Here is a 144,179-nt window from a genome sequence, read left to right on the forward strand (position 1 = left end):
TGCCGCGACAGCGTGGACGTGAACCGTATGTGCAGTTGACGGACTTTGAGCGAGGGCGTATAGTGGGCATGCGGGAGGCCGGGTGGACGTACCGCCGAATTGCTCAACACGTGGGGCGTGAGGTCTCCACAGTACATCGATGTTGTCGCCAGTGGTCGGCGGAAGGTGCACGTGCCCGTCGACCTGGGACCGGACCGCAGCGACGCACGGATGCACGCCAAGACCGTAGGATCCTACGCAGTGCCTTAGGGGACCGCACCGCCACTTCCCAGCAAATTAGGGACACTGTTGCTCCTGGGGTATCGGCGAGGACCATTCGCAACCGTCTCCATGAAGCTGGGCTACGGTCCCGCACACCGTTAGGCCGTCTTCCGCTCACGCCCCAACATCGTGCAGCCCGCCTCCAGTGGTGTCGCGACAGGCGTGAATGGAGGGACGAATGGAGACGTGTCGTCTTCAGCGATGAGAGTCGCTTCTGCCTTGGTGCCAATGATGGTCGTATGCGTGTTTGGCGCCGTGCAGGTGAGCGCCACAATCAGGACTGCATACGACCGAGGCACACAGGGCCAACACCCGGCATCATGGTGTGGGGAGCGATCTCCTACACTGGCCGTACACCACTGGTGATCGTCGAGGGGACACTGAATAGTGCACGGTACATCCAAACCGTCATCGAACCCATCGTTCTACCATTCCTAGACCGGCAAGGGAACTTGCTGTTCCAACAGGACAATGCACGTCCGCATGTATCCCGTGCCACCCAACGTGCTCTAGAAGGTGTAAGTCAACTACCCTGGCCAGCAAGATCTCCGGATCTGTCCCCCATTGAACATGTTTGGGACTGGATGAAGCGTCGTCTCACGCGGTCTGCACGTCCAGCACGAACGCTGGTCCAACTGAGGCGCCAGGTGGAAATGGCATGGCAAGCCATTCCACAGGACTACATTCAGCATCTCTACGATCGTCTCCATGGGAGAATAGCAGCCTGCATTGCTGCGAAAGGTGGATATACACTGTACTAGTGCCGACATTGTGCATGCTCTGTTGCCTGTGTCTATGTGCCTGTGGTTCTGTCAGTGTGATCATGTGATGTATCTGACCCCAGGAATGTGTCAATAAAGTTTCCCCTTCCTGGGACAATGAATTCACGGTGTTCTTATTTCAATTTCCAGGAGTGTACTTTCATGACAATATTTTTCGAATTCCAACTCACAAGGCACACATGGCTAGCTTCTGCATTCCTGTCGCGCGCATTGTCCTCCGCTGCTGACAATACACTGACCACTGTGTTGTTTTCTAAATAATAACTATTTTATTCGCGATCACACGTTGTCAGTTTGTCAAGCCGTAGGTGAGTAACCAGTATCTGGCATGTGCCTATCATTCCGCCTGAAGGAACGCTCGTCATTATTTTAATATTGCTCAGACCAAGAGAAGGAATAAAATCCTTTGGTAAGTTTCCATTCCAGTCGCTCAGTGTTAAAAATACGATGGGTTAGGGGGATTCCACAAAAATTCCAACAGAATCGGCAATCTATTTTGTGTGAGTTGTTAACCTTTTCTCATTCGAAGAAGCATCACCGTTTGTGAGTAACGGCCACATTTCTCTTGGTGACTGGTTTAATTGTACTTCTTTTGTCACAGTGTATTTTGTCAAACTCATCTCACAGCAGCTATCGAGATAGAATTCCGAAACGGAGTGCCCCATTAAACAAGTAACTGGCAATCACAGAGCTCCAAAGCTTACGAAAAATCTCATAGTGTCGGTTTGCAGAAACATACAATAAGAAATTTTATATTTATTTTCATACTAGAAAGCTCTTGTTTCGCTAGCTGTCGATAACTCTTACAAAAATCACAGTCACTGGAGTGAAATAAATAAAAAGGGAAGTATAAGTACTGATATGTCGCCATAGATAAGAAAGTTCTGTGTGTTTAAGAATTGGCAAAACACTCTCCTCCTTGTGTGCTACCATTCGCCAAACTTTCGTTTCGATGTCTCTAGCGGTTTAGGAGATATGAGAGATGTTGCGAGTATTTCATTCTCGCGGGCGTGAGATCGAAAGTGAGCGCGCTACATGGGATCCATTTTCTCGAGATCGGAGGCAGATATAGACCTCCTCCCAAGTCTAAACAAAAATTCAACGTGTTAGCTAAATTTCATACGCAGCGACATATGGTGTAATACGCACCAAACGCAAAATAATAGCGACCCCATATTTTCGCTGGAAACTTTTTGAGTTTTGCGTAGTGCCTTACTAAAATGTGTACAACACAATAAGAATGCTCATTAGTGAGCTGATGGGCACATCGCCACGAATCTGACAAGTAAGGCAAGAATCTTATATTTTCAGTGAATAGTTTCTGTAAAATCGTTTGAGAAAGATAATAGGTTGCGCGCGCTTCGGTTCTGTCAGCGCACACGTGCTATACGCGTCTCAATTTGCGCCTAGCCTAAGAAGATCTGATGACGTCACAGTCACGTGACACGCCGAGTTGCTCCATTGGTCATGACGATAGGATCTCGTTCACCCCCGAAGCAGGCCTTTATTTCAGTTGATCTTTAGTGTATACAAGGAACCAGAATTTGCACACAGCTCACGGCTAAGTGCAATAGCTGCGTGTTCCAAGTGTGGCGACTTTGTTCCACCAAAATATGTCCCCGAGATTTCAAGATGTGTCCAGAATGAAATTCGAAATTTCCCGGAATCAGTTTTCGTAGTGTTTTACTTTAGTCGTTTTCGTGACTAAGGTTTGTATCTTGCCACGTCACATGTTAGGGATTCTTCCACGTTCAAAAATGATTAACTGTTATGTTAATTAAAATTTCTTACCGCCACTGGAAACTCGTTCGTTAAGGTCATCCGTCACCTATCCGTACCATGCCGTGTCACTGTAGGCGATAGAATCTGCCACTGCAATGTTAATGTTAATAAGCTTTGGTAGCAATGACGAATTATGTTCAAGCCGGACGTTGTACATACTGGTCAGTGTTAACTTTAAGATGGCACTGCGAGAAAGTCGGGAAAGGATGATTTGCATTGAAATTAGCGATAAAGGACCGAAATCGGAATGTTCAGATCTGATATACTGCTACGGAAGCAAAGGGACCTTCACAGCAAACATGAACATAGCCAAAGCCTTGCAGACAAACAAAACTTACACGAAGCGAAATGTAGTGTGAGGAGGGCTATACTAAAGGCGTTCAATGAATTCGAAAGTAAAGTTCTATGTACTGACTTGTCAGAAAATCCTAATAAATTTTGGCCTTATGTCAAAGCGGTAGGTGGATCAAAACAAAATGTCCAAACACTCTTTGACCAAAAAGGTACTGAAACAGAGGATGACAGACTAAAGGCCGAAATACTAAATGTCTTTTTCCAAAGCTCTTTCTCAGAGGAAGACTGCACTGTAGTTCCCTCTCTAGACTGTCGTACAGATGACAAATTGGTAGATATCGGAGTAGATGACAGAGAGATAGAAAAACAATTAAAATCGCTCAAAAGAGGAAAGCCCGCTGGACCTGATGGGATACCAGTTCAATTTTACACAGAGTACGTGAAGGAACTTGCCCCCCTTCTTGCAGCGATGTACCGTAGGTCTCTAGAAGAGCGTAGCGTTCCAAAAGATTGGAAAAGGGCACAGGTTATCCCCGTTTCCAAGAAGGGACGTCGAACATATGTGCAGAGCTATAGACCTATATCTCTAACGTCGATCAGTTGTAGAATTTTCAAACACGTATTATGTTCGAGTATAACGATTTTTCTGGAGACTAGAAATCTACTCTGTGGGAATCAGCATGGGTTTCGAAAAAGACGATCGTGTGAAACCCAGCTCGCGCTATTCGTCCACGAGACTCAGTGGGCCATAGACACGGGTTCTCAGGTAGATGCCGTGTTTCTTGACTTCCGCAAGGCGTTTGATGCAGTTCCCCACAGTCGTTTAATGAACAAAGTAAGAGCATATGAACTATCAGACCAATTGTGTGATTGGATTCAAGAGTTCCTAGATAACAGAACGCAGCATGTCATTCTCAATGGAGAGAAGTCTTCCGAAGGAAGAGTGTTTTCAGGTCTGCCGCAGGGGAGTGTCGTAGGACCATTGCTATTCACGATATACATAAAGGACCTTGTGGATAACATCGGAAGTTCACTGAGGCTTTTTGCGGATGATGCTGTAGTATATCGAGAGGTTGTAAGAATGGAAAATTGTACTGAAATGCAGGAGGATCTGGAACGAATTGACGCATGGTGCAGGGAATGACAATTTAATCACAATGTAGACAAGTGTAATGTGCTGCGAATACATAGAAAGAAAGATCTTTTATCATTTAGCTACAATATAGCACGTCAGCAACTGGAAGGAGTTAATTCCATAAATTATCTAGGAATATGCGTTAGGAGTGATTTGAAATCGAATGACCATATAAAATTAATCGTCGGCCAAGCAGATGCCAGACTGACATTCATTGGAAGAATCCTAAGGAAATGCAGTAAGAAAACAAAGGAAGTAGGTTACAGTACACTTGTTCGCCCACTGCTTGAATACTACTCACCGGTGTGGGATCCATACCAGATATGGTTGATAGAAGAGATAGAGAAGATCCAACGGAGAGCAGCGCGCTTCGTTACAGGATCATTTAGTAATCGCGAAAGCGTTACGGAGATGATAGATAAACTCGTGGACGACTCTGCAAGATAGACGCTCAGTATCTCGGTACGGGCTTTGTTGAAGTTTCGAGAACATACCTCAGTCAGGCAGTATATTGCTCCCTCCTACGTATATCTCGCGAAGAGACCATGAGGATAAAATCAGAGAGATTAGAGCCTACACAGAGGCATACCGACAATCTTTCTTTCCACGAACAATACGAGACTGGAATAGAAGGGAGAACCGATAGAGGTACTCGAGGTACCCTCCGCCACACACCGTCAGGTGGCTTGCGGAGTATGTTTGTAGATGTAGAATATGCGTGTACAAATATGGATCCGTATTTGTGGTTTTTATAATTTAAAAAAAATCATTTTTGCTTTTATGCGAATGACGAATGCACAGCAAAGTGAAAACTTTTCTCGGCCATGTTCCCTTCGTCGCACTCAAAATGAAGCAGTGGGAAACTGCATTGTAGCCTGAGAGCCCAAGGACAGCAACGAAGATTCCAGAGGTTGGCGAGCTTGCCGAACGCAGCTGGAATCGAGCAACAAATATTAAAACAATTCAATGATCTTCTTCACCTTTCCTTACACCATTCCACACAACCGATTTTTTCCGAAACAAAATCTGTGTGATTTGTTTGTGGTAAGTTCCTATGGGACGAAACTGCTGAGGTTATCGGTCCCGCAGGCCGGAGTGGCCGAGCGGTTCTAGGCGCTACAGTCTGGAATCGCGCGACCGCTACGGCCGCAGGTTCGAATCGTGCCTCGGGCATGGATGTGTGTGATGTCCTTAGGTTAGTTAGGTTTTTGTAGTTCTAAGTTCTAGGGAACTGATGACCACAGCAGTTAAGTCCCATAGTGCTCAGAGCCATTTGAGCCATTTAATCGGTCCCTAGGCCTACACACTACTTAAACTAACTTACGCTAAGGACAACACACACACATTCATGCCCGAGGGAGGACTCGAACCTCCGCCTGGGGTAGCCGCGCGAACTGTGGCAATGTGATTTGTAACCAAATGACTAAGAATATTTGTTTCCGTCAACGAACAGTTCAACTCTCCCCTTATTCCCTCATAATTCCCTGAGGTTTCCCTGGCTTTTCTAGTTAATTCAATTTCTCTGAGGATTCCCGATTTTCTAGGGTTTCCAGACAAGACAGACAAGACAACAAATTTTGCGTCATACATGAGCAAAATAAAAGCCAAATTCTTCTGCAATTCACAAACAATAATTTGTTGTCGGTTGACCTATCGTATTATAGAAATACTGATGAGACTTCTTTTTCTCAAATAAACGCTCCGCTCAGCAGAAGAATTCATTTCTAGGACGCGTTTAAATGATATATGTAATATTGCTTCGCAGTAATTTCTTAGAACTTCTTAACATTCGTGGCTGCGGTTTCCTCGAGCAGGAAAGCTTCGGAGCTTACTATCTGTCCTTGTGGTTGTTCTAGGTAGGTCTGCCGCCTGAGCGGAAGGTTAAGACACAACAAGCGGAATTGTGAGCTATCTTCGCTCACTGTACGTGGATGACGAGCGTGCACACACACACACACACACACACACACACGCACACACACACACACACACACACACACACGGACGGACGGACGCACGTACACATAGAGTCAGAATCACACGCTCCTGAGAGAGAGTGAGAGAGAGAGAGAGAGAGAGAGAGAGGGAAAGCAGATTGCACACGGCTATGTGCTCGTGGTCTGACATTTAATTTAGTTTCGCCTACATTACATGTTCATCTAAAGATATCAGGCATACAGGATACTTTAAGTGCTTTGCTTCAACTAGTAGCTTCTATCCACACTACTGTTCACGCATAAAATTTCGATTGAAATATAGTCCTATCTGCAGCATCCCCTTCCCTATCCGTATCGGGGTCCAATTGGCCTCCACATTTCGTATTACCCTTGAAACCTTCCCGTCTCCTCTATATCTCTTTTGTTACGCAACCTTCCCTTCTACAATAACTTATGAATCCTTCCCTTAGGATTTCTGTCTCTTGCTTAGTAATAACAAATGAAATCTTCCCTTTGAAATTAATTCTCTTTCTCAATCTTCGCATACAACTTTAAATGCTGCTTATTAAAAGTGATTTTCTGATTATTTCGACGAAACACCGAGTGTGCCGTCGTTGTGGCCTCCAGTCGTTACCTGCAATAACCCCAAACTGTTCCTTACCTTTTTTACTGTTACTGGACCGCCATCTGACTGCTAGATCGAACTGCGACATGAATATACTTACTCTGTTTTACAATACTCTATTAGCTGCTGGTGGGCTGTCATAATAATTGGCTGTATTTATTACCAAAGCTGACGTTATTCTTTAATAGCAAAGGTGACGTTATTCTTTAATTAATTTGACTGAAGTTACGTAATTCATAGTAAAACTTTTTCTTGACAACAATAAAATTTTGCAAAGTTTTACGTTGAATGTTTTTGGGATGGATTATAATCAGTAATGCAATACTGCTGGCAAAAATTAATTATATCCTGAATGAAATGGTTTTACAAACGTTCAAATGGGACTTACTTTTTACAATAATCTTACAACTAGCATTGCGCAAACATACCTTCAGTAGTCTTGAGTTTCTCAAAAAAATAATTCAATAATATTCGTTCCTCTTATCATAATAGTTAGCTGATGTCTCTGTACATCCGTTTATAATCTCTTGTAAATCATAGCTGGTGGATGGCAGGCACACCACTCCTCTCAACCTCTCGCTTCAGACCTGCTATCGACTCGCTTCACATCTCGCTTACTACTGACTCCCTACGAACGCTAAAGTGCAGTCTCTCTCACCAACAATGCTTTCAGGAGCAGACAATCCCTGCTACCATTACAAAATGTATCAATGCGCGGTCTTTCCCGCTCTTTTCTTAAAACGTATCCATACGCGGTCTCTCCCGCCCTTTTTAAAATTATATCAATGTGCGGTCTCTCCTGCCAACAATACTTTGGTGCAGACATTCCCTGCTACCACAATTATTTCCAACATGACAAATATTAATTACTCCTACTTAATCCTATTAATAAAATATAAACATCTTTCATAAATTGTGGTTTGACAATAGACTATAAAAATATACACGTCTTACACCCTTTTATGCAGCGAACTTTGGCGTAATCTGTAGCGATCAACAGTTCTTGCCTCCTTTTGCATCATCTTAATGCATACACGATGGGGCAAATAAAAGTGGGCCGGAGAACAGAGTTCCATGGCACATGATCGACGTGATATGCCGGTCTCGTGCGGCAGGCGGCAGGTTGATTCTGGAGGCCTCTGAAGCATTTCTCGTGAACTGCAGCCACATTTTTTGTTATGCGGGATGTTTCGGAATGTTTTTGACTTGTTCAGAACAGATCCAGTCTGATGCCACTTTCGGACTAAGAATTGTATGGCACTCTTTGCCGGCACTTTGACACCACCGAACTCCTCAGCAAACAACTGGCCACACCGTTCCCACCACTTTTTTGTCACTTTACTTTCCACAAGAAACAACAGCTGGTCCATTGTGAGTACCATCGTCCCCTCCGTAGTGCTCCACTCACACTGACACAGCCCGCACTATGCTCTGAACCGATGTGGATCACGTAGCGGGCGCACATGTGGTGTGCGCGTCATTGGGTGTGGTTATATGCATACATTCACGTCCACTCGTATACACTCGTCCGAGCCAATTTTATTTGCCCCGCCTTGCATTACGTCATCCAGGTTAGAAACTAATCATCGTATTACAGGAAACCAAATTTGTACGGCGGCCGCTTTGGACGAGCGGTTCTAGGCGCTTCAGTCTGGAACCACGTTGCTGCTACGGTCGTAGGTTCGAATCCTGCCTTGGGCATGGACGTGTAGGGGACTGATGACATCATATGTTAAGTCCCATCGTGCTTAGAGTCATTTGAACCATTTGAACCAAATTTGCACTTGTTACGCTTGTTTTAGCCAAGATGTCAGTATCGTCGTGACGATTGAAGCCCAAAGTCTCTCGTATCCTCAGGGTATGGGAAAAGATATTCGAATAGAGTGGGAGAGTCTCTCCTGAATTATGAGATTTTACTATAACTTGGTTGTATGGTTGTATGTAGCTTCTTCTGTCTACTAATACACTACTGGCCATTAAAATTGCTACACAAAGAACAAATGCAGATGATAAACGGGTATTCATTGACAAATACATTATACTTAAAACTGACATGTGATTACATTTTCACGCAATTTGGGTACATATCCTGAGAAATCAGTACCCAGAACAACCACCTCTGGCCTTGATACGCCTGGGCATTGAGTCAAACAGAGCTTGGATGGCACGTAAAGGTACAGTTGCCCATGCAGCTTCAACACGATACCACAGTTCATCAAGAGTAGTGCCTGGCGTATTGTGACGAGCCAGTTGCTCGTGCACCACTGACCAGACGTTTTCAGTTGGAGAGAGATCTGGAGAATGTGCTGGCCACGGCAGCAGTCGAACATTTTCTGTATCCAGATAGGCTCGCACAGGACCTGCAACATGCGGTCGTGTATTATCCTGCTGAAATGTAGGGTTTCGCAGGGATCAAATGAAGGGTAGAGCCACGGGTAGTAACACATCTGAAATATAACGTCCACTGTTCAAAGTACCGTCAATGCGGACAAGAGGTGACGGAGACGTGTAACCAATGGCACCCCATACCATCACGCCGAGTGATACGCCAGTATGGCGATGACGAATACACGCTTCCAATGTGCGTTCACCGCGATGTCGCCAAACACGGATGCGACCATTATGATGCTGTAAACAGAACGCGGATTCATCCGAAAAAATGACGTTTTGCCATTCGTGCACCCAGGACCGTCGTTGAGTACACCATTGCAGGCGCTCCTGTCTGTGATGCAGCACCAAGGGTAACTGCAGCCATGGTCTCCGAGCTGATAGTCCATGCTGCTGCAAACGTCGTCGAACTGTTCGTGCAGATGGTTGTTGTCTTGCAAACGTCCCCATCTGTTGACTCAGGGATCGAGGCGTGGTTGCACGATCCGTTACAGCCATGCGGATAAGATGCCTCTCATCTGGAGTGCTAGTGATACGAGGCCGTTAGGATCCTCCTGAACCCACCGGTTCCATATTCTACTAACAGTCATTGGATCTCTACCAACGCGAGCAGCTATGTCGCGATACGATAATCCGCAATCGCGATAGGCTACAATCCGACCTTTATCAAAGTCGGAAACGCGATGGTACTCATTTCTCCTCCTTACACGAGGCATCACAACAACGTTTCACCAGGCAATGCCGGTCAACTGCTGCTTGTGTATGAGAAATCGGTTGGAAACTTTCCTCATGTCAGCACGTTGTAGGTGTCGCCACCGGCGCCAACTTGTGCGAATGCTCTGAAAAGCTAATCATTTGCATATCACAGCATCTTCTACCTGTCGGTTAAATTTCGTGTCTGTAGCACGTCATCTTCGCGGTGTAGCAATTTTAATGGCCAGGAGGTACTTGCCAATCTGTTTTTGCTTACTAGCCGTATACGGTTTTTCAGTTTCAAATACGATTGTCGAAAATCAAGAATGAACTCTCTGAGTAACGATTCCACGCCGATGAAGCATTATTCTCATATCGTTCAGGTTCTTCACTATATAGTTGTTCTCAGGCCTATTACTATACAGAATTACGCAAAAATTCCACTATTTCTTATAAGCTCTTTTAGCTACAACGTAGTGCTACAAACGGGCACGAATACAAATGCAGATGTGGCGTTAGTCATCTTGCCTGATACTGCTCCAAGAAAATTTGACCTGTTGTCACAGCTGGTTACGGAACCATACAGGTAACGCTATCCGGATCAGATTACACCGCATTGTGTTCCACTCATGCTCATTGTGACACAGATCTGTTGATCCTGGTAGCCACGGGACACTGGATAGCACGAGAAGTTTGCACACTATTACTTTTTCTCCTTTTTATTGTGCCTTTCTGTCACATCGGCGTAGTTTCGGCATGCTTATTAACGGATTTAGCATGGTCTCCATCCTACGAGACGGAATATTCATCTGCGTGTAGTGTTATTCATGTGAAAGTGGGCGAAAGTATTCTAAAGCTTTGTGAATGGTGTAACTGAGACGGGACTTCAGAGTCAACCCAGTATTCACCTAATAGTATGTGGGAACCCACCTAAAATCCACGTCCTTCTGGCTGGCACATTGACCCTCGTCTTCAATTCCCCGACCCGAAAGCGCGCTTTAACACTCACTTCAGACGGGTAAGTGTGTACTCTCACTGACTTGCACCAAAAGAACTTTTCGTTGAGGTAATAGGTACGGGCTGGATGTGCCCTACTCTAATTGTATTGTTCTTTGAATAAGAATAAACAGCGCAGGTGCACCGTCATTGTAGGCTATGGCTCCGTACCATGGTACTTGGAATTAGTCCAGTATGTCACTGACTGTGTCTCTCGTAGTTCCCGTTCTCCTGATCGACCCTGTACTGCTAACCGACCATCATTTATGTTAAAATACACCGAGCGTGGCACGAAGCCAGCGTTCCAAAATATCTCAAAGGTGTTCTACAGGATTCAGGTAAAGAGTTTGTACAGACCACTCCATTCCAGGAATGTTATTGTCGTGTAAACACTCCACCACAGGCCGTGCATTATGAACAGGTGCTCGATCGTGTTGACAGATGCAATTGCCATCCCCAAATTGCTTATCAACTATAGGAAGCAAAATGGTGCCTAAAACATCAATGTAGGCCTGTGCTGTGATAGTGTCACGCAAAACAACAAGGGGTGCAAGCCCCTTCCATGAAAAACACGGGCACAACATAACACCACCGCCTCCAAATTTTACTGTTGGCACTACACACACTGGCAGATGACATTCACCGGGCATTCGCCATACCCACAACCTGCCATCGGTTTGCCATATTGTTTACCGTGATTCGTTTCTCCACACAACGTTTTTCCACTGTTCGGTCGTCCAATATTTACGCTTCTTACACCAAGCGTGGCGTCGTTTGGCACTTACCGGCGTGATGTGTGGCTTATGAGCAACCGCTCGACCATGAAATCCAAGTTTTCTCACCTCCTGCTTAACTGTCATAGTACTAGCAGTTGATCCTGATGCAGTTTGGAATTCCTGTGTGATGGTCTGGTTAGATGTTTGCCTATTACACATTACGACCATCCTCAAATGTCGGCGGTCCCTGTCAGTCAACAGACGAGGTCGGCCTGTACGCTTTTGTGCTGTACGTGCTCCTTCAGGTTTTGACTTCACTATCACATCGGAAACAGTTGACCAAACGATGTTTAGGAGTATGGAAATCTCGTGTACAGACGTATGACACAATTGACACCCTATTACCTGACCACGTTCGAAGTCCTTGAGTTCCGTGGAGCGTTCCATTCTGCTGTCTCACGATGTCTAACGACTACTGAGGTCGTTGATATGGAGTATCTGGCAGTAGGTGGCAGCACAATGCACCTAATATGAAAAAGTATGTTTTTAGGGGTGTCCGGATACATTTGATCACATAGTGTATGTCGTCGTCCTTGTGTGACAAACTTACCTCGTATTTTACGTATATTCCAGTCAAGGATGGACATATTTTACGAGAGTCGAGGGCTTGTTATTGGCGAATAAATAAGGAATAGCAGTGTCTGTGTTATTAAGAAGTACGATTCAGTGTTCCTGCCGACATGCATGCATGTCCATAAACATGATTCCAGGAGCTATAGATGTATGGGTCTCACGAATCGCTGCCTCCTGCTGCCTTTCACTAGACTGCCTACGGACACATTCGCGTCGATCCTAACGCTAGAAGCAGAAGTGAGACTCATCGCTTAATACCGCAGAATGCCACTCAGTGCCCCAGCTGATTCTGGCTCTACCCCACGGAAGACCCTGTTGTCTGTGGTGTAGTGTCAGCGGTAAACGACTCATAGCAACTCGAGATCTCAACCCAGCTTCCAGTCATCTGTTCAACTGTTGTCATCCCTATATTCGTCAGGCATAGTCGAATAATCGGACGATCTTCTCTGGGTATTGTTCTTCTGTGAGGACTCGTGCCTACTGTTTTCGCTACCTTCTCCATCATGACGATCGCGAGTCTATTTTGTCACCACTCTCTCTGCAGTTACTATACTACAGCCAATTCTCTGTGTGATCTCCGACATGAATGATGCCAATGGTTCGACCTTGGTCAGTGACCGAAACATGGTGATAAACCCAACATGCACGTCCGCTAGGCATCCTCTGTTGCGATGTCCATTTGGTAAGTTGCAACAACGTTAGACGCACCTAGCCACCATGTACTCATATAAATCTTCACATGTAATTCGGCATTTTCCTATAAGAAAATGCTGTATATAAACTCGAATAAGGACGACATTTTAATCAACGTTTCCTACAGGCAGCGAACTACTGGAGTACCGATATGGTAGCGTTTGGTGACTGGTGTAACACTTTCCGTTTCCATCAATGTAGAAAGTACTTTCGTCAATGAACCAAATTTTGAGCAAGTCGTATCTCCAGTTGCTAGTTTCTCTACACCACCACCACCGGAGACACTGCAGCACCCCTGCTGGTAACATCTTTCAGCAAACACTTTGCACAGTCTTTACTGACACGCAGGGCGCAACATTGGTCCAGATTTGCTTTGTGGTCATCGTACGATCATTAGCTGCTGCTTGCCTGACGTGGCGGTGACATTTGAAACTTTATGCAGAAGCTATGTGTAAATAGCACGAAGAGAGCGTTTACCTAACTCGAACCGCCGTCGTCTACACCTATATACATTGACGGAAAAAATCGGAATACCAAGAAGGAGTTGGTAGGCGTGTTTCTACATCTTACGGCAAGAAAGGAAGAATGAATTGATTGTTGGTGTTAATAACGACCATCCTCATTTACCTCCTCTGCATTACTGCAGATGACGTCACTGAGCACATTTGTTTTGTGCATGCAGTACACGTGAGGCGCCTAGTTGTTTCCACTACGCTGTGTGGAATACGAAGGTTCTATTATAGTTCACTAACCTGCTGTCTTCAAGTTGATGTTCCCAGCGTAGAAAACAGCACGCAGGTCGTAGGTTCTGTATCTTTAGGCTGGAACTGACTTCTAGCGAGGTTCTGTTCTGAAATAATGTATCACTTCTTTGGGATGCCACTCGCGTATTTTAATGTGGCCACACGAGAAGACTACATGATATTAATACAACACCTTCTGATACAGCAAAGTACATGATCAAACACAATGTTTACGAAAATATATCTTTACACTATTTGTGGCAAGTGTCTGTGCCTCATGACTACCGGAGTGAATCTTTTAATACTGAATACTGGCAAACACATCCTTCTACAGACAACATGACTGTACATCTCGAGTGCCTAATCCAGAGTGACGAACAGGAACTTAAATAAAATTTTGAAACATATCCTACGACAGACAACATGTCTGTTCTTCTCGACTACCTAATTCAGAGTGGCGAACAGCCCGAAACACTTCGCGCGCCATACCAGAAAAGGCGTGACCCGAACGCTTCCGAAGTGCTTCGTCTGCAATTTCGTAAGTCTTTTGTTTTTGATTTAAATTTTTTTTAATAATTCTAAAATGGCTGATCGACAGTCTGCTGCTGAGAGATATTTATATTAAAAAGTGAAGTCATTCCAATTAGTAGTTTAACTAATAATAATAACTATACTTTAACGTTTTGGCGCCCTTGCTCCGAACACAGCAGCCAATCACAGAGCAGTAGCATTATGCAGGCGGTCTTTCTCACGGGAATGGTACCGAATCTAACATCTGTCACAGGTACCTCACACCACATTTCGTGAACTATATACTTCTTGCATCTCCACTGCTCTGGAAACAGCCTAATATGATGGCTGACTAAGCCAGAAATATTACAATCTGAACGATGATCTCTATTCAAATTTCGCTCCAGTCGCATACGAATGGCGCCAGTAGCACGGTTATGTGGATCCAAACCAGGTTTGTTTCAAATACGAGCTGTAACGGTCGCTAACGTTTGTAAACTTTGAAATTGGAAGTGGTGAGTTGATGTTAGTCAAGAATGTCGTTAAGGCGACAAAGATGCTATTATAAACACCTCACTGTGTTTGAACGAGATCGTGTAATAGGACTGCGAGAAGCTGGATGTCCCTTCTACGATACTACAGAAATGTAGCCACCGTACATGATTGCTGGCAGCGGTGGTCAAGAGAATGTACGGTCTTAAGAAGACCGGGCGACCGGGCTCGAGACGGCCACATGGCACTACCGAGAGGGAAGGTCCTCGTGTTCGGTGTATGGCTCGGGCGGATTGTACTGCATCTGCAGCAGCAATTTGAGCACCAGTTGGCAGCACAATGACACAACGGTCTGTTTCAAATCGGTTACTTCAAGGACAGCTTCGAACCAGACGCCCTGTGCCGTGCACTCTACACCTGCATCTACATCTCCATGGATACTCTGAAAATCACATTTGAGTGTCTGGCAGAGAGTTCATCGACCCACCTTCACAATTCTCTGTTATTCCAATCTCGTATATCGCGCGGAAAGAATGAACACCTACATCTTTCCGTACGAGCTCTGATTTCCCTTATTTTATCGTGGTGATCGTTCCGCCCTATGTAGGTCGGTGTCAACAAAATATTTTCGCATTCGGAGGAGGAAGTTGGTGATTGGAATTCAATGAGAAGATTCCGTCGCAATGAAAAACTCCTTTCTTTTATTGATTTCCAGCCCAAATCCTGTATCATTTCTGTGACACTCTCTCCCATATTTCGCGGTAATACAAAACGTGCTGCCATTCTTTGAACTTTTTTGATGTACTCCGTCAGTCCTATCTGGAAAGGATACCACACCGCGCAGCAGTATTCTGAAAGACGACGGACAAGCGTAGTGTAGGCAGTCTCCTTAGTAGGTCTGTTGCATTTTCTAAATGTCCTGCCAATAAAACGCAGCCTTTGGTTAGCCTTTCCCACAACATTTTCTGTGTGTTCCTTCCAATTTAAGTTGTTCGTAATTGTAATACCTAGGTATTTAGTTGAATTTACGGCCTTTAGATTAGACTGATTTATCGTGTAACCGAAGTTTAAAGAGTTCCTTTTAGCACTCATGTGGATGACCCCACACTTTTCGTTATTTAAGGACAACTGCCACTTTTCACACCCTTCAGATATTTTTACTAAATCGTTTTGCAGTTTGTTTTGATCTTCCGATGACTTTATTAGTCGATAAACGACAGCGTCATCTGCAAACAACCGAAGACGGCTGCTCAGATTGTCTCCAAAATCGTTAATATAGATAAGGAACAGCAAAGGGCCTATAACACTACCTTGGGGAACGCCTGAAATCACTTTTGTTATACTCTATGACTTTCCGTCAATTACTACGAACTGTGACCTCTCTGACAGGAAATCGCAAATCCAGTCATATAACTTAGACGATATTCCATAAGCACGCAATTTCACTACGAGCCGCTTATGTGGTACAGTGTAAAAAGCCTTCCGGAAATCCAGGAATACGGAATCGATCTGAAATCCCTTCTCAATAGCACTCAACACTTCATGTGAATAAAGAGCTAGTTGTGTTTCACAGGAACGATGTTTTCTATACCCATGTCGAGTGTGTGTCAATAGACCGTTTCGTTCGAGGTAATTTATAATGTTCGAACACAACATATGTTCTAAAATCCTGCTGCATATCGACCTTAACGATATGGGCCAGTGATTAAATGGATTACTCCTACTACCTTTCTTGAACATTGGTGTGACCTGTGCAACTTTCCAATCTTTGGGTACGGATCTTTCGTCGAGCGAACGGTTGTATATGATTGTTCTGTATGGAGCTAATGCATCAGCATAGTCCGAAAGAAACCTAATTGGTATACAGTCTGGACCAGAAGACTTGCTTTTATTAAGTGATTTGAGTTGCTTCACTACTCCGAGGATATTTACTTCTACGTTACTTATCTTGGCAGCTGTTCTCGATTCGAATTCTGGAATATGTACTTCGTCTACTTTTGTGAAGGCATTTCGGAAGGCTGTGCTTAGTAAATCTGCTTTGGCAGCACTGTCTTCGATAGTATTTCCATTGCTATCGCCCAGAGAAGGCATTGATTGTTTCTTGCCGCTAACATACTTCACATACGAGCAGAATCCCTTTGGATTTTCTGCCAAGTTTCGAGACAAAGTTTCGTTGAGGAAACTGTTACAGGCGCCTAGCATTGAACTCTGCGCTAAATTTCGAGTTTCTGTAAATGATCGCTAATCTTGGGGATTTTGCGTCTGTTTAAATTTGGCATGTTTGTTTCGTTGTTTCTGCAACAGTATTCTAACCTGTTTTGTGTACCAGGAGGATCAGCTCCGTCGTTTGTTAGTTTATTTGGTATAAACCTCTCAGTTGAAGCCGATACTATTTCTTTGAATTTAAACCACATCTGGTCTAAACTTACATTATTAATTTGGAATTTCTCTCAGGAAGGCGACAAGTGAATTTTTATCCGCTTTTTTAAACAGGTTATTTTTAGCTTATTTTTCGAGGATTTGGGGATTACAATATTCAATCTCGCTACGACAACCCTGTGTTGACTAATCGCTATATCGGTTTTGATGCTCGTTATTAACTCAGAATTATTTCTACATCTACATCCATACTCCGCAATCCATCATACGGTGCGTGGCGAAGTGTACCTCGTACCACAACTAGCACATTCTCTCCCTGTTCCGCAACAGAACGAGGGAAAAATGACTGCCTATATGCCTCTGTACGAGCCCTAATCTCTCTTATCTTTGTGGTCTTTCCGCGAGATGTAGGTTGGCGGCAGTAAAATTGTACTGCAGTCAGCCTCAAATGCTGGTTCTCTAAATTTCCTCAGTAGCGATTCACGAAAAGAACGCCTCCTTTCCTCTAGAGACTCCCACCCGAGTTCCTGAAGCATTTCCGTAACACTCGCGTGATGATCAAACCTACCAGTAACAAATCTAGCAGAGCGCCTCTGAATTGCATCTATGTCTTCCCTCAATCCGACCTGATAGGGATCCCAAACGCTCGAACAGATTTCAAGAATAGGTTGTATTAGTGTTTTATAAGCGGTCTCCTTTCCAGATGAACCACATCTTTCCAAAATTCTACCAATGAACCGAAGACGACGATCCGCCTTCCCCACAACTGCCATTACGTGCTTGTCCCACAACATATCGCTCTGCAATGTTACGCCCAAATATTTAATCGACGTGACTGTGTTAAACGCTACACTACTAATGGAGTATTCAAAGATTACGGGATTCTTTTTCCTAACCACCTGCATTAATTTACATTTATCTATATTTAGAGTTAGCTGCCATTCTTTACGCCAGTCACAAATCCTGTCCAAGTCATCTTGTATCCTCCTACAGTCACTCAACGACGACACCTTCCCGTACACCACAGCATCATCAGCAAACAGACGCACATTGCTACCCACCCTATCCAAAAGATCATTTATGTAGATAGAAAACAACAGCGGACCTACCACACTTCCCTGGGGCACTCCAGATGATACCCTCACCTCCGATGAACACTCACCAACGAGGACAACGTACTGAGTTCTATTAAAAAATGGTTCAAATGGCTCTGAGCACTATGGGACTCAACTGCTGAGGTCATTAGTCCCCTAGAACTTAGAACTAGTTAAACCTAACTAACCTAAGGACATCACACACATCCATGCCCGAGGCAGGATTCGAACCTGCGACCGTAGCGGTCTCGCGGTTCCAGACTGCAGCGCCAGAACCGCGCGGCCACTTCGGCCGGCTGAGTTCAATTACTTAAGAAGAGTTGCTAAGAGGTCAAGTGTGATCCCAACCCACCGTCATTTGCGACTTCAGTGGTGGCAAGCGAGAGCTCACTGCAGGACGAGGTGAAAGCCTTTTCTGTTTTCTGATGAAAGATAGTTCTGCCTCGGTGCCAGTGATGGCGTGTGTTAGTTAGGCGGAGGCTAGTTGAGGGCCTCCATTTTACACACATTGTATCTACACCTGGAGCTATGGTCTGGGGTGCGACAGCAGGACTACTCTCGTGGCTATCACACGCACTCTGACTGCAAAATTGTACATCAAGAGTATTCGAGCTGCTGTGCTGCAATTCACGAACAGCATTCCAGGGAAGTTTCCAAACAAGATAACGCTGTTCCACATACCACTGATGTAACCCAATATGCTCTACAGAGAATCGATATGTTGTCTTGGCCTGCTCAATCACCTGCCTGATCTGTCTCCATTCGAGCACCAACAGACAGCAACTCCAGCGTCATCCACAAACTACATTAAACATCCCTGTATTGACCGATCAAGTGCAAGGGCCATGAACTCCATCCCACAAACTGATATCCGGCACCCGCACAACAAAATTCATGCACGTTTGCATAGTTGCAATCTACAATACTGGCCATTAAAATTAATACACCAAGAAGAAATGCAGATGATAAACGGGTATTCATTGGACAAATATATTCTACTAGAACTGACATGTGATTACATTTTCACGCAATTTGGGTGCATACTTCCTGAGAAATGAGTACCCAGAACAACCACCTCTGGCAGTAATAAAGGCCTGGATACGCCTGCGCGTAGAGTCAAACAGAGCTTGGATGGTGTGTACAGGTACAGCTGCCCATGCATCTTCAACACGATACCACAGTTCATCAACAGCAGTGACTGGCGCATTGTGACGAGCCAGTTGCTCGGCCCCCATTGACCAGACGTTTTCAGTTGGTGAGAGAGCTGGAGAATGTGCTGGCCAGGGCAGCATTCGAACATTTTCTGTATCCAGAAAGGCCCGTGCAGGACCTGCAACATGCGGTCGTGCATTATCCTGCCTAAATGTAGGGTTTCGTATGGATCGAATGAAGGGTAGAGCCACGGGTCGTAACACATCTGAAATGTAACGTCCACTGTTCACAGTGACGTCAATGAATACAAGAGGTGACCGAGACGTGTAACCAATGGCACCCCATACCGTCACGCCGGGTGATACACCAGTATGGTGATGACGAATACACGCTTCCAATGTGCGTTCACCGCGATGTCGCCAAACACGGATGCGACCATCATCATGCTGTAAACAGAATCTGGATTCATCCGAAAAAATGACGTTTTGCCATTCGTGCACCCAGGTTCGTCGTCGAGTACACCATCGCAGGCGCTCCTGTCTGTGACGCAGCGTCAAGGGTAACCACAGCCATGGTCTCCGAGCTGATAGTCCATGCTGCTGCAAACGTCGTCGTGCAGATGGTTGTTGTCTTGCAAACGTCCCCATCCGTTGACTCAGGCATCGAGACGTGGCTGCACAATCCGTTACACCCGTGCGGGTAAGATGCCTGTCATCTCGACTGCTAGTGATACGAGGCCGTTGGGATCCTCCTGAACCCACCGATTCCATATTCTGCTAACAGTCATTGGATCTCGACCAACGCGAGCAGCAATGTCGCGACACGATAAACCGCAATCGCGATAGGCTACAATCCGACCTTTATCAAAGTCGGAAACGTGATGGCACGCATTTCTCCACCTTACACGAGGCATCACAACAACGTTCCACCGATTCCATATTCTGCTAACAGTCATTGGATCTCGACCAACGCGAGCAGCAATGTCGCGACACGATAAACCGCAATCGCGATAGGCTACAATCCGACCTTTATCAAAGTCGGAAACGTGATGGCACGCATTTCTCCACCTTACACGAGGCATCACAACAACGTTTCACCCGGCAACGCCGGTCAACTGTTGTTTGTGTATGAGAAATCGGTTGGAAACTTTCCTCATGTCAGCAAGTTGTAGGTGTCACCACCGGCGCCAACGTTGAGTGAATACTCTGAAAAGCTAATGATTTGCATATCACAGCATCTTCTTCCTATCGGTTAAATTTCGCGCCTGTAGCACGTCATCTTCGTGGTATAGCAATTTTAACGGCCAGTAGTGTACATTCTGGCCTTTACACCTGTTATTAATAATGTATGTTACCCAGATAAATGTAATCCCGAAATATCATTACTCTATATTAATAATTTTTTGGTGTTGTGATTTTCTTCCATCGGTGTACATCTGAGGCTATGCGTCAAGCACGTTGTATAACTTTCCAGCAAGAGAATACAGCATTTTCTTGCTCAGTACATGGTTTCCACTACGAACGCAGCACGACACTTTAAATCGTTGCATTTAGTGTCGTTTATCAGCCTCCCATAAAAGAGTAATATTGCTTCGTCATCCACTTGGCACCACTCGTTTTTCGTTTTCGATTAGTGCAACACGCGTCAGAGATGTGCAGAACCCTCTGGCACTGTCGTTTTTTGGCAAGCTTCTGATTTCATCAGACTACAATAGTCGATGGGTGGCTGTTATGCGTGATGGACAGAATCCTTACTTTTTAGATCCGTCTGTGGATAAGGGTTTAGGGACCCCTTTGGGAATTCTATATGTTATTCCACATTTTGCGTGAACAATCGTAAATGATTTTCAACATTCAACATAATAAATCTTTTCCTACATTTTCACACTCGCAAATCTTCAAAATGCGAGATAAGCTACTAAACGATGACCTACAGCACAATTTTGTTATTCGAGGACCATAAATATTATGATGATGAACAAAACGCAGACTTCTGTTTCAGTCACTATTAACTATTTTAGCTAGTTCGAAGTGTATCTGCAGCGTGTAGTTGTCCCAGGCGCTTTATGCAGCCTTTCTTGACTTACTTTAATACCTCACAATGAAAAATACAGAGTCCAGTTATGTAAATGGTCAGCATTTACGCAAGTTTTCACAGGTAAAGTGGATTTCGGTTGTAAATGTTGTGTCACGTTCCATAACTTAATGAGTTGTCACAGCGTCGTGCATGAAACATGCAAAACACTAAGCTAAGCTAAACAATGTACAAAATTTCATGTGAAATTTGGTTTAGGTGGAGGAGTCTTGGTACTTTTGGTCTGTAAGAGATGAAAATATTGCAACTTAGTGTTACTACCGCGGCAGGTAACAACGTAATATATGTACATATATTTGGAACTTCTACGTATGACTTGTATAAAGACACACAAAGAACAGCAAGATAAGACCGCATCATTCAAATTTTTGCGTACAACGCATAAATATTTACAACGTCGCCTGAGATTACTTATAATCATATCAACTTTGCAAAAATAGCCGGCCGGGGTGGCCTAGCGGTTCTGGCGCTACAGTCTGGAACCGCGCGACCGCTGCGGTCGCAGGTTCGAATCCTGCTTCGAGCATGGATGTGTGTGATGTCCTTAGGTTAGTTAGGTTTAAGTAGTTCTAAGTTCTAGGGGACTGATGACCTCAGAAGTTAAGTCCCATAGTGCTCAGAGCAATTTGAACCATTTTTTGCAAAAATAAATTTATAACCTTGTTTACTGAATGTATCATGACATTGCGTCCAAATTAATAAATACAAAAATGAGTCTTTAGTCCACAAGACGGTTTTGTGGGATTTTATTTGACTCTCTTTATTTAGCATCACGTTGTTTCGTTTTGCCATACTCCTGAAAATTTCAGATTTCTGCAATGAACCTATTGTAATGGCTCTAATAAGTGTGTAAGTTGTAATTATATCGTTAATGCGGAATGGATGACCTGATCTATTATACAGGGTTATTACAAATGATTGAAGCGATTTCACAGCCCTACAATAACTTTATTATTTGAGATATTTTCACAATGCTTTGCACACACATACAAAAACTCAAAAAGTTTTTTTAGGCATTCACAAATGTTCGATATGTGCCCCTTTAGTGATTCGGCAGACATCAAGTCGATAATCAAGTTCCTCCCACACTCGGCGCAGCATGTCCCCAGCAATGAGTTCGAAAGCATCGTTGATGCGAGCTCGCAGTTCTGGCACGTTTCTTGGTAGAGGAGGTTTAAACACTGAATCTTTCACATAACCCCACAGAAAGAAATCGTATGCGGTTAAGTCGGGAGAGCGTGGAGGCCATGACATGAATTGATGATCATGATCTCCACCACGACCGATCCATCGGTTTTTCAATCTCCTGTTTAAGAAATGCCCAACATCATGATGGAAGTGCGGTGGAGCACCATCCTGTTGAAAGATGAAGTCGGCGCTGTCGGTCTCCAGTTGTGGCATGAGCCAATTTTCCAGCATGTCCAGATACACGTGTCTTGTAACGTTTTTTTCGCAGAAGAAAAAGGGGCCGTAAACTTTAAACCGTGAGATTGCACAAAACACGTTAACTTTTGGTGAATTGCGAATTTGCGGCACGAATGCGTGAGGATTCTCTACCGCCCAGATTCGCACATTGTGTCTGTTCACTTCACCATTAAGAAAAAATGTTGCTTCATCACTGAAAACAAGTTTCGCACTGAACGCATCCTGTTCCATGAGCTGTTGCAACCGCGCCGAAAATTCAAAGCGTTTGACTTTGTCATTGGGTGTCAGGGCTTGTAGCAATTGTAAACGGTAAGGCTTCTGCTTTAACCTTTTCCGTAAGATTTTCCAAACCGTCGGCTGTGGTACGTTTAGCTCCCTGCCTGCTTTATTCGTCGACTTCCGCGGGCTACGCGTGAAACTTGCCCGCACGCGTTCAACCGTTTCTTCGCTCACTGCAGGCCGACCCGTTGATTTCCCCTTACAGAGGCATCCAGAAGCTTTAAACTGCGCTTACCATCGCCGAATGGAGTTAGCAGTTGGTGGATCTTTGTTGAACTTCGTCCTGAAGTGTCGTTGCACTGTTACGACTGAATGATGTGAGTGCATTTCAAGCACGACATACGCTTTCTCGGCTCCTGTCGCCATTTTGCTCACTGCGCTCTCGAGCGCTCTGGCGGCAGAAACCTGAAGTGCGGCTTCAGCCGAACAAAACTTTATGAGTTTTTCTACGTATCAGTAGTGTGTCGTGACCATATGTCAATGAATGGAGCTACAGTGAATTTATGAAATCGCTTCAATCATTTGTAATAGCCCTGTATGTGTTGCAACACCTGACTTTTCACAGTTGCAAACGCAATTTGTATTGATGTTTTCTCCAGGCTCAGTTTGGAAGTTTCTATCTGCTTTGCCATAGTATTAAACTTTTCAGATATTGCATTCAGTTTTATAGATACACGAATGCATGCACTTTTCGGTACTTACGTCTGTGTTGAGTCTCAGCTCAAGTTATTTATTGTTGTGTGTAAAGAATATTACATTGTTGTTTTTCGGTTCGTCGATGTTTTCTATTTTCTGAGAGAGCTTTCCAACATAAGATATGCAGGTTGTTGGCATTTTCCCTGTATTTACTTCTAAGTTCCGTTTACTAAATGCTTTCATTTTCTCAGCTAGATCTTCAGGGTACCTGTTGGGAACTTTTATTTCTGTTACAGTTCTGAAGTCGCTTTGAAGTTCGTTTTTTCTAATTTTGAGTACTCTGTTGATCATTACTTTCTTCTCAGCGTATTTATGTGGCTTATGGTTTTTTAGTTTTGTTCGTCGTTACTGGGTTGTTTGATGTTGGTGTATTTTTGCCACTGCACTGATGAACCAAACCATGAGATTGAATGCCCCCTGGTGCAGGCGCTTGATATGGTAAGGAAAAGGCCGGTTAGTTATAATTAATATGCAGCTACTAACAGACGTCCAGCTTGGACTGTACCGAGCGAGGTGGCGCAGTGGTTAGACACTGGACTCGCATTCGGGAGGACGACGGTTCAATCCCGCGTCCGGCCATCCTGATTTAGGTTTACCGTGATTTCCCTAAATCATTCCAGGCAAATGCCGGGATGATTCCTCTGAAAGGGCACGGCCGACTTCCTTCCCTAATCCGATGAGACCGATGACCACTCTGTCTGGTCTCCTTCCCCAAACAACCAACCAACCAACCAGCTTGGACTGCATTTATCGTATGGCAGCGAACCTCGGTAAATATTCTATTGCGTTAATGCAGAACCGATTTATGTTGTATAAAATTAATTTAAATTTGGCTGTCAGGTGCAAATCTGGAGCTGTGAATGCAAGGAAAACGTACGGAAATCTTTCCAAATTTTATGGTTTACGAAAAGAATTACAAACAGAACTTGGCCAAAAAAGACCAAAAAGTGAGAACGGCATAATTTGATTTTATTACACACATGGTAAAAAGTTTTGCATCACCTCGGTTCCGAGATCTCCGGAACCTGTACAGAAAATTCGAATAGAGGTCAACATAAGCATCATTTCCGCCCGTTTTATTGCTCATGAAAACCACACATTGCATGTTGTAGCACCATACACCGGTACCTTTAATACCCAATAGCACGTTCTCGTGCATTGGTGCATGCCTGTGTTCGTCGTGGCATACCATCCACAAGTTCGTGAAGGCACTGTTGGTCCAGATTGTCCCACTTCTCAACGGCGATTCGGCGTAGATCCCTCAAGTGGTTTGTGGGTCACGTCGTCCATAAATAGCCCTTTTCAGTCCATCCCAGGTATGTTCTATAGGATTCATGTGTGGAGAACATGCTATCCACTCTTGTCGAGCGATGTCGTTGTCCTGAAGGAACTCATTCACAAGATGTGCACGATGGGGGCGCGAATTGTCGTCCATGAGGACGAATGCCTCGCCAATATGCTGACGATATGGTTGCAGTATCGGTCGAAGGATGGCATTCACGTATCATACAGCCGTTACGGCGCCTTCCATGACCACCAGCGGCGTACGTCGGCCCCACAAAATGGCACCGAAAACAGCAGGGAAACTCCAGCTTGCTGCACTCGCTGGACAATGTGTCTAAGGTTATCAGCCTGACCAGGTTGCCCCCAAACACGTCTCCAACGATTGTCTGGTTGAAGGCACATGCATCTCTTATCGGTGAAGAGAACGTGATGCCAGTCCGGAGCGGTCCATTGGTATGTTTTTGGGCCCATCTGTACCGCGCTGCACGGTGTCGTGGTTGCAAAGATGGACCTCGCCATGGACGTTGGGAGTGAAGTTGCAGATCATGCAGCCTATTGCACACAGTTTGAGTCGTAGCACGACGTCCTGTGGCTGCACAAAAAGCATTATTCAACATGGTGGCGTTGCTGTCAGGATTCTTCCTACGAGCCATAATCCGTATCGGTCATCCACTGTAGTAGTAGCCTTTGGGCGGCCTGAGCGAGGCATGTCATCGACAGTTCCTGTCTCTCTGTATCTCCTCCATGTCCGAACAACATCGCTTAGGTTCACTCCGAGACAGCTGGACACTTCCCTTGTTGAGAGTCCTTCCTGGCACAAAGTAACAACACGGACGCGCTCGAACCGCGGTATTGACCGTCCAGACATGGTTGAACTACCGATAACACGAGCCGTGTACCTCCTTCCTGGTGGAATGACTGGAAATGATCGGCTGTTGGACCCCCTTCGTCTAATAGATGCTGCTCATGCTTGGTTGTTCACATCTTTGGGCGCGTTTAGTGACATCTCTGAACAATCTAAGGGACTGTGTCTGTGATACAATATCCACAGGCAACGTCTATCTTCAGGACTTCTGGGAACAGGGATGATGCAAACCTGTTTTTGCTGTGTGTATTAACCTTCGCTTACGCAATTGGTTCAATATGAGCACTAGAAACGTCAACGAGGTGCTGTAAAGTTATGTGAATAGGCGAACATGTCCGAAAGAACAGACACCACGAATTCATATAATTTGATTAGCTTAGATGGGCAATGGATCCACTTTCTTCAAGGTGGATGCATAAATACGTTCGCCTCCTGTGGGAATCTCCGAGAGCGAACATGGAGGACACGGACAGGACTGCGGATTGATGGCACTCGATGGGAATGTTATTCGGCGGTGAGGTGTGCCGAGTTAATCCGTGCAGTTGTGTCCCAGACGGCGCAGTGGTCAACACACCTGCCTAGAAAGCAGGAGATCCCGGGTACGAATCCCGGTGCGGTACACATTTTCACTCGTGGTCTCCGATACCACGTAAAGTCCCCATGCAGGTGACAGTAGTGATCCCCTTCTTCCCCTCTGCACCTTCAATTTACATATAATGCTGCAAACAGCTTGATTGGCAGCTGGGTCCAAAAGTGGTAGTAACTCTTTCCCAGCATAAATCGATACGGCATAAACGCATCAGCATATCCATTACTATTCTCTGTCATGCGATTGCAGCCCACACTGGACTTCAATGATTAGGTGCACTTTAATTATAAAAACCCGGTGTACAAGGTGGTCCATTGATAGTGACTGGGCCAAATATCTCACGAAATAAGCATCAAACGAAAAAACTACAAAGAACGAAACTCGTCTAGCTTGATGGGGTAACCAGATGGCGCTATGGTTGGCCCGCTAGATAGCGCTGCCATAGGTCAAACGGATATCAACTGATTTTTTTAAAAATACGAATCCCTATTTTATATGTATATATTCGTGTAGTACGTAAAGAAATATGAATGTTTCAGTTGGACCACTTTTTTCGCTTTGTGATAGATGGCGCTGTAATAGTCACAAACGTATAAGTACGCCAGTGGGGACGGTATTTGATTCGTGATACATTACCTGTATGAAAATGGATCGTTTACCAATTGCGGAAAAGGTCGATATCGTGTTGATGTATGGCTATTGTGATGAAAATGCCGCACGGGCGTATGCTATGTATGTTGCTCGGTATCCCGGACGACATCATCCAAGTGTCCGGACCGTTCGCCGGATAGTTACGTTATTTAAGGAAACAGGAAGTGTTCAGCCACATGTGAAACGTCAATCACGACCTGCAATAAATGATGATGCCCAAGTAGGTGTTTTAGTTGCTGTCGCGGCTAATCCGCACATCAGTAGCAGACCAATTGGGCGAGAATCGGGAATCTCAAAAACGTCGGTGTTAAGAATGCTACATCGACATCGATTGCACCCGTACCATATTTCTATGCACCCGCAGGAATTACATGGCGACGACAGTGAACGTCGTGTACAGTTCTGCCACTGGGCATTAGAGAATGACAGATTTTTTGCACCCGTTCTATTTAGCGACGAAGCGTCATTCACCAACAGAGGTAACGTAAACCGGCATAATATGCACTATTGGGGAACGGAAAATCCATGATGGCTGCGACAAGTGGAACATCAGCGACATTGGCGGATTGATGTATGGTGCGGCATTATCGGAGGAAGGATAATTGGCCCCTATTTTATCAATGGCAATCTAAATGGTGCAATGTATGCTGATTTCCTACGTAATGTTCTACCGATGTTACTACAAGATGTTTCACTGCATGACAGAATGGCGATTTACTTCCAACATGATGGATATCCGGCACATAGCTCGCGTTTGGTTGAAGCGGTACTGAATAGCATATTTCATGACAGGTGGATTGGTCATCGAAGCATCATACTATGGCCCGCACGTTCACCGGATCTGACGTTCCCGGATTTCTTTCTGTGAGGAAAGTTGAAGGATATTTGCTATCGTCATCCACCGACAACGCCTGACAATATGCGTCAGTGCATTGTAAATGCATGTGGCCGGCCGCAGTGGCCGTGCGGTTCTAGGCGCAACCGTCTGGAACCGAGCGACCGCTCCGGTCGCAGGTTCGAATCCTGCCTCGGGCATGGATGTGTGATGTCCTTAGGTTAGTTAGGTTTAAGTAGTTCTAAGTTCTAGGTGACTGATGACCTAAGAAGTTAAGTCGCATAGTGCTCAAAGCTATTTGAATCATTTTAAATGCATGTGCGAACATTACGGAAGGCGAACTACTCGCTGTTAAGAGGAATGTCGTTGCACGTATTGCCAGATGCATTGAGGTTGACGGACATCATTTTGAGCATTTACTGCATTAATGTGGTATTTACAGGTAATCACGCTGTAACAGCATGCGTTCTCAGAAATGATAAGTTCACAAAGGTACATGTATCACATTGGAACAACCGAAATAAAATGTTCAAAAGTACCTACCTTCTGTAATTTAATTTTAAAAACCTACCTGTTTCCAACTGTTCGTCTAAAATTGTGAGCCATATGTTTGTGACTATTATAGCGCCATCTATCACAAAGCGAGAAAGTGGTTCAACTAAAACATTCATATTTCTTTACGTACTACACGAATATGTTATAAAAAATGGGGGTTCCTATTTAAAACAAAAACGGAGCTGATATCCATTTGACCTATGGCAGCGCCATCTAGTGGGCCAACCATAGCGCCATCTGGTTTCTCCCTTCAAGCTAGACAAGTTTCGTCCTTTGTAGGTTTTTCGTTTGACGCTTATTTCGCGAGATATTTGGCCCGGTCACGATCAATGGACCACCCTGTATAAGCGAACAGCGGCCAATGGGGATTCATTCTAGCAGCGATAAGGGCCACGAATGGTGAAATCCACTGAGATGAGTAACGTTAACAATGGGCAGAATGTTATGGCCCAGGACCTTGGGAAGAATATCTACGAAACGGTGATGCTAGTCGGCTGTTCGCATGGTACTGTCTTGAGCACCTGTGGTAAGTGGTTGAAGGACGGCGAAACAACAAGAAGGCGGCAAGCTGCTAGACGTCCACACCGATTACGGTGGGCACACTCTCACGGGTATTGAACCGTAGATCAGCAGAAACGTGTCGCAAGGTCCGATGAATCACGTTTCGTATGACACCAGATCGATAGTCGTGTCCGGATACACTGTCAGCCAGGCGAACGCTTGTATGAAACATTCTCCGCGCCACGGACACGGGTCAGTACGGGCAGTATTATGCTATGGGGGACATTCACGTGGGATTCCTATCCACCTAGGCAGCACGACCACTGTGTAGTAACTATGGACTTGTTACATGCATGGCACGAGGAGTCACTGCCGTATTGCGTTCCAGAAGTGGTCAAAACGTCTTTAAGCAGTGGTCGTAATGTTTGGGACATCAGTATATACAGGGTGATTCACAACTATTGCCACCTAGAAAAACTCCATAAGTATGATAGGAGCTGAAAAGTTAGTGGGACAAAAGTTGCAAGGGACAACGGGGGCCATAATAAGAAGTTGGTTTTTTGTTGCTAAGTGGGGACGCTTCAGAGATAGAAGATCAACTTTGTTTTCGTTTTTTTTTTTTTTTGTTTTTTATTACATGGGATGCTATAATTTGGTGCTTATTTTCTGATGGCGGCTATCGAGACGAATCCAATGATGTGTAACAGTAAGGTCTTTGAAGGTCAACGAAGGTCACAAAGATGGTAAGAACGTCCATTTACAGAAGGTGTTCGAAGTGATGACCATTGGTATCAGTGCTTTGCTGCAGTCTTCTTATCATGGATTGAGTGGTATTCCTTATTAATCGGCACTTATCGAATTCGCTCTCGCATATCTTAAGATGTAGTTGGAATGTCTTTATAAACCATGTCGTTTACGAATCCCCACAAGAAAAATCCAGAGGCGTCAAGTCTGGCGAACGAGCCTGCCACGAAGCATCTTCTCCGCGTCCAATTCAACGATTTGGGAGTTGTCTCTGCAACTCATTTCTAGCCACCAGCGAAAAATTTGCCGGCCACCCATCGTATTGATACCACATTCTGGTGGTGGTGGTTAGTGTTTAACGTCCCGTCGACAACGAGGTCATTAGAGACGGAGCGCAAGCTTGGGTTAGGGATGGATTGGGAAGGAAATCGGCCGTGCCCTTTCAAAGGAACCATCCCGGCATTTGCCTGAAACGATTTAGGGAAATCACGGAAAACCTAAATCAGGATGGCTGGAGACGGGATTGAACCGTCGTCCTCCCGAATGCGAGTCCAGTGTGCTTACCACTGCGCCACCTCGCTCAATACCACATTCTGTCCCTTCTTCCTAAACGTACTTCGTCCAATAAGAGACATACTGTTTCTTGCAGGAATGTAGTGTACTTCCCACCATTAAAATTTCCTTCGATGAAATAGGGTCCTATAATGATGTCCTCCAGAATCCCAAACCATACATTCACCGACAACGATCTTTGGTGTGCAACTTGCCGCAGTCAACATGGATTTTCAGTTGCCCAATAACGCATGTTATGCAAATTGACATTTCCATGAATGTGGCCTCTTCAGTAAATAAAATCAAATTAATAGATGTGTCATCCCTCTGAATCTGAAGTTGAGTCCATCGACAGAATCCAATGCGACAAATACAATCCGTACCATTAATTCTTCGTGGAGACTGATATGGTAAGGATGATATTTATGGCGATGCAGAACACGAACCAAACTACTCTGGCTCATGTCAGATTCCCTTGCGATTTGACGCGAACTAACACAAGGATTTCGAACAACAGTGGCAAGAAAATGGTTCAAATGGCTCTGAGCACCATGCGACTTAACTTCTGAGGTCATCAGTCGCCTAGAACTTAGAACTAATTAAACCTAACTAACCTAAGGACATCACACACATCCATGCCCGAGGCAGGATTCGAAACTACGACCGCAGCGGTCGCTCGGTTCCCGACTGTAGCGCCTAGAACCGCACGGCCACTCCGGCCGGCAACAGTAGCAAGAGTACGAATTTCCGTTTCCTCGTTCGTAACTTTCCTTTGCCGGATATGTTTCCGATGCGTTAAATATCCAGTTGTTCTGAATTTACCATACACATATTTAAATGTACGACGAGTAGGGTGAGTACGTTGAGGATATCTATCAGCGTATAAGTCTCTAGCTCTCACTGAATTTCGTTGGCATTCTCCGTAAATGAGAGGCATATCGACTTGTTCTTCGAAGGAATACATCATTCACATTCGCTTGATTCGACTATATTAGTCTTACCGTTCCTATTAGTGTTGTATAGCGAAACCGTCGAATGGTGTTGACATGTCACTGACACGTTACATGGATACGCCGTATTCGTTGAATATTTACTATTTGCACGATATTGGAGAGAGAATTGTCAGAGCACGTGGTTCGATAATTGCCGAAGTGATAAGGAATACCACTCAATCCATGATAAGAAGATTGCAGCACTGCATTGATACCAATGGTCATCACTTCTGTGAATGGACGTTCATACCACCTTTTTGATCATCGTTGACCCTCAAAGACCTTACTGTTACACATCGTTGGATTCGTCTCGACAGCCGCTATCAGAAAATAAGTACCAAACTACAGCATCCCATTTAAAAATACAAAGCTGACCTTCATGTCTTTAACGCGACCCCACCTAGCAACAAAAAACCAACGTCATATTATGGCCCCCGTTCTCCCATGCAACACTTGTCCCACAAACTTTACAGCTCCTATCATACTTTCGGAGTTATTCTAGGTGGCAATGGTTAGTGACTCACCCTGTACAGTGCAGCCGGCCGGTGTGGCCGTGCGGTTCTAGGCGCTTCAGTCTGGAACCGCGTGACCGCTACGGTCGCAGGTTCGAATCCTGCCTCGGGCATGGATGCGTGTGATGTCCCTAGGTTAGTTAGGTTTAAGTAGTTCTAAGTTCTAGGGGACTGATGACAACAGATATTAAGTCCCATAGTGCTCAGAGCCTGTTGTACAGTGCAGTGTGTGATTTCATCTAACTCATTGACTCACTGACAATAAAAAGTTATTCAAAATGATCTATACACTTTCAAGAGATTGCAAAAAAACGGTTGCAGAGGTACTCTATGGTTTTACAGGGTGGTTAGAGTTAAAGTGGCTATTCACGAAGGTCCAGTGTGAGCTGTAGCCATCGCGTGGCAGCGATACTTGATAGATATGCTAATGCGTTAATGGGGAACCGATTTATGCACGAAAAAAATTAGTTTCAGTTTTGACCGCTAACTGAAAATCTGGCTCTGTACAGCATCTCATGATGTCTCTGGTGCTAGTATTGAACAAATTCTGTAAGTGGCGATTAATAATAAAATAAAATTATTACTTTCTCACTTTTTAGATCTTTTGTGGCCGCATCCCGTTCCTAGTCCAGTATATAGGGAAATATTTCCGTATGTCTTTCTTATAGTCACAGCGCCAAATTTGCACCTGGTAGTCAAAATTGGAACTAATTTTTTTCAGCGTAAATTGGTTTGCATTAATGCATTATGATACCTACCGAGTTTCGCAGCCAGCCCACACTGGATCTCTGTGAGTAGCTGCACTTCAATGACATCCATCCAGTTTGTTTGGAACCAGCAACTCAAGAAGTTTTTGTGCTATATTCACGAATGTCCGAAGTATGAACCTTTAGTCACAGGTAAAAATCACACGGTGTGAGGTTCGGAGGATATGAGTGCCATATCCGCAACTGGAGATCGCTAACTGTTGCACGACCGATCCATCATGGTAGTTGTTCAGTATACAAAAACTCACTAACTTCATTGTCGAAGTGTAGTGGAGCATCGTCCTGTTGGCAGGCCGAAGTGGCCGAGCGGTTAAAGGCGCTACAGTCTGGAACCGCACGACCGCGATGGTCGCAGGTTCGAATCCTGCCTCGGGCGTGGATGTGTGTGATGTCCTTAGGTTAGTTAGGTTTAAGTAGTTCTAAGTTCTAGGGGACTTATGGCCACAGCAGTTGAGTCCCATAGTGCTCAGAGCCATTTGATTTGAACCATCGTCCTCTTCAAAAATGAAACTATCATAGTTCTTTTGTGGTTGCGCCGTGAACTGTGCGGCAGCCATGTTTCTGTAGATCATTATAACAAAAGAAACATCTCGAGCTACTGTTTCCACACATGTAATACCTTACCTCAATATAAACATTTTTACAATGACTTACAAGTGTCTAGATCATTTTGAATAAGCCTGTACTGTTACTGTTTCTGCTGTTTTCATCATCATGTTACTTATTCTGTACAGAGTGAACCAGAACGCCACCGACAAATTTTACGAACTGTTGAGGGACATCTGACTATTTTGGTACGAAGCACCCACGTTCCCCGGCGGTTAGTTGTAGAATAATTGCTTTGCGTTTCGTTTCTTATCCGAATTAGCTGTGCTCCACAAATTTGGGTGTATAGAAACGAAACTTCCAAAAAAATTCTACAGTGTCTTGTCGGAAGACTGATCAAAATATCATTCAAAGATTTGTTTGTTTAGGTTGGTAGTGAACCAATCTAACATGAAAATTATGATTTCAGAGATATACGATACTGTCAGTAGAGCTTTTGTTCAGTCTATGGCATACATTGGATGTGGTGGTCAATTTGTTTACTTCGAATCTAATTTGTATGTACCAATCTAAATTGTGTTGTTGTAATGTAAGTTCGTGGTAAGCAAATTTGCAATCCCGTATCATTAACCAAAAGTTCAATCTGAAAGCTTACATTAATCTGACTTGTTTTTCATCTAATTCAAAAATTGTTTTCCGAATTTTTTTGGGTGAACAGAAACAGCAATCACCAGTGTTTCTTCAGTAGAAGACCAAGAATTCATCGAACCACTTACAGACTATTTCTCTACCGTACCACTCCCGATCAGTGCGCTGGGAAAACGAACGCATAAATCTTTCTGTGCTGGCTCTGGTTCTCTTATTTTATTATGATGATCGTTTCTCCCTTTGTAGGTGGATATCAACAAAATATTTTCGCAAAGTTGGTGACTGAAATTTCGTGAAAACATCTCGTCGCAACGAGAAACGGCTTTGTTTTAATGACTGCCACCCCAACTCGCGTTTCATATCAATGATACTCTCTTCCCAATTTCGCGATAATACAAAAGGAGCTGCCCTTCTTGGAACTTGTGCAATAGTCTCCGTCAGTCCTATCTGGTAAAAATCTCATACCGCTCAGCAGTACTCCTGAAGAGGACGAACAATCGTAGTGTAGGAAGTCGGACATCTTTATATTTTCTAAGATCTAGGTGTTCTGCCACTACAGCGCAATCCTTGGTTCTCCTTCGCCAATACATTACCTATGTTATTGTTCCACTTTAAGTCGTTCGTAATCGGAGTCCCATCGTACGTAGTTGAATTGTCAGCCCTTAGATTTGTGGGATTTGTCGTGTACCCGAAATTTAACGCATACCTTTTGGTAGTCATGTGGATGACCTCACACTTTTCATTATTTAGAGTCAACTGCCACTTATGGCATCATACTGATATCTTGTCTGAATTATTTTGCAGTTCGTTTTGGTCTTCTTATCTGTGTGATTGTTCCAGTTTTAACTGTTCGTAATTGTAAACCCTAGGTATATAGTTGAACTGACAGCCTTTACATTTGTGTGATTTACCGTGTAACCGTAATTTAAGAGATTCCTTTTAGTACTTATGTGGATGACTTGACACTTTTCATTATTTAGAACATATTTACCACTTTTCTCGCCACACAGATATCTTGTCTGAATCATTTCATTATTGGTTTTGATCTTCTGATGACATCCCTAGATGGTAAATGGCAGCATCATCTGCAGACATTCTAAGAGGGCTGCTCAGATTGTCTCCTATATCTTTAATATAGATTAGGAAGAGCAAAGGGCTCATAAAACTGCCTTGGCGCGTCCGGCCATCCTGATTTGTGTTTTCTGTGGTTTCCCTAAATTGCTTCAGGCTAATACTGGGATGGTTCCTTTGAAAGGGCACGGCCGACTTCCTGCCCCATCCTTACTTAATCCGGTGGGATCGATGACCAAGCTGTTCGGTCTCTTTTCCCCAAATCAATCAACCAAGCAATTATTAAGAATTGTGACCTTTCTGACAGGAAATCACGAATCCAACTGCACAGCTTAGATGATACCTCCGAGACACCCAATTAATAGAAGCAGATTTTGAGGAATGGCATCAAAAGCATTCTGGAAATCTAGAAATATGGAATCAACTGGAGAACCACTGTCGATAGCACTTTTTCTTTCTTTTATTCGTAGCTGCAGTTTAGAGTATTCACATAACATATACATCATCTAAAATTTTTATAGGTAAAGCTGGCAAAGACTATTCCTACAAGAATTCTGGGGATTCAAGATAGATAGAAAGATATTAGTCAGATTAGAATAAAAGAATGTGTTGGTCGGAGAAAATGAAATTTTGGTCTAAGACATGGAGCTTTACCTAGCCTCTTATTCTGTACAATTTGTGTACTATATAGGAAAACTTATTCAGCCATCTATGATAATACTACAGTAGAATATACAGATGGACCAACAACCACACCTTAGGAGGGGATCCTGATACGGCACAAACTGTTGGCACTTCCACAGTGGTTCAAAACCGTCATCTGTTACACGTACAGTAGTAGTCTCCAGAAGGCGACATAGCATATGGGGCAGCATCTATTGTATTGGATTCTCTTCCTCTTGCGGTAAAGCCACAAACGAAACTCGCAGAACTTTCGTTTGGTTCCCGTCTAACACAGGTTCCTAACAATTATGTATCGTAACCCATCCAAACAGTTGTAAATGCAACTCAATCGCTAAGTCAGGTCTTTTGATGAGCCTACTATGGGGTATTACATATCACCTATAGAGTATTTTAAGAACCAGTATAGCCTAGGATCTTTGATATGTCAAAATGTGAGTTTGTCAAATTTAAACAAGTGTAATGAATTACAATATAGGTGTAACGGTGCAAACTTATGACCGATGCTGTTACCTACAAGCCACTCTCTTTTAATACAGTCATGCAGGATATCGATTTATCTGGAAAGAAACTTACTGAGAGATGAATGTCATTTAGTTAAAATGTCGATTGCCGGTGATCGTGGGAAGATTATCACTCTCTTCTGACATAAAAAAAAAACTTTAGCGACGATAGACAACGACTATAGCGGAACTAGCACAATCACAGAACTAACTTTATTTGTAACAACATTGTAATGAAAGATCGTGTTACATATTTGTCTACAGTTTATGTATACACACTTACCTACGAGTCTGCTGGCTTTGAGAAGAAGGGACGTAGGAGAGAGGTATCATAAATAGTGGGATAATCACTTCATATGCACTTACGGCTGTTAGTGAACCTTAAACGATTAAGTAGGGTCTCTATTTTACTGTACCCCAGTCAGGAGAGTCCGTAAAACATCAATTACCTAAATAGATCTCAATTTTTGCGATTCAAATTCCCATCCGGCCATCCAGATTTAAGTTTTTCATAATTTCTGTAAATCGCTTGATGCAAATGCCGATATGGTTCCTTTTAAAGGACATGGTAGAGTTTCTCTCCTAACGTGAGCTCGTGTTCTGTCGCTGATGACTCCGTTGTTGACAGAATGTTAAACTCTAATACTCCTTCCTTCAAATTTTACCCCAGAAAGTATTATCTACACCTGAAGCACTGAGGTATGCTATGGAAATAGCCCTGAAAATTCATTTTATTGATTCTGCGTCAGTATTAAAGTAAATGGCAGATAAAAAAATTTGAGAATATGTCTGAATAATTCTACCGTCATAAGAACACGCCAAATGAGTCACTGTAATGGAAAGAAAGAACACATGCAACTGACTTTACTGAAACCATAGCCCGCATCTCGTGGTCGTGCGGTAGCGTGCTCGCTTCCCACGCCCGGGTTCCCGGGTTCGATTCCCGGCGGGGTCAGGGATTTTCTCTGCCTCGTGATGGCTGGGTGTTGTGTGCTGTCCTTAGGTTAGTTAGGTTTAAGTAATTCTAAGTTCTAGGGGACTTATGACCTCAGCAGTTGAGTCCCATAGTGCTCAGAGCCATTTGAACCATTTTGAAACCATAATGTTGATTTCTAAACATAGAAATAGCAGACTTACTTACGAAAGAAGCGGTATCGACAGGAACATCTCTAAAATACCTGGGTAGCCAGCACACAGTTTTTAATGCCCATTAAATGCTACATTACAAGGCTTTCCCGGGAACAATGGAACACATCAAGACAGTTAAATGGCAATTAGCACCAAGCAGCTCAACACAATATCCTATCAAAATCGTAATTTCGCAAAATCAGTTACAGCATAAAAAGTAGTTCAAGTTTAATAATGATGCTCCTATGCCACGGTAACTTTTAATGTGATTATCATCGACACAGAGTTCACGACACACCATAATCTGAGAGCCGAAATGAAGCAGTTGCCGGTTACAAACACGTACTCTTTGCTTACATCCCGTTAGAAATTCAGCAATAATAAAGGAAGTATTCGCCTCCGGTAGCCCACCAGTCATGTTTTCAGATAAAGAAAAGGTCCTTAGTAGTGACAAAATACACTCCTGGAAATTGAAATAAGAACACCGTGAATTCATTGTCCCAGGAAGAGGAAACTTTATTGACACATTCCTGGGGTCAGATACATCACATGATCACACTGACAGAACCACAGGCACATAGACACAGGCAACAGAGCATGCACAATGTCGGCACTAGTACAGTGTATATCCACCTTTCGCAGCAATGCAGGCTGCTATTCTCCCATGGAGACGATCGTAGAGATGCTGGATGTAGTCCTGTGGAACGGCTTGCCATGCCATTTCCACCTGGCGCCTCAGTTGGACCAGCGTTCGTGCTGGACGTGCAGACCGCGTGAGACGACGCTTCATCCAGTCCCAAACATGCTCAATGGGGGACAGATCCGGAGATCTTGCTGGCCAGGGTAGTTGACTTACACCTTCTAGAGCACGTTGGGTGGCACGGGATACATGCGGACGTGCATTGTCCTGTTGGAACAGCAAGTTCCCTTGCCGGTCTAGGAATGGTAGAACGATGGGTTCGATGACGGTTTGGATGTACCGTGCACTATTCAGTGTCCCCTCGACGATCACCAGTGGTGTACGGCCAGTGTAGGAGATCGCTCCCCACACCATGATGCCGGGTATTGGCCCTGTGTGCCTCGGTCGTATGCAGTCCTGATTGTGGCGCTCACCTGCACGGCGCCAAACACGTATACGACCATCATTGGCACCAAGGCAGAAGCGACTCTCATCGCTGAAGACGACACGTCTCCATTCGTCCCTCCATTCACGCCTGTCGCGTCACCACTGAAGGCGGGCTGCACGATGTTGAGGCGTGAGCGGAAGACGGCCTAACGGTGTGCGGGACCGTAGCCCAGCTTCATGGAGACGGTTGCGAATGGTCCTCGCCGATACCCCAGGAGCAACAGTGTCCCTAATATGCTGGGAAGTGGCGGTGCGGTCCCCTACGGCACTGCGTAGGATCCTACGGTCTTGGCGTGCATCCGTGCGTCGCTGCGGTCCGGTCCCAGGTCGACGGGCACGTGCACCTTCCGCCGACCACTGGTGACAACATCGATGTACTGTGGAGACCTCACGCCCCACGTGTTGAGCAATTCGGCGGTACTTCCACCCGGCCTCCCGCATGCCCACTATACGCCCTCGCTCAAAGTCCGTCAACTGCACATACGGTTCACGTCCACGCTGTCGCGGCATGCTACCAGTGTTAAAGACTGCGATGGAGCTCCGTATGCCACGGCAAACTGGCTGACACTGACGGCGGCGGTGCACAAATGCTGCGCAGCTAGCGCCATTCGACGGCCAACACCGCGGCTCCTGGTGTGTCCGCTGTGCCGTGCGTGTGATCATTGCTTATACAGCCCTCTCGCAGTGTCCGGAGCAAGTATGGTGGGTCTGACACACCGGTGTCAATGTGTTCTTTTTTCCATTTCCAGGAGTGTATCTGAACAAAAGTAATTTATGTATTTAGAACAAGTACCAAAACGGTTAATGCAAATACAAAAATACAATCTACGAGACTACTTTGTAATAAATCTGGTTTTAGTATTTCTGGCCGGCCGGAGTGGCCGTGCGGTTCTAGGCGCTACAGTCTGGAGCCGAACGACCGCTACGGTCGCAGGTTCGAATCCTGCCTCGGGCATGGATGTGTGTGATATCCTTAGGTTAGTTAGGTTTAATTAGTTCTAAGTTCTAGGCGGCTGATGACCTCAGAAGTTAAGTCGCATAGTATTCAGAGCAATTTTTTTAGTGTTTCTGTTATGGATATGTATTCCTTTATCTTCTTCAGAGCTTAATTTAAACGCTCAATGATACTACCTGCCCTTTCCTTTCAGGTTGTTTATGACTCTTGGAACAGAATTGCAAGCTTTACAATGTGTGTAATACCAGATGACACTTACGGAACTTATTTTATACTTATAATTTTTTAATCATACAACTGGAATGATCTGTGATTTTCATTGTACATTTAAACAGAAGATTCCTGTTGGTTCTTCAGTTTTTTTTTTCAAGAAATGACTAATTTCAATTAGTGACGTATACAGACAATCGGTTGCCAAAAGTTTATTGTAATAAGCCTTGTCAAGGCTTCAGTACCACTAAGAGTATATTCTTCAGATGGAATAAAGTCACGTGACTTACATTATATTAAAATTATGAGCATTACGTTACGAGCTGTACACTCAAGTTAAGTAGTAGAAATCATAGATTAAGACCTCCATCATAAACAGTGAGAATAGTGGAGGACTGAATCTATGACTTCTCCCATTTGACATGAGCGTTTTAACTCATAATAAATGCTCATAATTTTAACGTAATGTCAGTTATGTGACTTTATTCCTTCTGAAGGAGACAGCCTTAGTGGTTCTGAAGCCTGGTCAAGGCTTACTGCGATAAACGTTTGCACCGATTTGCTGTATACATTATTTATTTAAAGTTTACGTACGGTAGCTGCTGACAGCTATGTTTAAAATTGTGCGAATGACTAACTTGTTTACTCGAATAACGTTTTATCGTCAGTGTATATGTACACTAGAGGAGGCTGTGTGTCAGATGACCAGATGTCGGAAAATGTTAGTCTATCCTCTCAGACAGTGGGTGTGAGGAACAAACATTATTGCCCAGAGCAAGGTAAAAGTGGAGTCGGATTTTCATTGCCTTGATACGATGTTACGAAGTGTCACGTGGAAATGTGTATCGAGTGATGCATTTTTTGGCAGATAATTGTTGTATTTATATTTTGATGTATGAGTACGGTGCGAACTAAAGAGAGAGCCTTGACGGGCTATACTACAGAATATCGCTAAGGAAGCCGTCACTTTAAGGGGGAATGATAGGGCGACGGTCGAAATACTTTAAAATTTTTATTACGGAATTCGAATGCATATACATTAACGAATTTTACCCCAAAATATTATGCGCGAACTCCAAAAAGTAACGATTCTGTGAGCGTTTGAACCCGAGCGTGAAAGGCACGCCTCAGCGTTAGAGATTTTTTTTTTTTTTTTTTTTTAATGGCCTTGTAGTCCGGGGTGATATGTTAGAGAACCGGTTCCGTGCTATTTATACCGATTTGAGCAAAGCTGAATTGCTGGAGCGTTGTTTGGGCGGTGTTATTCAAAATGTGAACGAAAATTTCAATAGTCTTATTTGGAGATACGCTCCAAAAATAACATACAGCCGAAGCGAAATTGTCAACATTGCTTCAAATTTGGCCGTATGTCTATTCAATATAGGTCATATTGTATAAATGCACGTGGACTTTGAGGATGAGAATGAGGGCTTATCAGGTCAAAGTAGCAGCAAGCGGCCATCCACCATCCGGGACGACACTTAACATGGACCAGGCATCGATGATATCCCATAAGTTTCATCAAGCCTTACCCCTTTTTTATATGATAGGTACTTGCCAAATTTTAAACGCGTTTTTCTCGAAACCGTGTTCTTCAGCATTGATTTCGTCGCTCACGCTACAATTTTCGTCCTATTTTAATTATTTTTTGTCTCCACAGAAGCAAATTGAATTCTCTTTAGCTCATCGTAGCCGATTTTTTTGTATGTTGATATTTAGTATTTTTTCGGCCAGAAAAGATGGATCCAAAAATGTCCATGTTTTTCAAACATCTATAATTTCGACAAAAATAGTTTTTTTAAACCCTATCATGAACTTAAATTACATCTGTAAGAATCAAGGTGATATTTTAATTTCATTTTTCAGATAACCACAACCGGGGTTACAGCGACAATCGTCGATCTACCTCCTTTCAGAGCTTCCTCCTGAAAACAGCAAAAATGGTTCAAATGGCTCTGAGCACTGTGGGACTCAACTGCTGAGGTCATTAGTCCCCTAGAACTTAGAACTAGTTAAACCGAACTAACCTAAGGACATCACAAACGGCCGGCCGCGGTGGTCTAGCGGTTCTAGGCGCTCAGTCCGGAACCGCGCGACTGCTACGGTCGCAGGTTCGAATCCTGCCTCGGGCATGGGTGTGTGTGATGTCCTTAGGTTAGGTAGGTTTAAGTAGTTCTAAGTTCTAGGGGACTGATGACCACAGATGTTGAGTCCCATAGTGCTCAGAGCCATTTGAACCATTTTTGACATCACAAACATCCATGCCCGAGGCAGGATTCGAACCTGCGACCGTAGCGGTCTTGCGGTTCCAGACTGCAGCGCCTTTAACCGCACGGCCACTTCGGCCGGCTAAAAACAGCAACTACACAGTTAAGATACTAATATTTTTCAGTAAGATACCAATAAAAACTTCAATTTATTCTTTATTCATTGCAGCAAACCCCATTTGTCTATTAGAGTCCAGTACGGAGAAAAAAAATCATTAATTTGAGCAATATTTTCGTCCGTCACGCTGTAGTTCCCTTTTAAAGTCCCTATCCGACTGTCGGATCACCACCAAGTCCGCTAAAATGACACTCGGTAAGGTATTCTGGCGTTGTCAGTGATTTGATCGAGAGCAGTGTTGCAAGGTCTGGTGATCAGGAACCTCACAACACCATATCTACTCCCCTTGACGACCAAGTACTGGTGAGAAGTACTTATACACTGAAGTGCCAAAGAAACTCGCATAGGCATGCGTATTCAAATACAGAGGTATGTAAACAGCAGAATACGGCGCTGCGGTCGGCAACGCCTATATAAGACAAAACTTGTCTGGTCCAGCTGTTAAATCTTGGTAACCTGCCATTGTAGCAGCAGTAACCGATCTAAGTGTCTTTGAACGTGGTGATATAGTCCGAGAATGAGCAATGGGATACAGCATTTCCGAGGTAGCAATGATGTGGGCATTTTCCTTACGACCGTTTCACGAGTGTACCGTGGATATCAGGAATCCGGCAAAACATCAAATCTCCGACATCTCTGCGGTTGGAAACAGATCCTGCAAAAACGTGACCAACGACCACTGAACAGAATCGTTCACATCTACAGTTACATTTATACTCCACAAGCCACCCAACGGTGTATGGCGGAGGGCACTTTACGTGCCACTGTCATTTCCTCCCTTTCCTGTTCCAGTCGCGTATGGTTCGCGGGAAGAACGACTGCCGGAAAGCCTCCGTGCGCGCTTGAATCACTCTAATATTACATTCGTAATATCCTCGGGAGGTATAAGTAGGGGGAAGCAATATATTCGATACATCATCCAGAAACGCACCCTCTCGAAACCTGGACAGCAAGCTACACCGCGATGCAGAGCGCCTCTCTTTCAGAGTCTGCCACTTGAGTTTGCTAAACATCTCCGTAACGTTATCACGCTTACCAAATAACCCTGTGACGAAACGCGCCGCTCTTCTTTGGATCTTCCCTATCTCCTCTGTCAACTCGACCTAGTACGGATCCCACACTGATAAGTAATACTCAAGTATAGGTCCAACGAGTGTTTTGTAAGCCACCTCCTTTGTTGATGGACTACATTTTCTAAGGACTCTCCCAATGAATCTCAGCCTGGCACCCGCCTTACCGACAATTAATTTTATATGATCATTCCACTTCAAATCGCTCCGTACGCATACTCCCAGATATTTTACAGAAGTAACTGCTACCAGTGTTTGTTCCGCTATCGTATAATCATACATTACATTTGTCTATGTTAAGGGTCAGTTGCCACTCCCTGCACCAAGTGACTATCCGCTGCAGATCTTCCTGCATTTCGCTGCAATTTTCTAATGCTGCAACTTCTCTGTTTACTACAGCATCATCCGCGAAAAGCCGCATGGAACTTCCGACACTATGTACTAGGTCAATGTGAAAGAAGTGCAGTCCTTCCGCAAACTGTTGCAGACTTCAATGCTGGGCCATCACCAAGTATCAGCGTGCGAACTATTAAACGAATTATCATCGATATGTGCTTTCCGAGCCGAAGGTGCACTCGTATACCCTTGATGAGTGCACGCCACAAAGCTTTATGCCTCGCCTGGGCCCGTCAACACCGACATTGGGCTGTTGATGACTGGAAACATGTTACCTGGTCGGACGAGTCTCGTTTCAAATTGCATCGAGCGGATGGACGCGTACAGGTATGGAGACAATCTCATGAATCCATGCACACCGCATGTCAGCAGCGGACTGTTCAAGCTGGTGGAGGCTCTGTAATGGCGTGCGGCGTGTGCAGTTGGAGTGATATGGGACCCCTGATATGTCTAGATACGACTCTGACAGATGACACATACATAAGCATCCTGTCTGATCACCTACATCCATTCATGTCCATTGCGCATTCCGATGAACTTGGACAATTCCAGCAGGACAACGCGACACTGCACACGTCCAGAATTGCTACAGAGTGGCTCCAGGAACACTCTTCTGAGTTTAAACACTTCCGATGGCCACCAGACTCCACACACCTGAACATTATTGAGCATATCTGATATGCCTTGGAACGTGCTGTTCAGAAGAGATCTCCACCCCTTCGTACTCCTACGGATTTATGGACAGCCCTGTAGGATTCATGGTGTCAACTCCCTCCAGCGCTACTTCACACAAACACGATATCGGGCAGGTGTACCAGTTTCTTTGGCTCTTTAGTGTAGTACAGGATTCGATCGGACTAGCACGTCAGTGACCCTGGGGCTGAAGGTATGTAAATATTTAGACCGTAGGTCCCGTATGTGTAAAGCACGTGGACTGTGAGAGAGTGTTCGTGAAGGTCAGTGGCAGCGGCCGTATTGCGCTCGGCGCGCCACGTTGCCCGGGAACAGCCTTCTGTTGTTGGCGCACGACCTTTCTTATCGACAAGCGTGGCCTTGGTAAATCTCTTGAACGTCCTGTCGGACGCAGAACGTTGACCCTGCCTCCGGCCTCCGATCCGGGATGCGGCTCTCTGGCTCTCTCTCTGTTTCTCTCTCTATCTGTCTGTCTTTGTGAGAGACGCGCGCTGTGACCCAAGCGTCCTCTCTCAGGCATTAGGGTAATATTTACCGATCACCGTTCACCACAATAAGACTTTTTAACAAAAACAGACCATTTACGATCACTTACAATGAGTCAATGAATCTATATAGAAATTATGTAATGGTACTGGTACATAATTAGGGCAGGGTGAAAATTTGCGCTCGTCAGTTATTACATACTGGTAGGTGCTATAACCTGGGGGAAACAATCCAAAACGGCGCTTCATGCTACAGCAGTTGCTTTGTAAAACTGCCACGTCACTTCATTGTCGCATTATAATCAACAGGCCGGCCGGCGTGGCCGAGCTGTACTAGGGGCTTCAGTCTGGAACCGCGCTACCGCTACGGTCGCAGGTTCGAATCCTGCCTCGAGCGTGGATGTGTGTGATGTCCATAAGTTAGTTAGCTTTAAGTAGTTCTAAGTTCTAGGGGACTGATGACCTCAGAAGTTAAGTCCCATAGTGCTCAGAGGCATTTGAACCATTTTATAATCAACATAAAGTTAATTTCGACCATCTTAATACTTTTGTAGATATGCATCACTACTTTTTCACACAGTTTCTGTATTCACGTATAGTCTTTGCTCTAGTGCATCATGTTAAGGATAACCTTGGGTTTAGAATATTTGTAATTTTAATAGCTACTTTGTTTCGTTTATTTTGCAATTAACCTATAAATTAGTTAGTGGTAATGATCTAAATTCTGATGTAACGCTCTAATTTAGGGTTATAGCCAAATTTTGGACCATTTTGTCAATATGACCAACCTGCGCCGTTTTCGTTCTAGAATACCGAGAAAAAAGCCAAAATATATCCCATAAGGAAGAGGAAGAAATGGAATTATACAGATACAAGCAAGACGTTTCACACAGTCTGTGGTAACACCGTACGGGCTCTCAGGGCGTGCCATGGTCGACCTTACAGCCATTCAGTAAGACTATAAAGTTTCTCCTTCAAAATTAATTTCACGTAAAATTAGAAGGAAATCTGTATTAGGTGCAGAATTGGTGTCTTACCTACTTAACACAGAAGAGAAATTTTATGGATTCACATTTGGTGAACAACGTCAGATGGTTTGTCAGTTAGAGAAAAGGAATGCTGTACAGTATCCGTTTGAGAACGGAGAGTCAGGAAGAGCTTGGGTGGATCTATTTTTGCAAATGTCATAAGAAGGCCAGGAGCTGATAAAGACATTTATATTCCTGACTTATGTCCACAGAATGGAATGTTTTACATTACATGGCCACATTTTTTGATAAATGACAGTGATTTAAAAACAGAAACATATCATGTTTTTTTTTCAGCCACTTTGTACAATGTTTATAATATTGTTTACTTTAAATAAAGTATTTTTCATTCATATTACTGAGTTTATCAAACAATACCTCAAAATTTTTAGGACGAGCCCATACTTAGACCACGTTTCTAAGTTGTGTCAACTTTCCAACATTTTTTTTAATCCAAAATAATAAAAGATAGTGAGGGTATGTTAAGTTCCGCAATAGTGGCTTAAGCACAACGCTTCGAAGTGTTGTTTACTGCAATATTGGTTCAAATGGCTCTGAGCCCTATGGGACTTAACATCTGCAGTCATCAGTCCCCTAGAACTTAGAACTACTTAAACCTAAGTAACCTAAGGACATCGCACACATCCATGCCCGAGGCAGGATTCGAACCTGCGACCGTAGCAGTAGCGTGGTTCCAGACTGAAGCGCCTAGAACCGCTCGGCCACCGTGGCCGGCCTACTGCAGTATTCTTGAATTTATTTTCAACAGAATTTCAATAAGTAAATGGCAGCCAGAATTTAGACCACTAGCGCTGCTGCCACGTACGATGATGAAATGAAGCATTAAAAGCCTTTGCCCTATGAAAGTGTTACATTATTGGAACTATGACCGATTTTGGCTATCTATGCCTAACTTCAAACGCCTATAGTTACGTGTTATATAATGCAGGTAATGTACATGGTATTAGTGACATAGCATCTATTGATGTGCTGTTCCAGAAATTTGTTTTGAGGGGAGCGGGCATTTTGACAGATAAAAATCGATATGATTGATTAAATGCCCAATTGTGTGCTATGCACCTGAAGTCGCTGAATAACGAACAATAAAATGTAATTGAATATACCAACTTATGTGCTCTCTGCTTTTTAGTTTGGCAGTATTCCTTTGCTACACGATTATTAACAAAGTATTGGCTTCGAAAACGATTTTGGTGATTGTTTCAAACGTGCTCCCTTACAAAAGAAAAGGATTCCTCACTTCGCACAATAAAAGACTGTACTATAAAGCCACGTACAGCAACATGCACTGCATAACACGAAAAATCAGTCGCCTGAAGACTGACATAACTTTGCCGAAATAAAATCATGGAACTTCGACAAAGTTGGATAAGATTATTTGCTACCGCTCACACTTCCTAATCAATATTAATAATTACAGAAAAACGGTACTTTGTCTTTTTTTTGTATACATGTAACCTTTTTTTGTATACAGCTCTTTATCACACACACACACACACACACACACACACACACACACACACACACACACACACACACAAAAGCATTAGAAGCAATTTCAATAAGTTTTAGTTCATGTTTCTAATGCATATGTCTAATACTATGGTTGATATGAATCGATCTTACATGAGTATTAAACCATCAAAGTATGTGCTTTCTGTTAGAAAAAGCAATGGGCACTAAGGCTGACGAAACTGCCATGCAATAGTAAACAGTTTCGTAAAGCCTTGAGATTTTCCCTTCCATCGTTGCATTATCCATAACTGAAACAACTACTATTTTTCGTGGTGTTTCTAAGAAATTTTAACAACTGACATGTTAGTATTTTACTGTATTACCTAATGAGGCGTCTGTCAGATGGTAGGTCGCAAATAGTATCATTATGACCACCTGTTTAATAGCTTGTTTGTCCGTCTTTGGAAAAAACGCCACTGATTCTGTGTATCAGGGATCCGAAAATTGGCTGGTAGGTTTGTGAGGGTACGTGGCAGGGTCATGTAATTCGCGTAAATAACGGGCCGCTGATTTGCGTATGCCGTGATGGGAGTTTGTGACAGTGCATGGAGTGACACTTGTGCGGGGGGGGGGGGGGGGGGGGGGTGGATGGGGGCTTGCATTTGCACGACGGAGCCCAGGACACTGTAGGTCGTGGACAGGGTGTTCCAGAAGCAGGATTCACCGACCTGTCCGCCGCTACCTGCCGCGAATTCTGGGGAACGCCAAAGCACATTTCCTGCACAAAGTTCCCTGTCTCCGCACCAGTTCGTAATGTGCGTGGCTTTCTCCCATAGTTCAGTGCTGCAGTTGACCTCTGACTGGCAAGTAGTGTTCCGTGTTTTAGTGCTGAGATGATTGAGTTCACTGAGACCATTAAAGGGAAGTCTTTACTGATTTACAACGGGTTTCAGTATATAGTGGACTGTACAAGCAAACAAGAAGTGACCTAATGTCGTTGTGTAAGCTTTAAAAAGAATAAACGCAAAGGAAGATTATCTACAAAAAATAGCATAGTTTTAGGGGAAGGTGACCACGTGTGTACTGCAGATGAATCAGCAAATGAAGAGCGAAAACATTTGTCAGCGCAACGAAGCGGCCAAAAGAAACAGGCGCTACAGTTTCATCTGCTTACGTTGAAGAAGAGGGGCAGTTCTTCAATCGAGGCTACGACTTAGTAACATCGTTACCATCACACTTAAGTGCGAAACAATCATTACATTGCATTAGGCGAAAATATATGGGAACCACGCAAGATCCCACAGATCATGGAAGGGATATTCCTCTAATGAAATAAAATACTGATAAAAGACGGTAGCAGTTGTTGTTGTTGTTTCTTTCTTTTTTTTTTTTTTTTTTACATGCAGATGATAATAGGGAACCGAATGACAGAATACTTGTGTCTGTCAGAGAAAATGGAAAAGAGTGTCTATCAAACTGCGAATCATTCTTTCTGGACGGAATGTTCAACAATTCGGGGATTTTGGGTAGTTATCTATACTCCACGACGACTTTAATAGTTCTTGTGAAGAAACAAACACCATTACAGTTGTTTATGCTTTGCTATCCAATAAAGAGTGAGAAACAGATGAAGATTTTTAAAGCTATTACAACTAGCGTGCCTGGATGGAACGCCGCATTTGTGGCGAGGAACTTCGAAATTGCCATCGTTCAAGCACCTAACAGTTTGGTTCCTGGAAAACAGATTACTAACTGCAATTACAATTTTAATCAGTGTCTGTGGAAACAATTTCAATATTACGGCCTCGATTCAGCCTACAAGGAAAACTAGGCAATACACTGTCACGTAAGTATGTGCTCTGCTCTGGAACACCTTCCCTGGAAACGCTGGGCGATGGTTGGCTGTGTTTTCGGGAGAGCACGCCTGAAAACGAAAATCTTCAGGACTTATGACTATTTTTTGGACAAGTGGCTTGATAACGAACATATACCAAGAGAGATGTGAAACTGCGCCGGCCGCTATAGCCGAGCGGTTCTAGGCGTTCCAGTCCGGAGCCGCATGACCGCTACGATCGCAGGTTCGAATCCTGTCTCGGGCATGGATGTGTGTGATGTCCTTAGGTTAGTTAGGTTCAAGTAGTTCTAAGTTCTAGGGGACTGATGACCTCAGAAGTTAAGTTCCATAGTGCTCAGAGCCATTTTTTTTAATAACCATACGCCTTTCCAGGTGAATAACCATCCGCCAAACGCAGATATGAGCGAACACACGGCTCCACTCAGTATGTTAAAAGTTAGTTCGACAGCGTCAGTAATTTCACAGCCGCCGACTAGAAAAGCCTGACTGGAATTCTGCTAGTTATATTAATCGTCGTTCACTTGATTCAGGAATAGACATGAGTTATATGTAGGTCAGTGCCAGTGATGTTTAAAACGTTGCCACGCGTCAGCTTCAAACTGAAGTTGTTATCTGTTTTGCCGCAATTTTTGTCATGTAAGTTCCATAGTGCTCAGTTTTTGTGAAACTGCAGCGGAAGGAGCCATAGCTATTACAATGTCTCAGAAGGATGCAACCGAAGAATAAATACATTTATGTCAAAAGTTCATCCGAATATTTACTTATTAGAGAAAAATCTTCGAGAAGAAGCATGTACCACAGCCACCAGTTTGACCGACTAATTTTAAATTTTGATGGGAAAAGGAAAAAAAAAAGCATGAGTCGACAATGAAGACTGACGAAACGGTTGCAAAGGCTTTAAAGAAACTCCAAACTGATGGAAACTTAAAATCATTTCTGACTTGGCCTATGTACGAAAGCTACAATGACGAAGGAAACGTCAGATTCATTGAAAAATTTGTATATTTTGAAAAGTAGTGTAATGTAATCCTTGGCAATCTTGTCGATATTGTAAATACATTTAATGGGGGACTGAAAGAGACTACCTCTTCGTGCTTTTCCCTGGAAACAACACGAAGTCGGTTAAATGTCCCCTGAAATTTGTAAAAGATTCCCTTATGAAGACTGATAAGACTATGGCACAGGCCAAGCCTTTTCTAGGAAATAATTGCAGCATTCACCTTGCGAGATTCTTAGAATGAAAATTTGTATGGGCGAGCATCGAATACAAGATCTTTGGGGTGGAAACGCAGGCAAATTACACGCAATTAAATCCATACTTTTTCCCTCCATTAGCCGCGCAGTCTCGGGCGTACTGTCACGGTCCGCGCGGCTGCCCCGTCGGAGGTTCGAGTCCTCCCTAGGGCATGGGTGTGTGTGTGTGTGTGTGTGTGTGTGTGTGTGTGTGTGTGTGTGTGTGTGTGTGTGTGGTCTTTAGCGTAAGTTATATTAAGTAGTGTGTAAGCTCAGGGACCGATGACCTCAGTAGTTCGGTCCCATAAGACCTTACCATTATTTTCCAAATGTCTCCCTCCGTTAGAAGATAAGCAAACAAAATGAAGCTGGGAAAGTCAAAATAAATTATTATAGAAAAGTGACTGGTTCGCAGTTTTGCAAAATTTCAACGTATGTTAAAACTAATTTCTCGTAACGTGTCGTAGATTAAAGCAGGACTGTTGAGGATGCGGCATTGCTAGCAAGAGGGCTCACACTCGGTCATCGCCTGAGTTGTGAGCGCTCGCGGAAAAATGGGACGGTCAGACGTCGTTACATACTCCTGACTGTTAGCGCAGGACAAGTGCAAACAATGTGCTGCCTTCAGAAGAATGACTATAAATAGCTTAGGCGTAGCCTTAGATACGAACATACAGTATACAGGGTGGTCCTTTGATCATGACCGGGCCAAATGTCTCACGAAATAAGCATAAAACGAAAAAACTAGAACGAACTCGTCTAGCTTGAAGGGGGAAACCAAATGGCGCTATGGTTGGCTCGCTAGATGGTGCTGCCATAGGTCAAACGGATATCAGCTGCGTTTTTTTAAATAGGAACCCCATTTTTATTACATATTCGTGTAGTACGTAAAGAAATATGAATGTTTTAGTTGGCCACTTTTTTCGCTTTGTGATAGATGGCGATGTAATAGTCACAAACATATGGCTCTCAATTTTAGACGAACAGTTGGTAAAAGGTAGGTTTTTAAATTAAAATATAGAACGTAGGTACGTTTGAACATTTTATTTCGGTTGTTTCAATGTGATACATGTACCTTTGTGAACTTATCATTTCTGAGAACGCAGGCTGACAGTGTGATTACCTGTAAATATCACATTAATGCACTAAATGTTCAAAATGATGTCCGCCAACCTTATTGCATTTGGCAATATGTGTAACAAAATTCCTCTCAACAGCGAGTGGTTCGCCTTTCGTAATGTTCGAACATGCATTGACAATACGCTGACCCATGTTGTCAGGTGTTGTCGGTAGATCACGATAGCAAATATCCTTCAACTTTCCCCGCAGAAAGAAATCCGGGGACGTCAGATCCGGTGCACGTGCGGGCCATGGTATGGTGCGTCGATGACCAATCCACTTGTCGTGAAATATGCTCTTCAATATCTCTTCAAACGCACGCGGGCTATGTGGCAGACATCCATCATGTTGGATATACATCGCCATTCTGTCGTGCAGTGAAACATCTTGTAGTAACATCGGTAGAACATTACGTAGGAAATCAGCATGTAGATTGCCATCGATAAAATGGGGGCCAATTATCCTTCCTCCCATAATGCCGCACCATACATTAACCCGCCAAGGTCGCTGATGTTCCACTTGTAGCGGCCATCGTGGATTTTCCGTTGCCCAATAGTGCATATTATGCCGGTTTACATTACCGCAGTTGGTGAATGACGCCTCGTCGCTAAATAGAAGGCGTGCAAAAAATCTGTCATCGTCCCGCAATTTCTCTTGTGCCTAGTGGCAGAACTGTACACGACGTTCAAAGTCGTCGCCATGCAATTCCTGGTGCATAGAAATATGGTACGGGTGCAATGTATGTTGATGTAGCATTCTTAACAACGACGTTTTTGAGATTCCCGATTCTCGCGCAATTTGTCTGCTACTGATGTGCGGATTAGCCGCAACAGCGGCTAAAACACCTACTTGGGCATCATCATTTGTTGCAGGTCGTTGTTGACGTTTCACTTCCTGTTTCCCTAAATAACGTAACCATCCGGCGAACGGTCCGGACACTTGGATGATGTCGTCCAGGATACCGAGCAGCATACATAGCACACGCCCGTTGGGCATTTTGATCACAATAGCCATACATCAACACGATATCGACCTTTTCCGCAATTGGTAAACGGTCCATTTTAACACGGCTAATACACTCCTGGAAATGGAAAAAAGAACACATTGACACCGGTGTGTCAGACCCACCATACTTGCTCCGGACACTGCGAGAGGGCTGTACAAGCAATGATCACACGCACGGCACAGCGGACACACCAGGAACCGCGGTGTTGGCCGTCGAATGGCGCTAGCTGCGCAGCATTTGTGCACCGCCGCCGTCAGTGTCAGCCAGTTTGCCGTGGCATACGGAACTCCATCGCAGTCTTTAACACTGGTAGCATGCCGCGACAGCGTGGACGTGAACCGTATGTGCAGTTGACGGACTTTGAGCGAGGGCGTATAGTGGGCATGCGGGAGGCAGGGTGGACGTACCGCCGAATTGCTCAACACGTAGGGCGTGAGGTCTCCACAGTACATCGATGTTGTCGCCAGTGGTCGGCGGAAGGTGCACGTGCCCGTCGACCTGGGACCGGACCGCAGCGAACACGGATGCACGCCAAGACCGTAGGATCCTACACAGTGCCGTAGGGGACCGCACCGCCACTTCCCAGCAAATTAGGGACACTGTTGCTCCTGGGGTATCGGCGAGGACCATTCGCAACCGTCTCCATGAAGCTGGGCTACGGTCCCGCACACCGTTAGGCCGTCTTCCGCTCACGCCCCAACATCGTGCAGCCCGCCTCCAGTGGTGTCGCGACAGGCGTGAATGGAGGGACGAATGGAGACGTGTCGTCTTCAGCGATGAGAGTCGCTTCTGCCTTGGTGCCAATGATGATCGTATGCGTGTTTGGCGCCGTGCAGGTGAGCGCCACAATCAGGACTGCATACGACCGAGGCACACAGGGCCAACACCCGGCATCATGGTGTGGGGAGCGATCTCCTACACTGGCCGTACACCACTGGTGATCGTCGAGGGGACACTGAATAGTGCACGGTACATCCAAACCGTCATCGAACCCATCGTTCTACCATTCCTAGACCGGCAAGGGAACTTGCTGTTCCAACAGGACAATGCACGTCCGCATGTATCCCGTGCCACCCAACGTGCTCTAGAAGGTGTAAGTCAACTACCCTGGCCAGCAAGATCTCCGGATCTGTCCCCCATTGAGCATGTTTGGGACTGGATGAAGCGTCGTCTCACGCGGTCTGCACGTCCAGCACGAACGCTGGTCCAACTGAGGCGCCAGGTGGAAATGGCATGGCAAGCCGTTCCACAGGACTACATCCAGCATCTCTACGATCGTCTCCATGGGAGAATAGCAGCCTGCATTGCTGCGAAAGGTGGATATACACTGTACTAGTGCCGACATTGTGCATGCTCTGTTGCCTGTGTCTATGTGCCTGTGGTTCTGTCAGTGTGATCATGTGATGTATCTGACCCCAGGAATGTGTCAATAAAGTTTCCCCTTCCTGGGACAATGAATTCACTGTGTTCTTATTTCAATTTCCAGGAGTGTATATCACGAAATAAATACCGTCCGCACTGGCGTAATGTTACGTGATATAACGTACTTATACGTTTGTGACTATTACAGCGCCACCTATCAAAAGCGAAAAAAGTGATCCAACTAAAATATTCATATTTCTTTACGTACTACACGAATATGTAATAAAAATGGGGGCTCTTTCCTATTTAAAAAAACGCAGTTGATATCCATTTGACCTATGGCAGCGCCATCTAGCGAGCCAAGCATAGCGCCATCTGGTTTCCCCCTTCAAGCTAGACGAGTTTCGTTCTTTGTAGTTTTTTCGTTTGATGCTTATTTCGTGAGATATTTGGCCCAGTCGCTATCAATGGACCACCCTGTATATGATGCAGTGCTTAAGGGGAGACTTCACCCAAAAATTTAGTTTCTCTTCCACGTTGCTGATAGGGACTAAATTTTACAGTCGTGCCTATTATGCATAGATGTAGCAATACCCAACTTTTAATGTCCATAACTTCATTGGTTTTCGAGTTTTGAATTTTTATTATGATTTTAATGGTATTCTTGAAAAATCAGCTTTTGATAGTCACACCAAAAGTGATTTTTTTGGTACTTTCACAAGATATACTTCACCGATTCTTTGTTTCCATTTTACGGGAAATATTAATAATTTGTTTCCAGCATTTATTTTAAATGTTCTTTAATTATCGGTACACAAATGTGATGATAAAATGAACAAATTTTATTTTAGATAATATTAATGCATAGAAGTATGCAAACATATCAAGACTACTTCCTGAAAAAGTGTCATTCAGACTGGTTAATATTTATGATAAAATAGTTGACACTGAGCTTAGAAAAACAAACTTATGGTAAAATGGATTGTAAGATTTCATCAATTCGTCTTATAATTTCAAGATCAGGGTAGCCTTTTTCTTGAATTTTCTGAATAAAAATCCATTCTTAGTCTTCTTGAGAAGATGCAGTGGTAGGGTATCTGGTTGTAAGCCAATGCCTGTTTCCTTGGAACTTGTTGATTGTACTAAACAGGACTTCAGTTTATTCACTAAATTTATATTTACGCATTCAACAGGCAACGTATTGATTTCCAACTACTGGCTGCCAATTTTTTCGCCTCAGTTTTCCTGGAAATCTTGCAAATTGCTTTCCCAGTTTGAGTTATTCCAAGTTCGGAGCAAAGATGATTCTGTTTGATGGTGTTAGAAACCAAAAATTATCTTTGGCATCTTTCGGTGTGCCACCGTCCTTTATTCAATCCGTATTTCGAACATTTCTTAGACATACTTGTAATTCGAATACAGCCAAATCGTTTTGGGATCTAAGAGTAAACACTCTAAAGATGTGTACTAGCCATTTTTCGGAAAAAAATCAAGTTTTAGTGTGGAGTCTCTCCTTAAAATGGAAAGTATCTGTTTTGCAAGCGAGAAAAGTAGCATAATGGTCGAGTTAGGAACTTCGAAGCGGTCAAACACATCAATGTCAACGTATCTATATGTTTATTGTATGTGACGGTGTCTTGATACGATTAGTGTTCCATTAATGTGCTTCAAAATTTTGAACACGACGAAAAAATTCTCTTTACAACATTACAGTAGATTCCATGCAAAAGATTATGGTCAGTGAATATGAACAGAGAAAAGCCGATGCGGAAAAAAACTCTTTTAAGCGATAAAACTGAAGAAAGTATTCATCGTAAACGGGCAGGAAATAAACATGTCAATAATTTTCCCAAAATTTTCACTATCAGAATAGATTTTTTTTTCATGGGAACACTCAGCGAGTGAATCTGCAGTTTGTTCAAGTTACCATACTGCTTTTCAGCTTGCGAAGTGTTGCAGAGTTTCACTGATTTCCAGGTTATGTTGGCAGTGTAGAAACCCAGCTACAGTTAGAACTTGCGGCCTACTGTGTGACGTTTGCGTGATTAGTTCAAATGGTTAAAATGGCTCTGAGCACTATGGGACTTAACTTCTGAGGTCATCAGTCCCCTAGAACTTAGAACTATTTAAACCTAACTAACCTAAGGACATCACACACATCCATGCCCGAGGCAGGATTCGAACCTGCGACCGTAGCGGTCGCACGGTTCCAAACTGTAGCACCTAGAACCGCTCGCCAGCCCCGGCCGGCTCGTGATTAGTTTCATAGCAAAATTAGTGTTGTAGACTTCTGTTTCTTCAATGTAAATTTTCACGACTTCACAAGCCTGGAGATACGGTTATTTCGATGTTTAGACTTACGTGAACATGATGCATTGCTTTCGCAATGAAGAGAACCAAATCCACCCGCAGAAGCTGAGTGGCAGAGCTCAACTTCAGAGCTTGTTTTCGGATTACCATTAATCGAGAAGTGGTGGCAGACACTGATCCTATTGTGAAAAACGTAAGTCACTGACATCTTTTGTTATGTTTAACACTTAAATAAAATGGTAACAAAATATAAATTTGTAAATTTAAATTTCGACCTAAAATGGCAGTCATCATAAGGCTGCAACAGTTGTAATAAACACCACGTTTCTTACTCAGCTGCCTCCCGTTCCTTGCAACATCAAAATATTAGAAGATATATTGAATTTCATTGCCAGTTCTCATTATGTTGAATTTCGTTGTCATTTCTCATTAATATAACAGTGTTAAAATAAATTTGCCACAAAACACGTTAATGGGCCACTCTGAAGCGATACGTTATTGCTCTCTACTGCGGTGACATGTATGAAAATTACATCATGTTTATAATGAATCCGAATTCAAATGGCTCTGAGCACTACGGGACTTAACATCTATGGTCATCAGTCCCCTAGAACTTAGAACTACTTAAACCTAACTAACCTAAGGACAGCACACAACACCCAGCCATCACGAGGCAGAGAAAATCCCTGACCCCGCCGGGAATCGAACCCGGGAACCCGGGCGTGGGAAGCGAGGACGCTACCGCACGACCACGAGATGCGGGCCCGAATTCGAAGGACGTGTAAAACAGGATATTACAGAGAGATACACTCACGCCCAGTAGTGCTCTATCTTGTGTAACCAGAAAGATCAGTGTTGCGCGGAACTCACTTAGCAAAGAGCCGTCAGACTAAGTGGAAACGTGAAATCTAGTGCCCTGTATATTGTCGACGTTAGCGTGTGATTGATTTTAGTTCACGGAAAATAGTTCTAGCGTACCACAACATTTCAGCTTGATGCACGAGTGTGTGTATTGTGCATCAAACTGGGGACCTAGAAACGACGGGGAGGCTTCATCCCCCGCATTAGCCCTCAGTAGTTCACAACCCCACAACAGCAGTCCACCCACCCCACCGCCGCCCCACACTGAACTCAGCGTTATTGTGCTGTTCGACTCCCAGAGGAACCCCCCCCCCCCCCCTCGGGAACGTCTCATACCAGACGACTGTAATCCCAAATGTTTGCGTGGTAGAGTAATTATGGTGTACGCGTACGTGGAGACAATGTTTGCGCAGCAATCGTCGACATAGTGCAACTGAGGCAGAGTAAGGGGAATCAGCCCGCATTCGCCGAAGCAGATGGAAAAGCGCCTTAAAAACCATCTACAGGTTGGCCGGCACACCGGACCTCGACACTAATCCACCGGGCGCATTCGTGCCAGGGACCGGCACGCCTTCCCGCTCGGAAAGCAGCGCGTTAGACGGCGGGGCTAGCCGGACGGGCTTGATGCAAGTGTACTGAAATGGATGTGAAACAGTATACGTGGACTTTCGACGCTTACAAGCCGGGCTTTGGCACGCCTTCATTGTCCCAGAAACACAAACTCTTCAGACTGTTACAAGCAAGTAGGCGCCGTTGACGTGCACAGCTATAAAATGACGGCTTTCGGACAAGTCCAGCTTCAACTTGTCGTACTACAATGGTCATCTATGCTGCCCTGCTGAGTGAATTTGCATTATACGAGGGCTATCCGGTAAGTAAGTTCCAATCGTCCACGAAATGGGCACTACTGTAAAAATCAAAAATGGTTTATTTGCAACAGCTAGCCACAACTCCCAGCTAATTATCTAAATAATCGCCGCTCCGACAGACATTTGCCGTGGCGTTGTACCAATTTTCAATACCTTTGTCATAGAAGGCAGCTGCCAGTGCTTTCCGCTAATTCTCTACGCAGGTATACAGCTTGTTGTCTGTGCCAAAATGCTGTCTTCATAGTCAGCGGTTCGTGCGAGCAGAGATGAAAGTCAGGGGTCAATTGCGATCTGTATTGTGGGTGATCAAACATTTCACATTTTAAACGCTGTAAGAGGATCTTCACCGCCCCTGCAGAGTGCAGATCGGAATTGTCATGAAGAAGGAACGGCGTAACAGTTGTGTTATGTGGGCTGCATAGCTTCAGGCGAAATTTCTCACCATGCCTTCGTACTTGGCGGGAGACTCTATTTTCTAGTTACATTTACGTGCTCACTGTGGGCTCAGAACTGAAAAGAGTGATGTGACGCTATCGACGGGCGTTCTACAGACACTGCCCAACACATCTGTGCAAAGCTTCATCAGATTTTTCCTGTGGTTTCCATTTCGCGACCGATCCGAACTTACTTTCTGGATAGCTCTCGTAGAGAACATATTGAACAAACAAGTGAGTTACCTAAAGAAATACATCAACTAGTCATATTTCACACTATTTAATTCGTGAAAGACACGTTACGAGTTTTCACTAATCTTTAATTTGCATAACGTAGCTATATTTTAACCAATACTATCAGTGTATGAGTAAGAGAATCGGCATAATTCAACATCACCCCCTAATTACCTCTAATTAATCATCTCCCCTCCCCCTCCTCTCCCCTTCCACGTCTTCTGCTTAGCAGAGCGCTCTAGAGCCAAAGGGTTGTGGATTCGATTCCCAGCGTGTTTAGCACGTTGTCTGTCATGAGGCCACCCACAGTGTCTCAGCCACGCTGTAAGGCCACGCCAGGTCACTTAACGTTAATAAAAAATTTTGAAATCACATGTAGCAAATTTAATTTACTTCATCCTTATTTACAGGTTCATGTAGTTTATAGGACAACATTTTGAAACAAAATCTAGGATGGCTGCAGATACGTCACGTCTCAGCGCAACATGTGAACTCAGCGCACTGTGGGGATGCCGACTGCTGCATGTTACTTATCTCACAATGAGAAATTACAAACCAGATCTGATTGTAAGCAATGGGTATACTATAAACGAAAATAAAGGAAACTATAACTTATACAACACACAATTTATTGAATAGGCAAGTAGAATTGAGGATGCAAGCACAGCCGTGGACGGAATTTGCTACACCCCTCGCCTTTCCGTTATGCTGATCTACAAGCCTTACTGCCTGCTGCCCAACATAACAAGCGAGGAGAGACAGCACTACGAAATTACTGTCAGCTCACATTTTTTCCAAGTTTACGGGAAGGATAACAGTGTATCCCAACGGGATCAACGTTACGAATTAAGAAAAAAGGAATTTTAAGCAAAAATAATTTAACAGGAAGGTCAGATTTCTTCTATCACAGCACGTGCAAGTAAAATAGTCATCTGCGAATATTAGAGCCAGTAGTAACAAATTTATTCCCTATGCGCGCTGTTTTTAATGTTACATTGTGAATCTTGCAAAAGGATTTTCAACCGCTTTACAATTTAATATTCCCACAGCATTTTAAGCTCTTCACACTGATGCATTCTTTTTCTACTACCCTATCCTCAGTTTTGTTCTACCACAGCACATACCAGTAGAATAATCATCTACAGATATTAGAGCCAGTAACAACAAATTTCTTCGCTATGCGTGCTTTTTTTAATGTAACAATGTGAACCTTGAAAACGGGTTCTCAACCGATTTACAATTTAATATTAGCAGTTCAGACACACTACTCAGACATTTCTGACACATGGGCATGAAATCGTGCTTACATCACATGGAATTCCATGCATTAGATGACTGAAAGCAAACTATCGGCAGTTGTTAGTGATGGAAGTTTCTGTTGATCGCTAAGCTAGTAACGACGCTATATTCAGAGCAAGATGACACGAAATCAACGATAATACTCGATTTGTGGTTTAAGATGATTCTATGTCTAGATGGGAACCAATTTGTGTCTAACAGTCGTTCTCACAGTTGTACTAAGATCCAGATAAATTTATCCTGTTGTTCCTCACTGTTATCAAGGGTATAACTACAACTAAAGTCGCTAACCGACCGAAAGTTTGCCTGGATGAAGATTAGAATACGTCTAAGGCTCACACTCGGCTTGGCTGGTGTAATGGAATGCGACGACCAAGGCTCTATCCGGGACAGCTTTTGTCCGTCTACTCTGATAGACAAGCGCGTTAAATCATTGCGTCCTCCCCAATGCATGTGCGTAGCTGTGGATCTCAATTTTCAAAGTGTTGCATTACATACTGTATCCCGGTGAGAATTTATGTATCGATTCCACTTTCCACAAAAGAGCCAATTAAATAGTACGTACTACATTAATACGCTTGCTGGACCGACATTAAAAGCACTTATTTCTTAGAGGAACAAACAAGGGGGTTTCTGTTTTACACCCTCTGTTAGGAATCGCTAGAGGGCGCTGTGCCCAAATTTCGGACTGCCCACTAATTTTGTCAAGCGCCGCGACAGCAACAAATGTTTGGCCTGGCGGCTCGCTAGTGGTTTTCTGGAAACTGAATACTCCATTCTAATTGTTGACCCTACTAGATTTAACACTTACGATTTACGTAGCAACTAAAAAATTAATTTAAATTTAAGACAAATATAAATTAGCTGTGATGAATCTGATGACAATTTTTTGTAAATGCATAATTAATGTAATAACCTATCAGGCGTCATGGTTTACTATTGAAACAATAGTTCTATCTGTATCCAAACAAAAACAAACCTTTTAGTCCCAGGGTGAAATGGTTTTTAGTCTAATTAATAGTGAATCTTGTGTGCATACGCACAGGGTTCAAATGGTTCAAATGGCTCTGAGCACTATGGGACTCAACTGCTGAGGTCATTAGTCCCCTAGAACTTAGAACTAGGCAGGATTCGAACCTGCGACCGTAGCGGTCTCGCGGTTCCAGACTGCAGCGCCAGAACCGCGCGGCCACTTCGGCCGGCCATACGCACAGGGAAATGAATTTTGCATTTTATGATAAAAGATCGGTAAACTTTTAGAATATTATTCCCTTATGTCAGTACCAACAATTACAAATGTTCACAATCGAATTCACCTTTTACATCTATATCTAACCGGTGCAAAATCTGTATTTTATTAAAATAGTTAACGTGAATCACACGATAGCATTTTAGTGACTAATGCTAACACATACCATTGTGTGAAATGAATATTCGGATTACCCAGTTTTGCTAAAAACGAAAGATTATTTATGAAATAAGACCAGCTGTTGTACAACTGGTCAACAAATGAAAACATCGGACGTTCGTGTCCTACACATTTCTTACATTTTTATATGCTTCTTACTATTGCATTTTTAATAATACTGAAGGAAGCTCATATACTGACGAAATTAATGTGGGCATTCATAGATTTACTAGGTAAACTCGAAACAATCTGATTAATAAGAAAAGGAATGTGTACAACAGCGAGCTGTGTAGAACTAAACGAAATTCGCTATCACGTATTATTTGTTGTAATTTGTTTTTCAATAAAGCCACAAAAAAATAAATTTTTTGATCGAACATGATAGAAAGCTTCCTTTTGCTGCGACATCTGCAACTTTCATTGTCTAACATTAAACTATTTCACATTAGTCGATAATGAAGAGACATCGTCCCTTTTATTTGGTTTCCTATCTGAATAACTGTGGAGACAGGCGTTCTTCACCTGGCATTGCGAGAGTTGAAAAAGGTCTTTTCATGTTAGTTAAAATACCGGGTGATCAAAAAGTCAGTATAAATTTGAAAACTGAATAAATCTCGGAATAATGTAGATAGAGAGGTACAAATTGACACACATTCTTGGAATGACATGGGGTTTTATTACAAACAAAAAAATGCAGAAGTTCAAAAAATGTAGGACAGATGGCGCTTCATCTGATCAGAATAGCAATAATTAGCATAACAAAGTAAGACAAAGCAAAGATTATGTTCTTTACAGGAAATGCTCAATATGTCCACCATCATTCCTCAACAATGGCTATAGTCGAGGAATAATGTGAACAGCACTGTAAAGCACGTCCGGAGTTTTGGTGAGGCATTGGCGTCGGATGTTGCCTTTCAGCACCCCTAGAGATGTCGGTCGATCACGATACACTTGCGACTTCAGGTAACCCCAAAGCCAAGAACGGCAGGGAGTGAGGTCTGGGGACCTGGGAGGCCAAGCACGACGAAAGTGGCGGCTGAGCACACGATCATCACCAAACGACTCGCGCAAGAGATCTGTCCGACATTTTGTGAACTTTGTTTTCTTTCTTGATTATAATAAAACTCCATGTCATTCAAAGCATGTGTGTCAATTTTTACCCCCCTATCTCCATTATTCCGTGGTTTATTCAGTTTTCAAATTTAAACTGACTTTTTGATCACCCAGTACACTGAGGTGACAAAGGTCATGGGATACCTCCTCATATCGTGTCGGACCTTCTTTTCCTGGCATAGTGAACCACTTCGATGTGTCGTGGACTCAACGAATAGCTGCAAGTCCCCTGCAGAAATATTGAGCCATGCTGCCTCTATAGCCGTCCATAATTGCGAAACTATTGCCAGTGCAGGATTTTGTGCACGAGCTGACCTCTCGATTATGTCCTATAAATTTTGGATGAGATTCGTGTCGGGCGATTTAGGTGGCCAAATCACTCGCTCGAATTGTGCTGAATGGCGCATTGTCATCGGTTAAAATTCCGTTGTTGTTCGGGAACATGAAGTCCATGAACGGCTGCAAATGGTCTCCAAGTAGCCGAGCATAACCATTTCCAGTCTATGACCGGTTCAGTCGGACCCAGTCCGTTCCACGTAAACACAGCCCTCACCATTACGGAGCCACCACGATCTTGCACAGTGTCTTATTGACAACTTGCGCCATGCCTTCGCGGGGTCTGCGCCACACTCGAACCCTACCATCAGCTCTTACCAATTGAAATCAGGATTCATCTGACCAAGCCACGGTCCTCCATTCGTCTAGGGTCCAACCGATATGGTTCAAAAAATGGCTCTGAGCACTATGGGACTCAACTGCCGAGGTCATTAGTCCCCTAGAACTTAGAACTAGTTAAACCTAACTAACCTAAGGACATCACAAACATCCATGCCCGAGGCAGGATTCGAACCTGCGACCGTAGCGGTCTTGCGGTTCCAGACTGCAGCGCCTTTAACCGCACGGCCACTTCGGCCGGCCAACCGATATGGTCAAGAGCCCAGGAGAGGCGTTGCAGGCCATGTCGTGGTGTCTACAAAGGCACTCGCGCCGGTCGTCTGGTGCCACAGCCCATTAACGCTCAATTTCGCCGCACTGTTCTAATGGATACGTTCGTCGTACGTCCCAGACTGATTTCTACGGTTATTTCACGCAGTGTTGTTTGTCTCTTACCACTGATAACTCTACGCAAACGCCGCTGCTCTAGATCGTTAAATGAATGCCGTCGATAAACTGCGTTGTCCGTAGTGAGAGCTAATGCATGAAATGTGGTGTTCTCGGCACATTCTTGACGCTTGGAATATTGACTCCCCTATCGATTTCCGATATGGAACGTTCCATACGTGTAGATCCTACTACCTCCCCGCGTTCAAAGTGTGGTGTCACTGCCAGACACCACACTTGCTAGGTGGTAGCCTTTAAATCGGCTACGGTCCGTTAGTTTACGTCGGACCCGCGTGTCGCCACTATCAGTGATTGCAGACCGAGCGCCGCCACACGGCAGATCTAGTCTAGAGAGACTCCCTAGCACTCGCCCCAGTTGTACTGCCGACTTTGCTAGCGATGGTTCACTGTCTACATACACTCTCATTTGCAGAGACGACAGTTTAGCATAGCCTTCAGCTATGTCATTTGCTACGACCTAGCAAGGCGCCATATTCAGTTACTATGAATGTATTCTGAACAGATAATATTGTGAATCATGTACCGTCAAGAGCGACGTTCATCATTAATGGATTAAAGTTAAGTACCAAACTAATTACGTCCGCTTTCTGAATTCTAATTCCTTGTCATGTTCCAGACCTCACGTCACTACAGTTCTTCCCTCCTCACGCCAGCCTGCCTGAGCTGAAACGCGTGAATTTCGGCCTCCACTAGAAACACGGTGTTGGCTCTTCTGCCAACACTACACAAAGTCTGCTAATTTTCTTCGTGCGGCCATAGTTAGGTCGGAAACTTTTTCACAGGAATCACATGAATACAAATGGCAGTTCTGCCAATGAACTGCTCTTTCATATACCTTGTATTCGCGATACTATCGCTATTTGTATATATGCATATCGCTGTCTGATGACTTTTGTCAGTATAGATGTTTGCAGTTAGTAGCAAGCATGAGACCGTTAGTGCAGTAAAACAGAATCACTCTACCATACCAATCAAAAAAATGGCTCTGAGCACTATGGGACTTAACATCTGTGGTCATCAGTTCCCTAGAACTTAGAACTACTTAAACCTAACTAACCTAAGGACATCACACACATCCATGCCCGAGGCAAGTTTCGAACCTGCGACCGTAGCGGTCACGCGGTTCCAGACCGAAGCGCCTAGAACCGCACGGCCACACCGGCCGGCTACCAATCATAAATCGCCTAAATATATGTAGCCACATTAGAAAAAACTGATTCAAATTGCCACACCGGAATTTGAAACAACATACACCCGAACAGGTGTTGCGTTAATGCATGTATGCGCTTTTGGTTGAACTGTCTCGTGGAGCATACGTGTAGGCTAACTCTACTAGGTGACTGTACACAGTATCTTTATGTCAACTTCACAAAAAGAAATCGATTGTTGAATACGAACTAAAATACATCACAATCAAAGGTAGCTGTGTCGGGAAAGGTCCAGAGCTCCGAGCGCTAATAGAAAGCACTGAATCTCAAATCGTTATAGGTACGGAAAGCTGGCTAAAGCCCAAAGTAATTTCAGCCGAAATTTCTACAAAGGACCTAATCGTATTCAGAAGGGATAGATTAAATACAGTTGGTGGCGGGCTGTTTATTGCTGTTAGTAGTTTACCTTGTGGTGAAATTGAAGTAGATAGTTCCAGTGAGAGACTGTGGACAGAGATTAAGCGCGACAACCGGAATAAATTAATAATTTGTTCCTATTACTGACACCCGGACTCGGATGATATAGTTGCTGAACAGTTCAAAGGAAACTTCACTGTCAGTTCGAATATGTATCACAGTCATACAATTATAGCTGGTGGTGACCTCGATCTGTCTTCGATTATGTTGGCGAAAATACTTGTTTAAAGTCGGTGGCAGGCATAAAATGTCGTCAGAAATCATACTGAACGCCTTCTCAGAAAATTATAATGCACAACCAGTAGCAGCGCGCTCGAAGTGTAAATGCTAGCGAAAACATTCCTGGCCTCTTAGGAACAAATAAACCTGACTAAATAACGAGCATCATGACCGATACAGGGATTAATGATCACAAGGATGTTGTAGCTAGAGTGAATAAAGTAACGTCCAAACCCACTAAACTTAATCAAAAATGCATCTGTTTAAAAAAGCAGATATAAATGCGCTTGACACATTCCTAAGTCTCTCCAATCCTTCCAATCTGACTTTTTAGGGGTAGATCAAATGTGGCTTACATTCAAAGAAATTGTATCGACGGCTATTGAGAGATATACAGGAAATAAATTAATAAGGGATAGTACTGATCCGCCATGGTACACAAAAGAGGTCAGAACGGTATTGCAGAAGCAACAAAAAAAGCACGCCAAATTTTTAAAAGAGAGCAGAATCCCAGAGATCGGCGAGGATTTACAGAAGCTCGAAATTTAGCGCGAACTTCAGAGCGAGATATTTTTATTGGTTGCCACAACGAAACTCTTTCTCGAAATAGTGATGTTATTGATGACAGCGGCACTAAAGTGGAGTTACTAAACATGATTTTCCAAAATTCCTACAGAAAAGAAGACGAAGTAAATATTCCAGAATTCGAATCAAGAGCGACTGCCAATGTGAGCAATATTGAAGTAGCTATCCTTGTGTAGTGAAGCAGCTTAAAACGCTTAAAAAGGCAATGCTTCCGGTCCAGATTCTATACCAGTCAGTTTCCTTTCATAGTATGCTCACACAATAACTCCATACTCAGAAATCATATACAACCGATCGCTAATGCAAGGATACGTACCCGGAGACTGGAAAGTTGCACAAGTCACACCAGTACCCAAGAAAGCAAACAGGAGTAATCCGTACTATTACAGACCCACATCACTAACGTCGATTTGCTCTACTGTGCTCGAACATCATGAATCACCTCGAAGAAAACGATTTATTGACAACCAGCCAACACAGATTCAAAAATATTGTTCTTGCGAAACACAACTAGCACTTTATTCTCACGAAGTAATGAGTGCTATCGACAGGGGACGTCAAATTGATTCCCTATTTTTCTATTTCCAGAAGGCTTTTCACACTGTTCCTCACAAGCTATTTCTTATTAAATTGCGTGCCTACGGAGCGTCGTCTCAGTTGCGTGAGCGGATTCGTGATTTTCTATCAGAAAGGTCACAATTCGTAGTAACTGACGGAAAGTCATCGAGTAAAACAGAAGTAATAGCTAGCGTTCTCCAAGGACGTGCTACGGGCACTGTGTTGTTCCTGATCTACAAACATTGTTTAGGAGACAAACAATTGTTCAAAAGGCTCTGAGCACTATGGGACTTAACTTCTGAGGTCATCAGATCAGTCCCCTAGAACTTATAACTACTCAAACCTGACTAACCTAAGGACATCACACACATACATGCCCGAGGCAGGATTAGAATCTGCGACCGTAGCGGTCACTCGGTTCCAGAGTGAAGCGCCTAGAACCATTCGGTCACACCGGCCGGCACGAAGAATAAAGATGTAGAATATTAATCAAATCAGTTTTATTTAAAAAGCTTTAAGAGTTTTCACATAAAAAATTCGGAGGCATTATTTTTCAGCGCACTCTCGTAGCTTCACATTCAATTTTTCTACCACACGGGTGTCAACTAAAAATACATCAAATAAAATCATGTAGTTACCGCTAATGCCGGCCGGAGTGGCCGAGCGGTTAAAGGTGCTACGGTCTGGAACCGCACGACCGCTACGGTCGCAGGTTCGAATCCTGCCTCGGGCATCGATGTGTGTGATGTCCTTAGGTTTAAGTAGTTCTAAGTTCTAGGGGACTTATGACCACAGCAGTTGAGTCCCATAGTGCTCAGAGCCATTTGAACCATTTTTTTAGTTACCGCTAATAATTCAATTGGCAACGCACAGCAGTTGCTGCGACCAGATTTTTCTTCTCCTTTTCTTTTTTTATGTGACTGATACGTTCACTTATAACCAATTTTATTTTATTTACTTTACTGATCATTATCGGGGAGCGTGTTGCACCTCACAAAACTTCCCAGACTTTCTCCACTAGCCAGCCCTGTAATACACGTTTAATGTATTTTCTTATTTCATTTTTAAATGATGACATTCACTTTTGTATGTGCTGTAGTGTTTTTCTGACATAGCAAAACGTACTCCGGAAAATTAAGGTTTCTCCAAATCTGAAAAAATATTTCAAGGTACAACATGGCCATGCATCTTGGAACAACTATTCTATTGAAAATTAAAATGCAATGGTTAAAATCTTGTATGTACTGTACTTAGCCGTCCTTCTGTTAGATTATTACTTTACTACAAACCAATAATCAGTGAGTGAAATCAAATTAAGCAGCAGTATTTTCAAAAACCAGTTACTCGTTAAATACTTTTGAAACTGGAACTATTGTGCCGGCCGTAAGAAGTCAATATGGGGAAATGGCGCCGGTACGGTATCTCGGTCAGAGGATTAGCTGCTCTCTGTAATAAAAAAACTGAGTGAATGGATCGACGAACAATAACGAGAAAAATGAGGTCAACAAAAAAGTGGTTACGTTCGCACTTTGCAAGAGAGTCGTTGGAGAGGAGAGGTTTCGAATCGTCGTGATATTCATTATCTGCAGTAGTCGAAGAACAGGGAATCACCTTCATTTCTGGTACAAATGTAAATTCTGTGATATTCAAAAAATTTACACCTACACTATTCGTTCTCGCTACATTAGCGACGTCTCACCACTACGCAGGTTATCTGCCAAATGGGGCCTGCCTATATGTCTGCAGCCCGAAGGGTCGAGGTGCAAAGTAGTTCTAGGTACCTTACCAGTTTGCATGTATAAGGGATTCCGCAAATCACGACAGGCGTACGTTTTCAGGAAAACTCTATGCGTTTCTCCGTTTACTTGTCGATGTTTATAAATATTTTTTTCTAATAAATAAATTTAATTAAAGTAGTAAATAGTCAAATAACATGAAATTCACTAAAACTTCGTGCAAATAAATGTGTTTTTTGGTTCTATTATCCCTCAAATGTCATATATTAAATAATATAACCAGTGAGGAAAAAAATTATGTTTGAGCGGTAGTCGAACGCTAACCCCCTTTTTTTGGCGATCTCATTTTGTTCTATATTTTTTGTTGAAATCATTCGGAGCGGACGTCCGATGACACCCTTTCAGGCTCTTTGTTGATCCGTTTACTCGGTTTTTTCATTTTTCATTACAGAGGGCAGCTAACTCTCTGACCGAACACGCTGAGCTACCGTGCCATCAACCACTTGACCACCATGAAATCGAACGTCCGGCACCTACTCACAGATACTTAAGACGTAACAGACGCGTAAAACATCTCTTGCGATTTTCTCGGAATTGCCAGAGTAATGCACCTTACTATTTGTGCCTTGTGTTGCTTTAATGGCCTACTAAAGGTGTACAAACTTTGAAGAAAATCTGTGATCCCAACGTCGTGAGCCGGCCGCGGTGGTCTAGCGGTTCTAGGCGCTCAATCAGGAACCGTGCGACTGCTACGGTGGTAGGTTCGAATCCTGCCTCGGGCATGGATGTGTGTGATGTCCTTAGGTTAGTTAGGTTTAAGTAGATCTAAGTTGTAGGGGACTGATGACCACAGATGTTAAGTCCCATAGTGCTCAGAGCCATTTGAACCAACGTCGTGGCCTCCCCTTCTACGTTAATTTGCAGATGGTAAAAGACCTTCTGTTTCAAGACACAATATGGTGCAAAACTGAGGATGTGGGGCTTAGCCGCCCATGCATTACATAACTAGTTTTAAAAATACACTCCTGGAAATTGAAATAAGAACACCGTGAATTCATTGTCCCAGGAAGGGGAAACTTTATTGACACATTCCTGGGGTCAGATACATCACATGATCACACTGACAGAACCACAGGCACATAGACACAGGCAACAGAGCATGCACAATGTCGGCACTAGTACAGTGTATATCCACCTTTCGCAGCAATGCAAGCTGCTATTCTCCCATGGAGACGATCGTAGAGATGCTGGATGTAGTCCTGTGGAACGGCTTGCCATGCCATTTCCACCTGGCGCCTCAGTTGGACCAGCGTTCGTGCTGGACGTGCAGACCGCGTGAGACGACGCTTCATCCAGTCCCAAACATGCTCAATGGGGGACAGATCCGGAGATCTTGCTGGCCAGGGTAGTTGACTTACACCTTCTAGAGCACGTTGGGTGGCACGGGATACATGCGGACGTGCATTGTCCTGTTGGAACAGCAAGTTCCCTTGCCGGTCTGGGAATGGTAGAACGATGGGTTCGATGACGGTTTGAATGTACCGTGCACTATTCAGTGTCCCCTCGACGATCACCAGTGGTGTACGGCCAGTGTAGGAGATCGCTCCCCACACCATGATGCCGGGTGTTGGCCCTGTGTGCCTCGGTCGTATGCAGTCCTGATTGTGGCGCTCACCTGCACGGCGCCAAACACGCATACGACCATCATTGGCACCAAGGCAGAAGCGACTCTCATCGCTGAAGACGACACGTCTCCATTCGTCCCTCCATTCACGCCTGTCGCGACACCACTGGAGGCGGGCTGCACGATGTTGGGGCGTGAGCGGAAGACGGCCTAACGGTGTGCGGGACCGTAGCCCAGCTTCATGGAGACGGTTGCGAATGGTCCTCGCCGATACCCCAGGAGCAACAGTGTCCCTAATTTGCTGGGAAGTGGCGGTGCGGTCCCCTACGGCACTGCGTAGGATCCTACGGTCTTGGCGTGCATCCGTGCGTCGCTGCGGTCCGGTCCCAGGTCGACGGGCACGTGCACCTTCCGCCGACCACTGGCGACAACATCGATGTACTGTGGAGACCTCACGCCCCACGTGTTGAGCAATTCGGCGGTACGTCCACCCGGCCTCCCGCATGCCCACTATACGCCCTCGCTCAAAGTCCGTCAACTGCACATACGGTTCACGTCGACGCTGTCGCGGCATGCCACCAGTGTTAAAGACTGCGATGGAGCTCCGTATGCCACGGCAAACTGGCTGACACTGACGGCGGCGGTGCACAAATGCTGCGCAGCTAGCGCCATTCGACGGCCAACACCGCGGTTCCTGGTGTGTCCGCTGTGCCGTGCGTGTGATCATTGCTTGTACAGCCCTCTCGCAGTGTCCAGAGCAAGTATGGTGGGTCTGACACACCGGTGTCAATGTGTTCTTTTTTCCATTTCCAGGAGTGTATATTGAGTTTTACTTGCTATAAAATTCTATAACTGAAGAACGAACCGTATGTTCCAAATAGCTTTAATATCTTATACAGTACTTAACTGTGTAGAACTCGAAATATTTATAAATTCTGCAAGAAACACAACCTCGGGTCTAGCAACAACCAACACTGTAGAACGTCATGGAAACTGCTAATTGGGGCCTCTAGTATGCATTCCTTTATGTGATTCTAAGATCAGTCACTTGACTGGAGTAACGATCAAATAAACATCATGTGTTCCTGTGTACACTATCCTCTAAGTACAACTCTCTCCCCTATTTATTATATGTAGCACGTAGCTAATATTAAATCTTTGACAATAAAGTGTATATCTGAAGATGGTATATACCGGTTGAAAAAGGTCATAAATACCACTTGGATCCAAACTGCGTTATTGAAAAAGTTATGTTTATTTTTTATCATTATTCTGTGAATTATGTAGTGACACGTCCAATGACCGAACGCCTATAGCTCAGGCGACACCTCGAATCCTGAGGAGAAGAAGAGTAAGCTGTTGTGTCGGCAGGCCAATGTCCTATAGGACGACAGCATCAGGGAGTTTAGTCTAGTGTAGATACAGTCCGTAAACACTGCAGTTATAGCTCTGCTGCCCTATTGTGTTCGAGATGGATCTCGTGAGCTGTTGCCCAACGCGACGCATCTTCATAATGAAGTTGTCACTGCGGCAGCGTTATTGTGTTAGGAATACCTCTCCCATTATCCGCCACATTCTTGAAGGATAGCGAAGTGCAGTGACCCCTTCCGTAAACCGAATTGCATTTTGCCTTTTAGCAAGTTTATTATCAGCGCAGCAGTTTCTTTATGTAAAGTGAGTTGCTGTCTTCCAAGCTCGTTAAAAGCCCAGATAACCAGCTTTGCATACAGAGGGACACAATGGGCCAGGAGACACGTTAAGCAGGCGGTTGTATTACGAATAGTTTTGAATGCTATAAAGGTTAAAGTAAGAACGTAGAGAATTTTATTCTGGTGATATCTAACGAGAGGTGCGAGCGCAGGAAATTCCTCGGTAATCCACAACTTTGAGCTCCGCGCCATTGCAGCATGTTATCCGAGAAACTCAAAAATAGCACGGTACCTATATTTTTAGTCTTAACAAACCCTCGACCGCTAAGTCAACAAAGACGGATCATTATTGCTATTTTAAAAAGTACTGCCAAAAAGTTTTCCTTGACTTTACTTAAGAAACAATGATGGTGTTTGTGTGGGTCTAGAGGAAAGTGTTTACAAGAGACGTTGCAACAGTTACACGCCAGACAAAGTAAACACAACATTTACGAGATAACGTTGTTAAGTCTTCAACAGCGTCATCTTAAGAATCAATACATTGGTTCCTCTAAATTTTTCAGCTTCTAACTAAAATATGATTTTCCCAGCTGTCCAAAGTAATGGTCTGTCTAAGAATCATTATTTGATATGAGTCTTCTTCCACTACGTCATTTCTAAAGGTTTGGAGATGAAGTTTAAAATCTGGGAGTCAAAGACCGAACCAGACGAATACGGTAGATGTTAAAGCAGTTCGTAGTGAAGAACACGCCGTATTGCAGCGACCATCCGAGATATATCTGAGGACGCGCCACCATGATGGAACAGAATTTTCTTCTTCTGTAGATGCGAACGTTAACCTAAAGGTGCATCCCTCAGTTAATGTAGTGGTGAGGTTAATGCTTCCTGGTGGTGATTCTACATGTGAGCATCTCAGCAAGAAGACGGTTCTCACGACGCTTCCTGTATTGGGACAAATCTTGCTTTCTTTTCTGCCTTTTCAGGTTTTGTCATACTTTGACTGCTTCTTCATATCTGGAGTGTAATGATGTAGTTGCGTTTCAAACTCTGTAACGACTTACTAGAATTACTTTTAAAAACCATGAACACTTGTGGGAAAACCGAAGCAGTGTTCATACGAATGCGTTCTTGGTCGACAGCTAACATATACGCCGCCCGTCGGACGGAATGCTTCGTCATAGCCAGAACATCGTGAATATTGTGGAGGACTCGGCCTACCGACATGTAATGTTGATGAGCTCGCATTATTAGGCGGCTGCTGAGCATGGCACTCATGGTAGTCATAACAGTCGTGAACAGAGTACCATGCAACACATGTCAACAACAAATTTCACAAACAGAAAAAATACATTTTATCACCGTTATGTCACATTAGGTTCATTTCATACGCATGAATTTTGTAAACTATAGACCGAACGTCGCGCTACTGAAGTTACTGAACGCCATAATTGGTGTAATATGTTCCCCGTAACATGACACAGATATTTCTAGTGAGATCATCCTCATAGAGAAATCTGCCGACACACTGCCTCCGGTAGATAACTACAGTGTGTAATGACGAACGTATCCCACACACATGAGGTTGTATGTATGTATATATTGAACTGGGGACCTAGAAACAACGGAGAGGCTTCGTCCCCGCCGTAGCCCTCAGTGGTACACAACCTTAAAAACCATCCACAGGCTGGCCGGCACACCGGACCTCGACACTAATCCGCCGGGCGCCTACCCGCTCGCGAAGCAGTGCATTAGACTGCAGGGCTAGTCGGGCGAGCTGTTCACATGAGGTTACTTGCCTTCTGTTTGAAGAACAGGGGCTTTGAAGTGAAGTTATCCCCTTGCCATATTTCGACGAGTCCGACACGTGAAAAAGCTAAACGTCACGAGTCACACTCGTGGGAACGAAAGTTGCGCCAAACTATTTTTTATATATCGGATTTGGCTGTATTCCATACGTACATTATCCACAAAATCATACATGTCAGAGAAGGGAAACGTCATGTTGATTATCGAATAAACATGTCAAAAAATGTCCAATCACCGGACCACGAAATGCGTAGAAAGACATCACTAGGTGAAACACCTCTTCGACTCCAAGCACGACATTGGGCTCTTTTCGCAAAACATATCAGTCTGACACCTGAAAAATCCAAAAAAGTATGTCCGAAGTTTGTTTGAAACACGAAGTACAAAGCAAAACGACGTGGGAATGTACGGAATAAAGATGCGTTACATCTATCGCAATACTTTTGTAACTACCATGCCATGCACGACTACTAATTTTTACATTTGTAGATATTTTCCTATTAGAAATTCGTTCAAGGGGAACATTTATTCTTGTAATTACATTTGTTGTTGACAGTATCTACATTTAGGTGTCGTGTTATTATATTCCGTCTGAAGAAGTTAAACCTGAAGACGCCCACAAAGATTAAAACTTCTATTAAAGTACTTTTATGTGTAAAAATTTATTTGTGGATTTTGAAGTATCGTTTGAAATATTGTATTGCAAAATGTATGTATAAAAGGAACAAGAATTAAATTAGTGTTAAAACCTAGAAGAGCAGTATCATGTGAAACAAATTAAGGTGTAGCTACAAAACAGGTATCCGCATATCGGCGTGTATTGCGATTACCCGGCGCATCACACGGGTCCGTTTCGCGGGCGTCGGCCCCAGCCGCTTGGGCACGGATTTCGTCGAACTAAATGCTACTGCAAGGGGTTAAAGACCTGAACTTGTAATCCGTAGTACCACAATTCAAATTTTGCTACTGCAGTGTTAAATAAAATTTTCGATAATTTTCATACAAAGCCCTAGATGTATGCAAGAATCATACTTGGCATCTCCACAGCCTATTCATAAGTTCACCATCGCCCAGTTCAGATGAACGTTACACCTCTCAAGAGGTATGATAAGTGTAGAAAGATGGACTCACAAACGGCTAAGCTACACTGTGTACTGCTCTATAATACGGAAAAAAACATCGTGATTTTTCGCACCAGATATTTCCCAGGTAGCGCCTTAATACAGGCTTTTCTAATTGTTTCAGGCCAAATCTCTAAACGTAGTGCAACATCTCCAGGCGGCTACTTGCTATTATTAATTACTTACATTTAGTGTATATTGAACAAAAACATAAAACATGAGTGGAGCAGCCTTTAGCTGCAATATTGGTTCAAATGGTTCAAATGGCTCAGAGCACTATGGGACTTAACATCTATGGTCATCAGTCCCCTAGAACTTAGAACTACTTAAACCTAACTAACCTAAGGACGTCACACACATCCAAGCCCGAGGCAGGATTCGAACCTGCGACCGTAGCGGTCACGCGGTTCCAGACTGAAGCGCCTAGAACAGCACGGCCACACCTGCAATATTAATACTCTGCAATTATACGTAAGAATACCTCCCTTAGCCTTTTTTGTTTTTTTTTTTTTTTTTGTAGCAAACAAAGATTGTTACGAATCTAACGATTTCTGGTATTCTGGGCTGGTGTAGTAGACGAACGCATCTGTACTTTCTAGCAGTAGGTGACATATTAAAATTGTGAAAACGCAGCTCCCGTCCTTCAAAAAGCAAATAAGTTGATTATATAACAGTTTCTTTTTCATTTGTTAGTTACAAATACGATGGGTCACAACCTAAATTAAGTTTTCCAGTCATTAACTCTCAGTACTAACAGAGAGCAGAGCCTAATCGTAAGTTTACTGACAGGAAGAAAGCGATGATAACGATGATAGAAATAAAACTGTAATTTACTCCAATTTCTCATGACGTCATGCAGAATAGGAATTATGGAACCCATCAACTAGGATAGTGAGAAAAGGCTCACTGGAAGAATTTACAGGCAACTACAACTCACCTGCGAAGGAATTTATTTACTAACGATCTTTAACTCCGTAGTGAATACTGTCCTTCTCTCTGGTATCCCTAGAAGACATAAATAAAAGAAGGGCCAGACTCGATTCGAAGGAGGCTTGCGCTACCTGTTCAAAAAATGGTTCAAATGGCTCTGAGCACTATGGGACTTAACATCTATGGTCATCAGTCCCCTAGAACTTAGAACTACTTAAACCTAACTAACCTAAGGACGTCACACAACACCCAGTCATCACGAGGCAGAGAAAATCCCTGACCCCGCCGGGAATCGAACCCGGGAACCCGGGCGTGGGAAGCGAGAACACTACCGCACGACCACGAGCTGCGGACGCGCTACCTGTTACACATTTCTTTAGTCACAGCCAGAAATGCGCTCAATAAATTACGGTGTACCATGCTAAAACAGGGAATTTTGTATCACTGAAATAACTGTTATTGAAACTCCAAAAAGTCATTTGCTAGGCGAGTCGAGAAAGGTGTAACAAAACATACACTGCTACGCCAAAACTTTGCCGGCCGGAGTAGCCGTGCGGTTCTAGGCGCTACAGTCTGGAACCGAGCGACCGCTACGGTCTCAGGTTCCAATCCTGACTCGGGCATGGATGTGTGTGATGTCCTTAGGTTAGTTAGGTTTAATTAGTTCTAAGTTCTAGGCGACTGATGACCTCAGTGCTCAGAGCCAAAACTTCATGGCACCTTGTTTAACACCGTGTTGGTCCAGTTGTGGACCGTAGTACACCAGCAGTTCTAAATAGCATGGGCTCGACAAGTCCTTATCACGTTTCTAGAGGTACGTGGTACCAGATGTGTTCGCAAGGGTCACATAATTCCAGCAAATTACGGAACAGTGGTATCTGGATGCGCATCCAGCGCCCGATAGCGTCCCAGACGTGTTCCATCGGCTTCAGATCAGGCCAATTTGGTGGTCAAGAGATCAGCGTGAGAGCACTATCACTCTCCTCAAAGCGCCGTAGCACTATTCTGAGCTTCCGACACGGACAATTATCCTGCTGGAATATTCTAACGTCGTCAGGGAAAACAAACTGTGAACGGAGCAGGTGGTTCGAATAACATTTAGGTAGCCCACAGCTGTCGTACTACCTTCGATCACTACCCCATTCCCCCCCCCCCTCCCCCATGACCGAACGAGGTACCATAATGATTAGCACACTGGATTCGCATTCGGGAGGACAACGGTCAAAACCCGCGTCCGGCCCTCCTGATTTAAGTTTTCCTTGATTTCCCTAAATTGCTTTAGGCAAATGGCTGGATGGTTCCTTTGAAAGGGCACGGCCGATTTCCTTTCTCATCCTTCCCTAATCCGATGGTATCGATGACCTCGCTGTCTGGTCCCCTTCCCTAAATCAGCCAACCAACAAACTAACAGGCCCATGGAATCGCAAGTGAATGTTCCCCATGGTGTAATATGCCCCCTACCGGTGTTCAGTGCGTATTTCGAACAGTCGTTCGCCAGGATGATGGCGCATCACGATTATCGACTTGTTATAACAAGAAGTGTGACCCATCCGACCACGCAACACAATTCCATTTATGTTGTTGTTGTTGTTGTGGTCTTCAGTCCTGAGACTGGTTTGATGCAGCTCTCCATGCCACTCTATCCTGTGCAAGCTTTTTCATCTCCCAGTACCTACTGCAACATACATCCTTCTGAATCTGCTCAGTGTATTCATCTCTTGGTCTCCCCCTACGATTTTTACCCTCCACGCTGCCCTCCAATACTAAATTGGTGACCCCTTGATGCCTCAAAACATGTCCCACCAACCGATCCCTTCTTCTGGTCAAGTTGTGCCACAAACTTCTCTTCTCCCCAATCCTATTCAATACTTCCTCATTAGTTATGTGATCTACCCATCTAATCTTCAGCATTCTTCTGTAGCACCACATTTCGAAAGCTTCTATTCTCTTCTTGTCCAAACTATTTATCGTCCATGTTTCACTTCCATACATGGCTACACTCCATACGAATACTTTCAGAAATGACTTCCTGACACTTAAATCAATACTGGATGTTAACAAATTTCTCTTCTTCAGAAACGCTTTCCTTGCCATTGCCAGCCTACATTTTATATCCTCTCTACTTCGACCATCATCAGTTATTTTGCTCCCCAAATAGCAAAACTCCTTTACTACTTTAAGTGCCTCATTTCCTAATCTAATTCCCTCAGCATCACCCAACTTAATTAGACTACATTCCATAATCCTTGTTTTGCTTTTGTTGATGTTCATCTTATATCCTCCTTTCAAGACACTGTCCATTCCATTCAACTGCTCTTCCAAGTCCTTTGCTGTCTCTGACAGAATTACAATGTCATCGGCGAACCTCAAAGTTTTTATTTCTTCTCCATGAATTTTAATACCTACCCCGTATTTTTCTTTTGTTTCCTTTACTGCTTGCTCAATATACAGATTGAACAACATCGGGGAGAGGCTACAACCCTGTATTACTCCCTTCCCAACCACTGCTTCCCTTTCAAGTCCCTCGACTCTTATAACTGCCATCTGGTTTCTGTACAAATTGTAAATAGCCTTTCGCTCCCTGTATTTTACCCCTGCCACCTTCAGAATTTGAAAGAGAGTATTCCAGTCAACATTGTCAAAAGCTTTCTCTAAGTCTACAAATGTTAGAAACGTAGGTTTGCCTTTCCTTAATCTTTCTTCTAAGATAAGTCGTAAGGTCAGTATTGCCTCACGTGTTCCAGTGTTTCTACGGAATCCAAACTGATCTTCCCCGAGGTTGGCTTTTACTAGTTTTTCCATTCGTCTGTAAAGAATTCGTGTCAGTATTTTGCAGCTGTGACTTATTAAGCTGATAGTTCGGTAATTTTCACATCTGTCAACACCTGCTTTCTTTGGGATTGGAATTATTATATTCTTCTTGAAGTCTGAGGGTATTTCGCCTGTTTCATACATCTTGCTCACCAGATGGTAGAGTTTTGTCAGGACTGGCTCTCCCACGGCCGTCAGTAGTTCCAATGGAATATTGTCTACTCCGGGGGCCTTGTTTCGACTCAGGTCTTTCAGTGCTCTGTCAAACTCTTCACGCAGTATCGTATCTCCCATTTCATCTTCATCTACATCCTCTTCCATTTCCATAATATTGTCCTCAAGTACATCGCCCTTGTATAGACCCTCTATATACTCCTTCCACCTTTCTGCTTTCCCTTCTTTGCTTAGAACTGGGTTTCCATCTGAGCTCTTGATATTCATACCAGTCGTTCTCTTATCTCCAAAGGTCTCTTTAATTTTCCTGTAGGCGGTATCTATCTTACCCCTAGTGAGATAAGCCTCTACATCCTTACATTTGTCCTCTAGCCATCCCTGCTTAGACATTTTGCACTTCCTGTCGATCTCATTTTTGAGACGTTTGTATTCCTTTTTGCCTGTTTCACTTACTGCATTTTTATATTTTCTCCTTTCATCAATTAAATTCAATATTTCTTCTGTTACCCAAGGATTTCTATTAGCCCTCGTCTTTTTACCTACTTGATCCTCTGCTGCCTTCACTACTTCATCCCTCAAAGCTACCCATTCTTCTTCTACTGTATTTATTTCCCCCATTCCTGTCAATTGATCCCTTATACTCTCCCTGAATCTCTGTACAACCTCTGGTTCTTTCAGTTTATCCAGGTCCCATCTCCTAAAATTCCCACCTTTTTGCAGTTTCTTCAGTTTTAATCTACAGGTCATAACCAATAGATTGTGGTCAGAGTCCACATCTGCCCCTGGAAATGTCTTACAATTTAAAACCTGGTTCCATTTATACACGGTCCAATCGCGTCGATCCATTACTCACTGCAGTCGTAATGGCTGTAGTAGGCTTCTGAGCCCAGTGTTCAACAGTGTGCACTGAACGGTGTCCTTCGGAACCCCTGTGCATTCATCATCGTTGCACTCTCTCATCAGACCTGTTACACATCGCCGCTTATCCTGCTTTACAGAGCGGGATAACATCTTACTTCCACTTCCTCAGATGAGGCACGGTCGTCCAACACCTTGTGGCCTACTCGTGGTTTCACCGTCCTTCAACCACTCATTGATGACCACGACAGTAGCCGAACAGCCGATTAGCTTCGCCATTTCCGGGATGCTCGTTCTTAAGCGGCGTGTCGTAACAATCTTTCCTTTGACAGTATCGCTAATGTCAGTGGATTTTCACGTCGTTGCCAGATTCACTCGCCCTTCTATTCCGCACCACTTACCGCGTCACGTCACATACAGCCATCAGGTGGCTTTGAATCTCGCGGTGGACCGTCTTGTCTATCAGTGTAGTGAACGGAATGGTAAAATTGATAGATATTCGGGATATCACTCTCCTCGTGCAGCATTCGCTAATCGAATCACAGAGAGATGAGGGACAGAGGTAGAACACTTGCCTAACAATTGTCGGTTCAGATACCCAACCGCTTATTCACGTTTTCCGTATTTTCCCCCATATCGCTTGAAACAAAAGCCGTGATGCTTCTGTTGAAAAAGGCACGGTGATATCGTTTCTCATTCTAAGCTTGTAGCCGGCCGGTGTGACTGAGCGGTTCTAGGCGCGACCCCTACGGTCGCAGGTTCGAATCCTGCCTCGGGCAGGGATGTGTGTGAGTCCTTAGGTTAGTTAGGTTTAAGTAGTTCTAAGTTCTAGGGGACTTATTGTGGTGTCACCGCCAGACACCACACTTGCTAGGTGGTAGCTTTTAAATCGGCCGCGGTCCGCTAGTATACGTCGGACCCGCGTGTCGCCACTGTCTGTAATTGCAGACCGAGCGCCGCCACACGGCAGGTCTAGAGAGACGTACTAGCACTCGCCCCAGTTGTACAGCCGACTTTTCTAGGAAAGGTTCACTGAGAATTACGCTCTCATTTGCCGAGACGATAGTTAGCATAGCCTTCAGCTAAGTCAATTGCTACGACCTAGCAACGCGCCATTTATCCTTTGCTATGTATCTAATGAAGCATGTACAGAAACAAGACCAATGTTCATCAATTGTGGATTAAAGTTAAGTATTCCAGCAGCTACGTACTTTTCTTTATAGCATTCATTACGTACCCTGTTTCAGACCTCACGCCAGCCTGCGTGAGTTTAAGCGCGTGCCTTTCGGTTACCCGTCACTGTGGATTGGCTGTCTTGCCAGTCCACAACACTTATGACCTCAGATGTTAAGTCCTATAGTGCTCAGAGCCATTTGAACCCTTTGAACCATGCCCGAGGGAGGACTCGAACCTCCGACAGGGGGAGCCGCGCGGAGCGCGAAAAGGCGCCTCAGACAGCAACTGGAAGCAGTTAATTCCGTAAATTATCTGGGAGTAGGCATTATGAGTGATCTAAAATGGAATGATCATATTAAGTTGATCGTCGGTAAAGCGGATGGCAGACAGATTCATTGGAAGAATCCTAAGGAAATGCAATTCGAAAACAAAGGAAGCAGGTTACAGTACACTTGTTCGCCCACTGCTTGAATACTAATCACCGGTGTGGGATCCGTACCAGATAGGGTTGATAGAAGTGATAGAGAAGATCAAGCGGAGAGCAGCGCACTTCGTTACAGGATCATTTAGTAACCGCGACTGCGTTACAGAGATGATTGATAAACTCCAGTGGAAGACTCTGCAGGAGAGACGCTCAGTACCTCGGTACGGGCTTTTGTTGAAGTTTCGAGAACATACCTTCACCGAGGAGTCAAGCAGTATATTGCTCCCTCCTACGTATATCTCGCGAAGAGACCTCGAGGATAAAATCAGAGAGATTAGAGTCCACACAGAGGCATACCGACAATCTTTCTTTCCACGAACAATACGAGACTGGAATAGAAGGGAGAACCGATAGAGGTACTCAATGTACCCCCCACCACACACCGCAGGTCGCTTGCGGAGTGTGGATGTAGATATACAATAAGTCACCTAAATCCGTATTTGTGCTGGCTAATGTACGTATGTTCTTTCTGTCTTTTAGAAATAGTCACACGTAAGTACTGTGTTGCAGTATCTCGTCTGATCTTCAGGGGACTCATGAACCAACATATACGGCTGTATCTCTCAGGTGACTGGACGTTAAACTACAAACAGAAATAGAAATGTTATTCCCCCCAATACGCATTAGGACTGTGATCCTCAGAAAGTATCATGGCCCCGACTTGTAACCAGATACGAAGAAGTACTATCAGCTGCGACCTTTGACGTATTTGTTTTAGGATAGGCGGGCACCATTTATTGTTTTACATGTGAAACGAAGGTAGACACTGACTGTACCTGAGATGAAGAGCTTCGTAGGTAAACAGGGTGACAGTACTTCTTCTCTTGGCGTATTTCAGCTCTTCCTTGACAGACTGTACGCAAGTGCAAACAGATAGCCGATATTGAACAATTAATTCATTAGCCCACTCGATGCGTAAATGGTTGTGAAAGCATACTTGACCTCTTAGCAACAAATAATCCTGGCAAGACGCAATCAATACCTTCACTGCGCGATAACAACGGCGAAGTCACTAATGACAGTGCCACTAAAGCAGAGTTATTAAGCACTGTTTTCCGAAAATCTTTTACCAAAGAAGATGAAGTAAATACTCCTGAATTCCAATCAAGAACAACTGCCAAGATGAAAAGCATAGACGTAGATATCCTCGGTTAAGCAAAGCAGCATAAATCGCTTAATAAAGGCAAGGACTCCGGTCCAGATTGTATACCAGTCAGGTTCCTTTCAGAGTATGTTGGTACAATAGCTCCATGTTTAGCAGTTATATACAACCGCTCGCTCAGAGAAAGTTCCGTACCTAAAGACTGGAAAATTGCTCGAGTCACACCAATACCCAGAAGGGGAAATAGGAGTAATCCGCTAAATTACAGGCCCATATCACCAACGTCGATTTGGAGTAGGGTTTTAGAACATATACTGTGTACGAACATTATGACTTACCTCGAAGAAAACGATTTATTGACACATAGTCAGCACGGATTCAGAAAAAATCGTTATTGTGAAACACAACTAGTTCTTTATACTCATTAAGTAATGAGTAATATCGACAGGGCATGTCAAATTGATTCCATATTTTTAAATTTCCGAAACGTTTTCGACACTGTTCCTCACAGGCGTCTTCTAACCAAACTGCGTGCCTGCGAAGTATCGCCTCAGTTGTGCGACTGGATTCGTGATTTCCTGTCAGAAAGGTCACAGTTCGTAGCAATAGACGGAAAGTCCTCGAGTAAAACAGAAGTAATATCCGCCGTTCCCCAAGTAAGTGTTGTAGGCCCTCTACTGATCCTTATCTATATTAACGACATAGGAGACAATCTGAGTAGCCCTTTTAGGTTGTTTGCAGATGATGCTGTCATTTATCGTCTTGTAAAGTCATCAGATGACCAAAACGAATTGCAAAATTATTTAGATAAGATATTTGTATGGTGCGAAAAGTGTCAATTGACCCTGAATGAAGAAAAGTGTAAAGTTATTCACATGAGTACTAAAAGAAATCCGCTAAATTTCGATTACGCGGTAAGTCACATAAATCTGAAGGCTGTAAATTCAACTAAATACTTAAGGATTTCACTTATAAATAACCTAAATTGGAACGATCACATAGATAGTGTTGTGGGTGGAGCAAACCAAAGACTGCGATTCATTGGCAGAACATTTAGAAGGTGCAACAGGTCTACTAAAGAGACTGCTTACATTACGCTTGTGCGCCTTTTCTGGAGTACTGCTGTGCGGTGTGGTATCCGCATCAGGTGGGAATGACGGATGACATGGAAAAAGTTCAAAGAAGGGCGGCTCCTTTTGTACTATCGCGAAATAGGGGAGATAGTGCCACAGACATGATACATGAATTGGAGTGGCAATCACTAAAACAAAGGCGTTTTCCTTTGCGACGGAATCTTGTCATGAAATTTCAATCGCAGTTCACTCCTCCGATTGCGAAAACATTCTGTTGGCACCCACCTACATAGGGAGAAATGATTATCACGATAAAATAAGAGAAATCAGGACTCGCACTGAAAAATTTAAGTACTCTTTTTTCCCGCGCGCCGTTCGAGAGTGGAAAGGTAGAGAGACAGCTTGTAGGTGGTACATTGAACCCTCTGCCAGGCACTGTATTGTGAATAGCAGAGTACTCACATAGATGTAGACTTCTTCAAATCGATCGGTAAAGATGTCCTTTTCATGGTCGGAACGACTGTGGTACCTAACTGAAAACGTTGGCTTGAGATACATATTATAACAGCTTGGTAACGCCTCTCAGCGCATAGCCACTTGTCATCTCGGTTGACAGCGTCAGCAGACGACGAAGAATGGTGACATACTGTAACCGCGCCGAACCTGCGTGTTTATACCGATCCATCAGCGACACGCTTGCAGGCGATGTCCCAGAACACGTCAACGTCCGACAACATGGCTTCCTCCTGCTAACCATCGTCTTCCTTCCTGTAGGTGGAGTGCTCTCAAAAACTTTCATTGAGAGTCGATTCACTGCCAACTTCTGTGTACATTCACTGCCCATTTCTCTTTCCTATCAAGCACAAGGTAACCGCGACCTATCCTAACAGCTCGTTTTGGTAATATGGCTGCCGAAACTGAAAAATTTTCTTGTCCCGAACCTTATTGACATTTTGCACCTCCTATAATATCTTCAATCTTCTTGGCGTGGACAGACTCAAAAAAGTTAAACAAAAATACAAAAGCCTCATAGGATAATATACAGCGTAGAAATGGCTTCTGTTTACAACGGATCAGAGTCAAAACTTTCAAATATGTGTGAATTCCTAAAGCCGTCGGCACACGGACCGTGCTGTCGAACGTTAACGTTGAGAGTGCCAGGTTCAACTTGCTGCTGAACGCTCAGGAACGATGAGACTTATGCATACGGTAGGTGGGCCCCAACATGGTATACGCGATCGCAACGCACTCCAGCGGCAGTTGAGGGATGTTACTAGTTCGTAAATCACACTGTTTACTCAACGGGCGCGCGTAAAATTCCCACGTTAGCTCTATTAAAAAGCACATTTCCTCCATCATCTACGAAAAGGAGAGTACCATGTCCAGTCAGTAAGGACACAGGCTTATAAAAGTTCCATTACAAACAGTGCAGTACAAATTTGGAATAATTCTCCGCATGAGATAACACTATTTCATCATTCGCACATTTTAGTAAAACCCCAAGGTCAGTCTTACTTGATCACTGTTCCTACCCAGCAGCAGAATCTTTGCAACATGTGAATTACGATGCGTAAAAGAAAACAGGAGCAAGATATCTTTATACAAGTAGCGCAAGCTGTCATGTAAATTAAGCCAATCGAACAAAGTACCCATCAAAAACAATGAACTTATATTTACATAACATCAAATATTATAGCATATACTCATATTAAACTGATAATAAAGTATCAGAACCTAGTAAAAATGTGAATCGTAGGGAAAAAAATTGGCAGTGTTTGGACGCAAACCACCGCGTGAATTTAGCACCTATCAGTGAACGATGACGCTACTCATGACACTAATTTTTTTCCCCTCCATTTTGTTCGATATAGTTCGTTGCGTTTGGTCTGGGCGGACGTCGCAAGACATCCGTTCAAGTTGACCGTTGATTCTTTGACTCATTTATTTTTATTATAGAGAGCACGCAGCCCTCTGACCGAACACGCTTTTTTCTAATTTTTTTTCGCTGACCACTTTTTTTTGCCTTTTGTTTGTTTTTTTCGCTCTATCCTTTTTTTTGTAGTGGACCGGTGGGGGCTCGGGGGACAAAGTGGGCAGGGGTCGAAACCCGAGGCCTGGCCACAGTGTCTCCCTCACCACTAGCGAGTCTGTGGTGCTTAGGGAAATGGGAGGCACAGGAATAAACAGTAGTGGAAGGCGTTGTTATAAATTTATTTGCATGTGTTTTTTGTAATATTCACTAATATCATGAAATTATGTGAACACATCGGCGAAAGAGAAAAGAAATATAAATTCTGGTTAAAGAAAAATAAAGGGAAAAGGAAAAGTAAAAAGAAATAAAATCCGCGCAATCTGCGACGCGCTCTCCCATCCACGGAGGTCAGAAGTAGAATAGGTTGTAGACGGTTGAAACTCAGACACCGCCCGGGGGAGGAGGGGTGGGTGCCCTCTAAGCCAGGCACCCCCCAACTCAGTGGAGGTCCAACAAAGACCGCTCGAAGATAGTTAGCAAATAATGTCCGGTAACGTGGCGTGTTTTCGAGAGCTGCATGGGCTGTTCGTAAATAGGTCCAGAAGTCGAGGCGGGAGTTAGGTCCCTCACGAAAGAGATAAGCGACCGCCCACCCTTTGACCCATGTAATAGCATGACATTTGGCGGCGGGGAAATGTCTGTCCTCCGGGTATAGAAACATTCGAGGTTCGATTGTGTCTGGTGGCACCCGGAGATAGCAGGCAATGATTTGCTGCACGAAGCGCCATACATCTTGCGATGAGGCGCATGTCAGACGGTGTTCATCAGTGTCCAGTTGCTGGCAAAGGAGACAAAGAAGGGATTCTGACAAGCCAATGTTGTGCAGGCGCTGCTTCGTGGCAAAATTTCCTGTTGACTATGTGGTACCACAGTGCCAGGACTTTGGTAGGGAGGAAGGGCTGGTGGACGGTAGTCCACACTATGGGCCAGACATTGACGAGCCCGACGCCAACATACCGTGAGGGCAGGGTAAGTGTCTCATAACGGACTTTAAACATGGAACCAGCCGTAAGATAATAGCCAAAAGCCACCTGAAGGTTGCGCCCAATTGCAGTTGGCAGAGGGAGAACTTTTTTTATTTATTTTTTATTTAAAAAAAAATTCTTTATTGACACAACAATACTAATCATACATATTTAGCCCACCTCCTAACATGATTAGTGGGCCATTAATTGTTACATAAAACTAAGTTATTGCAGCTTAATATTACAATTATGTTAGTGAACTACAGTTTAAGTTACTAAAGTATGGTTAGATTCCTACAACAACAATGGGCAGTTTAGGTTTATCTACTTCTGACCTAGAAATGACTACTAACTGCAGCGTCACAGGTGTGCCAGTAAAATACAAACCTACTTAGGGTGGCCAGGCTCCTCGAGCTAAGCCCGGGGAGCATGCCCCTGGCACTGGGCCAACCATGGTTAGTATTCGCTGCAGTTTCATATGTTAGTGTTCTAAACTAAGTCCTACTACTACTAACTTAACCTACGTCATCATTGGTGCTTTAGTCGCAATCGGTGTGATTGACCCCCCCCCCTAATCACGTACGTGGCGGTTTCCAACTGATGGAAGTCGGCCATTCCACGCACAGGCGGTATGGGAATGGGATCAGGTCTTAATCGGTTGGTTTATTAATTTGGTGTCTATTCTTGGTCCCTCAAGTATACTATGAACACTTTTCGCGATACCTCATCTGCCAGAGCATTCAAAGTATGGAAAGTGTCTTCTTGACTTAGGAGATTGTATGTCTCGTTGTTTGGAAGTCTGTCTCGGAGTGTTGTCGCAACGTCGTTGAAGAGAGGGCACTCGAAAACCACATGATCAGGTGTTCCTTCCGCTGCGCCACAGTCACACTCGGGGGTTGCTCTTTTCCCAAACCGACATAAGTATGTCGGATAGGGTCCATGACCCGTGAGAAAGTGGATGAGTCCTCGTGTAGGTTCAAAATATTTCATGGCCCCGCGTTCTTTAACGTCAGGTAAGAACTGAAATGTTCTCCCCGTTTCATCTTCCTCCCAATCCCTCTGCCACAGTTCTTCCCCTCTGTTTCTTATTTCCCTCTTATCCCCTACTCTCACACCCATAATGTCTATTATTTTCTCCCCATTCCCTTTTTTAGCCCAGTACCAAGCTGCTTGCTCACATATCTTGATATGTAACGGGCAGAGCCCCATTATGACTAACAGAGCTCCCCCTGGTGATGTCCTGTAGGCCCCTACTGATCTTAGAATCATGTTTCTTTGGACTCTTCTCACTATCATGGCGGGCACGACCCGCGTGAGCCTGTGCCCCCAGACTCCCGAGCCGTAACCCACTACTGAGGTCATGATACTATTGTGATAGAGTTTGATGAGATGAGGGGGGAGATGAAATCGTTTATGTCCAATGGAAATGAGGTTATTTAATAATTGGAGGGCACTCTGGGTTACGGTTTCTATGTGTTTTCCAAAGTTCCATCTCTCGTCAATTATGACTCCCAGATATCGCGCCTCCCGTCGCCGAAGAACTGGTGAGCCATCGATTCTGACAGTGGGATTCCTGATAAGCTGACTTTTAGCAGTAAGTATGTGGATTTACTAGGAGATATTTTCATCTTAGTGTTAAGGCACCACTGGTGCAGTTTTTCAATGGCCCTTTCGATTTTTGGCTCGATGTCCTCTCGGCTACGACCGCCGACCAGCAGGAGGAGGTCATCTGCGTAGGCTATCACCTCTAGCACTTCTTCACTTTGTTGTAGTCCGTCTAGTAATGGTTCCATATGGATATCCCAGAAAAGGGGTCCCAGAACAGAGCCTTGGGGGACACCCCTTAGTAATTACTTTTCCAAATCTCCCGCTAGGAGATGATAGCCAAACCTCCCTGTCCTTACAATAGCTCCTCAGACACCCATAAAGCGGCCCTGGACACTCCTCCTCCCGTAAACAGGAGAAGAGCGAAGGCCACCACAGGTTGTCAAAGGCGCCACTGATATCCACCATGATGCCGACGACGTACTTATGCGGGGTTGAGCCGCAGACCTCAGCCGTCAGAGCGATAGCATCAGATGCCGACCGCCCCGGCCTGAAGCCAAACTGCCTGCTGCTCATCCCACACAGCACCCGGTGAGCCGTCAACCTGTCAGCCAGCAGTTTCTCCAGAAGCTTCCCGAACAGGTCCAATAGGCAGATTGGCCTGTAAGATTTAACTTCAGCCGGATCTTTTTCTGGTCCTTTTTTAATTATTACCACATTCGCGGTTTTCCACCTCTTGGGAAACCTCCTTTGTCTAAGACACTCATTGAATAGGTGGGTCAGCGGCGCGACTAACTGGGGTGCCAGAAATTGCACCACCTCAGCCACAATGCCGTCTGGTCCTGGAGCTTTCCCTCTTTTTAGAGATCTTATATGTGCAGCCACCTCCTCTTCCGAGAATGGGTAGACTGCCGTGTTGTTATTGTAATCTACTAGATATGCTAGATATGCGTCTCGCAGTTGCCTCTGGCTTTCGGTTTCTCCATCCGCATTGTCGTCAGGCAGCAGGTACTGGAGAAGGACCTCAGCAGTTTCCTGCCAAGATTCTGTCGTCCCATCGCCCCGCCTGACTGTTGATAGCTCCAGGGGAGAGCGGATTTTTTCCCTTACTAATTTATAAGGGAGACCCCACGGATCTAAAGCCAGCTGGTTCAGCACGTAGCTTTCCCAGCTACGCATTCTCACTTCGCGTAACTCCTTCTGGAATCTCTGCTTGACCTCCCTGTATCGCAACTGCCATCTTTGCCTTTCCAGCCAGACGACACTGCGCTAGTAGTTCTTTCTTAGCCTTCTGACAGACTGACGTAATTCCTCTAATTCGGCCGACCATGGTGACGGCGAGGCCGCCACGGCCTTCCTCCTGGTTGGTACAGCGGCCCTCACCGCTCTATGTACTGCACCCACCAGTTCCTCAGCTCTTTCATCTATGTCTAGGTCTTGATTTACGTCACCTTCCAGTAAGGCAGGAATGTCGCACTCCCTTGCTAGTAGTTCCCAATTCGCTCTGATGTAGTCGATTTGTACTTCCCACCCCATGGTCCAGCGGCACTCTCTGTCACCTAAAGTGAAGGTTATTAAGTTGTGGTCACTCGTGGTGGCATTGCTTACGACTTTCCAACTCTTTATAAGGTTTGCTGCATTATGTGATGTTAGGGTTACATCTATATTCGTGCCTTGTCCTCCTCCTGGTGTGTAGGTAGGAGGATTGCCCGGCCTGTTGGCCACCACGAGCTGCGAAACCATAAGAAAATCTTCCACTTTATCACCGTTTGTGTCTCTGGTGCCGCTGTACCACAGGGGGGATTTTGCATTGATGTCAGCTGTTATGATTATCTTCCGTCCCCGCAACGCCGTGGTAACTCTTGCCAGGTGTTCTAGGTGTTGTTCAATCTCGTCTCCGTATTGAAAATACATGTTTATGAGAATAATTACTCCCATCGGGGACTGAAGCTCCACGACGTTGCAGTGACGAGTTGTAAATTGTGAAAGCGTGGTTACCCTCAAAAGTTTGTTTGTAACTACTATTGCCGCTCTAGGGTCCTCACCTCTGCTGACAATCTGCCAAGTTGCGGCAGCAAAAGCTATTTTCCCAGCCTGGGAGTACGGCTCCTGTAGGCAGAGCACGTCCAGTCTCCTCTCCTCCACCTCTTTGCGGAGCTCCTGCATAACAAGTCGGCTGTTGTGCGTATTTAATTGTCCAATTGTTATCTCAGTCGTCATGGGAAGTATGTGTGTAAGCGGTCCTCCGGCCAGGTCTTACTCCAGTCAAAAGCAATTCGTCCGTTTGCCAGTACGGCCTGTTCATAAATGTCTTGAAGGTCAAACTTCTCACCACGTCTCTCAGAAACTTTTTTCAGCAGGTCTCGCAGGGCTCCGAAATCAATGGGGAGATTCACTGACTTGAGCTGAATTCTGTCCACAGCCTCCATTACCGAGAAGGTTACCTTTCTACCCTCTTCGTGTCTTACCCGGACCACATGTCGTAAGGCAGTGGCCAGGGTAATCGGCTCTTCCAGCCTGGCCAGTTGCATCGTGTACTCGATGTTGGGGTACACCCTTACCGGGTCCACAGGTGGCAATCTGACCACTGGAGTGTTCTGCGTTGTGGACTTCAGACTTGTGCTTGTGATAGCATTGTCTTGGATGGGTTGGTTTTCTTTGAATTTTGTCGGGGTTCTTGCAGTCATAGGATGCTCTTGCCGCTTCAGATGGACTGACGGCTTCGTTTCCCGGCGTTGAGGGGCGGGATCTGTGCTCAGTGCGGGGAAATCTGTTTGTATACTTATATCAATCAAATAAGGCTCTGTTTGGATGGCCTTGTCTATTGTTACTGTCTTAGTGGCACCCGAAAGCGCCATCAAGAAGTTCTTAAACCTGGTTGCCCTCATAGCGTCCCGCCTCCTCTTGCTCGGGGATTTACTCTTTGGCATCCTGTTTGGTGGGCTGTGATCAGCCATAAACGATTTTGGAGATCAATCGTTGTTCTAACATTCTATATGTTGGGCAATTACGTCCCGTGGCTCCGCATGACTTTTTCCCGCGGCTTTTGCAGGGAATACAGACCGCTTCTGCTTTGCAGTCTTTGCGGTTGTGTCCATTTGTGCCACACTTCGTACAAGCCGACTCCCTGGTACAAAGCCTTAGGATGTGGTCCAGGTCTCCACAATTGTGGCAGCGAGGTACCACGATATATTCTCTAACATTGACTGAATGGAATCCTACATATAGTCTGCCCATTGCTGTGATCTTCCTCCACATTGGTGCAGTGACCTCAGCAACGTGATGAACCACATCACGCCCCCCGAGGCCCCGTCTTGAATCTCAATTTGAAACCATTTCGAAATTCCTCCTCATTTAGATCATCAAAATTTTGTTCTTTTATTGTGTTCGTCAGTTCGTCATCAGTCATTATAGTAGGCACGTCATAAAGGATTATTAAAGGATTTCATTTCTTCGGAGGTTCACACTTAACAAGTGAGTTCAGTTTTTGGTTGTTTAATAATTTGTCTTTGTCTTCCTCCGAAGCTACTTCCACAATCACCGAGTTTCTGCTAGGTTTAATTCTTTTTATCTTAATTTTATCTTTGGCTGGGTTTATTGTTTTTGTGAACGATTCTTGAATTTTCTTTACACTGGTATCTTGCCCAGGCAGTGTCCTGAGAAAGACCGCAGTGTCTGTTCTTTTGGCAACTTTATCTATGGTTTCTTTGGTTGTGTGCGGCTTCGTTGGCGCTTGCGCAGCCACCGCCGCCCAGGTCTTGACCGGTTGGTTCCTCAGTCTACTGTTTTCTTTTTCTAATTCTTCCACCCGGCCTTCAAGTTTCGCATGGGCGATAGCCCATGCTGTGAGTTCATTTTTTATGATTGATAAAGCCGCTTGGCTTATTTTTCCATTTTTGACATTCTGCTCTAGGAGCAGTGAAATTCTAGCGTGTCTCTGTGTTACAGATTCGCCTTCTGCCTGTCCCAGCTCGTCCTGGGGAGAGGGATCAGGCGCAATAGAAGCGCGTTTGGACGCACAAGAGTCACTCATTTCAGTTGACGCCATGATGAGTAAACGAGTGACAAAAGATGGGATTCCGTCTCTTGCCCTGGACCGGCTCCTCTGGCATGGGGGGCAGAGGTAGAACTTGCGCGATGTGAACCAATTTTGATGCCACATATAGATTAAGAAACTCAACCCGTTGAAGTGTGTCCTGGCGGCGCAAGAGGTTCTGGCGGACGACGTCGCGGATGACGTGTAACAGGCGACGGAAATTCGTTGCCGCTGTGCGTGTGGCCGTGGGGGTAAAGGTAATGCCCAGGTACCGGAAAGTCCGCACAAGCGGTAGGGGGGCCACTTCACCCTCCTGGAGGCCTCGTCCAATGTGCATCGCAGAAGATTTGGCGACATTCATGGAACTGCCAGCGGCAGCCCCATAACTGGTAATCAATTCGAGGACTTCTCGAATTTCAGAGCCAGAGCGAATGAGGAGGAGTAGGTCATCAGCATATGCCCGACAGCGAAGTGTGTTGACGTAGGGTGAGGCCAGAGAGCTTGGTCATCAAGCCCCCAATGAGGGGCTCAAGGGCAATGGCATACAGGAGGGTAGAGAGAGGGCACCCCTGCCGTATCGAACGGCAGATAGGTATCGGCCCTGCTAAACGTCCATTGACTTGGACATGTGAACTGGCACTGTCGTAAAGACGCCGGATGACGTCGAGAAACGGAGGGGGGATGCCCATTCGGGCTGCCACCGAAAACAGGAAACGATGACGCACTTTATCGAAGGCGCTGTCGAAGTCTATAGCGACTACCGCTGCACGGAGTCTGCAGGCCGCCGCCATCGCAATTAAGTCGCGGCATTCCCCTGTGGCAGTCTGTATGTTAACCTGTCCTCCAGGCGCCGTTTGCTCTGGCGAGAGGATATGAGGGAGTATTGTTCGGAGCCGCATTGCGAAAATCTTGTAATTGGCATTGAGTAGGGTGAGCGGTCTGTAACTTGTGACCATCGAACCACGGGCTGGTTTGTGGACTGGTATGATGATGCCCTCAGCAAAGACGGGTGGGATTGCTTGGTCAGATGTCATCAGTTCTTGATACGTAGTCGCCCACCGTGGTGCCATGAGGTCCCGAAAGCTACGGTGAAACTCAATCGGTAAGCCGTCAATGCCGGGCGATCTGTTGACAGCACCCTTGGCGATTGCGTTGTTGACTTCGTCTAGCGTGACCGCCACTGTCAAAGCGTCCGCCTCTGTGTGGGAGAGGGTGCGCGTGACGTAATGCAAAATGGAGTCGTCTGTTGCAGTTTCAGCGTCTTCTTCGCTATAAGTACGACGGTAGTGCTCGACGAATGCGTGGACGATGTCATTCTGAGTGGTCACCTGCGTGCCATGAGGCGTGGTCAGAGTGCTGATGATCTGCCGACGACGCCGTCGCTTCTCGGACACTGTATGATGCATGGATGGAATTTCTAAATCCGCGTAATCGTGGCGCCGCGTCCGTATCACGACCCCTTGCAGTTTCCGGCGTGCCAGCGCAATTATCTTCGCCTTAGTTCTTTGCCGTTCCAACTGGTTGTCCGGGGTTGGCGGTTGAGCGTCCAGATTTCGGAGAATCGCATAATAGAAGTCAACAGTGGTGCGATGCCAGTCGGCCATGTCCTTCCCGTATCTCATCAGTGTCCTCCGGATCGCCGGCTTGGCGCAGTCCAACCACCATGTCGATGTCGAGTGGTAGCGGGGAATGCGTCGTTCGCAGGCTGTCCACGTTTCAGTGACTTGTTGGCGACACGCCAGGTCATGCAAGTGTGAAGTATTGAGTTTCCATGGCGCACGGCTGCGCCATACTGATTGCGGTGGAAGGAGGACCGTACAGATGTAAGCGCAATTGTCGGAAAAGGCCAGCGGCCAGCGTTCGGCGCCCCGTATCGCAGATCTAAGAGTTTGTGAGACATATATCCTGTCTAGTCGGCTTGCGGAATGACTGGTAAGAAAGGTATGGCCAGAAAGGTCGCCGTGTTGAATTTCTCAGGTATCGTGAAGCAGGAGATCTCGCACCACTATACGTAGTTACTGGCATCTAGTATAGTGGGGAATCTGATCTTTAGGATGCAGAACGCAGTTAAAATCACCTCCTAGTAGGCAATGGTCATAACGCCCTAAAAACTGGGGAGCGATTTCCTCGGAATAAAACTGGGCTCTTTCATGCCGTCGGTCGGTGCCTGAGGGAGCGTAGACATTAATGATGTGTGTCCCCATGGCAGTGAGTGCCATGCCCCGAGCTGATGGAAGGAAGGCGACATCGGTCACAGAAATCCCGTGGCGGACGTAGATGGGCACTCCGCGGACCATAGGATCACTCGCGGAGGCATGGGCGGTATAGCCATTGATATTCGGGAGACTAGCCAAGTGAACTTCCTGCAGAAGGGCGAAATCAATATCCGAAGCCCAGAACATCTCCTGCATAAGGCGGATTTTCACCCTGGAACGGATGTTGTTAGTGTTGATGGTGCTATCCGGTAGGCCTGGTGTCGGATTGCTGCAGGCTGGTCCACTCCGCCGTCCGCGCAAGGGTGTGGGCGTCGCAGCGGAACGTTATCCCGCTGGCCCGCAGGGGAGTCTGGGGAGAGTACGGTTAGTGGTGCGGCCGTGACGGCGCAGGGTCCCGTAACGGGTCCTGCTTCTCGACCTCCTCCTCGTGCCACGCCGTGGAAGCGGACACTGGTGTATCTTCCATTTTGTCTGCAGAAGGTGTTGCAATTGTGCGTGGTGTAGCGTCGCCTGTGATACGTTCATGATTTAGTTCAGCGTCAGCACGGGGCGCAGGCACACCGGTGGATGTCTCCGCGCTCATAACGTCTTCGTCAGCAGTAGTGGGTTCTGAGGCCTCGTGCTGGTCGACGGTAACGTCCTCCTCGACTTGTAACGTCTTCTCTTGGCCGGAAACTGTGCGACGTCTTCGCTTGCGACGTTTCGGAGAACGTTGTTTCCTTGTACGACCCACCGTGTCCGACGACGGAAGGGAGTCGCGTCGTTCTGGCAGAAAGGCCACTGTAGGAACGATGAGCGAGTCGATTTCCATCGTGTTTCCGAGGTCAGGGTCAGCGTCCGGTTGCGTCGGCATCGTCGGAGCGGCGTCGATGGCCGGCCGAGGCGGCGGGCCGTCCGAGGCGCTCTCCGTCGGTGTCTGGTCGGGCTCGTTGGTGGCGTCGTTTGTGGTGACCGGGCGACGTTGCTAAGCGGTAGGAGAAGTTAGAGCAGCGACGTAGGTCACCGGTAGCACTGTATGTTGCGACGTAGGTGGCTCTTCGGCAGCTGCAAGTTGCGTAATACGCCGTTGTAGGCATTCGGATCTAAGATGGCCTTCTTTGCCGCACCCGGAACAGGTACGAGGCTGGCCGTCGTATATAATTATTGCACGGCATCCGCCGATCTGTAAGTAGGACGGGACGTGGCTTCGGAGATCAATGGTGACCTGTCGGACCCCGTTTAGGACGGGATACGTCCGAAACTGTGTCCACTTCTCCGCAGTTTGGCCGTGGACTGTGCCGTATGGGCGTAGTGCCGCGACGACTTCCTCAGCAGGAAGTTCGAATGGCAATTCAAAAATGCGTATCGTTCGCATACCTAAGCCTGCGTGGTCGACGGTTACCTCCCCCACATTGCCATCAGCATGACAGAAGCGGAGCCCCTGTTTGGTCTCACGTAGTATGCGTTCGCACGCCGCGTCGTTAATGATTTTCACATAGACCGTGCTGCTCACGATTGACAAATGTATGCCGATAATATCGGTCGCCGGGATCTTCACTTCCTCTCGCAGAAAACGCTCCACCTCGAGTGCTTTGGGTCGGGCGTAATCGTTGCAGAAAGTAAATCGGAGTGTTGATTTACGGTAACGGTTCGCCATGGATCGTACAAGGTAAGCCGGCACTTAAGCAACGGCCGTCAGAATGTAAACAAGGCGAGCTCGCGCTCCGCACGAAGTCAACACGGACGCGTCCGCTCTGTTGCCCCGCCGAAGGCAGACTGCCTACTGAGCTACCGTGCTGGCTAATTCAACAACACGCGCTTAGTATCTAATCATATTATGTTAACCCTTGCTAAAAACGTTAATCGTAGATAATTATGTTATTAATTGAAAAAAAAATGGCTCTGAGCACTATGGGACTTAACATCTATGGTCATCAGTCCCCTAGAACTTAGAACTACTTAAACCTAACTAACCTAAGGACAGCACAGAACACCCAGTCATCACGAGGCAGAGAAAATCCCTATTAATTGAAATTTAATTGTAACAAAGTGTACCAAGAACAATGCGTTTTGGGTGGATCTTCAGTGTGTCGCTGCCGTCAAATAGCCTACTCTCATAATACGCAAGTTACAATAATTCTTTTGCCACGAATATGATGTTTCTCATTATTTTATTGGAACGGATCACACAGTTAACTACGGGTTTTCCAGTGATTCTCAATTTGTTGGTTCTCAGAAACGGCATATATACATATAGGCTTGAAATGAATGCCAATATGGCGCCTCACAACTCTGCACTAAGGGCGACGGCGTCCGTGTGACGCAGGTGGCGTTGTGCCGTCTCATTGGTCAACGCTCACACGCACGCTCGGAATATCTGACATGCCAGATATTGCTCTGCAAGTTCGGAAATACTCCCGAACGTGCTATTACGCTCAACGCTCAACGTTCGGATGCACGGTCCGTGTGCCGACGGCTTAAGGGACGAAACTGCTGAGGTCATCAGTACCTAGATTTACACACTACTTAAACTAACAAACTAAGAACAAAACACAAACACAAATACACACACACACACACACACACACACACACACACACACACACACACACACACACACACTCAAACGCGCGCGCGCGCGCGCGCACGCGTGAGCGCTCCCGAGGGAGGAATCGAACCTCCTGTGGGAGGGGCTGCGCAATCCGTGACATGGCGTCATTGACCTAGCGGGCACTCAGCGCAGCACTGGCCAGAGCAGCGTAGGAAATGTGGAGACATGCAATTTGATACAGGACAGTTGTGAGCTATCAGGCCGGGAAATAATCTCAAAGTGACCTATAAAAGCCAACTAAGTTACAGCGAATGCACATCACGCCAGATTTTCTACATCCTCTCGCTCTCTTCCACCAATGGCAGTGTCGGCTGTTTCGTTAACATTTTCAATTTAAAATGTGCCTGGGCTAATGAAGAAAAACTTTTTAAACGTTATGCAAAAACTAATTATGCTTACATTTCGAGGAAAACCTAACGCTGCAAGAACATTTGTTTCGTAGTAAGAACTGCCAGACAAACAAAAAAATTTCATTTTTAATTTTATGCCGGTATAATTCAAAATATTAAGAAGTATAATTTCCACAAACGTTAATTTTCCTTTCTGTAACTGGAGCAACAAGGGGTTTTTAATAACCAAGGCCGATTTTAGTCAAAATGTCGCGCGGTGGGCATGCGCTGCAGCTTTTGTAAACCAGTAAGAGAGTTTTCTCGGATTTATAGACAACAAGTGTCTTGTACCAATTTATTAGCCTACACCATTATGGTACGTTGTAAACAGTTGTCATTTACACTCTATATGCTCTTTAAAATAGATCTTCATCGTGGTAGCAGAAAAATGTTAATTTAACTGTTTTAAATAAACGAATTTTTTGCCACTTCGAAGATAATTTTTTAAAAATTTTGTAGTTAGTATTGTCTGAAAATTATTTAAAACAACGTATTACCCATTTCCTGTTTTCTGTAAATAATTTTCAAGGTGTTCTTCTTTGTGCATTTTGAGTATTCCAAAGTGTTTCTCCAAGGCAAACTCTTTGTCAAGCATCCCGAATATGTTTGACTGCAGGTCATGTTGAAAGGCAAAGATGACACACTGTGACTTCAATACGTATCCACAAGAAAGAATCGAAGCGAGCTGTATCCGTCTCTGTCTCCCAATCCGCCTACTGGGAAGACTTTTATTAAACGTACGTCTCTTCAACAAGTTTCAAAATGGTTCAAATGGCTCTGAGCACTATGGGACTCAACATCTTAGGTCATAAGTCCCCTAGAACTCAGAACTACTTAAACCTAACTAACCTAAGGACATCACACACACCCATGCCCGAGGCAGAATTCGAACCTGCGACCGTAGCAGTCCCGCGGTTCCGGACTGCAGCGCCAGAACCGCACGGCCACCGCGACCGGCTCTTCAACAAGGAACAAAGAGCCGTGTGCTCCGTGTCCCAAAGAGGCAGATGTACTGTTTTGTAATAATTGTCAAGAGAAAGACTATTTCTATTTATAAATTTAATCTATTTTCTTTTAAAATATACAAGCAGTTTTCATTTCAAATCGAAAACGTAAGAAAAATTATTCCCTCCCCAAAAACTTTTTAAAAATTATTTTAATCACGCCATTATGGCATAAAAATTGTATTTCTTTACTTGAACATTGTTATGATTATGCCATCGAATCGGCGCAATGACCAAAAACACATAAAGAAAACAAAAAACAAAAAATCGGGTTTAAGACCCATACTTATTTTAAATTCTGAAATCGATCACGTTTCTTCCTGTTCCCAGCACTAAACAAATTGTACGTCATGTGAGGTTTGACATTCCGTTCAACCTTAATGATCCTGTTGAGACGAATGAAATCTGGTGTCAGACCATGATTGGTACCTCGATTACCTGCTTATCGCATGCAGTCGACATAATTCTCTAGTCAATCCACTACGGATTCCGATCTTCAGGTCCACTGTTGTCGCCCGTTTGTGAGGTTGAGGTCACCGTTCCGGAACTGTAAGGTTAATGTGTCATATTTGAGCTTAAATAACATCCCAGTACTAACATAATAACCAAAGGCAGCCATGAGGCGGTCTGCAATACCCTTCGGTATTGGTAGGATCTGCGCTAAATGGGGCAGCCGTGACGCTATGTGAACGTTGATGTATGCCACACGTTGGATCATGTCAAAGGCTCTCAGTGAGTTGTTGCGTATCGTCAGACGAACATTCTGCAGAAGCTGTCGAGAACTCGCTGCTGCTGACCGCCGTAGTGAACGGGTAAATGTGATCCCCAGACATCTCAGCGATTTCACCGCCTGAAACGGTCCCGGTACGTCTTCCAGACTCCGTCCAATGTGGATAATTTTGGATTTCGTCATGTTAACGACACTGCCTGCCGCTGTCCCGTAGTCTAGATGTTCAACAGTCTGACGCACTTAATGTCCTGATCTGACAAGAAGGATCAGGTCGTCCGCATATGCTCGACAAACGGAAGAGTTCTCATTAAGCGCTATCCCACTGAGTGAGCGCCTCATAACACACATCAACGGCTCAAGTGCTATCGCGAACAGCATCATGGAGAGTGGGCATCCTTGTCGGACTGAGCTGTTAATGGGAATCGAGCCCGCTTCCCGACTGTTTACAGTCACCTTCGATGTAGCCCCTCGTATTAGCCTCATAACGATGGAGATGAAAACAGGTGGAACCACCATTCGGCTCATGACTGACGCCAATAAGATATGGTTTTTTCATGTCGAACGCACGATCGAAGTCCACAGATATCATCGCTGCTCGCATTCTACACGTTTCCGCAAGGGCGATAACGTCACGGTATTCACTTAACGTCGAGAAGATGTTGCTTCGCCCTGCTAGGCGAGCCTAATCAGGGGATATTGTCCTGGATATCGCCAGTTTGAGACGAGACACTAGTAGTCGTGCAAAGATTTTATAGTCGATGTTTAGCATAGTGAGAGGCTGATTAACACTGCGACTCCCCGCCATCTTCGGGATGGGAAGAAGAAAGCCCGTCACAAAATCCGACGGTAGGCGCATGTCCGGACGCATCGCCTCATTGTACATACGCACGAACTGTGGCATCATCATGTCCACGAATTCTCGATAAAACTCTAACGTAATCCCATCTGGCTCTGGTGATTTATGGGCCGCTCCTTTTGTGAGTGCCAGCTTTATATCGTCTTCTGTGAGTGGCTCCGTAAGTGTTTGCCTTATCCGTCTCTGTCAATGTCGTTTGCAGATGTTGAAGTATGTCTTCCCCCACCCGACGGTCCGTCGGTGTACCGGAATATAGGTGGCGGAAATGCTCTAAAAATTCATTTTCAATGTCCTGTTTTTTTTGTGGTTTTAGGGCGCACAATATTCAACGGTCATTAGCGCCCAGACTACGTTAGGAATGCACCGCGAGTCACAAGTTTAAAACAGCAACGAAACGGAAAACACGATAAAAGACAGACTGACAGGCATAGGATAAAAAAAAAAAAAAAAAAAAAAACAGCATAATCAAATGTCCTTCGAGAGGGTTGTTAAGCTGATAAATTGAAGAAGGCGAGCAGCTGCTCGTGGGTCATCCGCTAAAATGGCATCGAGAGTACATGGCAGGCCAAGATCAAGACGCAGTGTGTTAAAATCCGGACAGGACGTTAAAATGTGGCGGACCGTCAGCAATTGCCCACATGGGCAGAACGGCGCCGGTGCAGCCGTCAGCAGATGGCGATGGCTGAACCGGCAGTGTCCAATTCGTAACCGGGCCAAAACTACCTCCTCCCGCCGAGAAGGGCGTGAGGAGGACGTCCAAGCCGCGGGAAGAGGTTTCAAGGCCCGAAGCTTGTTGTCTCTAAGTGCAGCCCAATCGGCATGCCACAGCGATAAAATGCGCCGACAAATGACCCTGCTACAATCTGACGAAGGGACACAACAAGAAGCTGTCCGGGGCTGGAGGACCGCAGCCTTGGCCGCGGCATCTGCAGCTTCGTTCCCAGGGATACCGACATGGCCAGGAACCCACATAAAACTAACCGGAGAACCGACGTCCACCAGCTGCTGAAGAGAGCGTTGGATCCGGTGCACGAAAGGGTGAACCGGGTACGGATCACTGAGGCTCTGGATGGCGCTCAGGGAATCGGAGCAGATGACATAAGCAGAATGTCGATGGCGGCAGATATAAAGAACAGCCTGGTTGAGGGCAAAGAGCTCAGCTGTGAAGACCGAACAATGGCCATGGAGCCGGTATTTGAAACTTTGTGCCCCGACAATAAAAGAACACCCGACCCCGTCATTGGTCTTAGAGCCATCTGTATAAATGAAGGTCATATTAATGAACTTCGAACGAAGTTCGACAAAACGGGAGTGGTGGACCGAACCGGGGGTAACCTCCTTTGGGAGCGAGCTGAGGTCAAGGTGAACGCGAACCTGAGCCTGGAGCCAAGGTGGCGTGTGGCTCTCGCCCACGCTAAAGGTTGCAGTGAGTGTTGAAGGAGGCGACGAAAGCGAACTCCAGGGGGTAGCAGGGCAGAGACATACAACCCATATTGACGGTCGAGAGAGTCATCAAAAAAAGGAACGATAAGACGGGTGGTCGGGAATTGACAGTAGCCGACAGGCATACCGACAAAGCAGTATATCGCGCCGGTAGGTGAGTGGCAATTCACCAGCGTCAGCATGAAGACTCTCGACGGGACTAGTATAAAATGCTCCGATCGCAAGTCGTAAACCCCGATGCTGTATGGAGTTGAGGCGGCGTAAGATGGATGGCCATGCAGAGGAGTATACGAAGCTCCCATAATCCAGCTTGGAGCGGACGATCGACCGATATAGACGAAGTAGGACGGTTCGATCCGCTCCCCACGACATACCATTGAGAACACGGAGGACATTTAGAGAACGGATACAACGGGCAGCCAAATATGATATATGTGGAGACCAGCTAAGTTTCCTGTCAAATGTAAGACCTAAAAATTTTGTTGTCTCCACGAATGGGAGAGCAACGGGACCGAGTCGTAAGGACGGTAGGAGAACTCTTTGTAGCGCCAGAAGTTAATGCAGACCGTCTTCTCGGCAGAAAAACGGAAGCCATTGGCGACACTCCAAGAGTAAAGACGGTCAAGAGAACGCTGAAGACAGCGCTCCAGGAAACATGTACGCTGCGCGCTGCAATAGATGGTAAAATCGTCCACGAAAAGGGAGCCTGATACATCAGCTGGGAGGCAATCCATTATTGGATTGATCGCTATGGCGAAGAGAGCGACGCTCAAAACTGAGCCCTGTGGCACCCAATTCTCCTGGCGAAAGGTGTCTGACAGGACAGAACCCACACGTACCCTGAACTGTCGATCCATTAAAAAGGAACGAATAAAAAGAGGGAGGCGACCGCGAAGGCCCCATGTATGCATGGTGCGGAGAAAGCCCGCCCTCCAACAGGTGTCGTAAGCCTTCTCCAAATCAAAGAACACAGCCGCGGTCGGGCGCTTCCGCAAGAAGTTATTCATAATGAAGGTCGACAGGTAACCAGATGATCAACAGCAGAGCGGCGCCTACGAAATCCACATTGGACATTGGTAAGTAGGCGTCGAGACTCGAGCAGCCAAACCAAACGAGAGTGAACCATTCGCTCCATCACTTTACAGACACAGCTGGTAAGCGAGATGGGTCGATAACTGGAAGGCAAGTGCTTGTCCTTCCCCGGCTTAGGGATCGGGACAACAATAGACTCACGCTAGCATGCGGGAACATGTCCCTCAATCCAGATGCGATTGTAAGTACGAAGAAGAAAACCTTTACCCGCAGGAGAAAGGTTCTTCAGCATCTGAATATGAATAGAATCAGGCCCTGGAGCGGAGGACCGTGACCGGCCAAGCGCGTTTTCGAGTTCCCGCATGGTGAATGGGGCATTATAACTTTCAGGATTCGAGGAGCGGAAGTTAGGTGGCCTAGCCTCCTCTGCCTGTTTGCGGGGGAGGAAGGCAGGGTGGTAATGAGCGGAGCTCGAAACCTCTGCGAAAAAGAGGCCAAAGGCATTGGAGACATCCTCAGGGGCCGCAAGGACGTCATTCGCGACCGTCAAGCCAGAAACTGGTGAGTGGACATTAGTGCCAGATAGCCGGCGCAGGCTACCCCAGACAACAGAAGAAGGAGTAAAACTGTTGAAGGTGCTTGTGAAAGCAGCCCAGCTGGTTTTCTTGCTTTCTTTAATAATACGACGACACTGTGCACGTAATCGTTTATAATTGATACAATTCGCCACTGTAGGGTGGCGTTTAAAGGTGCGTAAAGCACGTCGACGAGCACGTAAAGCGTCTCTACATGCTGCGGTCCACCAGGGGACCGGTACGCGACGTGGAGAAGAAGTAGGGTGAGGGATGGAATATTCAGCAGCAGTGAGAATGACTTCGGTGAGGATCGCAGCTTGTGAAGGTTTGATCCTAAAAGGTCGCCCTGGAAGAGAAGAGCCCCCAGTCTGCTTTGAAGATGGTCCAACTAGATGAGCACGGAGAGGGGGTATGCTGCAGGAGATGGATAACATACGGGAAGTGGTCGCTCGAATATGTATCAGAAAGTGCATACCACTCAAACCGGCGTGCAAGTTGGGTAGTACATATAGAGAGGTCTAAATGGGAATAGGTGTGAGATGTGTCCGAAAGAAAAGTAGGGGCGCCAGTATTGAGGCAGACAAGATTGAGCTGGTTGAAAAGGTCTGCTAACAGGGAGCCCCTCGGGCAGGATGCTGGAGAGCCCCAAAGGGGATGGTGGGCATTGAAGTCTCCAGTTAACAAAAATGGTGCAGGTAGCTGAGCAATAAGTTGAATCATGTCTGCCCTGGTAACGGCAGACGACGATGGAGTGTAAACGGTACAAATGGAAAATGTAAAAGTGGGGAGAGTAATTCGGATGGCAACTGCCTGCAGGCCGGTGTGCAACGTGATGGGATCGTAGTAAATATCATCCCGGACCAGCAACATAACCCCTCCATGAGCCGGGATACCTACCACAGGGGGTAGGTTAAAACGCACAGAGGTGTAGTGTGCCAAGGCAATTTGATCGCATGGGCATAGCTTCGTTTCCTGGAGGGCTACGACGAGCGGACGGTGCAAGCGGAGCAGCAACTTTAAGTCCTCTCGGTTGGAGCGAATGCTGCGAATATTCCAGTGAATAAGTGCCATCGTAAGAAGAAAAAGAAGATGAAAGAAGGGGTCACCTCGAAGGCCGCTGAGGGCCTGGCTTCGAGCGAGCACTGCCGCCGCTATCAGTAGGCGGACAGTCATCGTCCATTGATTCTATAGGTTCATCGGCCATCTTGGTAAGATGGCCGGGAGGGGGAGCTTCCTTCGCCGGTGAACGGCCAGATGTTCGGCTACCAGCTGTGCGGCCAGGCGAAACGGATGACGGCCTGAGGCGGCAACCGCTGGGTGGCGCAGGAGAAGAAATGCGCCGTGGCGGAGAAGGAGAACTGTGCTTCCTATGAGCCTTCTTAGAAGGTCGTTTGGTGGAAGTACCGGTCGATGGTTGGGAGGTCGAGGTACGTAGGAAGTCTGCACGGGACGGTTCCTTCTTGAAGGCCCGTGCATCTGACTTCTGGGTCTTCGTCTTAGCAGAAGCTGATGAAGGGGCTGGTGTCTGTGGGGTGATGGGAGGAAGAGGAGACGTCGACCGCGCGATCTTAGCACTGGCCGAACGGACGACCGTGGTGCTGAAGGTCAGATCGCATGTCTGGGTTGCCACCTCCCTGGTAGTCCGAGGAGAGGCGAGGACAGTACTGTATTTCCCCGCTGAGAGCAGCGTGGGCTTCCTACTAGCCAATAGCTTGCGAGCAGCCGAGGTGGACACTTTCTCTTTGACCCGAATTTCTTGGATACAAAGTTCTTCCTTATAGACGGGACAGTCGCGGGAGGATGCTGCATGGTCACCCTGACAGTTCACACAACGAGGAGACAGAGGTGGACAGTCACCCTCATGGGCATCCCTGCCACAAGTGACACATTTAGCCGCATTGGAACAAGACTGTCGAGTGTTGCTGAAACGCTGACACTGGTAGCAGCGCGTAGGTGTCGGGACATAGGGGCGAACAGAAATAACCTCGTAGCCCGCTTTGATGCGCGATGGCAGCTTAACACTATCGAAGGCCAAGAAAAGTGTCCGGGTCGGTACAAGGTCATTGTTGACCTTTTTCATGACCCTATGGACAGCCGTCACGCCCTGCTCAGCGAGGAAAGACTGAATCTCCTCGTCAGTCAATCCGTCGAGGGATCTAGTATAGACCACACCACGAGACGAGTTCAAAGTTCGGTGAGCCTCCACCCGGACAGGGAACGTGTACAGGAGTGTGGCTCGAAGCAGTTTCTGTGCCTGAAAGGCGCTCTCAGTTTCTAGTAACAAGGTACCATTACGCAACCTCGTACAAGACTTAACAGTACCGGCTATGGCATCTACGCCCTTTTGGATAACGAAAGGGTTGACAGAGGAAAAATCCTTTCCGTCCTCAGATCGAAAAATGACTAGGAACTGTGGGGTAGGCGGTAGTACTTTTGTCACTGGGGGCTGGTCATGTTTCCGTTTGTGGGCAGAAGTCGAGAGAGAAGAAGAGAAATCCATTGCGGAGGAATCCCCCGTGATTGTCAGCGTCTCCGATGGCGCGCTCCTTCCTCTCAGAGGGCACTCCCGCCTTAGGTGAATGTTTACACCTCAGGTCACACCTCCCGAGAAACAGACAGAGGGACCAATCGGCATGGTCAGAAGGTATCAGCTCAGGCAATCACCCCTCCCTGGGACTGGCCTTTACCAGGGGGTACGTGCGTGCCTTACTTGTCTACCCAGGGCGGGGAATTACGCGTTACCCCGTCACCGGCTACGTGTGCGAACGCGTGGGTCGGCCTTCAGGCGCGCACAGGGAGGAAGGAAGAAGAGGAAAGGAAGAGAGAGAGGACAGACTGACTCAAACGCCGAAGCGGAAACCAGAGAAGGCAAGGAGAAGAAGGCAAGAAGAAGAAGGCAAGGAAAAGAAGGCAAGGAGAAGAAGGCAAGGAGAAGAAGGCAAGGAGAAGAAGGCAAGGAGAAGAAGGCAAGGAAAAGAAGGCAAGGAAAAGAAGGCAAGGAGAAGAAGGCAAGGAGAAGAAGGCAAGGAGAAGAAGGCAAGGGAAAGAGTAAGGAAGACAGTGAGATGGAGAAGAACAAAGAAAGGAACCAACCAAAGAAGGAAGAAACGAGAAGTGAAAAACCAAAAAGACCACAAATATAGGTCGTGGGACCGTCCGTCTCCGGACGCAGGCGCTAACTACCCCCTTCAGGGGGATGGACTCCTTTTAGTCGCCTCTTACGACAGGCAGGAAGACCTCGGGCCTATTCTAACCCCCGGACCCGCAGGGGGGAATGTCCTATTGTGTTGTCAGTTGACGGCCATCTAAACCGTGGAGCACTGTTACCAATGCCCAGCGGTAGCGTTTATGTTCCCGCGACACATGGTGCGTCGAGGTACGTTCCCCAGTGGTGGTGTCGAGACATCTTGCATGTATTGGAATGCCACCCAGTCGTCGTCGCGTGATCGATAGGATGTGTGCCTTGACACGATGAACTTCTGCATGATGTTCCACAGACGGCACCTTGAATGTCAGCTCACGAAGCATGGTGTAATAATAATCAAGAGTGTTTCTTTGCCATCTCGTCTTATCCCGACCATATTGTATTAGAACTCTTCTTATTGCCTCCTTAGTACACTCGAGCCACCATTGAAGCACAGAGGCATATGTTGTTAGACGGCGTTGACATGTGGTCCATACCTCCTCGACTCTCTGGTGACATTCGGGGTCCGCAAAGGTGATGAATTGAGCTTCCATGTTCCGCGGCTTCTCCACACACTTTGCCGAGGGAGTGATATGGTACAAATGTAAGCCAGATGATCATTAAATGCCGCGGGCCATCTTTCCGCGTCGACCACTTTATCCTGTAGGCAAAGTGAAACATATATTCGATCAAGTCTACTCGCCGAGTGACTGGTAAAATAAGTATATCCCTCAGGGTTCCTATGAATCCTGTCCCAGGTGTGGCATAACTCCAGGTCCCGGCAGAGCGCATCCAATTCACGACAGGTATTGTAATGTAGAGTCTGGTCTTTTTGGGCTAAAACACAATTGAAATCACGACCTATAATGAAATGATCGAGTCTGCCGGTAAATAAAGGCACAATCTCTTCCGAATAATATCTCGCACGCGCCCGTCTGTTGTCTGTGCCGGAAGGGACATAAACATTGAGAATATGAATTCCATTAACAGTTATCGCCAGTCCTCGTGCCGAAGGCAGATAAGCCAGGTCGCGAACCGGAATCCCGTCCCGGACCAATATCGCCGTTCCATTGTCGTCGTTCGAGTGAGGCGAGGTGTAGGAGATGTATCCATGTACGTCCTGGAACTCAGGCATGTAAATTTCCTGCACCATCAGTATATCCAAATCCGACGCGTATATCATGTCCCTAAATATTTGCTGTTTCACGGGCGACCTAATGGTATTTACATTCACTGTCCCTATTCTGTATGCCTGCGTTCGATTAGCTGTCATCTCCGCATGATGTTAAAATGACGAAAATTCACCGTATCAATAGCCCCTTTGCACATACGCAGAAGGTCGCCCGACGGACTTGTCCCGGCGGCATTAGGTTTCTTGATATGCGGACGGATGCGTGTCCCCACCAATGGCATCGGTGATTTCGTCGTCGTGCTCATCCCAGCTGATATTATTGGGGTGCTCCAATTGCCCTGTGCGGCATTGATGTGTGGCATCTGTGGATCTTTCGCAGCTTCAGACTACTCCGCAGAAGGGGTGTCAGGCCCCTGAGCAGACGCGTCGTCTGAACGACATGACATTAGTTCACAGTCAGAATTCATACGGTCAGCGACGTCCGAAGCGGGTGGTTCCAAGTCAGACAGGTCCATAGTGTTAGACTCATCTGGGCTCCCAAGAAGAGAAGGGAGCGTTTCCGCAGAGTTTAGTCGGCGCTTCTTGTGGCGCCTCGGGGAGCGTTGTTTGCGGGCCATAACCTCGGCATCTGGTGTTGGCGAATCTTGCATCTTCTTCTGTTTCGCTGTCGCCACAACGCCCTGGGGTCGTTCCACTTCAGCTTCCATGCCTAGCGTGATGCTGTCATCCACTTTTTGCACCACCTGTAGTGTCTTTGATTGGAGGCTGGCCGGAGCCATTCCTTCTTCAGTGGGGCCCGAAGGCGCCTCAATCTACGGCGGCGTTGCTTCGATAGTGCTCTCCGACCTCGGTGTCACCTCCCCGCGAAGCGCCGTCCGTAAGTCAGCGGCAGTGACGTTGGTGTAGTCGGATTCTGGAAGTCTCCGCAGGGGAGTTGCACGAGTCTCCTCTGCATACACGCAGATCGAAGATGTCCTTCACCACCACACCCGGAGCATGTCCGGGGCTGTCCATCATAGATGACAATAGCTCTACAACCGCCGATGTTTAGGTACGGCACATGTTTCGTAAGGGCAATTCGCACCTGTCGGACACCATTGAGCACTGGATACGTGCTGAAACTTGCCCAACGTTCGGCCTTATGACTAATAACTTTGCCGTATGGCTGGAGTGATTCAGTGACCAATGATTCGGGTACCTCAAAAGGCAGCTCGAAGACTGGAATCGTACGAACGCCCAGGCCCGAATAAGCTACTAAAACTTCGCCAATATGACCATCGGAGTGTCGGAACTGGAATCCTCGTTTGGCGGCTTCAATGATTCTATCGCATGTTGCGTCGTCAATCATCTTAACGTAAAGAGTGCTGCTCACGATTGATAAGTGAATTCCAATAATCTCCGTGTAATTAAGATGCACTTCGTCCCTCAAGAAACGTTCGATTTCGAAAGCCTTCGGTCTTGCATACTCGTTACAGAACGTGAACTGTATCGTGGTTTTTCGGAAATTGTGTGCCATTGCGTTCGATTCAAACAGTAACACACGCGAGTAACGACGGTGTAAACACCGCTTCTTCCGCGAACCTTCGCAGCCGGGACGTAAACAAGTCCGAACTGCTCCGCGGCCCAAGGTGGACTGCCTTGGCTACGGATACAGATAATTCTGTAATATACTTTTAGAATATTCAGAGTTTGAGGTTCTTCATTCTATGAGGGTATACAATTTTTACTGAATTAACTTCTGGATTTTTCACATAGACATTAGAGGTGCGACAATTTCTTTACCCTCATTGTCTACAAATGAGCTTGCATGTCGATGAATTTTATTACAAAGGTTACGCCGTTTCAGAGTTAAACAAGCACGTCATTTCTGTGTACAGGAAATTATTTATTGGTTCAGATATTTGTTTTGTATTTCGTCAACAGACATCTCTCTATCAGAGCAGGGGCTACATGGAGCTACAAACCCAGCGCTGCTGCCAAGGAGGGCATCGGAATATTAAACAATACACGAAAATGAAATTGCACGTCAAGAATGTCACTAACAATGACGCTGAAATTCTCGTAAATTCTGAGCGTGTGCGTCTAGTACCTGCTCAAATTACACCTCTGAGTATAAACGTATAAAAATTTTTCATTGTTATACGTAATCGCCAAAAGTCGTTTCGGGAAAGCTTAAAATGAGAAAACTGATTAACAAAAAAATGGTTCAAATGGCTCTGAGCACTGTGGGACTTAACACCTGAGGTCATCAGTCCCCTAGAACTTAGAACTACTTAAGCCTAACTAACCTAAAGACATCACACACATCCATGCCTGAGACAGGATTTGAACCTGCGACCGTAGCGGTAGCGGGGTTCCAGACTGTAGCGCCTAGAACCGCTCGGCTACTCCGGCCTGCAAACTGATTAACACATAATATTTTATGAAGGAACCTATATTAAGAATTTTTATGTTTTTCCCACGTCAGAACCGTTTCAGTCCACCACCGTAGCTGAGTGGTTAGCGAAAGCAGCTTCGCACTGGAGGATCTGAATTCGATTCCAGGTACTGCCAAGAATTTTTCATTGGTAGGGGCTGGTATGTGGTTCAGTCAGCCTCGTAATGCCGATTGAGGATCTACTTGAACGAGAAGTAACGGATCCACGATCTGGAAAGTCAGCAAAATGGCCTGGAGAGCGTTGTGTTAACTCATGTCCTTCAATACCACATCAGAATGACGCCGCAGGGCAGAGGATGACACGGAGGCCCGTCGACTTTCCTTGAGCCTTTGAGGCCTGGACGAGAAGTTCATTTTCTCAGAACCATTTCAATTGATAAATACAAAAGTTTTAGTGCATTACAAAGAAATCACAAAAGCAGCAAAAAACTGGAAAAGGTAAAGGAAGTTGAGCAAAGAAATCACAAAAGCAGCAAAAAACTGGAAAAGGCATTTTCTACCATAGCAGTGCTACACAAAAATAAAGCCGGAAAACCAGCGACACCGCAGTTCCCATATATCACTTGTGCAGTGCTGGGAACTGTAGGGCGGAAGTTATATCCGTGTATGACGGTAGAGGAAAGTCTTAGTATTCGAACAGCATCCAGACATCATTTTGCGAACGGGCTGCGACGGAGGACCGATGAAAGATTGAAGTTAACTCAGACGCAGATAAGGATGTCCTCCTGGTTCAATGTCCGTTCTTTCGTTTCTCATACTCTATAGCAACAGTTTCCAATAACAGGTTCGATATCCAGAACGTTCAGCCAATGGCGACGAAGGGCTGCGCCCTCGAAGCCTGAGGATTGCATTCCCATACCAACGAAAGGCTTCATTTGTCACAACCAGAAGCTGAGAGCCTCGAATGAAGGAGTAAGGTGATAAAGTCTTGACCAAATAATAGGCAAGCAGAGTGGAGAAAGGGCGAGAGGAGAAGCATATAGCACGATGGAACGACACCACAGCAGTCGCGGTTGTCTAGAATCCAGTAAACTTATTTAGCAAATATGCCCGAAAATACTGTTAAAGGGAGAGATAAGCTACCGATGTGTTTTAATCAAAATAGGAATGAGAAAATCGTTGAATTCGCTGGAAACTACCTCTGCCACACATACGCAAGTAACTAAAATATGCAACTACACGAATAGACGATCGCTTCACAACCTAAAAGTCACAACAATCCTTCCACGGAATAGCGGGAGTGTATAAGGTGATAACAAGCCATCAACATTCATTTATGTCCCTCAGGAACTGTGACAGTGCTTTCCACCCATCAAGAAGGAGCGTAACTCCCCCGTGGAGATAAAACATGGACAATTCATTGCATTTTGCTTTGGTCTCTGCTAACATCTACTGTAGGCGACTATCCCGCGCTGTTAATAGCCCAATATCTACAGACAGTTAAAACAGTGAAGTCAAGTGTAATTACTGTCTAATGATCAATTTAGTAAATATACCGTATTCTAATGAAGTTACGATGTAAAACTGAACGCTATTTAAGGAAGCCACTGCATGTCTACATAACTGACAATCAATAATCTCTCTAAATATTGGTTTATCTAATATCTGTCAATGGAATAGTCAATATGAATTTGAAACGTAGTATTACAATGTTCTGTAACTTCATGAATCAGTATGCAGTTTTTTCAAAATATGGCTCTGAGCACCATGGGACTTAACATCTGTGGTCATCAGTCCCCTAGAACTTATAACTACTTAAACCTAACTAACCTAAGGACATCACACACATCCATGCCCGAGGCAGGATTCGAACCTGCGACCGGAGCGGTCACGCGGTTCCAGACTGAAGCGCCTTTAACCACACGGCCACACCGGCCGGCACAGTTTTTTCAGTTATGGCATTCATTTATGTACCATGTAATTCGAAAAAAGGAGACAAAGGTAGCATATGCTGCTATCTGGTTTCTAGTTTTTAGAAGTTAATTAATTATAAGATCCTCTCAAAACACAGAAGACTTATGTCATTCATTCCAATTTCGAAATGCAACATACAGCTTGATTCTTTGCCTCTCTCGTTCATATGAAAGCATAATTTATTACGAGGTAATTCTAGAGGAACAAACTCGATCACAAATGGAGAATCCGAGAACGTACCTAAACCTGTGTTGATAATTTAGAGACCTGTGCAAATTGCCGGCCGGAGTGGCCGTGCGGTTCTGGGCGCTACAGTCTGGAGCCAAGCGACCGCAACGGTCGCAGGTTCGAATCCTGCCTCGGGCATGGATGTGTGTGATGTCCCTAGGTTAGTTAGGTTTAATTAGTTCTAAGTTCTAGGCGACTGGTGACCTTAGAAGTTAAGTCGCATAGTGCTCAGAGCCAACCTGTGCAAATTGATTCCCAGTTCAGTGAATAGTGATCACAGATCATGACATCGGAAGCACAGATGCTATTATTTCTCTCTTACTAATCTGCGCTAAAACTATCAAAGCTAAAGCTAAAAATCTCCGAGGACATTTGTGAGACCTTCGTTGTATGACTTGCGGAGAAGTCTTTGGCTTAGCTGACTGAGCAGTAAAATTGAAAATATTGGTGTGTGATGATGTACAATGTGTTAAGAGAGATAGCATGCTCACAGGCTGAGCGGGAGGATGTCGGCGTGGGGTAGAAAGGTCGTCGGTTCGCATCTAGTCAGGTGACGGAATCTTCAAGGACCATTAACGGAACCTCCACAACTGATTACAAGGCAGCGAAGATGAACAGAGGCGAGAGGGCAACTGTTGAGTGAGTACTCATCATAGGTAACCTCGTGATGAGAAGCTAGCGACGGCATACAGGAATAGTGTATGTTCCGGACATTCCTGAGCCCCGGTGTAGTAGTCGCTAGTGATTCAATGAGGGACGGAAGAAACGTTTGCAAACAGAAGACCGTGGCAAATACAGAGGATGCTTCACATAAAGATTTGAGTTAACAATTATAGCGGCTGCTGGCTAACAAAAGTAATCTTTGTTGCATATGAAGCGTAGGTTGCTAGGCACAACTATTCACGCCGTGAATTATGACCACGGACCATTTAGCGGACTGGCTTCATACAGGCTGTTGTTAATGCCTTCCTTTCCACTGACACGAAATTCATGTCATTGGCCCTCTCTTTACTTCTGTCCTATTAATTACTTCATTTTGTGATGTCTCTCGAAGTCAACCAGAACCTTTTATAGATAACTCTCTGAATTTGGCTGGGGAATGTCTAAATTCGTTTTAAGCGTGTACTCTACTTAACCTAGGTATGCAGTTGTGGATCACGTAGGTTTAAATGTCAGTGTTTGCACTGATTATCACGAGAAAAAAGTATTTCCACCGTCTGATCAACTTACGTATGGCGAGTTGAACCACATTCTGATTTTTAATGACAATACCGTTACCGATTAAGCTATTCAGAAACGACGCAGGGCCATCTGTACTTCAGTCTGCCCATACCGGTCTCTTACTTTTCAACAGCCGTTTTATACTAGCGCCGGCCGGTGTAGCCGTGCGGTTCTAGGCGCTTCAGTCTGGAACCGCGTGACCGCTAAGGTCGCAGGTTCGAATCCTGCCTCGGGCATGGATGTGTGTGTTGTCCTTAGGTTAGTCAGGTTTAAGTAGCTCTAAGTTCTAGGGGACTGATGACCTCAGATGTTAAGTCCCATAGTGCTCAGAGCCATTGGAACCATTATACTAGCGTACACACTGTTGCAGGATGAAAGATTCATTCCCATAAGGGTGTCTTCATTAAAAACGGATACAAATCAAAAATAATGAAGGGACCAACAGATATGAGGTACGTTTGTTGTGTGTATGATGTCAGTTACACTGTGTACGACTATTTCAGAGACGACGTGTCAGCAGCTTTGTGTAAAATAGTATTTATTGCGGAATTCACTGTACAATTTTTTCGTTAATATAACTGGAATTATGGTGATATATTTACAACCAAGATTCATTTAGCCCTCATTGCTCCTGGGACTAAAGTGAGGCAAGTAGGTTTAATGCACTGGTGTCCAAAATTAAAGCAACAAATGGAAATTTTGCAAGGTTGCGTTTATTTTGGGACAAAACAGTATAAACAGATGATAGTGAATAATACAGAACGTAATCAGCTGCAACATGCATAACGGTAGACAAAAATATTCTTTTTTTTCAACTTAGCCGGATTCTGTGGCCGATCGGTTCTAGGCGCTTCAGTCCTGAACTGCCCTGCTGCTACGGTCGCAGGTTCGAATCCTGCCTCGGGCATGGATGTGTGTGATGTTCTTAGGTTAGTTAGGTTTAAGTAGTTCTAAGTCTAGGGGACTGATGACCTCAGATGTTAAGTCCCATAGTGCTTAGAGCCATTTGAACCATTTTCCAACTTAACGGATTTGCACACACATTCTGACAACTGCTTAATGTGCTCGGTATGAGGTGTGAACACCTCTGGAACCAATACAGACCTGACAACGACGGGACATGCTGTGAATAACGTTACTATTTCATTTTGAGGCAATAACGCCCATCCTACCTGCAGAGCTGTTCACAAGTCTTGGAGAGTGGTTGGTGGACGCTGGCGTGATGTAACCTTTCTTCCTAGCGCATCCCAGACATGCTCTATGGGATTCAAATCGGGAATGCGTGCAGGCCACGCCACGCTTGCAGTATCTTCCGTTTCCAGAAAAACATTATCCACCCGTGCTTGATGAGGTCGAGCATTATCGTCCATCAACACGAAGTCCGGGCCCACAGTGCCTCGCAACAACCGCACATGAGATCCCATGATCTCCTCACGCTACCTGACAGCAGTTAAATCTTGCCGATTCACCCGCACAATTTCATTAAGAGATATGTTTACACTATGTTTGGGTCCCGAAATCGTGTTCACGTTCCCTCCAGATACGAATCCGTCCACAATCGCTCTCTGAACCAAATTGGGACTCATTTGTGAAAAGAACATTGGTCCACCGTTCGACCATCCAGGTGGCATGTTGACGGCTACACTCTAGACGTTCCCTTCTGTGAAGACACGCCAGAGGTAAACAGACAGCAGGTCCCCTACAATAAAGGCCACTCTGCCGAAGCCTTCAGTACACCGTTTGCCTCGATACAACATGTGCAGGGGATGCTGCGAGGTCAGATGCCAGTTGCAGTGCAGTACTAAGGCGGTAGCGTCGTGTCCTTACAGACAAATTACAGTTCACACTTTCTGATGTCACACGTGGTCGGCACTGTCCTGGTCTCCGGGATGCAGTTTCGGTCTCTACAAACTGTCACGTCATCCGATAAACAACAGAACGAGTCACATTAAGCCATCGGGCTACATCAGTTTTCGTCTCTCCAGCTTCCATTTGTAATATTAGTATCTGTTTCGATAGCTTAAATAAACTTACGGTCAAATAAGGCAGAAGGGATAGATAACATTCCATCAGAATTTCTGAAATCATTGGGGGAAGTGGCAACAAAACGACTATTCACGTTGGTGTGTAGAATATATGAGTCTGGCGATATACCATCTGACTTTCGGAAAAGCATCATCCACACAATTCCGAAAACGGCAAGAGCTGACAAGTGCGAGAATTATCGCACAATCAGCTTAACAGCTCATGCATCGAAGCTGCTTACAAGAATAATATACAGAAGAATGGAAAAGAAAATTGAGAATGCGCTAGGTGACGATCAGTTTGGCTTTAGGAAAAGTAAAGGGACGAGGGAGGCAATTCTGACGTTACGGCTAATAATGGAAGCAAGGCTAAAGAAACATCAAGACACTTTCATAGGATTTGTCGACCTGGAAAAATCGTTCGACAATATAAAATGGCGCAAGCTGTTCGAGATTTTGAAAAAAGTAGGGGTAAGCTATAGGGAGAGACGGGTCATATACAATACGTACAACAACCAAGAGGGAACAATAAGAGTGGACGATCAAGAACGAAGTGCTCGTATTAAGAAGGGTGTAAGAGAAGGCTGTAGCCTTTCGCCCCTACTCTTCAATCTGTACATCGAGGAAGCAATGATGGAAATAAAAGAAAGGTTCAGGAGTTTAATTAAAATACAAGGTGAAAGGATATCAATGATACGAGTCGCTGATGACATTGCTATCCTGAGTGAATGTGAAGAAGAATTAAATGATCTGCTGAACGGAATGAACAGTCTAATGAGTACACAGTATGGTTTGAGAGTAAATCGGAGAAAGACGAAGGTAATGAGAAGTAGTAGAAATGAGAACAGCGAGAAACTTAACATCAGGATTGATGGTCACGAAGTCAATGAAGTTAAGGAATTCTGCTACCTAGGCAGCAAAATAACCAATGACGGACGGAGCAAGGAGGACATCAAAAGCAGACTCGCTATGGCAAAAAAGGCATTTCTGGCCAAGAGAAGTCCACTAATATCAAATACTGGCCTTAATTTGAGGAAGAAATTTCTGAGGATGTACGTTTGGAGTACAGCATTGTATGGTAGTGAAATATGGACTGTGGGAAAACCGGAACAGAAGAGAATCGAAGCATGCTAAAGACGAATGTTGAAAATTAGGTGGACTGATAAGGTAAGGAATGAGGAGGTTCTACGCAGAATCGAAGAGGAAAGGAATATGTGGAAAACACTGATAAGGAGGAGGGACAGGATGATAGGACATCTGCTAAGACATGAGGGAATGACTTCCATGGTACTAGAGGGAGCTGTAGAGGGCAAGAACTGTAGAGGAAGACAGAGATTGGAATACGTCAAGCAAACAATTGAGGACGTAGGTTGCTAGTGCTACTCTGAGATGAAGAGGTTAGCATAGCATCAAAAAAAAACTTACATTCGATAATCTAACCATGCAGGCCTCCAAAAGCCATACAATTTGTGTTAAAATTTCTTAGATTGTCGCTGAGTAGCGACCACCTGATATTTCGAAGAATATCTTACGCGCCATGGAACAGAATACGAATTGTCCATAAATTGTATCGATAGAGATATTTGGTGTTTCTTACTTTTTGACAGCTGAAGAATTGTAATTCTCTTCTGTTACCACAGTCGTGATATTTTTAAAGACGGCGGACGCGTATATGGCGTGGTCCGCAATTACTAATTAGTTATTATAAAATATTACTATTGTGCAGTGCTATGTAAGAATTTATGTGTGCGGCTAAGATGAAATGTCGAAAATGTTACAGGACTTTACTTAAAGAAACAGCCAACAAGATACACTCCTGGAAATTGAAATAAGAACACCGTGAATTCATTGTCCCAGGAAGGGGAAACTTTATTGACACATTCCTGGGGTCAGATACATCACATGATCACACTGACAGAACCACAGGCACATAGACACAGGCAACAGAGCATGCACAATGTCGGCACTAGTACAGTGTATATCCACCTTTCGCAGCAATGCACGCTGCTATTCTCCCATGGAGACGATCGTAGAGATGCTGGATGTAGTCCTGTGGAACGGCTTGCCATGCCATTTCCACCTGGCGCCTCAGTTGGACCAGCGTTCGTGCTGGACGTGCAGACCGCGTGAGACGACGCTTCATCCAGTCCCAAACATGCTCAATGGGGGACAGATCCGGAGATCTTGCTGGCCAGGGTAGTTGACTTACACCTTCTAGAGCACGTTAGGTGGCACGGGATACATGCGGACGTGCATTGTCCTGTTGGAACAGCAAGTTCCCTTGCCGGTCTAGGAATGGTAGAACGATGGGTTCGATGACGGTTTGGATGTACCGTGCACTATTCAGTGTCCCCTCGACGATCACCAGTGGTGTACGGCCAGTGTAGGAGATCGCTCCCCACACCATGATGCCGGGTGTTGGCCCTGTGTGCCTCGGTCGTATGCAGTCCTGATTGTGGCGCTCACCTGCACGGCGCCAAACACGCATACGACCATCATTGGCACCAAGGCAGAAGCGACTCTCATCGCTGAAGACGGCACGTCTCCATTCGTCCCTCCATTCACGCCTGTCGCGACACCACTGGAGGTGGGCTGCACGATGTTGGGGCGTGAGCGGAAGACGGCCTAACGGTGTGCGGGACCGTAACCCAGCTTCATGGAGACGGTTGCGAATGGTCCTCGCCGATACCCCAGGAGCAACAGTGTCCCTAATTTGCTGGGAAGTGGCGGTGCGGTCCCCTACGGCACTGCGTAGGATCCTACGGTCTTGGCGTGCATCCGTGCGTCGCTGCGGTCCGGTCCCAGGTCGACGGGCACGTGCACCTTCCGCCGACCACTGGCGACAACATCGATGTACTGTGGAGACCTCACGCCCCACGTGTTGAGCAATTCGGCGGTACGTCCACCCGGCCTCCCGCATGCCCACTATACGCCCTAGCTCAAAGTCCGTCAACTGCACATACGGTTCACGTCCACGCTGTCGCGGCATGCTACCAGTGTTAAAGACTGCGATGGAGCTCCGTATGCCACGGCAAACTGGCTGACACTGACGGCGGCGGTGCACAAGTGCTGCGCAGCTAGCGCCATTCGACGGCCAACACCGCGGTTCCTGGTGTGTCCGCTGTGCCGTGCGTGTGATCATTGCTTGTACAGCCCTCTCGCAGTGTCCGGAGCAAGTATGGTGGGTCTGACACACCGGTGTCAATGTGTTCTTTTTTCCATTTCCAGGAGTGTATAAAATTGAAATGTACAGTCGTGGACAAAGCGAGCTAGACCCCTCGCCTTTTCGTTATGCTGATCCGCACAGCTTTAACGTTGCTACACAGCACAACAGGCGAAGGCAAGGCAAAGCGACGAACATAGTATGCAAGTTTGCTCAGCTGATATGCTGAGATAGCTAGCACTGGAGAAACTCGCGCTTCGAAGACGCCACAGCATCATCTGCCACCACTTCGTTGGAAACGAAATACCTCAAGTATAAGCCAATGTGTTGTATTCAATATCTGTGACTATGATTTGGATCTGAAGTGTAGTTATGGTTCAAATGGCTCTGAGCACTATGGGACTTAACATCTGTGGTCATCAGTCCCCTAGAACTTAGAACTCCTTACACCTAACTAACCTAAGGACATCACACACACCCATGCCCGAAGCAGGATTCGAACCTGCGGCCGTAGCGGCCACACGGTTCCAGACTGAAGCGCCTAGAACCGCACGGCCACAGCGGCCGGCGGTTATGGTTCGTACGTACACTCAAATTGTGAATCTAACGTCATGAGTAAAGACAAGGGGAAATGAATTAGGCGTCCTTCCTCTTCCGTAACATCAAATACATTTTAGTTATTCTTTCTTAAATGAACTGCGCAGAAAATCATTCACCAGAATTGAATAACTTTTTACTAACACCAGATGATATTAACAGCTTGCCAGCGAGGGTTAGCCGTACACTCAACGGCTTCATATCGCGGACCGCGCGGCTGCTTGCGCCATCAGTTCGAATCCTTCCCCGGTCATGGATGTGTGTTAGGTTAGGTAGGTTTAAGTAGTTCTAGGTCTAGGGGACTGATGACGTAAGCAGTTTGGTGGCATAGTTCTTAGAGCCATTTTTTGACCTTTCGCGTAAATTTTCTTTACATAAACGGCCGTATCTTTAGATTGCGTTGACATAGCTCACTTTTTACACCACCAAGGGACCGTACATAGCAGGAAGTGCGATACATCTCCGCTTATTATGTCCACCCATACTCGAGGTAAACGGGTTTAAGGGTTGGGTAGATAGACAGACGGTGAAAAAAGATAGACTAGTAGGGTTCCATTTTTACCGATTTACGTGACGAAATTCTAACATCGAAAATAGCTACCACAGTTACTGAAGATGAGGGCCGCATAACAACTTCCGCTACTCTTTATTCGAAATGTTCTAGTTGCAGCCGATACATCAGCATATTTATCGTAGCTACGCTTTCGATCCAAATCACGTTTACAGGAATGCAAATAAAATCCATTTGCCTATACAGGTGGTAATATAGATCCCATTGTTAATGCCACAGCGTTTTAGATGTGCGAGGAATTCCCATTGCTAGCTACCCTAAGGAACACTTCGGCTAATGAACGTTTTCTGGCTGTGGCATGTCTAATGGAGAATTCGAAACATTGTAGAATACGTTTGACAGCTACGTCGCCGTTTATTTCCTGGGGTGGTGTAGAATTATCCTACTAAATATACTCGCTAATAACAGTTTTTTGTTATTTCGATAAACATCCCGAATAATTGTCCCATAAGCGGTGACAAAGGTAGATAATTCATGTTTTTGAGTCCAGAAAGCTCTATGCAACAGAAAATGCAGATCATTTTGTCATTTTCATTGCGAAATTGCCGGCTTATTCATGTCTGGGGTAATAATAGACGGCTGTTTGCCTGGGTTGACTGCTAGCGTAGTGAAAGGTGTTTGCTACTGTAATGGAGGTCTGGTTTGTTTTCGGTTCTAATCTCGATGGAGGCAGATAGACTATCAGTAAAGGAATTTTAAGAAATTCTCGCACCCCCAATACGTTTTATTGCTACCTTTATTCTGTACCGGCGCCCTGTGGATGACGATATGAAACTATTGTAGAATTTCATACTTGTTGTTGCCTACTTTATCCGCTTCTGTCAATAATTAAGGTAATTAAATTGGTTATTGTGGTCTCAAATGTTGTAGTGCCTGCTTATTACTTAAAGTATTTCTATGCTATCCATCTCCTATTAATAGCAACAGAAGTAACGATGTTTTTATAATTTTTCATACAGCTACCAGGGACCGACTGCATGTCGGCAAACGTCGTAGTTAAGGCAGAGGGCACATTGCTATTTACCTTGTTTGTGATTTAAATCCAACTTCTTTTAATGTGTGGTGTAGTACAGCAAAGAAAATTTCCAGCTCTGACAGGACCCTTAGGTTTCTCTGTTCGTAGTTGCTATGTCTCATATCCGGTCGTGATCGAACATGATCACGACACAAATAAATTAAGCGGCAATGCGAACTCTGTTCTTAATCTTGAGAACGCTATGCCTTCTGCAAACGATTTCAGGTGACATATAAACTAACACATACAGTACTTAAGTTTTTGAAAAGTCTTTGCTCTTCCCGCCAAGAAGTGGTGCAAAATTCACAACGGATTTCTGAATCTTCACAAGAGAATAATAATTTAATCAAAATATAAATTTTTTTTTAAAAGAAAAAAAGAGACAAACAAACACCACACTTGGCGCCCGAACAGGGACTTGACTGAAATCACGAAAATCAGTCGCCTTGTGTTTGCTGCTAATGTAGATGTATCTAACAATACATTTATTTTTCATGTGCACGCTACGCGCTTAAATTTTGGATGAAAATTGCAACGAGGAAAGACGAGTCGACGGCGGAAAACGGAGATATTTTATATCCAGTTGCCGATTTTCAAGACATCAAACGTAAGTTACGAAAAAAAATTTTCATATGCCGTTGTGAGGCTTCAGTAGTGCAGTTGTCTTTCGAGCTACATTACCATTCTTCCTTTTATTTCCATCTGCACATTTAAAAAATCAGCTTAAATTTTTTTGTCAAAATTTAGTAGGATTTGCAACGTAGTGTCTAAATCCCATTGTTGAGTCTTGATTTCAATGTGTAAATATGGCGTCGTGTTACATGTAAAATACTAGCGCTGTGTGCTAATTCAGTTGTTTAGTGTGCCCGTCTTCCATCTTGTCTTCTCCGCTTCAGTTCACAGTCGTTTGTTAGGCGAGTGCAACTCCCATATCTGACGTGCAATTCCCATACCTGACGTCACAAGCAAAGGACAGACGAACCGCGTAGCAGACCACGTGTAGCTGACGTAGTACTGTCGGAAAACAGACCCAGCGAGATGGCGGAGGGTAAACAGAAATTAATCCCGACAGCAGGTGACAGTGACGACATGAACAGCACTCAGTATTCGTTGCGCTCACGTGTAATTAGCATGCGAGTGGAGGCGGAGGCTAACGCCGGTGATATGATTGACAAAGACCAAACAATTCAAACAATTCCCGCGGGTAGCAACCCAACTGTAAATACGAATGCAATGCTCCTTCAAATCCAAAACTGGATGGCAAATAATGACTGGGAAAAGGAACAATTGCGGTTAGAAAAGGAGCGAAAAGCAAGGGAGAGAGGTGAACGAGAGGAAGAAAACAAAAAAGAACTAATGCGAGCTTTTATCGATTTAAATAAACAATTTGAAGTGGTTCAAAAATGGTTCAAATAGCTCTGAGCACTATGGGACTTAACATCTGTGGTCATCAGTCCCCTAGAACTTATAACTACTTAAACCTAACTAACCTATGAACATCACACACATCCATGCCCGAGGCAGGATTCGAATCTGCGACCGTAGCAGTCGCGCGGCTCCGGACTGAGCGCCTAGAACCGCGAGACCACCGCGGCCGGCTTTGAAGTGGTAAAAACTGAAATAAATACCGACTTGAAAACTGATCTTAATAACCAATTGGGTGAGGTCAAGTCGGAAATAAGAGGGCAAATCTAAGCAGTAAAAACTGAGATCCGTAAACAGGTTGAGGCTGATATCAAACACGTATCTAGTAAATTAGAGCTGCGAAGAGTGAAATTAATGCCAAGGTAGAAGCATACCATAACGAAACTGTAGTATTAAAGGGCAATTGTGATACCATGTCAAAGGAGGTCAGCGCCGTGAAACTGGTTGTCACTAATATGGGAAAGGAGATAGATGATTTGACGAAATAAGTAGAATCACTTGACAGAGGAGCAGGTAAAAATTACGGTAAAGGCTCACGCCGAAGCGTTATTCGACCAGTACACAGAGTGGATAAAAACCAAAGACAATCTGATAAAAAATGGTAAAGATGGAACTGAAGGAAGTAGTAAGGGAAGTTACTTATGATCTTTTGGCGGAACCAGGAAAATCGGGAGACACCGTGTTATCTGAGCTAGGACAGATAAGGCGAACTTTGGCACAAGACCTTCCTCAATGGAAGCAGCAGGTCATTGAAGAGGTGCAGACACTGAAGAACAAAGTGGAAAGTCCCTCACATCCGATGGGTAGCGAATAGAATCACTCCGCATACCGAAATGACAATAGGCAAATTCATTACAGCACTCCACTTGGTGACACGTCATACCACAGGCAGACACAGTGCATAACCACACTGAAGTGAACAGCCCACCAACACTCATAACCCAAATGCAGGAAGAAAGTGTATTGAAACAAAAAACATTTCCAACCTTTCACCCACAAAAACATGACATACACCCGATCGTATTTTTGCGAAACTTCTCTGGAGTATTTCCTAACAGTTGGACAGACAAGCAAAGAATACAGCTTGTAACGGGGTATGTAACAGGAGATGCCGCCTTATGGGGAATAGAAATGACAGACAAGTGCAGGACCTATAATGAATTCGAGCGGATGTTTCTGAACAAATATTGGAGTGATGGTGTTCAGCAGCACTTAAGAAAAGAAGTGTTCAATGGGGAAGTGTTCAATTCGAAACACGGCAGTCTCAGAAGATATTCCGAAAAATATTTAGCAAAAATTGAATTCTGGGACTAGCCAATTACAAATAAAGACGTGATCATGATTTTGAAAACTAAATAGCCCACCTCTATAAGGGAGAAATTAGTTAATGTTTCCGAGGACGATACCGAAGCATTTCTTTCCATATTGGACTCATTGGCTTTGATTCGCGAAGACGCGGTAGCAAATGTTGGTAGCGCTCCGAATGAAGTGAGCAGGCGAAACAGTGGAGGTTACGCGGTAAACAATGGCAATGAGGCAAGAGCGAGCAGTAGCGACGCTTACTACCAACCGTCCAGCAGCTACAAAAATCAACAGGTGTCGTACGGAAATGGACAGTTTCGACCGAAGAAGAATAATAATAATAAACAACCGTGCAATCCAATGGATAGTACACAACGGCCACAGTACGAAAACAACACACAATTATCCACAAAATCAGTACGGAAACAAACCATCACAGCAAGGAAATTATCAGAGCGGACCACCCATTAACAGGACGAGGGAGTGGAAATCACATAAATTGCATGGGACAAGTGGAGGACAACTAAATTTCACTAATAATGACAACACAATACACTACATGGTCCAGAGCACTTCCGTCCTCCGACATATATAAATTTTTCCGGTCACTCAAATGATTATGCAGGAAATCCGAAGCCGAAACGGCAAAGGACTACACAAATCTATTATGCGCAAAGTGGATCGTACACGGGACAAGAATCTTGTCCACCACCCTTCGTGCCACAGTCACAACACCAACACGAAATGGAGGAGACGTTAAGGGCGATAGCCGATAGGGAGAACCACCACAATCAGAAAAACTAGAAACAGCGTGTTTTTAGCCTCCACAAGAATGCTGCAGAACGAGATGGGGGCACGGAATCCATCAGCTCATTTCAAGTAGATGCTATAATGTATGACAAAGGCACCGACTTACATGATGACTTATTGCAAGAGACTAACAATGTTGTGGATTGGCAGGAGCCAACGCACGGGGTTTGGAGGAAGCCGAAAGGCACGCGTTTAAGCTCACGCTGGCTGGCGTGATGTCTGGAACAGGACAAGGTAGTTAGACTAGAAGAAAAGGATGTAACTGGTGGAATACATAACTTTAATCCATTAATGTTGAACGTAGGTCTTGTCTGTACATTCTTTACAATATCAATAGCAACTGATAATGGCGCCTTGCTAGGTCGTAGCAAATGACGTAGCTGAGGGCTATGCTAACTATCGTCTCGGCAAATGAAAGCGTATTTTGTCAGTGAACCATCGCTAGCAAAGTCGGCTGTACAACTGGGGCGAGTGCTAGGAAGTCTAAAGACCTGCCGTGTGGCGGCGCTCGGTCTGCAATCACTGATAGTGGCGACACGCGGGTCCGACGTATACTAACGGACCGCGGCCGATTTAAAGGCTACCACCTAGCAAGTGTGGTGTCTGGCGGTGACACCACAAACAATAATGACAGTAACGACATATCGGGCGAACAAGTTCAGGCTTCTTCCAAGATTTCAATAGTCAACATGCTCATAATCGCTATTATTGATACGGGAGCCAATGTTAATGTTTTATCTTCATGTTTGTTCAAGCAAATTTCTTCAGTGAGTTAAGTTTTATCGCTCTCTATACAAGGCTGTATAGTGTCTGGAGCAATAGGGCCTATGACACAGCGTGAAACGTTGCAAGCGCAACTTTAAGTAAATTTTAACTCTATTTCTGTTATGTGCAATTTTCTTATAGTAAAGAACCTATCGGTACCATGCCTCCTTGGAATGGAGTTCTTCAGACTGACTAAAGCAAAAATTGACACTGAAAATGGGACTTGTAGATTAACGGTGAACCAGCAGGAGGTAAAAATAACATTGTTACGCAGCTAGGAAAAACCAGTGCTTAACAAATGTCAGTTTAAGGTGCGATACTTCTCTGACAAAGTTACGGACGGGCGATGATGAAACCAATCCTGTAGATATTCGTGAGGACGAATATGTTGACTTACTACCTAACAACACTGAGTTAGATAACAAAGCTTTTGAAGCGACCGGTTTGACTAAGTAATAAAGGAGTGAACTAGTGATGTGGAGATATTCTCCAACAAACCTGCAGTAATAAAGGAATATGAGTATTGTATGGACGTGCTTCCCCGTAAGACCTACTGCAAAACGAGCTACGCAGTTCCCCAACCACGACGTGAAGCTGTCAAACGTGAGATTAGGAAAATGTTACTCTGGAATGTGATTGAGCCGTCACTTCCTCCGTATTCGAGCCACTTGTTATCAATTTAAAAAAAAAATGGTTCAAATGGCTCTGAGCACTATGGGACTTAACATCTGTGGTCATCAGTCCCCTAGAACTTAGAACTACTTAAACCTAACTAACGTAAGGACATCACTCACATCCATGCCCGAGGCAGGATTCGAACCTGTGACCGTAACAGTCGCGCGGCTCCGGACTGAGCGCCTAGAACCGCTAGACCACCGCGACCGGCTATCAGTTTTAAAATCTGATGGAAGTGTGAGAATAGTTTGAGACGCAAGGCTCATAAACAAAATAATAGTGCCGATTCGAACGAGACCCGAAGCCCTGGAAGAACACTTGCAGAAGTTTAATGGAGTTAAATTCCTCAGCACAGTTGACTTAAAAACAGTTATTGGCAGGTGAGATTAACACGTGAGTCAAGAAAATACACGGCATTCATATTTTCAGGCCGACCTTATCACTTTACAGTCATGCCCTTTGGACTGTATGTGCATTCGAGAGTTTTTATTTCAGCGTTAGATTATGGTTTAGGACCGGAGTTATTGGATCCCGACTGGACGGGGGAGGGGGGGGGGGGTGCAAAGTATTTAATTCTGGACAACTTCACAAAACGCATTAGATTGTATGCAGCAAAATCTTCTTGCGCCAGGCCAATTGTAAGGCGTTTAGAAAGTGATTATTTCCCACGATTCGGCGTACCCGAGTCGATACTGTCCGACAATGGTTCTACCTTCATTTATCGTACTTGGCGTGAATTCCTCACTCGCCACGGCGTTCAGCAAATTTTAATATCCTATTACCGACCTCAATCGAATCCGACTGGGAATATTCAAGGAATTCAATAGATTCCTTAGGACCTATGTTCCTAACAGGCAGACTAAGTGGGACTAATTTGGTACTCCGTTTGAAGAGATTATTAATAACCTCCCACACTTGTCAACAGGACTCACACCGCATGAACTCATGTCAGCCAACAAAGAGCGAAATGAATGGATCAATCCTCTTCCTAAGGTGGAAGACCAAGAAACTAGTTCAGACACCAAAATCAGGCAGGCTTTGATTTCACCGACAACGCATGCAAACCTCTGTAAAAAAGCATTTGACAAAAAAGTTAAATAAGGTTATGGAATATAGAGAAGGTGAGAGAATCTTACTAAGGACTCATTTTAAACCATCGAAGCTACGAAAGAAAAATCGTAAGTGGCAGCGCGTTGATGAAGGCCCATATGTTACTGGTGGTGGTGGTTAGTGTTTAACGTCCCGTCGACAATGAGGTCATTAGAGACGGAGCGCAAGCTCGGGCTAGGGAAGGATTGGGAAGGAAATCGGCCGTGCCCTTTCAGAGGAACCATCCCGGCATTTGCCTGAAACGATTTAGGGAAATCACGGAAAACCTAAATCAGGATGGCTGGAGACGAGATTGAACCGTCGTCCTCCCGAATGCGAGTCCAGTGTTCTAACCACTGCGCCACCTCGCTCGGTCATATGTTACTGTCAGGAAACCGCACACAGGAAGTTGCTTGCTAGCCGACCCCGTGACTGGAAGGATTAAAGGTCTGTTCCACCATAGTGACTTAAGAAAATTCCACAATGGTAACACAAGAAATTTACAAGTGTTAGTAGTACGAAGCAATTACAAAGCATCGTCAGAGACCAAGGTAAGTCGTCGACGTCGAATGACAACTCAAGAAAAATGACAGGCCAGCAGAAAATACGTCTGGAGGTCATCATACAGTGCTGACTGTATGATGAAAGTTTGTACCGATCTGTTAATTGAATACAGGTAAAGGAAAATGTCAAAGAGAGAATTTAGAACTAGTTTTAAGTTAGTATATAAGTATATGATGCATGCTCGTGTGGTAATCAGCCCCAGAGATGTATAAATCAAAGAGGATGGAGTGATCAGTGCCCTTCTCTCAGGTCTTATAATGAAGGATTTTTTTTTTTTTTTTTTTGAGAAACTAAAGTCTCTCGGAGGACAAGTTGTAGTCCTGTGTAAAATAAAGGGTCATAACTTTTCGTGACTAGAATCAAGAATAACAGAGGATATCGTAATGCGAGCGACACATTACCTTAAAAAAAAAAGGAGTAAATTATAATATACGAAACAACATGTGTAAGATTCGATGTTTAGAAGAAACAATGTATGTGGAAAACTTCATTAGAAACAGAGTTTTAAAGTCTATGGCAGATAAGTTATGCTGATGCAAATTCGAAGGTGTAGCAAGTAAAAGAAGGGGTAAAGATAACACTATATTATAAGTTCCATGGTAATGTTATACTTAAGAAATGCCAGCAGCAAGACTAAATATAGCGATTAAGAACAGGAGCCCGCTATACTTTACAGAGTGATGCCGCAAGGGGGGAAAAATGAATGGATGACAGCATCTTGCAGAAGGCTACAGAGTCAAGTAACCAAGTAAATAATTGGTCAAACAAGCACATGCATAGAGGCATGTAAATGAATCAATTATATTTTCTTAGTGAATGACACGCAAAAAGCAATTGCAGCAGCATAAATGTTTCTTGTTTAGTATGATAATTTTCATAATGTCCAGATTATTTAAACGCTGATTTTTGTGTTCCTTTATAAAATCTTATCCAAGATACCGACCCCTGATAATCCTTCAAACAACCTATTCCAAGGATCAGCTCGTAGAGATTTACTTGTGCTGTCTGGGCGAAGCAACTCATATGAAAAGCGTGTAGGTTCGCGACGAGATCAGTTAAATTTTGCTTGTTGAAGCCAATTAGAGTCAAGCCACTTGTTTGGCATGCAATTGAGTTTGTTGTCTTCGTAACGTGCGATTAGTTAGTCATCGCCCGTATATTTTTAGGCGAATAGTATTCCGCATCGAAAAGGAGGCAGTATCTCTGTCTGGAGGCAGTCCTCAATTTAAATAACACAGTGAACACTAGTTAATGGACACACAAACGAAAAGAGTGATAAAAAGAGGCGTGTTCTGAAAGAGGAAGTCAATTAATTTGTCTTTGAGACAATTAAAAAATGTAATAAGAATTTGACGGTAAAGAATAAGGTAGCTGAGATTATAAGAGGAGATTGAAAAATAGTCTTAAGTGGAAGACGTAAATTTTAACTGGTAAGCAAGAGAGAGCCATAAAGAAAATGATCGACAGCAGTTCTGAACCGGACGTTGACATGAGATTAAGAATATATATGTATATACACTCCTGGAAATGGAAAAAAGAACACATTGACACCGGTGTGTCAGACCCACCATACTTGCTCCGGACACTGCGAGAGGGCTGTACAAGCAATGATCACACGCACGGCACAGCGGACACACCAGGAACCGCGGTGTTGGCCGTCGAATGGCGCTAGCTGCGCAGCATTTGTGCACCGCCGCCGTCAGTGTCAGCCAGTTTGCCGTGGCATACGGAGCTCCATCGCAGTCTTTAACACTGGTAGCATGCCGCGACAGCGTGGACGTGAACCGTATGTGCAGTTGACGGACTTTGAGCGAGGGCGTATAGTGGGCAAGCGGGAGGCCGGGTGGACGTACCGCCGAATTGCTCAACACGTGGGGCGTGAGGTCTCCACAGTACATCGATGTTGTCGCCAGTGGTCGGCGGAAGGTAGACCGTAGGATCCTACGCAGTGCCGTAGGGGACCGCACCGCCACTTCCCAGCAAATTAGGGACACTGTTGCTCCTGGGGTATCGGCGAGGACCATTCGCAACCGTCTCCATGAAGCTGGGCTACGGTCCCGCACACCGTTAGGCCGTCTTCCGCTCACGCCCCAACATCGTGCAGCCCGCCTCCAGTGGTGTCGCGACAGGCGTGAATGGAGGGACGAATGGAGACGTGTCGTCTTCAGCGATGAGAGTCGCTTCTGCTTTGGTGCCAATGATGGTCGTATGCGTGTTTGGCGCCGTGCAGGTGAGCGCCACAATCAGGACTGCATACGACCGAGGCACACAGGGCCAACACCCGGCATCATGGTGTGGGGAGCGATCTCCTACACTGGCCGTACACCACTGGTGATCGTCGAGGGGACACTGAATAGTGCATGGTACATCCAAACCGTCATCGAACCCATCGTTCTACCATTCCTAGACCGGCAAGGGAACTTGTTGTTCCAACAGGACAATGCACGTCCGCATGTACCCCGCGCCACCCAACGTGCTCTAGAAGGTGTAAGTCAACTACCCTGGCCAGCAAGATCTCCGGATCTGTCCCCCATTGAGCATGTTTGGGACTGGATGAAGCGTCGTCTCAGGCGGTCTGCACGTCCAGCACGAACGCTGGTCCAACTGAGGCGCCAGGTGGAAATGGCATGGCAAGCCGTTCCACAGGACTACATCCAGCATCTCTACGATCGTCTCCATGGGAGAATAGCAGCCTGCATTGCTGCGAAAGGTGGATATACACTGTACTAGTGCCGACATTGTGCATGCTCTGTTGCCTGTGTCTATGTGCCTGTGGTTCTGTCAGTGTGATCATGTGGTGTATCTGACCCCAGGAATGTGTCAATAAAGTTTCCCCTTCCTGGGACAATGAATTCACGGTGTTCTTATTTCAATTTCCAGGAGTGTATATAGTAGTAGAGACGATAGTAGTAGAGACGATATAAAATGTAGACTGGAAATGGCAAGGAAAGCGTTTCTGAAGAAGAGAAATTTGTTAACATCGAGTATAGATTAAAGTGTCAGGAAGTCATTTCTGAAAATATTTGTATGGAGTGTAGCCATGTATGGAAGTGAAACATGGACAGTAAATAGTTTGGACAAGAAGAGAATAGAAGCTTTCGAAATATGGTGCTACAGAAGAATGCTGAAGATTAGATGGGTAGATCACATAACTAATGAGGAAGTATTGAATAGGATTGGGGAGAAGAGAAGTTTGTGGCACAACTTGACCAGAAGAAGGGATCGGTTGGTAGGACATGTTCTAAGGCATCAAGGGATCACCAATTTAGTATTGGAGGGCAGCGTGGAGGGTAAAAATCGTAGGGGGAGACCAAGAGATGAATACACTAAGCAGATTGAGAAGGATGTAGGCTGCAGTAGGTACTGGGAAATGAAGAAGCTTGCACAGGATAGAGTAGCATGGAGAGCTGCATCAAACCAGTCTCAGGACTGAAGACCACAACAACAACATGTATATATAAGCAAACTATGTGAATATTATTAGTCAAGGTATCTTGTTATCCTTCTGTGAAAGTGCTATTTTTGCAAAGAGAAAGTGAGATGAAGGACGGCGTTTAGTTCACGAACGCCTATCAAAGTGAAAGTGACAATTTGTGCGTCGAAAAGCGAGTCTGTTTCACGACTCTATATACCACATCGTGTGTGTATTACTTTTATTTTTAACGTGCGCAACGGTCAGTGAATAAGCATCGTTCGCCATGCAGCCCTCGCAAGCCAGCAAAATAACTTCTTATCACTTACCTGTGAGTCCTTTACGGACAGTTGACACGTGGTACGACGAGATGACTTCGTGCAGGCTTCCTCGGTGAAGCAACAGCAGCAATCCTCAAACAACGTGCTTCAAACGCAGCACGTTATCGGCGGACAACACAACACACACCCAATATACGATTGCGCGCGCGATACTGGCCGGTGTTGGTCTGTCGACATTGCCGCGCAGCGGCGTATGACGAAATAATGGATATTTGAAACTTTAATGGCCGGGTCCGCGTGGCTCGCTCCGGCAATAACTAAGACTTCATACTACTTTGAAGGACATTGTTCTACATGTACAGAGCAAAAAAGTATTTCATTGTGAATAAGTATTACAGTAGTTGTATTACACGTTTATTACGTTACCTTGTATATAGCACAGTATTTACAAATTACCATATAAGTAGCATTCACACAAGCTGGTAACTACATCTGTCAACTTCATTTGTAATATTATACACTCCTAATGTAAGGTTTATCTTTGTGTTTTAATTTTCATTAAGTTGTGTTATTCTTCAAAAACAGTCATTCTGTGAAATCAAAGCAACCTGTGTATTGTGATGTTTCTGAGAGAGAACGTCTCTGACACTGTTGTGTTTGTTCAAAAAATGGTTCAAATGGCTCTGAGCACTATGGGACTTAACTTCTAAGGTCATCAGTCCCCTAGAATTTAGAACTACTTAAACCTAACTAACCTAAGGACATCACACACGTCCAGGCAGGATTCCAACCTGCGACCGTAGCGGTCGCGCGGTTCCAGACTGGAGTGCCTAGAACCGCTCGGCCACCCAAACATCAAAAACAATAACAATATCAGGAACTTTCTAGGAACGATGAATAATAAATAGGAAATAACTGTTGGCGGTTGGGTTTGAACTGATAAACCCGGCGCTGCTAGCTCCTACTCCATATCGCACGCAGGACAGCTCGCAGCATTGCTCACCCTCCTGAAGAAACAATGACAGGCTGTGTCAACCGCGCTGGAGCCAACTCTAGATCTTGTCAGTGGTCATCGCTTTAGGATTTTGTTGTCATATCCTCTTCACTATGACGAGCATCGAAGGTAGCCTCTCTCGTCGAAGCTTCGCCATCAATCAACGAAAATCTCCCATCGTCAATCTGCACCTCAGAACTGTAGTAGGGGTTCATATGTAATAGTAGTAGTAGTAGTTGTTGTTGTTGCTGTGGTCTTCGGTCCAGAGACTGGTTTGATGCAGCTCTCCACGTTACTCTATCCTGCGCAAGCTTCTTCATCTCCCAGTACCTACTGCAACCTACATCCTTCTGAATCTCTTTAGTGTATTCATCTCTTGGTCTCTCTCTACGATTTTCACCCTCCACGCTGCCCTTCAATACAAAAATTTGTCATCCCTTGATGCCTCAGAATATGCCCTACCAACCGATCCATTCTTCTAGTCAAGTTTAGCCACAAATTTCTTTTCTCTCCAATTCTATTCAATACCTCCTCATTAGTTATGTGATCTACCCATCTAATATTCAGCATTATTCTGTAGCACCACATTTCGAAAGCTTCTATTCTCTTCTTGTCTAAACTATTTATCGTCCACGTTTCACTCCATACATGGCCACACTCCATACAAATACTTTCAGAAATGACTTCCTGACACTTAAATCTATACTCGATGTTAAAAAATTTCTCTCCTTCAGGAACGCTTTCCTTGCCATTGCCAGTCAACATTTTATATCCTCTCTACTTCCACCATCATCAGTTATTCTGCTCCCCAAATAGCAAAACTCATTTACTACTTTAAGCGTCACATTTCCTAATCTAATTCCCGCAGCATCACCCGACTTAATTCGACTACATACCATTATCTTCGTTTTGCTTTTGTTGATGTTCATCTTATATCCTCCTTTCAAGACACTGCCCATTCCGTTCAGCTGCTCTTCCATGTCCTTTGCTGTCTCTGACAGAATTACAATGTCATCGGCGAACCTCAAAGTTTTTATTTCTTCTCCATGGATTTTAATTCCTACTCTGAATTTTTCTTTTGTTTCCTTTACTGCTTGCTCAATATACAGATTGAATAACATCAGGTATAGGCTACAACCCTCTCTCACTCCCTTCCATATGTAGTAGGGGTTCATATGGAGGACATTGACGACGTCACTGCACCTTTGTCTTCTGGTTGAAGGGTCGAAATCCTCGACGTCGAATGTGACGTCCGACAAGCCATGGCAAAAAGAACTTCCCGCACAGGTGTAAAAATCCACACCAAATCTCCCAGGCTGTATCTTACTGGCCGGTACTTGGCCTTATCTTACTCACTGTGCGTGCCAACTGTCTTAATTATTCAGTTCTGGTGACGAGGTGTTTCATATAGGCATCCTGACTATTGGGCCGTTGAAGTGGGAATAGTATTCCATTCAGCGTTTCGACTTCGCGAACATCGAACAGAAAGAGCAGTGTGAAGCCTGTTGTGTGTTCTTCGCTGCGTTACATGCCAATGTCGCTATGAGTGGTATCTCATCCCAGTCTCTGTCTTCTACGAGGATGAGTCAAATGACAACCTTTAATTTGTAATAACAAATCCAAATTTCGTGCCGTTATCCTGTAAGTTGGTAAGCGTGCTGCAAACAGCGTGCAGATTGGCCTGTAGGTGGCAGCATAGTGCAGATGCACACATACCGTCGCAGTATCAGTATAAAGATGGCCGCACCACTTGCGACTTGAACCAGGGAAGAACAGCGTTCTGTTATTCGGTTTTTGCGTAGTGAAGGTGTGAAACCGATTGAAATTCATCGACGAATGAAGGTTCAGTACGGTGATGCATATTTGTCTCAGCAGCAAGTCTAAGAATGGAGCAGAAAGTTCGCAAATGGTGTGACTTCAGTGGAAGACGCTCCTCGTCCAGGTAAGGCACAACGAGTTGTGACTCCACAAAATATTGCAGCAATTGAAGCCATAGTGAAGGAAAACCGCCTAGTGACACTGAATGACATTGCAGCATGTTTACTGATTAGTCATGGGTCAGCACACCACATTGTGCATGATGTGCTCCAGTTTCACAAAGTGTCTGCAAGATGGGTGCCACGGCAGCTGACTCCTGAAATGACAGAACGACGTGTTGATGCTTGTGAAGAACTTCTTCGGCGCTTTGAACGAGAAGGTGATGGCTTCCTTGCAAGAATCGTTACTGGAGACGAAACCTGGGTTCACTTCCACCAACCGGAAAAGAGGAGAGCGAGCAAGGAATGGCGCCATTCCTCATCACCAAAACCAAAGAAGTTTCTGACAGAACCATCAGCAGGGAAGGTTATGCTGATTCTTTTGGGACGAAAAAGGCGTCAGTTTGGAGCATTGCATTCCTAGAGGGACAACTGTCATCAGTGCATCATACACAGATCTCCTAAAAATCATCTGCAGCCTGCAATCAAGTCAAAGTGACGTGGATTGCTGTGAGCAGGTGTCCTTGTGCAATATCACAATGCAAGGCCCCATACTACCCGTACAACAGTTGCAACAATCACAGACCTGCATTTTGGGTGTCTTCCTCATCCAGACCTTGCCCCAAGTGATTTCCATGTGTCTGGACCACTCAAAGACGCAATGGGAGGAAAGAAGTTCCGTTCTGATGAAGAGGTACGCCACGCAGTGCATGAGTCGTTGCGCGGACTACCAAAAGAATTTTTTTCTAATGGAATTTATACACTTTGTAGCATGGGGGAGATTATGTTGAAAAGTGATACAGCTTTGTACCACTTCTGCACAATAAATAATATTCAAAAAAATATTTAAGGTTTTCATTTGACTCACCCTCGTACATCAACATAAATCGAGAGAGCATTTGCGAAGATCTTATTAAACGTTGTGTGAGGTCGTTCGCCTGTGGGTGTTGTTTCATCCTGTGGGAGAAGTTTCAATGAAAAATTGATTCTGGTACTATTCACAAGTAGGAAAGTTTTTGACAACCAAAGATCATCACATGGGGTATTTTGTGCTTCAGGATGATGTCTTCTACAAGGAACGTTTGCAATTTCCAAGACTTCGGTAGTCAGCGTGGGTTCGGTGATAGTGTAGTGGGTGATGCCGTCAGTGTAGGCTATAACCATAGTATGCCGAATTCGGAAACCTTCCCATGAGGTTGATTCCAATCCGGTGGAATGGCGCTGCTGCAGGCGAATCGGCATCAAGATGGCGCTGGCCTGCGCGCCAATGGAAAGAGCGAGCAGCGCCACACCACCAGGAAGACAGAGTTGAGCGCCCCCTGTCAACGCTGATTTAACCAGCCACCCACCGCTAGCCGGCCTAGTTCAGTCGCACACTTCTAGAGCATCAGTACTGAGTATTAGGAAGACGATACTTAGCCTGCATTCTGCGAGTAGTTATAGTGAACAGTAATTGCTTGTAGGAGGCACAAGCAACACCTCAAGTTAACAGAATGAGATTTTCACTCTGCAGCGGAGTGTGCGCTGATATGAAACTTCCTGGCAGATTAAAACTGTGTGCCCGACTGAGACTCGAACTCGGGACCTTTGCCTTTCGCAGGCAAGTGCTCTACCATCTGAGCTACCGAAGCACGACTCACGCCCGGTACTCACAGCTTTACTTCTGCCAGTACCTCGTCTCCTACCTTCCAAACTTTCTGCAAGGTTCGCAGGAGAGCTTCTGTAAAGTTTGGAGGGTAGGAGGCGAGGTACTGGCAGAAGTAAAGCTGTGAGTACCGGGCGTGAGTCGTGCTTCGGTAGCTCAGATGGTAGAGCACTTGCCCGTGAAAGACAAAGGTCCCGAGTTCGAGTCTCGGTCGGGCACACAGTTTTAATCTGCCAGGAAGTTTCACCTCAAGTTAAGTTATTTTCTTTTTAGAAATAAACAGTCATATTAATCTTCAATTGTTTTGTACAAATAATTTGGATTCCTGCCACCGGCCATCGCAACTTCTCTACGTCCTTCTTTGTGTCGGTTCTGACTCTCACAGTAGCCAACACAAGATGTCTCTGAAGTAAAAGCAGCACGTGCTTCCATCACTGACAATCCTTACTGTTGCTCTACCTGATCGGTAGAGACCTGGACTGTGTCTGATCTCGTCTAGAGTCTTCACGAGTCCCAGACGACCAGATGTTGGATCGTCGTGGAACTACAAGGTGGCGCAGGAAATGTGTTACCAATTGTTTCTTTCACAATTTACGACGCACATTAGATATCCCGTTGGGATCTTTACAGCAGTACCAGCAGAGCTTGGAAAAACAAATGAGTTACGAAATGACGTGTAATTCACGATACTGCCGCTAGGAGACTAGTAAGCAGCAATGGCTGACAATGGAAGACTGAAGACACAGCAACGATCGGCAATTGTGTTACTTTTTCATGAAACGAAAAGCCTTGTTGTGACTCAGAGGCGTTTCCGACAACTGTTTAACACACGATGGGTCCCTTGCAAGAAGACCATCCACAGGTTATACGATAAATTTGTACAGGAAGGAACAGTATTGGAAGCGAAGCGACCTCGGTCTAAGCCTGTTTGTTCGCCGGAGAATATTGAAGCGGTACGAGTTGCTGTACAGAGAAGTTCCGGGAAATCGTGTAGAAAGGCAGCAGTGCAACTGGGAATATCCAGACGCTCCGTTCAACACATTCTTAAAAGTGACCTCCATATGTACCCATACAAGATGACCTGTGCACAGAAGCTCACTGAAGAACACAAGCAGCAGAGACTACTGTTTGCTCAGTGGGCGGAGGATAGGGAAGAAACTCTCAACAGCGTTTGGTTTTCAGACGAGGCGCATTTTCATTTAGACGGTGTGGTTAATAAACAAAACGTACGCTTTTGGGCCTCTGAAAACCCACAAGTACTTCATGAATGACAACATTATGCTGCGAGGATTACAGCCTGGGCAGCAATTTCCAGTCACGGACTTATTGGACCCTTTTTCTTTGAAGAAACTGTGAACAGCGAGCGTTATTTGAGCATGCTTCGCAATAGCTTCATTCCACAGCTTCTTGCTACTGCCTTGCCCTTCAACACGCAGTGGTTCATGCAAGATGGAGCAATGCCACGTACTGCAAACACTGTGTTGGAGTTTTTACACGAGCATTTCGACATGCGGATCATTTCACTCAGGTTTCCAGGTCGCATCAATGACGGACAAAATTGGCCCCCAAATAGTCCAGACCTCAATCCATGTGACTTTTTTCTTTGGGGGTACCTAAAGAAAATAATTTTCCCGAAACGTCCACGTGATTTAATGGAGCTCAGAAGACTTATTGTTCAAGTTTGCAGTGAAATTACGGAAGACATGTGCCGTAGGGTAATCACTAACTTCAGTGTTCGTTTGAAGGTAGTTAGGAAACGAAATGGTGCACATATTGAGCGTGTGCTGAGTTAGAACAAATCTCCATGGACGGCTCTTCATTGAAGTATATGTTCCTTTCAGATTGTATTGACAATAAAGTTTATATTCAAAATCAAAATGGTAACACATTTCGTGCGCCACCTAGTAGTTCAGGATAGCTGACCGTAGATGAGCTGTGATGACGAGCAACCATTTCTTCCCCACTGGACCGTAGATTCTCTCATATAATGTTCCGTTAATTAACTGAAATTTCGAAGGCTCCTACAGTTTTTAGCACTGCTGAATCCTCCCTCTGTTCAGCAGACAGGGAACAGCTGTGGCGTTTTGGATAGCGAATTCGTCCAGAGCAGGTGACGGTCTTCATCCCAGTGGTCGACCACAATCGATTGCAACTGAATGGCGTAAAAACGGATGTTGCGATGGTTGCTGTCTTGCAGAATAATAATCCTCCAACCCTTAACTTTTTTTTTCTCTGCACAGTGCACAATGTGTCTAGAGTTTCCACAGTGGAAACATACTAGCGTGTTGTCCTCCGTGTTCAAAATTTCTGTTCTTCTGCGGACCGTTATAACTGACAGAGGAGTTGTTTGTAGCTGTATTGGTCGGATGCTGTGTTATCCTTTGACGGCTAAGGGCTGTGCGGGGTAGCCGTGAGGTCTAGGGGGCCTTGAAACAGTTCGCGCGGCTGCACCCGTCGGAGGTTAGAGTCCATCCTCGGGCATGGGTGTGTGTGTTGTCCCTAGAGTAAGTTAGTTTAAGTTCGATTAAGTAGTGTGTAAGCCTAGGTACCGATGACCTCAGCAGCTTGGTCCCATAGGAACTTACCACCACGGCTGAGGCTCAAGTCCGAGTTGGGTGAGTCCATTCTTCATGGCCCGTTCAACTGGTGGCGGAAACAGGCGCTGAAGATCTATACACCTCATCTTCAAGCTCCTCTGTTACTTCCTGATGTATAGCGTCGATATTCGTCGCTGCCAGCTCTTGTATACTCGGTCCGACACTTCTGGCTGCCACAAACTGTTGTCTCTCTTCTCTTACAACCTGGTGTGTGAGAGATTCGAGGCAATGGTGGTCTTCCACACCTGCTGCAGGGAACACATATGCAACTCTTTGTTTTTCCTGTTCCGTACCTTCGATGCACTGGCACCACTTGATGAATTCCACTTTTGTTGTGAGATCCTTTATCAGAAGAGCTTGTTACACGCCTTCTGCGACTCATTTAATCAAGCACGAGATTTTGCTGGTTTCTGAGATATTCAGATTCAGTGTTTCATAGCGCCAATATATTTTGTATGTGAGACTGTGTCGGATTCCCATAACGTTGAGCCCTGCTGTTCAACTGTTCTTCCTCTAAGCGGTCTTGCAGCTGACTGTCACCAAATGTTTCCTTCAGTTTGTCCTGAAATTTTTATCAGCTATCGTGCTTTTCGTCATTCTCAACCCACTGCTGGGCTGTGCCTTCCAAGTATAGATTTGTCTAACACGTCATATCTGTTGTGTTTGGGGGTCACGGTCGAATCATTTCGGCCATTTCGTCGGGCCCTGACAATCGTCCTCGGAAAACACTGATGGCTGTCTGATGCGCAACCGACTTTTTGCTGTTTTGGAATCGGCTGATCTCCTGAATAATCGGACCATGGGCACAACATGCTGCTTATCTTCCAGTTGCTATACCGGAATGCGACGGCTTTTACGTCGCCTAACTGGAGCCACGGCAATGCTGATGGTTTAACACTTTCGCTGCGGCATCGGTGCAGGCGTGCAACTCTCCAAAAAAAAATGGCTCTGAGCACTATGGGACTCAACTGCTGAGGTCATTAGTCCCCTAGAACTTAGAACTAGTTAAACCTAAGGACATCACACACATCCATGCCCGAGGCAGGATTCGAACCTGCGACCGTAGCGGTCACGCGGTTCCAGACTGCAGCGCCAGAACCGCGCGGCCACTTCGGCCGGCTGCAACTCTCCAGTGCGGCCCGGCAAGTGCGAGTGTTGGCTGGAAACGGTCGAGTACGGGCCGGTAACACTCTGAAACGGCAGGTACCGCTCGGAGCCGACGCTCCTTAACACACCTGAGCTACAGGCTGACGTCAAGACCTTGTAAGATCTGTAGGATCATGTTCTATACTGACCTAATGATGACACCTTAGGTGCATTACTTCAAATAAGCTTCGACTGTATTGTGGTCATGTTTTAAAGTCTGTTTGCTATCTGACACCTGTAGGGGTCACAGTCGTCATTCAGATGTTTGTGATTTGTTGATAATGTAACAAAAAATACAATTTTGATTCCAAAACGCATATTCTTAAGAAGGACAAAAAGGAAAAAGGAAACGGGATTCATTTGAAACTATATTTACCTTAAATGTGCATTTTTAAGACTGACTCTGATAGAGGTCGTCAGTTTAGTAAAATGTTTGCTCCTGGTGTGAGAGAATTAGCCGTCTACATTTATAGACGCCCAGGGGACGCCCGGATGTGTAGAAATTAGTAAGCGAAACACTTTTCCTGCTCCTTTTCACATTGGAACGTCCATTAACCGCCATTACGAGCAATATACGTTCGATAACTGACCACACAAAACAAAAGTTTACACGCTTTGATGCTACCTTAGACGCTGCAACTAGACTGAGTAATACGACAGTGAGCGCGGACGCTTATAAGCGTCAACCGCACTGGCTAGTGGCTTGTTATGGCGCTTATAAGCGTCAGCCGCAGCGAAAGTGTTAAAGCACAAGGTGCGTCCATCAAAGCTACGTTACAGCTGCAATGAGGTCCAGATCTAAAAGCAGGGTCACCAATTTAGTACTACGTTTAGCACAGAATAAACGTTTGCTATGGCCACCAACGCACAGCCAGAATAGAACTGCTTCTTGTATAGTGGGTGCAGGCATTTATTCGAACATTGAAGATACCAAATTATGCAAACACTGCATACAAAATAAATTTCGAGAATCTTATAGAAACGATAAACACGAAACAAGAAATATTTGCTGCTGATCGGATATGAATTGGCGATCAGCACCAGGGCAGCCAGCGACGCAAACCACTACTCTATACTGCATGAAGCACAGCTTGTCACATTACGTATGTAAGATGTACACGGTGATCACTTCCGGAAAATAGCTACTTTAGTACGAAACACAGGTTTAGAAAACGACGCGGCAACCAATAGGCGTAAAGAAAACCGCGCTATTAAAAAGTATTTACTTCAATTTATTGTCAGTTCATTACGATCAAAAACACTTTTTTTTCAGTCTTGCAACACCTGGTGAGATGTTCTTGTTGTGAATGGTCCATCGTTGGAGACAATGCTATCGAGCTCCACTCTAAAAAGAAAGTTATAGTATTAATTAATAGACTGATCAATATTGACCCTTTGTAGTATATCTGGAAATAAGAAGTGCTGAAAGAGCAGCATGACACGTTTTCTGATAACATCACCCTAAAGAGTTTGCAGTCTGTTTATGTGAGTAGACAGTTCAACGGATTACTGTACATCATCGGAAAATTTGTTTATTGGCTTTCTTCACACGTCTCCTCTCGTCACCAAATTCTCACGATAGTTCTGAAATGCTACTCCTACTGGTGTAGGTTGTACACTCCTGGAAATGGAAAAAAGAACACATTGACACCGGTGTGTCAGACCCACCATACTTGCTCCGGACACTGCGAGAGGGCTGTACAAGCAATGATCACACGCACGGCACAGCGGACACACCAGGAACCGCGGTGTTGGCCGTCAATGGCGCTAGCTGCGCAGCATTTGTGCACCGCCGCCGTCAGTGTCAGCCAGTTTTCCATGGCATACGGAGCTCCATCGCAGTCTTTAACACTGGTAGCATGCCGCGACAGCGTGGACGTGAACCGTATGTGCAGTTGACGGACTTTGAGCGAGGGCGTATAGTGGGCATGCGGGAGGATGGGTGGACGTACCGCCGATTGCTCAACACGTGGGGCGTGAGGTCTCCACGGTACATCGATGTTGTCGCCAGTGGTCGGCGGAAGGTGCACGTGCCCGTCGACCTGGGACCGGACCGCAGCGACACACGGATGCACGCCATGACCGTAGGATCCTACGCAGTGCCGTAGGGGACCGCACCGCCACTTCCCAGCAAATTAGGGACACTGTTGCTCCTGGGGTATCGGCGAGGACCATTCGCAACCATCTCCATGAAGCTGGGCTACGGTCCCGCACACCGTTAGGCCGTCTTCCGCTCACGCCCCACCATCGTGCAGCCCGCCTCCAGTGGTGTCGCGACAGGCGTGAATGGAGGGACGAATGGAGACGTGTCGTCTTCAGCGATGAGAGTCGCTTCTGCCTTGGTGCCAATGATGGTCGTATGCGTGTTTGGCGCCGTGCAGGTGAGCGCCACACTCAGGACTGCATACGACCGAGGCACACAGGGCCAACACCCGGCATCATGGTGTGGGGAGCGATCTCCTACACTGGCCGTACACCACTGGTGATCGTCGAGGGGACACTGAATAGTGCACGGTACATCCAAACCGTCATCGAACCCATCGTTCTACCATTCCTAGACCGGCAAGGGAACTTGGTGTTCCAACAGGACAATGCACGTCCGCATGTATCCCGTGCCACCCAACGTGCTCTAGAAGGTGTAAGTCAACTACCCTGGCCAGCAAGATCTCCGGATCTGTCCCCCATTGAGCATGTTTGGGACTGGATGAAGCGTCGTCTCACGCGGTCTGCACGTCCAGCACGAACGCTGGTCCAACTGAGGCGCCAGGTGGAAATGGCATGGCAAGCCGTTCCACAGGACTACATCCAGCATCTCTACGATCGTCTCCATGGGAGAATAGCAGCCTGCATTGCTGCGAAAGGTGGATATACACTGTACTAGTGCCGACATTGTGCATGCTCTGTTGCCTGTGTCTATGTGCCTGTGGTTCTGTCAGTGTGATCATGTGATGTATCTGACCCCAGGAATGTGTCAATAAAGTTTCCCCTTCCTGGGACAATGAATTCACGGTGTTCTTATTTCAATTTCCAGGAGTGTATATGCGTTGTCTTCCTTGAGGTCGAAAGTGCGTAATACTTAGTGTTCAATGACTTTTTAGTAAGCTAATTAAGAGTTACTTTTCTTAAGATAAAATAATTGTTCACCATAAGCTAATGTTAGTAAGTGTATAATGCATTTGCTTTTCGAATATATTCTCTTCATGACGGCGATTTGTACACTTCAATGATCCTCAGTCCATATCTTGCACGATTAACTGCCACATCGCTTACTTTCCCATCTGTGTGTTGAAATTTTCTGACACTGCAATTAGCACCCATCAAGTTCTCATCATTTTATACTAGTCGTTATACAAAAAGCAATTCTGGATAAAATCTTGTTATGCACCTATTATACTATTTCTAGTTGTCTCAAGTTCTTCATGAATCCTTTCGTGGATCTCAGAAGTGTATGGTCTGTCTGTGTTACTGTCAAATGTGTGCTGATCGGTATTCACTGGTTCCTCATGGAAAAATTTTATTCTACAAAAACGCACGTTCTACTTGTCAAACCGATGAATAGAGGCCGACAAGTGGGGTCCTCAATGCCAAAACACTTGGCTTACTGCTGGATCCTTGGAGATCTCTGTTCGTGAGGTGTTACGAGGTCGAGAGTCACCAACGACACATCATTCATCGGACACGTTCCACTCAGCTACCCTCCAGTACATGATATGTTACTAATTAAAAGGCATATCCAGTCTCTCTCTCTCTCTCTCTCTCTCTCTCTCTCTCTAACACACACACACACACACACACACACACACACACACACACACACACACACACACACTGTTTACATTCTAGAGGCTATCCAGACCGGCTTTTCTGCAAACGTATCGCTGTACTGGGTCTCTCAGCTATGTTTATGAATGTGGCAGCCATATCAACAGCGTATGAGCAAAGAGATTTTTCTTTTCATGAAAGTTTTATTACAGTTTCTTCTTTCGGCGGACGCTGCAATGCCGTAATAGGATTTGTTTGATTACTCGTCTCAGTAATTTATTCTCATAGTGTGCCTTGAATACACACTTTTCCGTTAAAAACTAGTACCAGTCACTGCGGGATCTTCTTATACGCTTTATTCATAACTGAAGGGGTCGGAGATATATAGTCATAAGTCACATGTAACTAGTTGTGAGATACGTTGAGTGTAAAGTTCCACGGAAATCTAAAAATGTTCAGCACAAAAGAGAAACCTTCTAGGTACTTTAAACGGTATTTTAATACCTTGCAAAGCGTGTAGTAAAATACGCAACTCTCTTTGTGGTATGTAATAGTAATTTCAGAGTCATTCTAATAAAGATGTAGTTAACAGTCGCTTATGACTGTTGTTGTTGTTGTGGTCTTCAGTCCTGAGACTGGTTTGATGCAGCTCTCCATGCTACTCTATCCTGTGCAAGCTTCTTCATCTCCCAGTACCTACTGCAACCTACATCCTTCTGAATCTGCTCAGTGTATTCATCTCTTGGTCTCCCTCTACGATTTTTACCCTCCACGCTGCCCTCCAATGCTAAATTTGTGATCCCTTGATGCCTCAAAACATGCCCTACCAACCGATCCCTTCTTCTAGTCAAGTTGTGCCACAAACTTCTCTTCTCCCCAATCCTATTCAATACCTCCTCATTAGTTACGTGATCTACCCACCTTATCTTCAGCATTCTTCTGTAGCACTTATGGTTGTACCTCCATGAAAATAATTTAGAACACAAAATAGAATTTGCAGTGATATATTTTGAACTACGTTAAAGTGCCCAGCGTTTATAATATTTACACATTTGTATATGCATAACAGACCACTCAGACAAATAAATTATTTTATTCTGATACATCAAAGGAGTTCCTCTATCTCATCATGTTTCACATTATTTCCAATGCGTGACCGAAAGAAGTATTGATTTGCCGCAGGTACGTATGCGATGGGACACAGTGAATAATCTTTTTTTTTTTTTTCTTTTATTAATCGAGAGTGGTTTCTATATTTGACTGAGAGCTGACATTTACCTTGATTAGCTCTTCAGACGCTAACACCAATTGTCTAGCTTCACTGAAAGGAATGGGGATCTCCAGATGTGAATAAGGTAGGTTTTGAGGTTAATGTCTTCAGATTATCGAAACTTGTTCAAATGTGCGTGAATTCCAACGGGACCAAACTGCTGAGCTCATCGGTCCGAGAATTACAGACTACTTAAACTAACTTATGCTAAGAACAACCCACACACCATGGCCGAGGGAGGAGTCGAACCTCCGGCGTGAGTGGCCGCGCAATCCGTGACATGGCTCCTCAAACCGGGCGGCCACTTCGCGCAGCTTGTCGAAGCTACTGGAGCCCTCTCTTCCCATTTAGGTCACAATGAAATACGTTGGTCTCAGATTTTACTGCTTTTGTCCATCTGGTTTGTGTATTATTCGAAGTCTGTTTCTTGCTTACACTTCACTGCGACCAAAATCACAGATTTAAATCTTTTATTAGCAATAAGAGACGTTACCAAAGTGATAAAAGCCCATTCCTTTGGCTGCCCCTTGCAGTTATCTGTAATTACGTGGAGATGTTTTGTTTGACAGCTAGTTACATCTAAGTATATTATCGAGCAGTCCCCCTTTCCATATGAAAATCTTCCTGCATCTTTCTCACTTCACAGAAACATATGTCCGTTATTTGATCCACAGTCGTGGATACCGTAGTTATACGAGTACGTCCATATTGTCCTCCTGTAAATGCTGCAGCAACTTTTAGTTTAGGTACGGGAAACGTTAACTGTA

Source organism: Schistocerca serialis, chromosome 3, assembly GCF_023864345.2.
Source record: "Schistocerca serialis cubense isolate TAMUIC-IGC-003099 chromosome 3, iqSchSeri2.2, whole genome shotgun sequence".
Classification (NCBI taxonomy): domain Eukaryota; kingdom Metazoa; phylum Arthropoda; class Insecta; order Orthoptera; family Acrididae; genus Schistocerca; species Schistocerca serialis.